We start from the raw sequence: 144179 nt of genomic DNA, 5'->3' as shown, positions 1-144179 counted from the left end.
GTTTGCTCGAGCACAAGTTTCACCCTTTGAGCGGTGCATAGACCCTTCCATCTTTGTTTTTCAAATTGTCTGAAATACTACAAGCCTTGATTCACTACTCGAGCAGTTTGTTTGAGATAATATAGATACTGAGAGATTTCATTCACCGCTCGAGCGCAGATTTCACCGCTCGAGGGGTCTATTCGGGATTAGATATTTAAAAGTCACTTTTTGGGTCAAATCTCTTCACTTTTCACCCTCTCTTCTCTCTCTTTCCTCCATTTTCAAGCTTCAAACACTTATACCTTGGATTTCATCTCTTTATAGTAAGAATCTCATCCTAGTCCCTTATACCAAAACGTAGAGCATGGCGAGAGCTTCCTTTTAATCTGAGCGGATTATGTTTTCATCAAAATTGGATTTCCAGGCTTTTTTCTCTTATTGCTTAAGGTAGGGATTTCTTTGCTCTCTTTCAATACCTCATTATAGATAGACATGTAGTAGTTTTTATCGCATTAAAAGCATATTTTGTTATGGGATTTTGGAAAGGCGTGAAGAGATTTAGGGTTTTGAATTTTTAGTGTTAATAATCATATTTTGGGTTGATTTAGTAAATTAAGAGTTAGTTAATCACGTTTACGTTGATAGTGGTGAAAAATCCTAATTTGTAATTAAGCGTTTGATAAAACGAAAGGAATTAAAGTTGAGTAATTGTTGGGTTATGTGTTTACAGTGGTGGTATGGTAAATCATTTTGACTTTGGTCATTGAGATCAAATTTCCATTACAAAGTTGTATTGCATGTCCAAGGAATTAGGACATAGTCTATGTAATAACTATTATAGTAAGGTTGATGGTTATAGTGGGTTAGAGTTGCTAAAATATGATGCTAATGTATTGACATTGGACACATTTGTAGATGAGAACAAAGTAATAGATGTTTACATAAGACACAATTTGGATGATTATATAAGTGTTAGTATTTTTCCATAATAATAATAATATATAAAATAAATTAAATAGAAATGCCAAAATAATTTTTTTTTAATTATTAAAGAATGAAATATAGAATAAACTACAAAACTAAAAATACAAGAAAGAAATAGATTACATTCGGGAACATATAACAAGCTGGATTCGCATGGACACACAAAATAATACACAAGAAATAGTTCAAATTTAAAACTTTGAAGAACAAAAGATAAGGGATGCAAACTGAAACCTATGGTATACACAGTTTTCTTAAAATAGATTCTCCGCCTTACCGATAGCTGCTGGAGGTACGCTGATGTTTGTCTCCCAAGATACGACAGTTGAAACCACCTAGAGCTGAACCACCTTTTGAATAGATTAGATGAACTTGACAATGGCAACACACTCTCTCTCTCTCTCTCTCTAAATTGAACCAAAGAAGGGGCTAGTAAAAAAAAGATAGGAAAAATCTTTTTAGTGTAAAAACCATCTCAAGCTTTATTATCACAAAACACCATCTCCATTTTCTATCTAAAAAATCTCTTCAAAATCATCCTACCAAGTTGGAGGGGAAATGCCTCTATTTATGCAAGTAGGGGAGTCCCTAGCCATGAAGGCTATCATCATGAGGGCCATCAAATGCCATTAATTAAGGCCATCAACTCAAGCCATTAGGGCTGGAGTTACAAAGGTTAAAACCCTCTCTTGCATTAGATATAAATATATATATATATATATATAATACTATTTGAATAATCTAACTAGATAGGTCGCAAAATGGATATGGATGCTGGGTTACAACCCAATCCAGGCCCAATCTCAAATACATGCACAAGTTAAGCCCAAAACAGCACAACTCAGCCCAAGCTCAAGACTATGTTCAAATCCAAGTCTAAGACCAAACCCAACACATGCAAGCACAAGCCTAGGCCCAGTCTAAACCAAAATTTAATCCAAATCTAAGCCCAACTTTTATTGATACCCACTTTATGAGACAATTCTCATTCACAATTCAATGGTTTTAGCTCATTATTTTTATATTGCAACCTTCTCACTTAAGAGAATACAAAACCAATTAGACCCATCTCAACTGACAGTTGGGTCCCACTTTAATTTCACATTAAAGTTGTTGAAAAACCTTTATTTTCCAATAGTAAATACACAAATGAGTCAAGTAGAGTCAAGTGTAGAAAGAAGTAAGGGTCAAGGGGTAGCTATTGATGTTTCGGTAGAAGAAGAGAAAGATAGTGGTGCCTATGACCCTAATCAGTCAAACTCTTCTTTTGATGATTTTGAAAAATATAATGACAATTAGTATGAACAATGTGATAATGATGCTTTATATGATCAAAATGTTGATAAAGGTGTAGAATTTGGTGGTTTAGGAATTGGTAAGGATGTTGTGGGTGATGTAGATGACACTGATGACCTACAAAGCATAGACAACTCATTTGATGAGCTAAGAAACATTGATAGCTCCTCTAATGAAGATAGAAATTCCAAGAGGATTAAATACCCTATTTTTAGTGAGATTGATATATAGAATCCTACATTCCAATTTGGTATGGAGTTCAAGACACATGCTCTATTCAGGGATTCTGTAAAGGAATATGTTATTAAGTGGAGCAAACAAATCACATTTACTAAGAGTGACAAATAGAAGGTCAGGGCAGAATGCAAAAGTGGTTATCCTTGGGTTTGCTATGCTTCTTTTGTGAAGAGTGAAGGGGTGTATAGGATCAAAACTTTTGTAGATGAATACACATCCAATAGAACATTTGATGTACCACATGTAAGTAGTAGATGGATTATGAAGAGGTATTGGGAAAGGATAAGGTTAAACCCTACTTGGCCAATTAAGTCATTGACAGACACCATTGCAACAGAGTACAATGTGCAAGTTGACATGAAGAAAGTGAGAAGGGCAAAAAGAATGGCTTTGACAATGATTGAGGGTACTAAGGCTGAACAATTTGCAATGCTTTAGGGTTATGTAGAAGAGATTAGAAGTACTAATCCTGGAACGACAGTATGTATGAAGGAGAAAGAAGTTCCAAAAGTTGATAAAGGGGATGAGCAAGTGTCAAAGTTTAAGAGATTGTATTTGTGTTGGGGTTAGTTTTCAGAATACTTACAGCCCAGTCATTGGAGTGGATGGTTGCCATTTGTAGGGGCTACATGGTGGAGTGTTTATTTACTGTAGTGGAGATAGAAGCAAATAATTGTATATTTTCATTCGCCTATGCCATTTTTGAGAAGAAGAAGAAAAAGAAGAAGAAGAAGAAGAAGAAGAAATAATTGTGGTTTTTGAATTTGTTAGAACAAAATCTTAACATTGTGAATTCCCATTTGTTATACTTTTATGAGTGACAAGAAAAAAAGGACTAATTGATGCAGTGGCTAGGCTGTTTCCAAATGCCTCATATAGGTTTTGTGTAAGGAATTTGTACAACAAATTCAAGGGTGAACATAAGGGCAGGGTCTTGAAAGATTTGTTATAGAAGGCTGCTAAGGCAAGCACTGTTGTTGCATTTACCAAAGTTGTGGAAGAAATCAAAGGAGTTGATTGTGCAGCATACAATTGGTTGGCTGAAAGACCACCAATCCATTGGAGTCTGAGTAACTTTAACAGTTTCCTAAAGTGTGACATTTTGTTACATAATTTGTTTGAATGTTTCAATTCAAGCATATTGCAAGCTAAGGATAAACCTATGGTCACCATGTTAGAGAAGATACGAGTTTTTTTTTATGGAAACAGATCAAAAAAAAAAAGGCAACAATTTGAAGTTGTTGACCCATATAGTGAGCAATATAAGGTGGACGTAAAAGAATGAACTTGTGGATGTAGGAAATGGGATTTGTCAGGCATTCCTTGTGCTCATGTTGTTACTACTGCAAACTATATAGGTGAAGAACCAGAAAAGTATGTGCATCAGTACTACAAAGAGGAAACTTACTTGAGGATTTATGAGAACATGTTGAGTCCTATCAATGGTAGACAAATGTTACCAACAACTGTTGGACCCGTAGTGAGCAATTCTTCAACCATTGTAGAATCTGTCTCAATGATGATTTCATTGAGACCTTTTTCCAACACAATTGAAAGGCCTCTGTAAATGTCCCACATTTCAGCTTCATGGCTATAGCACTACGCCCCACTTTTTATTACTCGGAAGTATTACCAAATTCATTACTTAATTAAATTTCAGAGATAACATGCGGAAATAAACTCTTTAGTCCAATGAGTAGAAATAAATAACAATTCTCTCATCCGAATGCAAATTAAATACAACATGAACATACTGAATAAAATTCCCGAAGGCTTACATCATTAAAGAATCAAGAAGAAAGGTGTAACCCTTTTACATATATGGCATTCCGCCAATACAAAAGAGGCCCCGTGGCCAACAAATAAGAAGATCCAAATCTTGTAGCACATCCTGCTTAATACCTGAAAAAGATTCAACAACGTGGGATGAACATATAGTCCAGTAGGGATCTCAACATGGCCCTCAACAATAACAATTTACAGATAGCTATGATCATGAATGCTCAATCTCATACTAGAATAGTAATATGGCAGTTTATACAAAATATACATAAGTATGAACTTTTCTCGAAAACAGCCATTTCATTCAACGCTATAAGCGATTCATCTTTCTTTTCTTTTCATTACCCCTTATTCATTCTTCATGATAAAAACAATTCTAGAAAATAGTTTCACCAAGTCCCTTACCCTTCTCCCAATTTCCATCCTTACAACAGATTTTCCCTTTTTCAAACATACTTTCAAATACCCAATTTTCCTTTACATTTTTCCAAAATCTCACAATGGCATTTTGGTTTGTTCCCAATACATTCATATCTATACATGCATGCCTTTAATAAAAGGGAGATAACAAATCATCAACATGTATATAATCAACAAATGAGGCAACTTGGCCCTCCAAAGCTGTAACCATCGCAATCCATGATATACTCAGATACACTGAGACAAAAACAATACAACTCTGCTCTACCGGCTCTATGCACAGTAAGCCAAGGATACAACTCTCACAACGGTATGCCATTTTACCAGGCGCTAACTGGAAGGGTGTGGTACCTTAGATTCTTAGCGCAGTTAGTTCTCCAGGCGCTAGCTGGAAAGTAACGGTACCTCTGATTATAAGTGCAGTGTACAACACCAATAATCACAATACAACATAACATAACCAACAAGTGTAATACATACACATAAACTATTCAAGATACATAAGCAATGTGTTAAAGTATATGAACACATAAGTGTATGGAGTACATCCCTTATCTCCTCCCACACACTGCAGTACATTATCTATCTCCTCCCTAACAATTACACATATATAATGTATCATAGCACTTCATTACATACAATGTTCAATCAACACCGGTGTAATGCATACACAACAATTCAATACAACAATGTCATCCTCCACCGATGACCAAGGACAAAACCTCTAGATGCATGATTTTAATACACCTATTGTAAAGACTCAACTCTCATGAGATCTTAAACCCAACAACGACACTAGTACGATAGGTAAGGGTAAAACCCCCAAATGTGTGTATTTAACACTCATGACACAATAATTTAATTCTCATATTTATTTTCTGAAACTCACGTAGAGTTAACATTTCATTCCCCATTTCCAAGATCAACTTCCAAGATTTTCCAATTCCAAAACCCCTTTTTCATTTCACAAAACCAATTCCATTCATTATAAAGCCATAACCTGACTTGATTCAATACATTCATTTCAAAACAACCCCAAAGCCATAGCTAATCCCTTAGGCATTAACACCTTCACCCAACTCATATTAACAATAGAGACTTACAAACATTGGTCAACTACCCTCCATTTTAATTTACCAAATCAAAATATAATTTAGGTCTTTTTCTTCTTTCCACAATAACATGCTAATTTACACTCCAATTAGCCCAAAGAACTATCAATGATAAAATAATCATTCTCAAACAACCAACCCTAGGTTCCCTCACATGGTTTTCAAAGAAATTCAACATGATATGATTTTCATGCAATACAAAACTACCACATGTCTATCTATAGACGGAGTATTGAAAAAGAACAAGGAGAATCCCTACCTCAAATGGAGAAACCAAGGGGAAGAAGAGCCAAACTCGGAAGTGCTCCAATCCCAAAGTTTTTTGGATCAAGACGAAGCCCTCAACAAGCTCCATACTTTTTACAAAGGCCCAACGCTAGAAGATCACTCCTACTAGATCAAACCCCAGAGAGAAGTTGGAGTTTTAGAGAGAGAGGCTCTCAAAATAGGGTTTTGAAAAGAGAGAGAGAAAGAAAGTGTGAAAACTGGTTTAAAATCACCTAGCTACCATCTGATATACGACTAGTCCGCTCGAGCGGAGAATAGGACGCTCGAGCGTCAAGCACAAAAACTGGACCCGCTCGAGCGCAAGAATACCCGCTCGAGCGCCAAGACACAACTGCAAAACACACCCTCTCGAGCGCAGATTACCCTCTTCCAGTATTTTTTACAGAGTTCAAACACCCGCTCGAGCGCTAAGATACCCACTTGAGCGTGAAAAATACATCTGTTGAAGTTTTGTAGACGCACAAGATACTGAAAGAATGCAGAGTCCGCTCGAGTGCAAATGGACCCGCTCGAGCGGATCACCTAAAACCTGGGCAACAACACTAGAGACCAGAACTCAACCAACCTGTTCGAAACACGCCCAAAACATTTCTAAATTCAATCACCAAAAGTTAAAGGATGGAAATGTTACACAGACAACAACCATCAACCACGGAACCAAGTCCGGGATACTATTAAACAGTAAAGGGAAAACCGAGATCACTATAACTTCTCTAGCTTTCCAAACCCGTTTTTCATCTCTAAAGACCCCTTCAAAGCCTTCTTCCCCTGGGTCTCCTCGTGCACATCCACCCGTATTGAGTTTGATTTCCCCTGTAGAAGAAGGAAGCCATTTAATTAGTTTAAATGAGTGATTGGTCGAGGTAACAAACATGAGAAAAGCCTATTGGATCTCACTAGCATAATTATGTATGAAAGATAAGGTGTTTTGCAAAATAGGATCATGTTAGACTTATTTATTTTGATGATTTATTTAATTATGTTTTAATTTATTTGAAAGAGAAAAATAGAATCCAAAATTTATTTTTATGATTTATTTAATTATGTTTTAATTTATTTGAAAGAGAAAAATAGAATCCAAAATTTATTTTGATGGTTTATTTAATTTTAATTTATTTGAAAAAGAAAAATAGAATCAAAATTCATTTTGATGATTTATTTAAATTATGTTTTAATTTATTTGAAAGAAAAAAATAGAATAAAAATTTATTTTGTCCCATTATTTCTCACCTAAACTTTTATCCTAAATATTGTTTGAATGTACTTAATATTTTCTTAAATCAGGAGTTCATTTCAACCCAAAAATAATGCCCAAACCAGAGGTTCGAACATCCCAAAACAATGGTTCAAACAACCTAGCACAGCAGTAGGCTAAAAGGTTCAAGTGGAAGATATTCAAATTAGTAATGATGGAGTGGAAGATATTCAAATTAGTAATGATGGAGTACAACAGCTATAAGTTTCATTATATATACCAAAGCTTCTAATGTAAACAAGTTACAAAAAAAAAAAAACAAAAAATATTCTTCAATCTATAATCACTTACATCTATTCTCTGAAAAATTCTCTGAGAAGTGGTTTTCAATTTTTGTTTACATCCTCTTTCAGAAATTATACACTAAGACGTATAGCTTTAAGCCCATCTTTCCTGTGTGATGTTTACAGAAAAGCCAGAGCTTCATTTTTATATCTATCTTTGAGAGATAATTCTTATAGCTTTCTGTGAAAGCAAAAACACTTTCTTTTCAACCTTATAAGAGTGTAGTACACTCAATGTTCTTGACTTAGAAAGTCTGTATAAAATCTGTGAAGGATTGCTTCATCAGTGAAAAGGTTGCTAGCACCCTATGAAGTTAGAGTATAGTAGAAAATCTCAAGTGAAGCTTGAGGAGTGGACGTAGACCGAGTTGAAGCCGAACCACTATAAATTTGTTTGCCTCTCTCTCCCTTATCTCTTTATTTTATTTAAATTGCCATAGCTATATTTCACATTTTTACTGTGCTAAAATCTTTAACTGACATAGTTGTTAGAACACTTGTTTTAACTATTTTTAGTTCATTAACTATATTTATCTATTGTGCTAGTCATAATTTTTATTAGGGTATTATTATTTTTATTTGTAAAAACATAATTCACCCCCTCTCTTAGGTAGTCATTTGGGTAACAGATCAGAATTTTCAAAAACTTTTTTATTCCAATCCTTCCAGATTTGCCAAAGAGAGACAACAAAAACAATATTACAAAGTGGATTAGTTTGTGAATGAGGTTTCAAATTCTTTTTAAGCCGGTATTGAGATGCAACTGATTGTCCTCCGAATACCAATGGTAGCGCACATTGACCCAAATAGCTTTGGTGATATCATATCCATGAAGTGCTCCATGTCTTTACTATGAATACCACACATAGGACAAGAGTACCACACCTTGGACAAGAAGCATTGGCTATCAACCCCCTTTTCACTCTCAGATCATTAGTTAAAATCCTTCTTACAAGGATCAACCGAAGAAAACTTTTGAGTTTTTGTGGGACTTTTGGTTTCCAAACCCAATCCAAGTCCATACTACTAGCCACCTAATTGGAGGCAATTTTATAGGCAATTGATAGTTGTCGAAATTTACACATTTAATCATTTTTACTTGATAATTTTAATATGTTTGTGTATGCGCAAGCCACTTGAGCTTATGAGTAGAAATTGGACTTAATTTCATATTTGAAACCTAAGACCAAGCTCCAGCTCAACTCTGAAGGCCTAGAAGAATCTAAATAATTTTAATCAAGTAAGAAAAGCCTAACCCATGAAGTTTGAAGAAATAAGAGTTAGATTTGATGCAATCTCGTTAGAAGAGTCACTATATGCAATATTCAATATTTTGGACATATCTCTCTCATCTGATATCTGATATCAAATTGAAGTGGATCAAAAGGTGTTGGAAAGCTAACTTAAAGGGTTACAATTTTGTGTGAAATAGGAATTCTCCTATTCTGACATTTACTAGGTCAAAATGGGTCCACAAAAGGAGTGAAAAAGGCTGGGATAATTCTATTTGAATTTTCTTTTTATTTTGGAGAATTCTAGCCTTTTGGATATTATTTAAACGTGTCCTATCTCTATAAATACAAAAGCCTATTGATCATTACGGTTATTGAGGATTCTAGAGAAAAGTGGAAAGAGGCAAGGAGAAGAGGTTTTCCATCTCAACCATGAGCGGCTAATGTTTTTATTCGGAATTGAGATAAAGCCTATTCAAGTAATTTGTATTAATGTATTGTGACTTTAGTTTTGATTTGCTTTGGATAATCATTGTATGACTTTCAAAAAAAAAATTATTCAAGTAAAGTTTTCATCTAATGAATGTATTCGATTTCTGTGATTGAGAATATATTGTTATACAAGTGTTTTATTCGTTTGTATATACAAAGCATGAGATGAGTCATACCTAAAGAAGGCGAGTCGTGCTGCAAACCTAGTTTAGTGTATACAATTTGTGTCTGTGATTTGATTATACTCATTCTCTTGACGATGATATCAAGGCTTGCAGCCATGATACATCACTATTACCTGAATCATTGATTTACTAAAATTCAATACATTAATTACTTGCTATGAGATTAGAGGTGGATTCGAAATCTCAAACTATTTTCTACTTCAATTACACCTCCATCTTCTTTTGTTTAATAATTGTTTTTAGTTAATTTTATAATAAAATCAAAATATTCATCTGATTTGAATTAATTAAGAATTGATTATATAATATTTAAACGACTTAGTCTTTTAATCCCTGTGGATCGATACCCAAACTAAACCACTATTCTATTGAATTAAGGTCTTAGTAAGGATTTATTATTAGTGTGAAAACGAACCATCAGCAGCCACAGTAGAAAAACCTCCCCTTATGGACCCCTTCCAATGAGGAGTGTTAGGGAAGGTAACAAAGTGAGGTAACAAGACTTTAAGCACACATCCAGGGGCATCACTAGGGATTTGAGAACTTAAACAGCTCATATCTGTCACGACCCAAGCCCGCCCTTATAGGTTTAGCATTGTAACCAGCCAGTAATCCTGAGATTACCGAAGGCTTCTGAACAAATTAAACAAAATTAAGGGGCTAGCGGAAGCAAATATCAAAATATAACGTCCATAGAGGTATGCAGACATACATGAGACTGAAACCTTAGGTGTTCAATTGTATTCTAGATGCTAAGTTGGTTGAGCTCTCGAGTCAAATGCTACAATTTCTTTTCAAATCAATCTTTTCCTCTCTTGTTTTCTTGAATCCTCCTCTCTCTCTCTCTATCTCTCTCTCTCTCTCTCTCTCTCTCTCTCTCTCTCGTTTATGAGCTCAAGGAAGATGAGTATGGGTATAATTTGAGGGTCTAGAGTCAAAGAAGCCTTATATAGGCTTAGTTAATGGTTTAATTAAGTTTGATTAGATTAATTTAAACTAAACTAATTGTTATTCTAATTATTTGATCCCGAAACGAATTTCAATTAAACCTACCATAAATTTCTAAAAATTCCAAATTACACATTGACTTAGTCAATTTCGCATTTGAATGCCGAGAAGGCTTTCATTTCACATTCCGAAACAGAAAATATAGACAGATACTCCTACTATGGACATATATAAACACAAATAACACATTACACATGCAATTAACTCAGAATTTCCTCTTAACTACTTATTAGGCATTTTTAATCATTGTTTAGTGACTAATCACAGTTCAGGGTTATTACAATATCCCAATTGACCTCATCATCCATAAGTTTATCTACTATATCAGAATTCATAAGGCGGTGATTAGGGTATGATGAAGCTAAGGCGTCTTCACCACACCACCAATCATGCCAAATAGAAATGCTAGAACCATCACCAACACACCATTTAATACCTTCCTCAGAATATCTCTAGTTTTGAGAATGCCCCTTCAAATGTGAGAGGGCTTTCTCTTAGAGGAATACTTAGGTAAATTGCATTTAGAAAGGTACTTCTCCTTCAGAACTTTAACCCAAAGGCAATCCTCATTGTTTATGATTTTCTAACCCAACTTCGACAAAAGAGCCATATTATGGGTTTTGGCTTTTCTTCGGCCAAGCCCTCCCATTTTCTTGCTTTTGCATACAATCTCTCAGTTCACAAGGTGGACTTTCTTATTGTTTTCAATGTCACCCCAAAGAAAATTGGGGTTCAGCTTGGTGAATGGGCCTAAATTGGTTTATAAAGAACATTACAAAAGGTAATGGGCCTAATTTGGTGAATGGATTTAGGGTTGTCCAATTTAGGAATAAGAGTAATCAGGATGTGTTTGACATTATGAGGGATATTTTATTAGAAAAATAGTCTCAATAAACTTGCACATAGAAGGGCCAACAATGTCCCAATCAGCATGATAAAAAAGAGAATGAATACAAAAGAAAATGAGAAAAAATTGATAAGTTTGAAATTTCAAGTTACGTTTGATTGAGTTGGAAAATAGAGAAAGATAAGTGAACTCAAAAAACATAAAGTGGGATTCCATTTTTCCCTAACTTTCTTTTCTCTTGTATTCTCTATTATAATCAAACAAAAAAATTAGATTGCATTTCTTTTTCTCTTTTTATTTATTTATTTTAATCAAAATTTTCAACCAAACACAACTTTAAAAAAACTAATGAAATAGACGCGTAGAGGATTAGCATGATCAAGAAAAGTGTTGTTTTGTATTGGATAAAGGAAGAGTTAGTTTTTTGTTCTGTTTTTTCTTGAGCATGGTCAAGAAAGTATTGTTTAGAATTGGGTATTGGAAGAGATGCAGTCAGATTTATTGGAAAATTGTACAAAAAATCTCATAGACTCTCATAACAAAATAAATCATGAATTTTTAATTTTATTAATTTAAGTTTTAAATTTTTCGTTTGTTTTCAATTTCAACCATCAATTCATTTCCATTAAGTAAAATTAACGAAAAACAAATAATTTAGTCATTGAGCTCAATAAAAAAAAAAATAATGTTTTAGACATTTTATAGAAACCTACATTGAATTTTATGATTAAAATATCATTTTTCCATTAGTTTTACTTAATAGAAATAAGATGATGGTTTAGATTAAAAATAAATTAAGCAATTAGAGTTTAAATTGATGAAATTAAAAGCTTAAGATTTATTTTGTTATAAGACTCAAACTCTGAACTTTTTTTTTTTTTTTTGTAATTTTCTAAAGATTTTTCTTTTTTGAAAATGAAATTTATAGGTGCATTTAGTGCAGTATATAAAATTATTTATAATTTTTTTTTTTGTGTTTCTTTTTATTTTGAAAATATGTAAATTAATTTGGTATAACTTATATTTTTATCCGTAATCAGATCCATCATCACAGCCTATGATTTGATTTCCATCAATAATAAAAAAAGAACTTATATTTTAATTTATAAGGCAAAAATAATTTGAATGAATTGAAGGGAACAAAAAACTACTTATTAAAAACAAGAAATATATTCAACGGTTGTTTCCTAGTTATTAACTTCTAACTTGTTAAATATTATACTATTATTGGGATTGGGAACGATGTCACAGTATTATGCTGTGAAAACAACCCTTTACTTGATTATATACTTTAACAAAAATTTGTTTCCCATTTTCATAAATATTTTATCTCCTAGTTTTAATTTTTTAAATGTTTGAGAATAGTGATATAAACAAAATAATATTCACAAAGGTTGTGTTTGGTTTATAGATTTGTAGATGAATTTGAAAAGAAAAAATGAAAAAGGTGAGTGAAATGTAGATAAAATATAATTATACTAACGTATACCCGTGCCTAAAGGCACGGTGTAAATAATGTTGGGATTAAAATATAATTATAATCCCAACACTATTTAATAAATTATCAATTATCAATTATTAATTTAATATAATTGTAATCCTAACCCTTCTTGTCTTAAAAATAAATTATCAATTATAGAAATGAAATTATGCCTTCAACCTGAAAATTTCTGTTTCTATACCAAGCAAATGGCATAGGCAAACAACCATTGTTGAGCTTTGGTGACCCATCATGAAACAAACTCAAAAACATCTATCTAAGTTCATATAAGCTGTGAGAGTTTCCAATCAAATGAAGGGATTTGAAATTAAACTTTATAAGAACATAGGCGAGTTTTCAAATGAAATTCAATTAAGGCCCAAATAGTTATATTTTAGTTTAATTACGTGTTTATGCGATCTTTAAGTTGCTGTTCTGTTCTTTCATTTACAGTTAACAATAAAGCAAAAAGTTTTGCGAGCAGGTAAAGAACAAAGTTTTCCAACAATCAAAGCACATCCAAACTCAATGTTTGAACTTTCAAGGAAGGAGAAAAAAAGAAGCTTGAAAACAAAAACCTATTTGGTAAGTTTTTGGCAAATTTTCTACAGACTTAAAAGCCTAGAAATAAAACATACACTGTTTAATTATGGAGATGGGCTCAACTCCAAAATACATTATTATTAACTCCAAAATTGGACATATCTCTATAAAGTTACATGTCAAATAGAAGGCTGACCATTGCAAAAGGGAAGCACTGTGTGTTGTACATGAAATTTTAAAAGTAATACAAAATATTATCAACCAACAAATCCAAACAACAAATCCTTCAGGATTCAGAATTCAAACAACAAATCCAAACAACATAATCAACCAACAACAGCGATCAAGAGCAGAGAAAGGGAAATTCAAGAGACAATGTAAAATACCTCTATTTTGGTGTTGAACAATGGGTCTTGAAGCCACTATTGGGAAATTAAAAAGCATTAAAAAAAATTTGAGTTATTGACATAGAATGGTCAAGCTAAATGAGCCTCAAGAAGGTCTATTAGTGTGTCCCCAATCTGGGAGTCCTTTGCATTATATATAGGACAATCAGTAGTGATGGGTCATCACTCATGTCCATCTATGTGTGTCCGACTCTCACCTCACCCTTTGCCTTCTTCTATGCAAACATTTCAACTGTCATATTTGTAATCTCTCAATCTCCTCTTCTGTGTATCTTTGTTATTTTCATCTTACCCCTTCAAATGCCAACCACCAATCTTATCATTCTCTGTAATAATTTTTAGCGTAATAATCTTATAATTTAAACATCTAATTGATTGTTTTTTGGGGTTTGAACTATCCTTAAACCACCCATGCAAGATTATTATACATTTTTTTGTGAGTGCATAGACTCCTAGTATCTATATATACACACACAGTGAATACATTGCTTGATTATTCACGATGACTTCAAATGAGGGCATGTCGAAAGATTGTTCACTAAATAATTTGACCATTTCTATAATGGAAGCGCGACAGGATATGAATTCCTTTTTTTGTGTGCTTCAATTGCTTAACAATTTCTTGGAATTTTGTTATCTTGTATGTTATCTCATAAAAAGTGGATGAAGATTTACATTTATCAATTTGGAACTATTTAATAGTTTGGTTGAAACTAATTCTTTTCTATTATACTAAAATTGCTATAAATTAGAGGATGATTAGTCAGTTGCAGATTTCTGCATGGCAAAGCATGGGGTTGCCGAACCAAAAAAAATATTGCAAATGAAAAAGAGAAAAAAAGGTAAGTGTGTGCATGTTTGATTAGCAAGCCAAAAAATTAGATACAGAGACACAGTTAGCAGAATTACTATTAAAGGGTTTTGACACATATGTATACAACTAACCAATGATGAGCTTGGAATGTGTCCTATGCATTCACAAACACTGGAATGTAGCCCATGCATTAATAGAGAGAGAAGACCAACAAGAAAAGTTTATGGGATGAAAAGTTTCTGCAGCAAGAAAAGTTTCTGAGCTGATAAGAAAAAAATAAAATATTACCTGGGTTTCTTTGTAAGGCTATGTGCTTTGTTGCAGAGGAGGGGCTTTGTTTGGAGTTTCAAATCCTTAGACTATATCACATTTACACAAATAGATAATCGTACCAAAACCCAAATAAAAATACTAGATTCTCACACCCTCACATTTACACAAATCATATCACATTTTACACAAATAGAAAACCCAAATAAAACTCCTTGATTCTCACACCCTCTTCCAAAAAAAACCTAACCCAACATGGTACAAATGAAAATACAACGGAACAATAACAGAAAAGGGAAAAAAAAAATGAGAATTTAACCTTCTACCTTGGAGCTGTGTGAATTGAGCTGTATAAAGGAAAGTCGGATGGTGTTATTGTGGTAGAGAGAGAAAGCCTAGGAAAGGGAAGAGGTGTGGTGGGAATGAGAGGAAGAGATGTGAGAGAGAACGAAGTTTCAAATTTTGAAATCAAAATGTGGGTGTAGACGTCCCCGAACGTCCCAGGAGGGAATCCCGTTTTGTTTATTGGGGGCTCACTACAGTTCGGGACTCAAATGTCACGGTCCTGTATCTAATCTCGCAGAGTGCAATGCAAGACCGATGAATCATCAAAGAGTCCAAATCCGACAAATCGTTTTTGAAAACAGATTTTTTGAAAAAAGTGCCAAACATGGACTGCTTTGCCAGATACAGAGTCGCTACCTAAATATTTTGTTTTGGGAAATTTAGGAAACCCTGACTCGTTTGCCTAAGGCCATGTGTCCATCATCACCAAAGTTGCCTCGGCTCGGGAACTTGGGTACGATTGGGGAAGGTCACTTCGTGAGCACCCCCGCTCGCCCGATCAAAGATCGGCCTCTACTAACCATGATATCGAGTTTTGAAGACATTATGTGCTCTTATTCCGGTTATTAGCCTAGATTTACTACGTGATGCACACAGCATACAAGTATAGATTGGATCACCTGAATTGGAACAAAACACCGCATGCTTGCTTTTGAAACAGTTTGCTACTCGTAAGTAGGCTAAAATGCAAATTTTCCACCCTCAGGTGGGCATAGAAAACATGGTTTTGCCACTATCTAGTGGGCTTAAAACTCACAGTCAATGCATTATTCCAATTCAGATAATCCAACCTTCACCCACAGGCATTCAGGCAGGTATATCACATAAGCAGCTAGCCTCATGGTAACCATGCTATCATGGCAGTCACTCACACACATGCAAGGATGCTAAAGTATAAACACTTACCGTGTACTCCGAGCCAAAACAGAAACTAGTTAGTAATCAATGCATGATCCTAGTTCATGTTAAGATGGCTAATGCAACACATGCAAAATGCAACTAGAAATAGGCTCGGCTATCCTAAGAATGGCATATGAGATGCTAAAGCTAACACGTGTTCAACTTGGAATTGGAATACAATGCAGTTAGTATGATGCGCCGAGCTCGGTGCATGCAATATAGATGAATGATGCAAACATGCAAGCATAAGTATGCTAATTGAAACATGCCCTAATCTAACAATCATAAGCTGGTAAATAAAAGGGAGAAAGACGTGGGGTTGGAAGACATACATCACACACACGCACACTTATTACAATTGTGCCCTCGCTCGGAGGGTCCGAATAAATATTACAGTCCGAATAATAATTACAGTCCGAAAAACCCTAATTAATTAACAGTTTAACTAGGAAAGCAAGTAAATTAGCATGCAAGCTTATGGACCGCCTCAGCTCTGTTCCGAATGATGAAAGATGCATCCTTGAGTTGCCTGGCGTGGAAATCCATTGCGATGCCCTGATTCGCCTCTATTTGCAATTAATCTCGAAATGCTATGCCAGGCTCTGGAAGGCTGTTGATTTCTGATTTGCTGCAACAGAGAGCAAGAAAGGGGCACAGCAAAGTATTTTCACATATGTATGCAGGACTACTCTTCAGGGAGTGTAATCCTCGATCCTCGTGCCACCAATCACGCATCTCGATGCATGATGGCCAAGAAGTCGAATTGCACGACTCGATGTGATATGAATGCACATGAAAACACAGCAAAACCTAAACTCCATCATGGGTAATCCGAAGTGTCGGCGACCGGGAATTGAGACACGTTCCGTCACTCGGAGTATGAAACGTCCCTCGTTTCCCGTGCTTGGGCTAACTCCTATCCCAAACACAATGCAAATGAGATGGCATACACAATGCGACTAACATACAACCTAGCAAACGCAATGCTATGAAATGGCATACACAATGCTCGATGTAACATGGCATACACAATGCTCTAACACGCAACTCAGCATACACAATGCTATGGACCGAAATGGCATACATAATGCCCGATGAACTTACACTAACATGAGTGGACCTCAGCCACACTCACATCAGTGGCCATGTGATAAAAATGAGAGAATCGAAATGCATACACACATGCACGAATGCCAATGACCGAACCTAAGGCATGAAATACCACTCCACCAAAGCATGGCAAGGGATGAAAGATGGTATACAAACATGCAATTTACAGCTCTGAAATATGGTGAATAATAGGCTCAAAACATGAACACACCTCAGTATATGCATGCAATGAAACTCAAAACTCGAAGCTAGGCAAATGCATTGAACTACAAGTATGCAAAACAGACATCATTCGACCACAAGGCCCAAAAATAGAGCTAGGGTAGTCCAAAATAAGCACAATGTTAGTTCAAAGCATGGCCAAAAAGTGCCAACATGAAGGACCAAAACAACACGCAACCTAGGCTAGTAAGCATGGTTTACATGGCATGTACATGAAGCATAAGAGAGGTCCTCGAACCAACCAAAAATAGGAACATGATATGTCAAATAAGCCCAAAATAACCACTGAAATGCATCCAACGCATGCAAAAATGATGAGCTCCTTTGAAAGGCCATGCAAGGGATTACTCAACACCTACAACAAGGACACTTAACATGGAAAAACCAACTCTGGAAATCAATTATGACAAGCCTAAAACTCACCAAATTGGCCCTGAAATGGGTCAATGAAGCATACAATGAAAGGCCCCTTCAAAAGGCCTTGAATGGAATTGTTCTACACATGCATTATGGACACAAAATATGGTCAAAGAGGCCCCAAACAGAGCTAGGGTAGACCTTGAAACTCACCGAATTAGGCCCAAAATGTGACTTCACAACATGCAAGTGAGGGGCCCTTTGGAAGGCCAAAAGGGCCAACAAACAAAACAAGGAGAGAGGGGGTCACCCCCCTCGGATTTTAGCTCTCAATGCTAAGAGGCCAAACCAAGGCCAATGCAAATACTCACATGCATAGCTCAAAACATGAGGAAATAAGGCATGAAAGGGGGTAGATGACCCCAAACAGAGAAAGTATCTTAAACAAACATGTTTATAAGCTCAAAAGGAAACTTTTTCAAGTTTATGACAAATCTCTAAAATGCTCACAAGTAAGGTTAAGATATGATGCAAAATAAGCCTACAAAGAGGGACAAAGCATACAAGGGTGTAGGAGACCTCAAACAGAAAAGTGTCCTTAATCAATATTCAAGAGGAGCTCAAAATATGATACTTTTTAGTTTATGACAAAGTCCAGGAATACTTCAAAGTAAGGCTAATCAATGGAGAAAAAAAATGCAAGTTTAAGGGAAATAGGTGCTTACCCTTGAAGAGCAGCAAAGCTGAAGCTTCTGGACCAAGTTGGTGAACCTTCAAACCTTGAAAATCAGTCCCAAAGTGCTGGAATGGATGGAGGAGGGGTGGTGCTCAGGGTTGTAGTGCAAATGGTCCAAGAAAACTAGGGTTTGGAAGCTCAAGTGTAGAGATATATATATAGAGAGAGAGATAATTGTAAGCCTTCAAAGTTGTTCAACACTTGCAATGGAAGCTCAGCCTCCCCTTTATAGAGGAGAGGCTCTAAAATATCCCAAAAGGGCTTCACATATCCTCCATACACGTGTATGGAGGATGGTCCAATTGGCTCACAGCTAGCACAGCTGTGATGCATTCAGAAAAAGGCAAAAAGCAAGAAGCAGGCCGGCCAGTTCAAGTGGCCGGCCGGCCACTCCCCCTGGTCGGCCGACCAGGGCTCAAAAGGTTCAAGAAGAATTTCTGACCGGCCACACCAAAAAAGTGGCCTCCCAGATGAGTGCAACACAGCTGTATGGTGGAAAACCAGAAAATGTGACCCAGGAGAGAGGAAAATCAACTTTTTAGTAAGGTTCAAAAGGGTCAATAAGAATTACTGGTCGGCCTACCCATATTGGTGGCCTCCCAGATGAGCACAACACAATGGTGATATGAAAAGCCAGATATTGTGGCTCAAAAGTGAGAAAAACCAAATTTCTGTCAGAAAAACCGGCTTTTGGAGAGAGAAAAAGAGAAAACTGATTTTTCAGGGGAAAAGGTGGCCTCCCACCATCTTACCACCTCCCTAGCAATGAAAATAGGATCCCTACCAAAAATGGACCAAGACGGATGCAAAACGAGGGTTCGGGGGCCAAAACGCGCAGTCCGGGGCCCCGAAAACAGGCTGTTAGGCACCGGAAGTGGCGTATGACCACGAAGGTGGTCTCCCGAGCCACAGTGTCCCTCTAAAGGGAGGAAATAAGGTGTTTGCCAAAAACCGGAGCAATCGGAGGTAATTAAGCAGTCCCGAACCGAGGCACACGACCGACGGCTCCAAAAACCGAAAACTGGTCTCCAAACAAGAAAAATGGCCTATGGGCACGAAACGTAGCCTACGGCCACTGAGTGATGGTTTACAAGACCTCTCCCTCCCTTCGGGTCTAGTTCGCAAACCGAGGCAAAGCACAAAAGAGCCCCGAAGTCCGGAGGCAAGGCTCGTAGCCGAGACTCTGAAACCTCAGAACGAGCACAATATGCAACATCACCGAGTGCTCAATCGGTGACGTCTGAGTCTTAAGATCGGTCAAAAATGGGGTGTCTACAGTTGCCCCTCTTTGACAGAACTCGAAAGTCATAATTGACGGGAGTGAATGTCAAAGCCCAGAGACGACCCATTTTTGACAAGGCCGAAAACTTAGACAAACAAGCAAGACAACGAAGATGTGCCCGCAGGCATGCCCACAGGCAGGGGGCGAGATGCAAAAAGATATGCACAAAGCCGGATGTAACTCATGATCATGCAAAGCAGCAAGCTGTAATGAAGCATATCATGCAACAGTTTTAAGCAAGCAAATACAAATCTAGCTATAATTCATGCAGAAAGGATGTAAGAGAATTATTCAATTCTCGCTACGTCTCACACGGAGAACATAATACATGTCTGGCTCGTCTGGTCATGCCAGTCTCAAATGAACCGTACATACAATATCGTGCCTCATGCTACTGGGGGTGTTTCGCTTCTTCTTAGTTGAACCACAGGCACTACTTTTCTCCCTGACTATGGTCGCAGCTTTCCCTATTCTCCAACAGGGTGACAGACTAGGTTAGTTCAGTATCCAGAATTGAGGTGCATACACATGCTATCTCAATCTATGGGGCTGCCATACAGATTTCAAGCAGAAGATATACCCCTGGGTATTTAAACCATACTTTAGTCTCAGAAATCCCGAACCTTTGCGTTCTAGGCATGAACCATTCGAACTCTAGTTTCCACCGTCTCAGTTAGTCTCCTAGGAACTCACCGAAAACACAGACAGGTGGCTATACCAGACCACCGAAAGTCGTTCGGGCACGACAAACACCAAAGGAATTGCATCTTTAGAGGATTTAAGGTCTCCTAGACCAGAGAGTGCACAAGACAGTGTGAATGCAGAGTGAATGTACAAAGCAGTGCTAAACAGATGCACAAAACAGTGCGATACAAATAAGGTGCGCAAGATAGCGCAAATGAATATACTGCACAGGATAGTGCGATGCGCAAAATAGCGCGAATGATGCAATGCACTAACAAGTGCAGGTAAGGTACGTAAGATAGCTCGAGAAAATGCATGCACAATGCAAGTAGAGTGCACAAAACAGTGCGATGCGCAAGAAAGCGTGAAAGTAAATTGCACAAAACAGTGCGATACGCTAAATAACGCGAGTGTAAACTGCACAAAATAGTGCAATGCGCAAGAAAGCGCGAGTGATAAAATGCATGCACAATGTAAGACTTGGCACACAGCTTACAACATAGCATTCCATTCATTTAGCACGCAGCTCACAACACAACACTTTGTTTGTTTGGCACGCAGCTCACAACACAATATTCTATTCATTCGGCACGCAGCTCGACAAACAGCACTCTGTTGATCTGGGCACACAGCTCATTCGGGCACACAGCTCATTTTTCAGGCACATGGCAGATCTCGGGCACACAGCTCGTTTGGGGGCACACAGCTCATTTTTCGGGCACACGGCAGATCTCGGGCACACAGCTCGTTTAGGGGCACACAGCTCATTTTTGGGCACACGGCTCATTCTTCGGGCACACAGCTCGCAACACAGAATTCTGTTGAGTTGGCACACAGCTTGTTTTGAACACTCAGTCTATAACACAGCATTCTGTTTGCATTTTCAACACATAGCTCTAGCACTTGAATTTTTGAAATCTGAACACACAGCTCAAACCTTTTGTTGTGAACACACAGCCCACATTTTGATGGTGAACACACAGCCCACAGTTTTGAAAGTTGAACACACAGCCCAAACTTTTTGTAATCTGAACACACAGCTCACAGTTTTTGAAATCTGAACACGCAGCCCAAACTCTTGAGGTGAACACACAGCCCACAGTTTTTGAAATTTGAACACAGAGCCCAAACTTCTGAGGTGAACACACAGCCCACAGTTTTTGAAATCTGAACACGCAGCCCAAACTTTTGGGGTGAACACACAGCCCACAGTTTTTGAAATCTGAACACGCAGCCCAAACTTTTGAGGTGAACACACAGCCCATAGTTTTTGAAAGTTGAACACACGGCCCAAACTCTTGAAGTGAACACACAGCTCACTGTTTCTGAAAGTTGAACACACGGCCCAAACTCTTGAGGTGAACACACAGCCCACTGTTTCTGAAATCTGAACAAACAGCCCAAGCTTTGTTTGTGAACACGCAGCACACATTTGTTGAAAGTTGAACACGCAGCCCAAACTTCAAATTTCTGAACACGCAGCTCATATTTGATAAAAGTTGAACACGCAGCCCAAACTTTGAATTTCTGAACACGCAGCTCATATTTGATGGTGAACACGCAGCACACACTATTTCTGAAATCTGAACACACAGCCCAAATTTGTTGAAAGTTGAACACGCAGCCCAAACTTTGAATTTCTGAACACGCAGCTCATATTTGATGGTGAACACGCAGCACACACTATTTCTAAAATCTGAACACACAGCCCAAACTTTTAAATTTTTGAACACGCAGCACACACTTGTTGAAAGAAGTTGAACACGCAGGCCAAACTTTTGAATTTCTGAACAAGCAGCTCATATAAAGACAGAACTTACAGGAGTTGAAACACACTCAGATGCTCCAAATTTTCCCTCTTTTCTTTTGCTTCGCAGTCCGGAACCCATATAGCTTCAAATAGGTCCTGGTTCTACTGTTTTGCCATGACCTGGGTTGAACCCTGCGGTTTTATGAAAGAACAAATCATGTTTTGCACAAATATGGAGAACGACAAAGCACTCTGAGCACAAAATGATTCATTTTTGAGATTGAAATGAGAAAGGGATTCTCAACCGGGTATTGAGCCTACAACTGACCACAGCCAAAACGACTCAACAACGGAAAACAAAGGTAGAACAACCTAAACACAACTCAACAAAGGAAAAACAAGGTAAAACAACCTAAACACATCTGTTGACAATCGAACAACTCAAAACAAGAATCGAGACAAACAAAAACACACAAACACAACACTCAGCTGTGTTACAAAGGCAAGAGACCTCTCGGTGCACGAGGAGCCAGTTTCTTCGGGTATTGTTTCCCACCCTTTTCTCATTTGTGATTCTCACATCACTCGGCCCTCAAGCTCTGTTTTTCTGAAAAAGTCCTTTTCTCATTTTTTCTCTCAACGCACATCTCTCTATTCTTCAATCTTTCATTTTTTTTATCCCTCCCTTGAGTAGTTGACGGATAAACAGAAAGTTGCGGGCTCTTGCCCCTAGCATTCCGCTAGATTCTTCTTCTTGTTCACAACAGTGAGTTTCTCCCACAGAGAGGCTGCGCTACAACTGTGTGTGTAACAAATCTGCAGCTGACATCGGTTGACGATGCTCTGCTGGGGAGTTTAGACACAATTAGATCTGCCCAAACAAGGAAGTGGAATATCTTAGCCCATTCCAATTCGTGCTTCGCACTTGGCTTGATACCTCATTGCTTGGAGGATGAGAGAGCTTTTTGGCCCTTTCGTTGTTAGCTTCCGTTGTGCCCTTCTTGGCGAATAGGGTGCCCTTTCTGGCAAGTATGTTGACAATGGGGGAAAGACAGAACACCTGACTCAACTGTGCCCTTAGTTCATCATTTTGACCATTTTTTGTTTTGGTTTTAAAACAATTTTGACCAACATGAAAGTTAGATTAACATGCTTATTCAACTTTTTGATTTTGAAAATCATGCGAGTCAGGCTGTGAGCACTGAAAATTTTCCTTTTTTAGGTCCAAGAAATGGTCCAGTTTTAGAAAAATGAAATAATTTTCGAGAGAATTAGTCAACCTCAGTAAAAATTCTCAAAAACTGTTTTTGCAAACGGCCACTGCTCAACGAGCACGGAACCTACTCTTGAGATGCACGACTTCAGATCCGAAGGAAAATTGCCCCTTGCTTGAAGAGAGCTACATGGCAACGGAAAGTTGCCCCTTGTTTGAACGGCACCGCCGCGCATTGAATGGCAACAGAAAGTTGCCCCTTGTTTGAATGGCACCGCAGCGCATTGTAGTCAGTCCTCAGAGTGACGAACACAACCAAATTCTCGGATACAGAGAAGGTGAAGATAATCAAAACCATTACATGGGCACAATCAATTTGAAGTGTTTTACGGCTGGACTTCAGGATGAAGTTGCCTACGTATCCCAAAGATGGGAATCAAGCCTTGCGTAGTTCCGATTTTAAGGTACACTCGGGTATTTAACCTCTCCTTTTGCGCTCTAACTTTTGCCAAGGCCGTCCTTACGGGTTTTCAACCTTGCGAGCTTTGTTCTTCTTCTTTTCAATTCTTTTTGTTCTTCTCTTCAATCTTTTTAAGATTTTTTTTTATTTCTTTTTCGTCATTTTTTTTGCATTTTTCTTTTCTTCTTTTTTTTTTCTTTTGTATTTTTCTTTTTTTTTTTGTTCTTTTTCTTCTTTTTTCCTTGCTCTAACTTTTGCCTGGGTCGCCCTTCCGGGTTTTCGGCCTAGCGAGCCTCTCAAGAGTAGAAGGGTAGCTTTGTCCATATCAAATGGTTTTGAGATCCTGAAGTCATCTGAATCCAGGAGAATGGCTGCCGTTCGCTGACGATGCAGGAGTCCATCCAATGGGGGCTAAATTTGACCCTAGTGTTGTGGATAAGAACTCAATTGTCCTTCAGCAATATTTTCTTCTTTCCTCCTTTCTGGGATTTGGCATTCTTGCCAGTCTTCGTCTTTGACTCTTCGAGCACATCTGACATTTTTGTCCCTAGTTCAAGGGTGCTCCTGATCTAGCTTCACAAGCTTCTTGGTCTGACGACATCTGATCTTCTTGATCTGACTTCCTTGCCTCTGATTCACGGGTTGCTGCAAATCTGGCCACACAGGCCTCACATTGTGATTGACTTTTGAACATTCTGAATTTCAAATTCAAGGTTTGAAAGTGAGGGGTTGAGTCTCGGGGCTGGGAGCGATCCTAAGCTGCACAATCTCAAGAGCGATTCCACACAAGTCTTCGCAGGGCTACGCAAAACATTTTTTTTTTTTGAAATCTTTTAAGAAAGCGACTAGTCGCTCACGCTGAAGACAATGTAGAACCAATCTGGATCAAGCCAGGATCCTTCTCAGTACTCACATTAACAAGCATGATCTCATTCATTAAGGGCTTTGCACGCCTCTCTTTCTCTCAATTGATCAAATTTTGCAAAACCCGAGAAATTCCTCTCTCTTTGTTTTCATCACAGTGCTTGAAAAGTTTTGGAAAACTTAGGTCAATACAATGATTTCAAGGTACAGAAAAGTAGGCAAAAAGTATTGTCGTTTTATTCAAACTTCTGGCACAACTGGCGCAAGGCAGAAACAAGCACAAGAGTGTGAAAGTCACTGTTGTTCATTCAAATCTGTTGGCATAACTGGCTCCAAGGCAGAAACTGACTCAAAAGAAAGTAGAAAAAAAAAAGACAAACACAAAACAAGATAGTGATGCCCGAGGTAACACCCCCGGAATCACCCGACTCCTATACAACAGGACTGACTCAATACAACAAGACAGACCCTAACAAAAGACTGACCCAAAACAAATAGACAGACTCAAAACAACACAACTGAACTGACCTAAATACCCAAGTCAAAAACCACAAAACTAGCATTCACAAATGCTCAAAATAGTGCGTGCCATACGCCGCATCTGGAGTAAACTGAGTGCCTCCCGCAGGGGGTTCAACCCCTGATCACATTACATTATCCTTCAGATTCACTAATCCAGGGATGATAGACTTTGCTGAGCTTGGTGGGAGGACTACCCCATTGTCAAACAAATCCTGTACTTCGTGGCGAAGACAGAAGCAATTGTCGGTGCTATGACCGGTTTGTTGATGGTACGCACAGTACTGGGTAGTATCATGCTTAGCTGGAAGGGGATTCGGAAGGGGGCGAGGCTCAAGAGGTTTGATGTGGCGTTTCTCAACAAGGATTTGAAGAGCCTTAGACAAAGGCATATAGAGGGCATGGAAGACCCTGCGACCTCAGGGTGGGTACTTCGAGGTTTGTAGATTTTTGCTGGGTGCACTAGCGAAAAGGTCAGCAGGTGCTGGCTTGGTTTGCCGATCTCTTTCGAGCATAGGATTAGAGCTCAAAGGATCGTTTCTGCTACGACGGCCCTTCTCTCGGTTTTCCCCTTTGCTTGAACTGCTCTCACTCTGAGTGGGGAAAGTGTCATCCACAGTTTTTACAGCAACAGCGAGCACCTGTTGTTTATTCAGTCCTCCGGCTTTCAAAGCCTCAACAGCCCACAGGAGTTGTTCGTAAGGATCAGTGTCCACCTTCACCTTGTTCTTACCACTTGCCTCAGCTTGGTAGAAGGTTTGAGTTGCTACATCAAAGCGGAGCCCCGTTGTTGTCGACACGCCACTGCCAGAATTTGGGATGGCTTCAGGTTGGCTGAGTTCAATTACAATTCGCCCCAGTAGCGGGGGCTCTTCCGGCATGAAGTTCCCGGCATACGATGTGGTTGGTGGCAGAGCCAACATTCCGTAGGCTAGATCAGCCACAGATCTCTGAAGATTGCCAATCATTCCCATCAACTCGAAAGTGGTGGGCTCACGGGCCAGAAATAGTTGGGGTTCCCAGATCGGATGTGCAGCAGGTGACCTGGGCGGGTGTGGCATGTCAACATCGGTCTCACCCTGCATGGTGATTCCCTGGTTTAATGCGGCTGCCATAACCACTATTTCGTCTGAATTCAGTGTCATCACGAGTCCGCTGAACTGATCGGAGGTGATGTGACTGGTGATTGACGGATTAGACGGACCGGACTGGTGACTGACAGATATGATGAACCGGTGAGCCTTTTCCTATCTTGCGTCAGCAAAGGAGAACACTGGTTGCTCTGAACCGAGTCTCTGAACCCCCTGAAAGAGAAAACATGCAGCATCTCAGCCCAATCCCACTAATACAGATATGAACATAACTGAATAACTACATTCGACCACTGATCACTGTTCCCAAAATTACTGCCCCCAAAGCTGAATCTGATACTCGCAGATAACTGATTTCGAAAATACTGAACTGGTACCTGCAGGCCTGATGCCCAAACTTGCAAATTGATACATGCATTCCTGTAGAGACGCACTCTAAAGCACATAACAAACAAGTGAGAGCCAAAACACCCCTATATTGGGGTAGGGTTTCCCTGTCCTATTTTGTTAGGAACTAGGGTTTCACTACGCACGCAGCGGTTTCAAACAACCTATGATCGGGTAAGCAATCTGTCCTAGCTTGGAATGGTCACTATGGGTTCCGAATATGCATTAGGTCGAATGGTCAAAAGGGTGCCCCGGTAAAACCGAGGTTTATGTTCCCGTCGTGGCAGAGCCCGCAACCGGTCAGCCTTGTGGCATGCCTCTCGAAACGAGCCTCCGGCAAACCATTCAAGAATAGCATACGGCAAACACGGTGTCCTAGGCGCACGAATGCAAATGCAATGCAAAGAAACACACAAGTGTAGTCAAAACCAGATATCATGAGTTCGAGTCAAGTTCTTTAAGTCCCCAGCGGAGTCGCCAGAAACTGTAGACGTCCCCGAACGTCCCAGGAGGGAATCCCGTTTTGTTCATTGGGGGCTCACTACAGTTCGGGACTCAAATGTCACGGTCATGTATCTAATCTCGCAGAGTGCAATGCAAGACCGATGAATCATCAAAGAGTCCAAATCCGGCAAATCGTTTTTTAAAATAGATTTTTTTGAAAGAAGTGCCAAACATGGACTGCTTTGCCAGATACAGAGTCACCACCTAAACACTTACCGAGTACTCCGAGCCAAAACAGAAACTAGTTAGTAATCAATGCATGATCCTAGTTCATGTTAAGATGGCTAATGCAACACATGCAAAATGCAACTAGAAATAGGCTCGGCTATCCTAAGAATGACATATGAGATGCTAAAGCTAACACATGTTCAACTTGGAATTGGAATACAATGCAGTTAGTATGATGCGCTGAGCCCGGTGCATGCAATACAGATGAATGATGCAAACATGCAAGCATAAGTATGCTAATTGAAACATGCCCTAATCTAACCATCATAAGCTGGTAAATAAAAGGGAGAAAGACGTGGGGTTGGAAGACATACATCACACACACGCACACTTATTACAATTGTGCCCTCGCTCGGAGGGTCTGAATAAATATTACAGTCCGAATAATAATTACAGTCCGAAAAACCCTAATTAATTAGCAGTTTAACTAGGAAAGCAAGTAAATTAGCATACAAGCTTATGGACCGCCTCAGCTCTGTTCCGAATGATAAAAGATGCATGCTTAAGTTGCCTGGCGCGGAAATCCATTGTGATGCCCCGATTCGCCTCTGTTTGCAATTAATCCCGGAATGCTGTGCCAGGCTCTGGAAAGCTGTTAATTTCTGATTTGCTGCAACATAGAGCAAGAAAGGGGCACAACAAAGTATTTTCACATATGTATGCAGGACTACTCTTCAGGGAGTGTAGTCCTCGATCCTCGTGCCACCAATCACGCATCTCGATACATGATGGCCGAGGAGTCGAATTGCACGACTTGATGTGATATGAATGCACATGAAAACACAGCAAGACCTAAACTCCATCATGGGTAATCCGAAGTGTCGGCGACCGGGAATTGAGACACGTTCTGTCACTCGGAGTACGAAACGTCCCTCGTTTCCCATGCTTAGGCTAACTCCTAACCTAAACACAATGCAAATGAGATGGCATACACAATGCGACTAACATATAACCTAGCATACGAAATGCTATGAAATGGCATACACAATGCTCGATGTAACATGGCATACACAATGCTCTAACACGCAACTCAGCATACACAATGCTATGGACCGAAATGGCATACATAATGTCCGATGGACTTACACCAACATGAGTGGACCTCAGCCACACTCACATCAGTGGCCATGTGATGAAAATGAGAGAATTGAAATGCATACACACATGCACGAATGCCAAGGACCGAACCTAAGGCATGAAATACCACTCTACCAAAGCATGGCAAGGGATGAAAGATGGTATACAAACATGCAATTTATAGCTCTGAAATATGGTGAATAATAGGCTCAAAACATGAACACACCTCAGTATATGCATGCAATGAAACTCAAAACTCGAAGCTAGGCAAATGCATTGAACTACAAGTATGCAAAACAGACATCATTCGACCACAAGGCCCAAAACAGGGCCAGGGTAGTCCAAAATAAACACAATGTTAGTTCAAAGCATGGCCAAAAAGTACCAACATGAAGGGCCAAAACAACACGCAACCTAGGCTAGTAAGCATGGTTTACATGGCATGTACATGAAGCATAAGAGAGTTCCTCGAACCAACCAAAAATAGGAACATGATGTGTCAAATAAGCCCCAAATAACCACTGAAATGCATCCAACGCATGCAAAAATGATGAGCTCCTTTGAAGGGCCATGCAAGGGATTACTCAACACCTACAACAAGGACACTTAACATGGCAAAACCAACTCTGGAAATCAATTATGACAAGCCTAAAACTCACCAAATTGGCCCTGAAATGGGTCAATGAAGCATACAATGAAAGGCCCCTTCAAAAGGCCTTGAATGGAATTGTTCTACACATGCATTAAGGACACAAAATATGGTCAAAGAGGCCCCAGACAGAGCTAGGGCAGACCTTGAAACTCACCAAATTGGGCCCAAAATGTGACTTCACAACATGCAAGTGAGGGGCCCTTTGGAAGGCCAAAAGGGCCAACAAACAAAATAAGGAGAGAGCAGGTCACCCCCCTCTGATTTTAGCTCTCAAAAACACATCCAAGCCACTGAAAATCCACTAGATTTCACTGGCTAAGAGGCCCAACCAAGGCCAATGCAAATACTCACATGCATAGCTCAAAACATGAGGAAATAAGGCATGAAAGGGGGTAGATGACCCCAAATAGAGAAAGTATCTTAAACAAACATGTTTATAAGCTCAAAAGGAAACTTTTTCAAGTTTATGACAAATCTCTAAAATGCTCACAAGTAGGGATAAGATATGATGCAAAATAAGCCTACAAAGAGGGACAAAGCATACAAGGGTGTAGGAGACCTCAAAAAGAAAAGTGTCCTTAATAAATATTCAAGGGGAGCTCAAAATATGATACTTTTTAGTTTATGACAAAGTCCAGAAATACTTGAAAGTAAGGCTAATCAATAGAGCAAAAAAATGCAAGTTTAAGGGAAATAGGTGCTTACCCTTGAAGAGCAGCAAAGCTGGAGCTTCTGGACCAAGTTGGTGAACCTTCAACCCTTGCAAATCAGTCCCAAAGTGCTGGAATGGATGGAGGAGGGGTGGTGCTAAGGGTTGTAGTGCAAATGGTCCAAGAAAACTAGGGTTTGGAAGCTCAAGTGTAGAGATATAGAGAGAGAGAGAGAGTTGTAAGCCTTCAAAGTTGTTCAACCCTTGCAATGGAAGCTCAGCCTCCCCTTTATAGAGGAGAGGCTCTAAAATGTCCCAAAAGGGCTTCACATATCCTCCATACACATGTATGGAGGATGGTCCAATTGGCTCACAGCTGGCACAGCTGTGATGCATTCAGAAAAGGCAAAAAGCAAGAAGCAGGCCGGTCAGCTCAAGTGGCCGGCCGGCCACTCCCCCTGGTCAGCCGACCAAGGGTCAAAAGGTTCAAGAAGAATTTCTGGCCGGCCACCCCAAAAAAGTGGCCTCCCAGATGAGTGCAACACAGCTGTATGGTGGAAAACCAGAAAATGTGACCCAAGAGAGAGGAAAACCAGCTTTTTAGCAAGGTTCAAAAGGGTCAAGAAGAATTACTGGTCGGCCTACCCATATTGGTGGCCTTCCAGATGAGCACAACACAATGGTGGTATGAAAAGCCAGAAATTGTGGCTCAAAAGTGAGAAAACCCAGCTTTCTGTCAAAAAAATCGGCCTTTGGAGAGAGAAAAAGAGAAAACTAGTTTTTCAGGGGAAAAGGTGGCCTCCCACAATCCTACCACCTCCCTAGCAATGAAAATAGGGTCCCTACCAAAAATGGACTAAGACGGATGCAAAACGAGGATTCGGGGGCCAAAACGCGTAGTCTGGGGCCCCAAAAACAGGCTGTTAGGCACCGGAAGTGGCGTATGACCACGAAGGTGGTCTCCCAAGCCACAGTGTCCCTCTAAAGGGAGGAAATAAGGTGTGTGCCAAAAACTGGAGCAATCGGAGGTAATTAAGCGGTCCCGAACTGAGGCACACGTTCGACGGCTCCGAAAACCAAAAACTGGTCTCCAAGCGGGAAAAATGGCCTACGGCCACGAAACGTAGCCTACGGCCACTGAGAGATGGTCTACAAGACCTCTCCTTCCCTTTGGGAAGAGAAAACAGAGAAAACAAGACCTGATTCACAAACCGAGGCGAAACACAAAAGAGCCCCGAAGTCTGGAGGCAAGGCTCGTAGCCGAGACTCTGAAACCTCAGAACGAGCACAATATGCAACATCACCGAGTGCTCAATCGGTGACGTCTGAGTCTTAAGGTCGGTCAAAAATGGGGTGTCTACAGTGGGTGAAAGAGAGAAGATGTCTGTGACATGTGAGAGTTGAGGTGTGTTTGAGATGTAAGAGACGTGAGAGTTGGGTGGAAACCCAAAAAGCTAAATATGGACCATTCAAACTGAATAAAACTGATCTCAACCATTGAAATGTCCCAATAAAACTCTTCTCAACTGTATTTAGGCTCTATTTGAAAATTGCTAACTTAGTTAATTTTCTAATTTTTGACCAAAAAAAAATCTATAAAAAAATGATAAAATATTTTATAGTGATTTTTAAAATTTTAATTAAAAATTATAATTCCGAAATAGACTTTAAATTTCTTTTTCCTTTTTACACACCCACCCCAAAGAGTTCATTCACACACCCACCCTAAAAAGCTAAAGGGCCGAGTTGACTCAATTTTTTTCCACTCTCATTCAAACCATAATTCCCAAACGGGGTTGCAAATCATAATTCGATTAGAAGCGGGTGAGTTTTTTTTCATCCGATATTGTCAAGTCGGTTGACCGATTGATGGTAAAATTGAGTCTCAACTTGTGAACTATACATAACACAATACTATCTTAATTAAAAAAATGTTACATGAATCATCCAAAAGCACACAACATAGAAGAACCAAAGTAATGAAACCCAAGGATCTCAAAACTCAAAAACAGGTTCTAATTGCTTCTTTGAAATCAATGTTAATGGGAAAATCTAACTAAAATTAAACCCAAGGTTCATCAAATAAAATTAACTGTATTATTTTTTTAAACAAAGATTACAACCAAATACTTAAGCATACATCCACATTGAAAAATCTAGAAATCCGCTAGATATTAATTTGTGTATATGTATCAATTTAAAGCAATAAAACAATCGCAATCAAACAATCAAGACAAATCGACACAACGATTTTAACGTGGAAAAACCACAATTGGAGCATCTCCAATTGTGATAAAAAAAACCACGGGCAACAGCCACAAAACAATCCACTGAGAAAATATAAAGGAATTACACAGGTATACTCTCAATTACCTAGCGAATCCACGCTCGAATTGAATCAATTTAAAGCAATAAAACAATCGCAATCAAACAATCAAGACAAATCGACACAACGATTTTAACGTGGAAAAACCACAATTGGAGCATCTCCAATTGTGATAAAAAAAACCACGGGCAACAGCCACAAAATAATCCACTGAGAAAATATAAAGGAATTACACAGGTATACTCTCAATTACCTAGCGAATCCACGCCCGAATTGAACCAACCCCTATGTGCCTCTTCCAGCCCCGTTTTCACCTCAGAATTGTCTTAATGATCAGCCACTCCAGAATCCACCAAAGCTTCAGGCTCAAATTCTTCAGAATCTACCGAAGAACAACTCTCTCTTTTGTATAGAATGAACAAACAAACTTTTGATATAAACTTCTAAAATCATGAGTTGAATACTCAATCAAAACATCAAAGAAAACTAGCAAAATATCTCCAGAGATAAACCTTAATATACAAAAAGAAGATCTGGAGAAGTAATTCTAAAATTTGACAGAAACCCGTACTTATAGAAATCTGAATCGCGATGCTCGCTCGAGCGAAGACTCTCTCTCTCTCTCGGAACCAAAAACGCATGTTTTCTATAAGTGGCTTCGCTCAAGCCAAACAACCTACACTCGAGCGTAAAATCATCTATTTCAGGTTTTTACACAGACGCAGCCTTCGCTCGAGCGAGAACTCCTTCGCTCGAGCGAGCACTCATTCGCTCTCGGACAAGCAACTTTAAATGCAATTTTGCATTTTGCTTCGGGGGCGCTGCCCCTCGACCTTGCCTAGGCGCTGCCTCGGACCCCTACAAGTTGACCGAGCAACTCGATCCCCGTCATAATTAGCGAAGTGGAAATCTTGAAAGCAATAACATCATAAACTTCTATGCAAGGCACAATTCAGGTTGGATTCGTATCTAATAAACTCATAGCCTTACTAAAATAAAAGTGCGAAAACAAGTACAATTGAAAGGAGTTTTGTCAACCGGGATTGCCAAGAATAAAAACCTAACAATCTCCCCATTTGGCAATGCCGTGACAAAACACACCTAACAAATAAAATCCTAATCACCTCAACCCATTACAGCCAACAAAAACAAACTTCTTTCTCAAGGTTATGATCTGCAAAACAACTATTAGTGCCACAATCTCCAAAACAACTATTAGTCCCACAAGAGTATATGAAAAAGCAATAAACATATGACAAGATTATCTTGAAGTATTAGATGGAAAACCTGAAAAGATACGACTTGGAGATTTTAAGAACATGTAGCATGAAAACCTGAAAACTAAGACACATGCACTCGACACATGGCATGAATACATGAAATCCTAAGACACGTGCATCGGACAACATTACTCCCCCTTTTTGTCACGAATTGACAAAGAAAGCTCAAACAATGAAAGCAAGATCAAAATGACACAAGCAATGTAAATAACAATAGCATGCAGGAAGGAAACAATAAAGAGGCCAACGCAAAGCAACATGCAAAACAACTAATGCCAAACTCCCTTACCAAACAAATCAAAGTGTTCTTACTAACAAACTCTTGTAATGATAAACCAAACTCCCCTTCACTAAAAACAATGAAACAAGAAGAAAAAAACAACAAAAATAATATGGTGGAGCAAGCAAGAAATCTCAGATTTGTACCTTAAAACACATAAGATTTTTCAAGAAACACAATTACTAGTAAACACAATGTGCACAGTCTGTAGAAGATTCCTCATGAAAGAAAGTGATGCCACATGTGAAAAGCATAGATCCCATGATAAAAGTGTGTGAGTGACTCTTGGAGTTCGACAAACACGAGATTCAAATCCTAGTAGTGATCTGATAGCTGGACCTCCAGCAAGAGAATTTAAGCACAACTAAGGAAAGTCAAACCACTAGGAATCAAGGGGTATTTAGTCAGTAAAGGCGGAGGCTCCCCCTCAATCAATGAATCCTTTTTTTTTTTTTTTTTCTTTTGCACATTTTTTTCTTTTCTTTTTTTGCACATTTTTTTTCCTTTTCCTTTTTCTTTTTCTTTTTCTTTTTCATATTCTTTTGCACACTCATTGGTGCTGACATGCTCAAGAGTATGGAAACCGAACCAGAGAAGCACGGATATAATAAGGATGGCCTAGTTGGTGACTCTGAGGTAGCCTTTTCCTTATGGCTGGACTACAAAGAATAGAGGGGAAAGCCGTGGAGATGCAAAAAGATGGAAGATGGTTAAGAGACTCAACATCACCAATAATATGCTAGTATAGGTCAATTCCTCTAGAAAAGCAAAAGATACAATGCCAGATGTCCATAGAAAAAATAATCACTAAGGCAGAAGACTTCGATATTTGCTAATCCAAGAGTGTGTACAGAATGAGACATACTAATCAAAAAACACACGCTCCAAAATGAGTAATGACCACAGAAAGAACACACATATTAACATGTAATGGATATTCCTATCAATTCCAATATGCAGCAAGGACCGCTCAAAAATTTAAAGCTTGCAAAACCATACTAAGAAAATCTTTTTGTGTTTTTTTTTTAATATTTTTTTTTTCTTTTTCTAAACAAAGCAAGACAGAAAATGAACCTGCACACATTAAGTGACTCAAAAAGAAAAAAAAAAACACACAGAAACCTAAAAACTAAAAAGAATTAACACAAGTCAAGTTTTCGCACCCAAACCGCTTTAGTATGAACAAAGTTGTGATAATTGTGGTTCTTGGATGGTGTCTTGAGGTTGTGGTTCCCTTCCCCTTCAATGGGAACCCGTCTTGACTTGGTTTCCAACTTCCTATGTCTAGGTCTAGGCAAATACAAACTCGCTCCAAGTTTGGTCTCAAGCTGATCAAAATAACGAGGTCTAATATGACCTTTAACCTCTTTACTACCAATGAAGTGTCTCCTACCCCACGAGAAGTTGGAATTTCTTCCATCTCTATGAGACACTTTCTCATGCAACTTATAACTGTAAGGGCGAATATGACCATGCATACCACAATGATGACAAATAAACATAGGGTGTACGGGGTGTACCTTCTTTTCTTTGACCTTACCAACTTTAGGAAGATTGAGAAGTCTTTCCTCTCGTTGAACCTTGTGCTCCCCCTGCCCTTGAGTTCTTGTATCATGAGATATGGATGCACTCTGTTTTTGCTCTTTCTTACCACCAAAGCCAATGCCACTCTTGTCAAGACAAATTTGTTGAGAACCAATGATATTGTCCAAAGTCTTTGATCCTTTGTTCCAAAGACCAATGGTTGCCATAGCATACTTGAGCTCTTCCTCTTTTTTGATCATTAGTTCTTCCAAATCAACTTGAGATATCTCGAGAGTTTCAATTTTTTCTTTATATGTTGCATAGATTTGTTGTAGCTCATTCCTTTCTGTCTCACAAGTCAAGAGTTTTGCACAAATAGCTTGTCGATCATTAGAAATCTTAAGGGCATCATTCCTAGTCTCGGAAATCTCTTTCTTTAATTTGACATTCTCACTTTCACATGCTTTGAGTTTCATAGTGAGTTTGTCATTCAATTTGGATAAGTTAAGAGATTCCTTATACAACTTTTCATAAGCTTGCTCAAGCTCTTCATCATCACTTCCCGAGGATTCATCATCAGTGGCATTCTCAACCGGCCTCTTCGGATACTCTATTCGTCCTTCAGTTTCAGAAGCTGCCATGAAAGCAAGGAATTGTTTATGTCCCTCTTCACTTTGATCTTCATTGTCACTTTCATCTTTATCAGATTCTGATTCATCATTCCAAGTGATAGCAAGGGCTTTCTTCTTCCTCAACCGAGTGGGGCATTCTTGAGCAAAGTGGCCAAATCATTGGCATTCATAGCATTAGACTCTTTCTAAGTTCCCTTGTATCTTTCCTTTCTCCTTCTTGGCTATAGAATTAATTTTGAGTTTATCTTTGCCTTTGGATTTATAAGAATGAGTAGAGTCCAAAAGATTAGGATTCCTTTTCAAAAAAAAATTTTAAATTGTTTTACAAAAGCATCCGTAATCTTGGAATCTATCTCATAATTCTCATCAGAATCCTCTCCAACTCTATGAGCACTACTAAAAGCAACATCTTTTTGTTTCTTTTTAAAATTCCTATATGCCTCATAAGTTTGGAGATTTCCAACCAAGTGATCCAGCTTGAGGTTGTCAATATCTTGAGCCTCCTCAATAGCCGTAACTTTTGGTTGGAATCGATCGGGCAAGGACCTCAAATTTTTTCCTACAATCTTGGATTCTGGTATTTTTTTACCTAAATTGAAGCTGGAATTTACAATGTCACTCAACTTCGCATAAAATTCATCAAAGGTTTCACTATCTTTCATTGAAAGGTTTTCGAAACTAGATGTGAACCTTTGAAGTTTTGAGTGTTTAACAGAAGGAGTGCCCTCCCAAGCCTCTTTTGCGACTTCACAATTGCAAATACGACTAAACTCTTCAGGTGTGACAGCGCAAAATAGAGAATTGATAGCTTTACTATTCCAGCTACTATTTTGGTAATCAATTGTGTCCCACTTATCGATTGGTTTGGAAAAAGTTACCCATCAACGGTAATCGTTAGTTTAGTCCACCCATACATGACAGATTGCCGAACTTTTTCATCAATAGATTTTAAAAACGATCTCATCGGAGCTTTCCAAAATGAATAATTGGATCCGTCAAGTAGGAGTGGTCGAACCATAGAATTTCCCTCACGAATTGAATCCATTATCACAAATCAAACAAGATCTCGTTCTAAAAGATTTTTTTTAAACAAAAATAGAGCGACCTGCTCTGATACCAATTGAAAAATCTAGAAATCCGCTAGATATTGATTTGTGATTATGTATCAATTTAAAGCAATAAAACAATCGCAATCAAACAATCAAGACAAATCAACACAACGATTTTAACGTGGAAAAACCACAATTGGAGCACCTCCATTTGTGATAAAAAACCACGGGCAACAGTCACAAAACAATCCACTAAGAAGATATAAAGGAATTACACAGGTATACTCTCAATTACCTAGCGAATCCATACCCGAATTGAACTAACCCCTATGTGCCTCTTCTAGCCCCGTCTTTACCTTAGAATTGTCTTGATGATAACCCACTCCAGAATCCACCAAAGCTTCAGGCTCAAATTCTTTAGAATCTACCGAAGAACAACTCTCTCTTTTGTATAGAATGAACTAACAAACCTTTGATGTAAACTTCTAAAACCATGAGTTGAATACTCAATCAAAATATCAAAGAAAACTAGCAAAATATCTCCAGAGATAAACCTTAATATACAAAAAGAAGATCTGGAGAAGTAATCCTAAAATCTGACAGAAACCCGTACTTATAGAAATCTGAATCGCGATGCTCGCTCGAGCGAAGACTCTCTCTATCTCTCGAGGAACCAAAAACGCGTGTTTTCCATAAGTGGCTTCGCTCGAGTCAAATAACCTACACTCGAGCGTAAAATCATCTCTTTCAAGTTTTTACACAGACGCAGCCTTCGCTCGAGCGAGAACTCCTTCGCTCAAGCGAGCACTCCTTCGCTCGAGCAAGCAAGGGCGGACAAGCAACTTTGAATGCAATTTTGCATTTTGCTTCGGGGGCGCAGCCCCTCGACCCCGCCTGGGCGCTGCCCTGGATCCCCGCAAGCTGACCGCGCAGCTTGATTCTCATCATAATCAGCGAAGTGGCAATCTTGAAAGCAATAACATCACAAACTTCGCTGCAAGGCACAATTCGGGTTGGATTCGCATCTAATAAACTCATAGCCTTACTAAAATAAAAGTGCGAAAACAAGTACAACTGAACGGAGTTTTGTCAACCGGGATTGCCAAGAATAAAAACCTAACACACATATATGAATGTTTCATAAGGGTAAAGTTTTGTCAAGATTTGGGTTTAGCAGTTTAGATTATACAGAATTAGAAGTGAGCAACCAAACAAACCCCTAAGAAGTGAGGCAGTGACTTGAAGAATAAAAAAAGGTTTCTAACAAATTGCTATCAAAATGGTGGGTTTTCTTACCTATCAAAATGATGTTGAGGTTTTCATTTTCTAGAGTTCCAAGAATTAAAAACCCATAATAACTTTTGTGGGTAACAAAACAGAGCAGAAAGAGAAGGAGAAAGAGAATACCTTGGTGAGAATCAGTTCAGTTCTTGCTCTAGAGTCGGAAATTTCTGTTTAGTAACTGGTAAAAACAATGAAATCAAAAATGAAAGATGAGCAAGAAATTTCAAAAATTAACAATTGTATATTGCAATGAGAGGAAAGAAAAATTTATATAATATCTTAAAACAGGTAAAACAATTCACACCTTAATTAAAAAATATAAAATAAATAAACCTCTATCATTAAAACAAGCAAAACAATCAAACAATAGATCATTGAAAAAGAAAACTCTTCTATCATTAAAACAAACATTACAAAATCAATAAAACATTGTGAAGAGGAAATAAAAATTTATATAATATCTCCTCTATGACATGAAAATATTACTTCAAACCCCAATGACAACATTTTGAGATTAATGCTAGGATGACAGTTGCTATAAAATTGATGTTGGGATTAATCCCAATATCTCCAAACATTTTGTCTCAAGATTAATCCCAAGATTAATGTTGGGATGACAGTGTATACTCATAATAAAATTGGACAGGAGAAGATTGGATAGGAGAAGATTAATCCCAAGATTATTTCTCCTTTAGCAATGAGAGGAAAGAAAAATTTATATAATATCTTAAAACAGGTAAAACAATTCACACCTTAATTAAAAAAATATAAAATAAATAAACGTCTATCATTAAAATAGGTAAAACAATCAAACAATAGATCATTGAAAAAGAAAACTCTTCTATCATTAAAACAAACATTGCAAAATCAATAAAACATTGTGATGATGAAAGAAAAATTTATATAATATCTCCTCCATGACATGAAAATATTACTTCAAACCCCAATGACAACATTTTGAGATTAATGTTGGGATGACAGTTGCTATAAAATTGATGTTGGGATTAATCCCGAGATTAATCCTAATATCTCCAAACATTTTGTCCCAAGATTAATCCCAAGGTTAATGTTGGGATGACAGTATATACCCGTAATAAAATTTGACAGGAGAAGATTAGACAGGAGAAGATTAATCCCAAGATTATTTCTCCTTTATTTTGTACTTTTGTAATTTTTATTTACACCGTGCCTTTATTTTAAACATGAATTTTCAGTTTTTTATTTTTATTTTATCCCAAGATTAATCCCAATATCTCCAAACATTTTGAGATGACAGTTACTATAAAATTGAAGATGCGATATTTTTGTCCAAGCATTATAATGCTATACACAATGGATGTCATCAAAATTTGATCACTTCTTCCATGTGGTTTCGGTAGAGGCAAAAGTAAAAACAACGAATGAAGGCAAGAGTAGAGAAAAGGGAAAAAAAAATGTGAACACAGTTTACACAATTTAGACATTCAAAAATCAAAACACATTTAGAAATGAAACCCATTTCACATTTCAGAAATCAAAAATGTTTAATTTTTCCAACACAAACACAAATACAATTTCAGGCCTCGTTTGGCAAGAGGCTATTTTAGTCAATTAGCCAAAAAGTTACTAAATTAGCCAAAAAGCCAACAACCCATACCAAAAAGTCAAAGATTCTCTTTTCTCTCTACTTTTTGCACATCTTTTCGTAATTAGCCAAAAAGTCATCCCAAACATACAAGTTTTTTTTACCTACCTTTTTAGCCAAATAGCCAAAAAGTTACTAAATTAGCCTGTTCCCAAACGAGGCCTCAATTTAGAACTTTGTATATATTATTCTTCATTAAGCTAATAATATGTTACCTGTAGATCAATGAGGGAAGAAACATCTAAAATGCAGATATCAAAATCTAAAACCAAAATTGGAATTCGAAAACAACATCATAATTGAAACAATAAATGATGGGGGAAAAATTAAAAATTAAAAATCATAAATCATACTAATGGAGAATTCTAAGAAAATAAAAAGACCTTCGCTAATGAGATTAATTAAAGCTTGAACCGTATGATATTACAAATTCTAACCAATTAAGTCGTGAATTTCAAAATCAATTAACTGAAAAAGATTCAAATCCTAACAATTAACAGAATAAAAATTTAAAGCCATGGTTGTCTAACTTGACTATACAAATCCTAACTATTAATGCATTCATTCATCAAATGAATTTGTAGGTATGATTTTTTTTTATTTCATCATCAACACATGATACATGACCAAAAAAAAAAAAGAAAAGTATTTTTATTGTGTTCAATCATATACCTACAAATCATACCTATAGCAAGCATGATGGATGATAATTTCCTACAAATCAAAATAGGTTATGGATGAAATCACAACCACTCCAACCACAGAGGATATCAATCATATACCTACAAATCAACAATTTTATGGGAAGAAGAATACCATGGTTGCAATAAGAGCAATGAAATTCTAGTTGAAAGTAGAAATCAAACACATAAGAATACCATGTAATCCTCTTTATCATCAAATGTTGTTTCATATTTGTGTGGGTGTGTTTTGAGTTATTGACTCCTAATATTATTGTTTCATACAAATTTAACTAAACCCATCAAATCCATTTCAAATTATTAGAAATCGAAACCCATCAAACCTATTTCAAAAATCACAACCACTCTAACCACAACAAATTAAAATAGTTTACACCAAATTAAAGTTGGACACTTACAGTTTCACCATCTCTCTGCGTTTACTTTGGGAAGACAAATTATTAGAAATTAGAAATCAAATTATTAGAAATCCATTTAACTTCGAATTTTTGCGAATTAAACCCATCAAATCCATTTCAAATTTCAGAAATCAAAACCCATCAAACCCATTTTAGAAATCACAACGTACTCAATTTTCAAACAGATATAAAATGCATGACACAATGTCAACCAATAGCTAAAGGATCAACTATGGAATAAGTACAGAGCTAAGCACAAATTTCAACTTATTGTTTTGTAAATCTTTTGGCAATCTAGAATAAAAATATATGGGAGAAAGAAAAAGAATATTACACAGTTGTAGCAACTGGGTTCCTTGGTAATCACATAACTAAGCCAATTAAGTATTACCTAACGGATCAATTCAAAAACTCATCTACAAAAAATAAATGCACAAATAGATAAATAAATAAATAAATAAATGTTTAAAGGATATTAGACCTCGTTTGGAATAAGTTATTTACATAATTTTTAATTTTTTTATTAAAATATAAGGTAAAAAAATTAATATATTTTGAATAACTTTTTAATTTTTTTATGAAAAATTGTACAAAATAGAGAAAAAAAAATTTCTTTTTATTTTTTGATATAGGTCGTTTACTTTTAAATTTTTTTTTTTTGATTTTTTAAATTTTAAGCTAAAATATTGAGAGCTAAGACAATGAAATTCTCATTTTGTAGTCAATTACCATGAAATCAAGAAAAGACCCAGATCCAGACCCATAAAACACTATCTGATCATGTAAACTCAATAGAATTGTTCAAATCTCTAGTTACAGAAGCGAATTTAAATGCCAAAGAATGAAAATCAAACCTAGAAATGAACAAATCCAGTTGATCTTGAACCACAAATCAACAAAGCGGCAACAATTCAATAAAATTCAACGATTTGAAACGTCCTCATTACCGAGTCCCCGCGGACCAAGTTCACGGCGGTCTCCGATTCAGTTGATGCAAGGCGAGACCCGATTCGCCCCCGAATCAATCAGAATCAATCACCTATATGTAGAGAGAGAAAGAGATCTAATGTTTGCATGTTGTAATGCGAAGGAGAGAGAGTGGGAGAGAACCCTATCTGAGAGAGAACCCTATCAGTTTCACCATCTCTCTGCGTTTGCTTTGGGAAGACATGGTGATGGCGGAGGACGATCTGAGATCTGGGAGGAAGAGGAGATGAAGAGTGGCTGTCGGTGGAGATCGGAGGCGGCGCAACGGTGGAAGTGGAGCGGCAGTGGAAATGAGGAAGAGGAAGAGAGAGAGAGCTCTTGAGACCTGAGAAGTTGGAGAGAGAGAGAGAGAGAGTGTGTGTGTGTATGCAAATAATGTTTGAGTGCAGGAGACAGAGGATTGTTTTGGGCGGGACGTTGAAATATCACAAAGCATCTTAGCCCTTCATGGTTAAAAACAACTCATATCAGCCGTTAAATTGAAATGTATCTCTGATACATTTTCACACAAATTCAAAAACCCTTCTCCCTTATTATATAGATTTTATTCAAATTTCACTAATTTTTTTATTTTTCTTTTCAAATCCCTTCACAAATCCATAAACTAAACACAACCTAAGAGTGAGAGATTATTATTTCTATCTACTCGTTGAAATATTTGAAAAATATCCACAGCACACAAAGTAAGGTGAACATGTAAAAGAAAAGCTTTAAAGTTAATACCTTGATAAACAAAATAATAAATTCATATTATTTTATTCCTTAATTCTTAAAAAAGGCTAATATTTTGAAATAATAAAAAATAAAATAAGATATTCATATTTTAGAGCGGAAGGAGTAACAATTTTATAAATAATTAATATTTAAAATCTTAATTTACAAATAATATAATTGTAATTTCTTTTGTAAGAATATTATAATAATAAGAAGTGTGTCCTTTCCTTTATCATTCCTGATGTCATTTCCTTGTGTCCTTAGAATTATTTTATGTCATTTCCTGGTGTCCTTAGAATTGCTTTATCAGTTTATTACAGTTTATATCCTTAAATTATTATTAAATTATCTATTTAGTTTATAAATTATTGATTGAATCTATTAAGTCTCTACAATATATGAATTAAAATCTATTTAGTACTTGACATGTGTTAAAATATCACATGTTATTTTAGCACATTATTCTAGTTCGATCACAATCATCTTATTTGGATCATATTACTTGTCTACCACATCACTTTAAATCCAACCTATATTTCATGTTTTGTTTATAAAAAATCAAAAAGTATACTACTAATCTAGCACTTCCCAAACAATCTCTTAGTTTATAAACTATCGATTAAATCTATTAAGCTCTCAAAATATTTAATTCAAATCTATTAAGTCCTAATAAGAATTAAAAATAAAATACAAACTCATAAGTATTATAAATTAATAAAAGATCTTATCTATTTAAAATTTTATTTCAAAAAACCTTTAGATTTTTATTTATCTTTAAAAAGTAGGCATTAGTTATTATGGTGAATTTCCTTTAGAGGCATAATGGTAATTATCTAAAGTATTTTTTTACATATCTTCTGCTACTTGCCCTTATAAATATGCCAGATTTCATTTATAATTTGTAATTGATTATTTTTAAGTTTTTCACTAAGTTCTTTTCGTAATTTAATTAATGTATTATTTCGATCTATTATTACTTGTAGCAAAGTGTTATTATTTAAATTATCTAATTCTACTTCTTTAATATATTTAATAATCATTATAATTTTATTGACAAGATTGAGAAATTAAACTCTAATACTAATTTAAATATACAACGAAATAACACATTTAAAAAAAAAAAACAAAAATGTAAGATTTTTTTTGTAATAAAATCTTAATTAGGTAGGATATTTTATTAATTTATAACACTTATGTATTTATACTTAGAATTAAATAAATTTTAATTTATATTATTTAAGGATCAAATAGATTCAACCGATAGTTTAAGGGGTGTTTTGAAAAGTTGATAAAAAATTAACTTTTTGATTTTTTGATAAAAAAATTAATTTTTTTGATGACTTTTTTGAGAGAACTTAGTAAAAAGCTAAAAAATTGACTTTTTACCAAATTTTTAAATTGCTCCTAAAAACGAAACAAATAATTTGAATAATTTAAAGAGGTAGAAAGTATAATATTTTATTTTTTGAACAAACCACAAAACCACCCCACCGCCCCGTTGTTTTAGACTTGAAAGAAGAAAGAAAAAAGAAAAAAGAAAAAAGGAAAAAAAGATAGAAAACAAAAAGAGTCAACGGGGCCAATAGCACATCAAACACAACGCAACCAACGACATACAATGCAACACAAGTAATAAAGATAGAAAACAAAAAGAATCAATAACATAACCGAACGCAACGCAATCAATGACATACAATACAACACAAGTAATAGTATCAATAGATAAAAAATATATATAATTAGCACATAAGTAATATCTGAGAGAGAGAGAGAGAGAGAGCATTGGAGCCATTAACCAATTTCAATTGTCATTTTCTGATAGACACAGAGAGACAACTAGAGAGAGAGAGAGAGAGAGAGAGAGAGAATGAGCGGGCAAGGGAAGACAGTGTGCGTGACGGGAGGGTCAGGGTTCATAGCGTCATGGCTGGTTAAGTTGTTGCTCCAACGTGGTTACACTGTCCGAGCCTCTGTTCGCGACCTTTGTCAGTTCTCTCTCTCTCTCTCTGTTATTTTCAATATTGGGTTATAATCTTTTGTTCTTGTAGTGGTCACTTTTAGTTATCTCCATTTTGTTGAAAATAGATCACTCTAACACTTTCTATGCACCTCAATCTTTCATTTCGATTATACCAGTTTATTGGTACTGGAATCTTTGGCCGCTGCATTATATAACTTTGGGTAAATTATACTTAACATCCCTATCTTGTACTTTTACTAAAATTTCACTTTGATTCCTTACTTTCCATTGTAATGGTAAATCCCTACACAAGTAATTATTGGATATTTCCGAAGACTACTGTGTGACATTGCTTACATGATACTGATTTTTTCAATCTTTTAGACCTTGGTCATGATCAGTGGCGGAGCCAGGAAATTGAGTTAGAGGGGTACTATTAATTATAATTTTTTATTTTAAAAAAAATCATGATGAACATTAAGATAATAATAATTTTATGAGTTAAATTTAAGCATAAAAAAATTACATATTCATTATTAATAGGAAGAAATTAAAATTCTATAATAGTGTAGAATAGCTCAGTGCGGGATGGTGATGTAAGTTTGTAATTTTAGCACGAAATTATGGATCAAAATTCTTAATTTTAGAAAATAAAAACACATTGTTTATAGCACAAATTATTATAAAATATATTTAATTTTTATTTGATAGAAAAATATTAAAGAGATGACATTGCTTATAAATGATGTATTTTGAATGAAAATTATTAAGCAGTCTTAGAATACCATATAGCATCGCCTACGTGATACTCAAAGCATGAGAAATCACAATCACACTAAGCAGTTTGTTAACTGTTTGAAAATAATGAGTTCATTATATCCAATCTACAAGATTTTACGCTATACTGTTAGTTTAAACTATTATATAAATAATATCACACAGTGCTCTTAAAGTATCAAATAATTACTTGTTATGAACAATACAATAAATCCTTAACCAAAAAACATGTTGAGAAAAAAAAATACATTTTATATATGACAAAAGACAAAAAAAAAAAAAAATCTCAAAACTGAGGGGGGGCACGTGACCCCCTTCGTCCTTCTTTGCCTCCGCCAATGGTCATGATCCAAACCAATAGCGTACGTAGTAGAAAATCTTAGGAGTGCGACATAGTGACTCACCTTTGTTAGGTAGTTGGGAGACACATCCATTGGCTGGGAGTGCCACATAAGCGATGTTAAATGATACTCACTATCTAATGATTTTCTTGTTCTAAAAAATGTGTCATCACCAATCAAGCTTCAGAACCCACCATAGATTGTGTTAATGGGCCTCTCCACTCATTGCCAATTGGTTTTGAGTTGGATGTTTTAACATGGTATCAGAGTTGAATTTGAGTAGTCTCTCACCTCTCATGGTTCAAGTCTCTGCCCAAGTCTATTTCTCTCATCCGATGAATCTTTCAATCGGACCGCTCAATCACCTCTATGTGCTACCGGTGCTGCATGTGAGGGGGAGCATTACTTAATCCCACATCGCCAATCTAAGTCACCCAAGCTTGATTAATATAATGTAAGGGTTTCTCCACTCATTGCTAATTGGTTTTGAGTTGGATGTTTTAACAATTATATCCTAGTTGATAGATTGATTGTAGTAAAAATCTTTCATAATTGATTTCAAATCAATCATCTTTATAAGCTACTGATGAAGTAAAATCAGACTGTTTCTCTGAAATTAGGAGAGACGCTCAGGTCACAGATGCCCAAGGAATTAAAGTTTAGAAGTCAGAATTCTTACTTCAATTGCCTAAGGATTTTTGTTGCAGTTGTCTTGATCTCATGATTTGGAAGGAGCAGCGCCCATTCTAATCCCAGGATGTTACAAGGGTTTTGCGCCAACATTATCTCTAATTGAATTGCGTCTGACCTCACATCATCATCTAGTGAATTGGACAGCACATATCCAAGAAACTGGATACTCTGTTACTCTTTTGACCTCAATGACTTGGATGATGTTTTGTAGTTAGAAATTTTTAGTTGTTCTTCTTTCTGTTTGGAAAAATAAAAAATAAAAAATGAAAGGGACTTATATGAAGAGAGTAAATTACACAAATAGTCCCCAAAGTATACTATATACCTCATTTGGGTCTCTAATCTTTAATTTGTTTTAATTACATCCTGCACTTCACACATTGATTCAATGTGGTCCCTTCTTATAAATGCCATATACTTCGGACGAAATTTTTTGGGATCATGCTTACATTAGCCTTATATTAAGCACTTAAAAGACATTGAGGAATTTATTTCATTTTTTTGCCTAAATGAATAATAGACACATGAATTTAAAAAGGATAACAAAGTTACTTTTAAGAACTAAAATACATACATGATGAGGAACGTAGTCCTCTCATATCTCGCGACAATAAGTTAATTTTTTGTCCATTGAATTTCGTATTTGTTGAGTTAATTCCTAAAATCTTCTGACTATTACACTTTTAATTTACCGAGTTAATCCTGAAAATCTCCCTAAAACCTCAGCTTTTCTATACTACATGAAACCATAATCTTCTATCCATTATTCAATCAATGTCATTTGGCAGATACAGTGCATTCAAAGCTTGATTTAAGCATGATATCAACATTCTGCATTTATAGGAAAGGACTACATTGTAATCAATGTGTAAAGTTTAGGGATGTAATTGAAACAAATTAGGAACTATTTATAACCATATGCAAGATTAGTATACTATTTGTGATCCTTTATAAGCTTATAAAACTATAATTTCCCATGAAAAATGTATGAATTGATATAAATTTGTTCAAGTAGAATTTAGAGGATTGAATCGAGACTTGCAATTTAATCTCATGTGTGGGTCATTCGGTCTTGTGCTACCTGAAAATGCACCTTTTAATGGATTATAGTTGAGTTACCAGTTTTCCACATTTATTTAATACTTGGTAATAAAACGGAGCACTTACTTGCACTTGATGGAGCTAAGGAGAGACTTCACTTGTTTAAAGGAAATCTACTGGAAGAAGGTTCCTTTGATTCTATGGTTAATGGGTGCGACGGTGTTTTTCATACAGCATCTCCATGTTTTCTTACAACTTCTGATCCACAGGCTCATTTCATATTGTGTTTTTTTCTCTTTTATTTTATTTATTTTTTGTTAAACTGCCGTACATCAACACGATACAGTGATAGACTACCAAATGTTGTGGTCTCAAACAATTTTTATTATGCAATGAGTTTTGCTTTCCATTGGACCTTTCATATAATGATAGGGAGAAGTAAATACTGTGTATTGCGCAATGTACTTTTTGTACTTCTCATTCTCTATCGTAGATGGTACCAATCCCTACAGGGACAAATCAAAACCTAAACTCATTCAACTTGTTCAACATCAACTAACCACTCTAGCTGAGATCTATTGGTTTTCTCCACAAAAAATTGAAAGATGAAAAAGGAAAAACGGAAAAAGAGGAAAAAAAAATTACTGTTGCCTTGCCTACAGGGAATATCAAAACCTAAGCTCCTCTAATTCATTGATCAATTGGGGTAACAAAAATATAAAATAAAATTACTTCTGCTTTTTAATATGTTAACATGATGAATTGGGATCTTTACTAGAAAGCAATGCAGTCTATTTTTAAACTTCAGACTAGCAAAAATGGCTAAATTTATCTCAAACATTGCTCCATGACATAAATAAAGTTGGGAGAATAAGTCAAATATATGTGTGGGTTGGGAAGTAGGCTTCTGTTTGTAGTGATTACAACCACATTTGAAAAGCGAGCCTTATTTTTGGACACTAAGTTTTGGTTCCCATCCTCTCTGCTAACTAGATCAGTTTGTAGATGCCTCTATCTGAAGATAGCAAGAACCGCTTTATAGAGATCCATTGCTAAATCAATTTGAGTACCTATTGTCCCAACTAAGAATAGTTCAAAAAATTGGTAAGTAATTGATTCAATTTAGATATCAGTCCTACACAGAGTACGGTGGTTTTACGATCAGGTGGGATACGACCATGCATAGGTGATGGCAGATTCTTCAAAACTTGATTATATACAAAAAAATTAAAAAATAAAAATAAATTAAAAAATTCATTCATTACACAGGTCTCATAAATTTTTCTTACGTTGATGCAACAACACATTTTCATGCCTTAGCAACCATTGTCCCTAACATACTTGTTTATTTGGTCATAAATAGTGATGGGTCATTTCATTCATCTCCTACTTCTTTTTCTTTATTTATTAATTTTTATGACAAGGAATGTCCCTAAGGTAGGGCCACATTGGACTCACCTTTGCAAAGTAAATCCGGATACCTACAATCACCTGCAAACCCCAAGTATTGGGTAAGCGAAGGAGACTATAGCGAGAGTCGAGCCCATGATGTCTAGGTTTACAATTCATTCTAGGGTCCAACCCCTTCGCTGGTAGGCTACCCGTGTTAGTTATCCATCTCCTATTTGGTTTCTACTAGACATTCTCAATTGTGATGGTCTTGATTTTTCCAAGTGAAGCTTATTTCATTATCTACTTTGGTTTTAGAAATATCTTTGAGGGAGTGTGGTTTTTTTTTTTCCAAATTATCTAGAGTCCTCTTTGCTAGTGGACTCATTCACTTGGTGACACAAACAAATCTCAAGTATATGATCTATAAGAGCCATCTTCATAACATTGATGTACATTGGCAGTATTCTTTTGTCTATTTGTTGATAGTAGATTAAAAGCTTCATTATATTTGCTTCATAACACTGATGGTTGATATCATTTAATTATTTTTTCAATTGATTTTCATATTGTTTCGTCACCATTTCAGAAAGAATTGATTGATCCAGCATTAAAAGGAACACTAAATGTTCTTGGATCATGCACCAAAAGCCCAACTGTCAAAAGAGTGGTTTTGACATCGTCTATGGCTTCTGTTGAATGCATTGGTAGGCCCCGACCTCCTAATGAAATTACTGATGAGACGTGGTTTTCCGACCCAGAGTTCTGCAAGGAAAATAAGGTACGTATTTGTGCAATTGTTAATGATGTTCTTTTTCTATTTAGCTTTTACATGTATATGAAAGCTCAATCTTCGACTAGTAAAACTTAGGTTACTTGCTCCCCAATCGGTAGAACCAACAATGGACGATGACCTTTTTCTTTTTCCTTTCCTTTACGTTTTATTTTATTTTCATGAATGCTTAAGTTACTATGTTAGTGTAATGTTGTCATCTAAACATGAATGAGTATTAATTGCATAAACATAGTTACTTGTTACTCTAAATCTGTTGGGTGGAACCAAATAAAAAAATGTTTGGTTGCTTAAATAGCCTTCTAAAAGCAATTCAAGTTTTCCCCCAAAACCCTTCCCAATATTGAATAATGCGGTCTCTAGTGTAATGTACACATTAATCAATCACTTTTTCCCCCTCACAATTATCTTTTCAACTAAAAAGCCCATTCCCAAACATTTTAACTTTTTTCATCTCATAAAAAAAGCCAAAATGTCAAAAGGCCACTAAAAAAAGCCAAGTTCCCAAACGGAGCCATAATATAAACACAGAAATATCATCTGCTGGGCCCAGAGAATCTGTCTCTCAAATCTTAGACTGGGTCGGGTACTAGTGCACGCAAATTTGAACGATCAAACGCTTAGATACATTTACCAAATAAGGTTCTAATTGCAGTAAAAGAACTTCATATGGACCTTTATTATGATTATTTGAGATGTTTTGGGTCTTCATTACGGTAATTAATATTTTAAAATGGTCCAGTTTTTACAGTAACTTCATCGATTATTTGTCACCACTTCTAGCCATTAATGTACGCATTGCGTACAATCTTGGTTTATATGCTATTGATTTGAAAGGGAAATATGGAGGGAAAGTGAAATTGATTCATATAAGTTGGAGTCATTGTGATCTAAGAATCTTGCTTCTTGTTATGGAACCTTAAGAAAATGACTCACATTGATAAGCAAAGTTGTCTTAGTCTTACCAGAGTTTTGTAAGGATAGCTATACAGTGGATTTCAGCCTGGGATTGATGTAGTTCACTTCGTCAGTTTACCATATAAAATACAAGGATAGCCTAGTGAAATTCATGGATGAAGTACATAAGGTGATTGGTGATCTTCTATTATGTAGGGCCAATCATGAAAGCCTTAATCTCTCAATTTGGAGCATTTTAATCTGTGTTCGGCTAATTAGGGAATAACATCTCATATGACTTAGAGTTGGAAATAAAAAAATAAAAATAAAAAATGAAAAAACTCTTAAATTGGATTTATAAGATTTGTAAATGGTTTGTACAGCCCAAACTGGCTTCTTACAGATGGGCAGACTTTTTTTGATCGGCAAAAAGAAACCTTTATGGATAATAAAACTATACAACAAATGAGATTACATCAAATAAAGGAGTGGAAGAGCAGCAAGCATCATAGCTAACTAACCCAATCCCAACTAGGTTGGCACTGAGAAGAGAGCCCAATCATCTGCAAGCTCAACCACAACCACAGAGGGTTGGTGAGAGACCAAACCCCATAGGAGGGAAAAACCACAAGAAGCAGTAAACCCAAACTCTAACAAACAGATCACAGAAGACACCAACAAACCCCATAACCCAAACCCAATCAACCACAAAACACACAGCATACAGATCACACACCAGAACCACAACAGATCACAGCAGTAGGCAGACAACAGCAGAAGGAACCCTAGCAAACAGACAGATCAGAGCCCAGAAACCCACAGCAGCAGCCACATCAGTTCATAATGCAGACTTTCACCTGCTGCAGATTATACACAATATCATTGACTGAGTAACCAAAAGAAAGGCTAGAAGCTCTGAACCACAATGCAATCCTTATCTTGATAAGATCACACAACCTTTCCAAATCCACCCGTGAGCCATTAAAGAAATCGTCTGCCTCCAAATGGACCAGAGCACCACCAATGGGATGACCTTCCCAATGACCTTCTCCATTTTTTTTAGTCTATAACCAGCCCGCCACTGCAAGAGAGCAGTCACCGACCCTGGCATCACCCAAGATACTCCCCACCAATTAATAATATTGGACCAAATCCTCCAACTAAAAAGGCGACACAGTAGCACATGATTTACAGTTTCCATTTCATTCCTGCAGAAAAGGCAGTTAACATTTGAGGCATCACTGAGGACTCCAATTCTTTGAAGATAACAGGATGTCTTGATCCTCTCTTTCCATGCTAACCACCCAAAAAATTTCACCTTTGGTGGAGCCATATTCTTCCAAATGAATTCCCTTAAGGTTTTAGTAACTTTCAGATGGTAGTTCATTCCACTTGTAGGCAGAGGCAACAGTAAACTTACTAGACTTATCTGCATTCCAGCTCAATCTATCCAACACTCCTTCCCTGAGAGCAGGTGCAATTTGTAGCATCACCTTCAACCTCCTCAACTCTGCAATTTCTGTTGGAAATGGTTATAAATTCTGGGTAAAACCAGAATTTTATCCTGAGTTCAGTCTATTTTTTAGGTGGGCCCCGTGTGTCGATTTTCACGGGTCAAAGTGGTAACGCGTTCTATGCCGCGTTGTGATTCACGTGGTATATTTGGTTGCTCAAAACCATTACCGAGTGAATGGGAAACTGAAGCCAAAGTGTGCACCATGGAAATGGAGTTTTGGTGGTAATTCCTTAAAGGTTTGAATAAGGCTTGTCCCACATTGATTTGGTGGGAGGTTTTGAAAGGGTTTATAAGGCATAGGTTTGGTACTTGGGGTGTGCCCCAAGGGGTACCCAAGTGTTTTAGAGGGAGAGGTTATGGGCAAAATGGGCTAGACCCATTGGACTCAAAAAACCACCACGCACGCGCGCCACCGGCCGGTTGGGCAGGCTGGACTGGGCTTGGGTGCGTGGTGTGTGGTTGGGTTGGGCTTGTCCGGCCCAATACTAATCTTTTTGGGTCAAAAACATTTGAATTTAATTTTATTTTTGGTAAAATAAAATCCAGAATTCAAATTAAACTGGTTTGGTTTTTCTGTACTTCCAAAAACAGGGCCCTTCCCGTATTAAATCGGAAATAATCTGATCCGGATTTACTGTACACCCAAACAAGGCCCTTCCCGTTTTTGTTATCTGTTTGAATTGTAACCCAACAGATTTAAATCTATTTGAATTCAAAACCAACAGGTATCATACCTGTTCAATTCAAAAACCTAGAGCCACCATTCCATCTATAAATAGGACAGCCCTCATTTGGAATTTAAGAACTCTAATTTTCGTCCTTCATAATTTTGCAAACATCCTCTTCATTTTGCTGCATTATTTTCTTGTCAGAGAGAGTATAAACACTTTGTGTGTTTGTTAGACAAACAATTTGTAGTGCTGCTATTGTTTGTAGTAGATCATTTTATCCTGAGAGATAGACGTCCACATTCTGAAAGCACCGTGGAGAGGACGAATCTGTCTTAAGGACACAGTGTCAAACACTGGACTTGATCAGATTATAATTCGAAGAAATTAAATCAAGTAAGTTATTTAATTAATTTTTGTGTTATTGTTATTTATTAAATCAGATTTTAATTTTGTTTTTGTAACAAAATAAAATCTATTTTTATTTATTTATTTATTATTTCGAGTTTGATTTTTGTAATCAAACAAATTCTCTCCTTTTTCTTTATTTCTTTAAATTCTAGTTGTTGTTTTGTACACAATAGAATTAAATCTTTTAAATACAGTGAAGATTGTCCAACAATCTTAAGACAGAATCGTATTTTGTTTTTGGTATCTTCATTGTATTTAATTTTCTGTGTTTTCAAAGTAATATTCTGGTTGGAAAAACAAATAGTGATTTATGCTATTTGACAGATAGTAGTAATATACTGTCTCTTTTCTTTGACAACTAGTAGTAATATACTGATGTCATTAACAATTGCAGAATATTATTTGGTGTTACAGAAAATTATTTTGGTATTTTATTTTTCTAGTTTTAGTAACAAGGAAAATAAAATATATTATTTTCTAGTTTTAATAACAAGGAAAATAAAATTATTTTGTGTTTTAATTTATTTTCTGATTTTGGTAACTAGAAAATTATTTTGTGTTTTTTTTGATTTTTGTAATCAGATTGCTTTTTGGTATTTTATTTTCTAGTTTCAGTAACAAAGAAAATAAAATTACAGTATTTTCTAGTTTTAGTAACAAGAAAAATAAAATGATTTTGTGTTATCATTTATTTTCTGATTATAGTAACTAGAAAATTAATTTGTGGTTTGTTTTTCTGATTTTTGTTATCAGATATTATTTCGATATTTTATTTTTCTAGTTTTAGTAACAAGGAAAATAAAATTATTTTATTTTCTAGTTTTAGTAACAAGAAAAATAAAATTATTTTGTGTTATAATTTATTTTCTGGTTTTAGTAACTAGAAAATTAATTTGTGGTATTTTATTTTCTAGTTTTAGTAACATAGAAAATAAAATTATTTTGTATTATAATTTATTTTCTGGTTTTAATAACTAGAAAATTAATTTTGTTAATCAATCATGTAACTTTGTGTATCGGTCACAATCTGTAAATTTTGTACGTGACTTACGATTTCGTTTGTAAAATCACTTAATTTTGAACCCTTTGTGAAAAGGTGTTAATTCTTTTGACTTTATCATAGTTCATTATGAGTATACATGGTAGAATTTGTTTCTAGAATAAAATATTAGTTTTACAAACTAATTTCATTTTTTACGAAGAAACCTTTATGGCAAGATTATTTTCTTTATTGGTTTTCTGAATCATTCTTTATTTTCTGTGTGTGGATCCGTAGTCGTGAATAGTTTCTGCACATGAGTCGGAAAATATATATGTTCACAAGAACATTTTAATGCATATTTAATTTGTTTATTTATGTACAAATCAAACTTATTAAATGAAGGTATGTTTTGTCATTTTGAAGTTTAAAGTTTAAATGCGTTGGATTTTATTTATGAGTTGAGAATCTTTTTATTTCATGATGCAAGTGATGGGATCGTGCATGATTAATTTATTTTGTTAATTCATTATTTTTAGTTGATGCGTTTGATATGCATGTATGATATCAACTCAAGTTATTTCTTAACAATAATTTCAAGTGATTTGGAATGATAAATTGTTATGTTGACTTTGGACATAAGCAGGTTAATTTGAATATTTCTAATCAATTTTGAATGGGTGTTTAAACACCAGAGAAATTTAAACATGAAGATGTATGTAATTATATCGGTCCGTTTAATTGGGAAGTAATTTAAGAAATCTTTTATGTTGATTATTGAATTATGTGACATGAGATGTCATTAATAATTATTTGACTTGCGTAGTAGAATTTGTTAAACCATGAACCATTTTATTAATATGGGGGTGTATCTCTTGCATTAGTTGAGATAATTTAATTTTCTTTTGTCACAAATATTTTTATGACTGACATTTATTTGTTATTGAGTTGCAAGAATGTATACAATCAAATGGGTTTTTGAATTGTTTGATTCTTAGGCAAAATTTTTTATGAGGATATGATTTTGTCAAAACATTAATTCTGACGTGAGTAGTCATAATTATTTTGGTTTTTTCTTGAATTTGTTTTAAAATTCATTGATTTATATTAGAAGTGATAGGGGTGGTGAATATGATGCACCATTAAATGTATTTTGTACACAACATGACATTATTCACCAAACTACAGCACCCATGGTACTAAGTTCAGGCTTACCACAGAACTTGTGGGGGGAAGCAATTTTTGTCTGCTAATTATGTTCTTAATAGAATACCCCACAAGAAAACCAACGGCACTCCTTATGAATTGTGGAAAGGTCGACCACTTTCCTACAAATACTTAAAAGTGTGGGGGTGTTTGGCAAAAGTTGAAGTTCCTGTTCTTAAAAAAAAAAAAAAAAAAAAAAAAAAAAAAAGACTAAGATTTGACCAAAAATAGTAGACTGTGTGTTTATTGGTTATGCTCAGAATAGTAGTGTATATCGGTTTCTGACTTATAAATCAGAAATACCTGATATAAATGTGAACACTATTATAGAGTCAAGGAATGCTGTGGTTTTTGAACATGTCTTTCCTTACAACAAAGGACAGGAATTAAGTTTACAGAAAAGAACTTATGATTGTACACAAAGTCAAGAGACTAATGACAATCAAACACAAGAGACTAGTAATAGTCTCGACCAACAGGATGTAACTGATGATGAACCAAGACGAAGTAAGAGAGCGAGAACTTCAAAATCCTTTGGTCTAGATTTTCTGACATACCTGTTAGAAAATGAACCTCAAAACTTTAAGGCAGCAATGACAGGTCCTGAAGCACCTTTGTGGAAAGAGGCTGTTAATAATGAAATTGAATCCATTATGCAAAATCATACTTGGGAATTGGTGGATCTTCCACCAGGTTCTAAACCTCTTGGATATAAATGGATATTCAAGAGAAAAATGAAAGCAGATGGTTCAATTGACAAGTATAAAGTACGACTTGTAGTTAAAGGTTACAGACAAAAGAAAGGTCTGGACTTTTTTGACACATATTCCCTTGTGACAAGAATAACATTCATTCACATGCTTATTTCTATAGCAGCGTTGTTTAATTTAGAAATACATCAAATGGATGTTAAGACAGCTTTCTTAAACGGTGATCTAAATGCAGTGATCTATATGGAGCAACCCGAAGGGTTTGTAGTGTCGGGGCAAGAAAAGAAAGTTTGTTGACTTGTAAAATCCCTTTATGGATTAAAACAAGCACCTAAGCAATGGCATGAAATGTCACGCCCTAAACTCGCCCCTAGAAGTTTGGGCATGACCACTTCAGTAACGGACACTTAACCTGTTATATATAACATATGGGGCCTTATCGGAAGCACAAAAAAAATAAATAGATAAATAATAATGAACAATTAAACTCCATTGAGCTACTCCTACATGCCAGGATCTCATTCATCACATGCATTATACCAGATAAATAAAGTTCCAGACTATATCCCAGAGTGTGTACATACACATTTACAGTTCCAGCCCTAAAGTCGGGCGTATACAAAAAAACAAACATGAAAGGTATATACAACAACCTTGGATGGACACTCATAAGCAAACCAACATCTTGACAGCTTAAGAAATTAAATGACTTAAACAGTGCCTGAACATATGAAGGTTGACTAGAGGAAGCGGCGTCTTGGCTAGGACTGACCGCCTGATTGGTGACCTACAGAAACAGACATAACAGAGGGTGAGCCGGGCTCAGTGAATAGTAATACATAAATAAAATGATGCATAACTTGAACCATAATGCATATCAACGCATATATAGAAATGCAGAGTTTACATAATTAGTCTGATTCTGTGCTAATTTCATAACGGCCTTAGGCCCAGTCTTAAAACATAATAGCTTGAGACATAATAGCTTGATTCATAACGGCTTTAAGCCCTTGAAAATGTCATAGCATTAAACTTTTAAACATGTTGGCATATAGCCCTTGAAACATATGGCATAAAGCCCTTGAACATGTGGCACAAAGCCCTTGTAACTTGTAATGGCATAAAGCCCTTGTAACTTGTAATGGCATAAAAGCCTCATAACTTGTAATGGCATAAAGCCCTTGTAACTTGTAATGGCATAAAAGCCTCATAACTTGTAATGGCATAAAGCCCTTGTAACTTGTAATGGCATAAAGCCCTTGTAAACGTGTTGGCATTAAAGCCCTTGAAAATGGCATAAAGCCCTTGTAAACATATTGGCATTAAAGCCCTTGAAAATGGCATAAAGCCCTTGTAACTTGTAATGGCATAAAGCCCTTGTAAACGTATTGGCATTAAAGCCTTTGAAAATGGCATAAAGCCCTTGTAAACATATTGGCATTAAAGCCCTTGAAAATGGCATAAAGCCCTTGTAAACATATTGGCATTAAAGCCCTTGAAAATGGCATAAAGCCTTTGTAAACATATTGGCATTAAAGCCCTTGAAAATTGTTGGCATTGAAGCCCTTGAAGGTGTATACTTGAAACATACCTGAAACATACGTGAACTCGTAACATACTTGAAACATACCTGAAACACACTTGAACTTGTACATAAGTAAACTTGTAACATACTCAAATTTATAACATACGTGAACTTGTAACATGCTTATACTTGTAATATACTGGGAACCATACTTGAAACATGTTTGAAATATACTTGAAACCATACTTGAACTATCCTTGAAATATACTTAAAACCATACTTGAACTTGCAACATGCGTAACTTAGAACATACATGAACTTGTATCATACATAAACTTGTAACATATTTTAGCTTGTATCGTACTTAAACTTGTAACATACTTGAATTTACCACATAAATAAACCTGTAACGTTCTTGAGCTTATAACATATGTAAACTTGTAACGGACTTAACTTATAAACTTGTATCACAACAAAATAACTTCCAATTCACATGGAGTCACATAACTTTCCAATTTTCATAATATTCGTAGAACACTTACAAAGAACAGAGCATTAGTGACAATAATTATCAACAATAATTAACATGTACATTTTTGTACTACTACTCACAGTGTTTAGATGCTAGGTCCGTCCCTGCAGATAACCCTACACAATTCAATTCAACAACATTTAACACGATTCGACATAATCGACATAACTCCACATAATTATCATTATCCAATATAATCCACACTACTAAACATTATTCAACTCAATACTACCAAATATAATTCCACATAATTCAATTTAAATTGCTAAGACTCAATTCAATATTCTGTAGCCAAGTTTACATCATCCACAAACCCTTCCCCCCAATCTCCTTTCTTCTTAAGACATGATTCACAGTGCTCATAACAAAGTTCATTCGCAAATTCTAAACATAATTCCCAAGTATCACCAAATTCCAATTAAACTTGTATATACATAATTCAATACGTCAATTTCATTATTCTACTTTCAATTTGGGTTAAATCTTTGGTTATCATTTTTAATCAACCTAGGGTTTCAAGAAAATATGGAGATTTCAAGAAATAAACAAACTTATTAACCCAACACTTTTTATTCCAACTTTTCCCAATGATTCTACATCTAGGGTTCCCAATCCATCATGTAAACCCACCAATTTAACTCCCAACATCACATACCCTAAAACCCCCAATTCTCATATCATACACTACATGCTCAAAATGGAAATTTGTACATTTATATAATGAAAATACCATAAATCAATCTATCAATATAAGTATTGAAGTGGATTAGAACCCCTACCTCAAGAACTAAGCCAGAAAAGTAAGCTTTGAGAAGAATCCTTCGCAATCCCGAATTCCAATCGGTTAAAAGTGTTGATCCTCTCTTGTTCTCCATCCTTGATGCCAAAAACCATGGTGGATCGTGAGCAAAGTAAAGAAATTCAAGGATTTGGGGCTAGGGTTTCGGACTTAGGCAAAGAGGAAGGAAGAGGGAAGAAGAAAAATATGAGAAATGATCCAAAATCCCGTTTTTAAAGCTGCTGTCCCGAAAATCCCGCTCGAGCGTCCTTATTCCCGCTCGAGCGGACCTGTTTTCAGCACAGATTCCAAAACTTCAAACAGGTGTAACTCTCCCATCCGGACTCCGTTTTAGGTCGTTCTTGTGTCCAAATTGAAGCCCCGGAAATAATCTTTCCAATGGTTCTAACCTCACATCCAAATTCAAAGTGTGGAAAAAGAAAATGACAAAAGAGTGACGGCTGGTCGCAGACAAATCATTCTAATTCAAGCTTTTGGTCCAATCTTACTTTACCATCATATTACCACCTCAACCAATACTCCAAAATAAAATAGAAAGTTCCAAAATACTAATAAAAAGGTCCAAAAACGAACCCTTGTGCCTCAGAAACACAACTCAACTTGGAGACCCGCTCGAGCGCCCAAACTTGCGCTCGAGCGCGAAGACTAACAAAGACGTCCGCTCGAGCGTCAACTCCCCCGCTCGAGCGGAAAATCACAACTCCCAGAATCTCAAGCCGTCTGCACAATTTGCTGGAAACCCCAAAAGTACGCTCGAGCGCCCACTGCTCCGCTCGAGCGGAGGGAAAAAGTTCCAGATTCTTTGGTAAAGGTCACAAATTCCAGTTTCAAAGGCATAACCCAACGGATCGTTCTTCGATTCCGATAGCAAACACAGTAACCCCTAATTAAATAAGGATTACTTCCTATACGCACTTTGGGGTCATTACATGAAAAATTTGATCATGCAATGCTTACTAATGGGTTTAAGATAAACGAATGTGACAAATGCGTCTATGTTAAAAACACTGACCAAGGATATGTCATAGTTTGTCTTTATGTGGATGACATGCTTATCATTGGAAGCAGTCAAAACATGATCAAATCAACTAAGCAGATGCTTAACAAAAGATTTGATATGAAAGATATGGGGGTCGCAGATGTTATATTAGGAATGAAAATTACTAAAACATCTGACGGATATGCATTATCTTAATCTCATTATATTGAGAAAATTATTGATAAATTTATCAAGGATAATTTGAATTTAGCTAGAACACCTGTAGATATCAGTCTTTATTTATTGAAAAATAAAGGCGATGCAGTGTCTCAGTTAAAATACTCCCAAATCATTAGAAGCCTAATGTACCTAATGAATATTACTCGTCCTGATATAGCTTATGTAATCAGTAAATTAAGTAGGTACACTAGTAACCCCGGAGAAGACCATTAGAAAGTGATCATTCGGGTTCTTAGATATCTAAGATTCACCCGTGATCATGGTTTGAACTTTACTCGATATCCAGCAGTACTTGAAGGTTATTGTGCTGCAAATTGGATGTCGGATACTAAAGATTCAAAATCCACAAGTGGATATGTCTTTACTCTAGGAGGCGCTGCTGTTTCTTGGAAATCCACGAAACAAACATGCATCGCACGATCCACAATGGAATCCGAGTTCATTGCTTTGGACAAAGCAGGAGAAGAAGCAGAATGGTTTCGTCACTTCTTAGAAGACATACCAATGTGGCCAAAACCTGTGCCAGCTATTTGCATTCATTGTGATAGTCAATCTGCAATAGGCAGGGCACAGAATCACATGTATAACGGTAAGTCACGACATATTCGTCGTCGACATAATATCGTAAGGCAATTGTTGTCAAACGGAATAATCTCAATAGATTATATAAAATCTATAGAGAATATTGTGGATCCATTAACAAAAAGTTTGACAAAAGAGCTAGTGTATAGTTCATCGAAGGGGATGGGATTAAAGCCTAGTACATAAGAGTCGTCATAATGGTAACCCTACTTATATGACTGGAGATCCCAAGAACTAAGTTCAAAGGAACAACTAAGTTATGTATGGCTCGCCAGAAATCACCAAGGGATTAAAATTCCTACCCATTCCTATGGTGAGAGTGATATCTGCAACATATGTTGTCTGTAGGGATATAAGGATAAGCTTTGCTTTTAATGATTACTTATATCTTGATTAAGGCATAAAATCAAGATGAGTATAAGGAGATACTCACAATAAGAATCACCTATATGAGTGTTGAACTGGGGCCGGTTCTATGAGAATGAAGAGGCTAAATTCTCTAGAAACACTTATGAAAACCAGGCGCGTTCAAGGCCAAAATGAACACAACAGTGAGAACCACGATGTGTTAGAAGATATTTTGTATGAAATCTATTGTCTTGGCTTACACAAACGGCTGAACAATTCAAGGCATCGCGTTCATTGGTTAGCTAGTAAGTCCGATAGGTTATCACTAGGGAAGGTTCAAGGCCGAAAACTACCTATCCTGATGCAAGATATTTTCGACTTATACTCTTTCGATAAATCTGCATATTGTTGCATTTCCGTTGTCATCAAATTCCATTCATGTGGGGGATTGTTGGAAATGGTTATAAATTCTGGGTAAAACCAGAATTTTATCCTAAGTTCGGTCTATTTTTTAGGTGGGCCCCGTGTGTCGATTTTCACGGGTCAAAGTGGTAACGCGTTCTATGCCGCGTTGTGATTCACGTGGTATATTTGGTTGCTCAAAACCATTACCGAGTGAATGGGAAATTGAAGCCAAAGTGTGCATCATGGAAATGGAGTTTTGGTGGAAATTCCTTGAAGGTTTGAATAAGGCTTGTCCCACATTAATTTGGTGGGAGGTTTTGAAAGGGTTTATAAGGCATAGGTTTGGTACTTGGGGTGTGCCCCAAGGGGTACCCAAGTGTTTTAGAGGGAGAGGTTATGGGCAAAATGGGCTAGACCCATTGGACTCAAAAAACCACCACGCACGCGCGCCGCCATCCGTCCGTCCGGCCGGTCAGGCGGGCTAGGCTGGGCTTGGGCGCGGGTGCGTGGTGCGTGGTTGGGTTGGGCTTGTCCGGCCCAATACTAATCTTTTTAGGTCAAAAACATTTGAATTTAATTTTATTTTTGGTAAAATAAAATCCAGAATTCAAATTAAACTGGTTTGGTTTTTCTGTACATCCAAACAGGGCCCTTCCCGTATTAAATCGGAAATAATTTGATCCGGATTTACTGTACACCCAAACAAGGCCCTTCCCGTTTTTGTTATCTGTTTGAATTGTAACCCAACAGATTCAAATCTGTTTGAATTCAAAACCAACAGGTATCATACCTGTTCAATTCAAAAACCTAGAGCCACCATTCCATCTATAAATAGGACAGCCCTCATTTGGATTTTAAGAACTCTAATTTTCGTCCTTCATAATTCTGCAAACATCCTCTTCATTTTGCTGCATTATTTTCTTGTCAGAGAGAGTATAAACACTTTGTGTGTTCGTTAGACAAACAATTTGTAGTGCTGCTATTGTTTGTAGTAGATCATTTTATCCTGGGAGATAGACGTCCACATTCTAAAAGCACCGTGGAGAGGATGAATCTGTCTTAAGGACACAGTGTCAAACACTGGACTTGATCAGATTATAATTCGAAGAAATTAAATCAAGTAAGTTATTTAATTAATTTTTGTGTTATTGTTATTTATTTAAATCAGATTTTAATTTTATTTTTGTAACAAAATAAAATCTATTTTTATTTATTTATTTATTATTTCGAGTTTGATTTTTGTAATCAAACAAATTCTCTCATTTTCTTTATTTCTTTAAATTCTAGTTGTTGTTTTGTACACAACAGAATTAAGTCTTTTAAATATAGTGAAGATTGTCCAACAATTTCCCACTGAAACAAGGTTCTTCTAAAGACCAAATCCCACTCTTCATTCCCACTTCTCCTGCTATTTACCACTGCCACTGATTCACATTTATCAAGGGACACAGAAAATAATCTAGGAAATGCATCTTTTAAGCATCCATTGCCAACCCAATTATCATGCCAGAATTGTGTTTTCCTCCCATCACCAATAATAAGTTTTGTGTTGACCTTAAAATATTCTAGCAGCTCAGGGCAAGTTCTAGCAACCCCCAATATATCTCTCCAAATCATAGACAACCTTGAACTTGCAACAGGTAATGGCCACCAACCCCCTCCAACCTTTGGGTATTTGCTGCAAATCACTTGTTTCCAGAGAGTGCCATTTTCACACCCAAATCTCCACCACCATTTCAAAAGAAGACAATCATTCATGAGTGTCACCTTTCTAATGCCTAAGCCCCCATTACTTTTGCTTTGAGTGATTTTCTGCCCATTTGACCAAATGGATTTTCCTTCTCAGTTCATCACCCCCCCAAAGGAATCTAGACTGTATTTTATCAATCTCCTTTGCAATCCCTTCAGGCATTTTAAATAAGGATAAGTAGAAATTGGTAGGGATGATAACATAGACTTGATCATTGTCAACCTACAGATGGCAGACTTAATGAAGAGGGATTGAAAACATAAGACACTATGTTAGGTTTTTATTCTTGGCAATCCCGTTTGACAAAACTCCTTTCAGTTGTACTTATTTTCGCATTTTTTATTTCAGTGAGACTATGAGTGTTTAGATGCGAAGCCAACCCGAATTGTGCCTTGCAGAGAAGTTTGTGATGTTAATGCTTTCAAGATTGCCACTTCGCTGATTATGACGGGGATCGAGCTGCCCGGTCAGCTCACGGGAGTCCAGGGGGCAGCGCCCCTTGGCGGGTCCAGGGTAGCGCCACGGCGGGGTCGAGGGGTAACGCCCCCGAAGCAAAATGCAAAAATGCATTCCAAGTTGCCTATCCGCTCGAGCGGGCATTCCCACGCTCGAGCGGAGAATGCTGAGTTCCATAAGTTTATTCGCCTGCAAAAATACTGGATGTTGTTTTTTCCCGCTTGAGTGGAACTTTCCGCGCTCGAGCGTAGGTCCGCTCAAGCGGCCAATCTGACGCTCGAGCAGAGATCGCGGGACAGTTTTCTATAAATACGTGTTTCAGTCCAAATCCAGGATAACTTCTCCAGATCTTCTTCTTGGGTTCTAGGATTTATATCTGGAGATATTTTGTTAGTTTTCTTTGATGTTTTGATTGAGTAGTCAACTCATGGTTTAAAGAGTATACATCAAAGGATTATTTGTTTGTTCTACACAAAAGAGAGAGTTGTTCTTCGGTGGATTCTGAAGAATTCGAGCCTGAAGCTTTGGTGGATTCCGGAGTGGCTCGTCGTCAAGACAATTCCGAGGTGAAGACGGGGTTGGAAGAGACACATAGAGGTTGGTTCAATTCGGGCGTGGATTCGCTAGGTAATTGAGAGTATACCTGTGTAATTCCTTTATATCTTCTTAGTGGATTGTTTTGTGGCTGTTGCCCGTGATTTTTTATGACAATTGGAGGTGTCCAATTGTGGTTTTTCCACGTAAAATCGTTGTGTTGATTTGTCTTGATTGTTTGATTGGGATTGTTATATAGTGCTTAAAATTGATACATAATCACAAATCAACATCTAGGGGATTTCTAAATTTTTCACACTATACAAAATGCTAAAACCTCGGGTTATCTTTTGATTGTTTGGTCCATTGCTCGTAGTTGCACCTGAAAATTTGAACGTTGAGATCACTTCTGTCAATAATTTAAATAGTCCTTTTATTTGATATCTTGCTTGACCATGTGACCTATGCCAATGAAATTGAAGAAATCCTCTAACCTTTGTTTCTATATAATTTTACTCATTAAACATGTCAGTTTTTGCAGTCTTGTTAATAAAAGTTGTAACTTGTACTAAACCTAGCCAGCATTTTTCACCATATTTTAAATAATAATAATAGTAATCCCAGTTGACATGTTTGTATGGCTGTTCATAATTTGCGTTGCTCCCCCATGGCTTTTTCTGTATTTGCTTCCAGCTTTGGTATCATCTTTCAAAAACTCTAGCAGAGGATGCTGCCTGGAAGTTCACAAAAGAGAAATGTATTGACATGGTTGTAATAAACCCATCAATGGTTATGGTCCTCTGTTACAACCAACGCTTAATGGAAGTTCTGCTGATATCTTGGAATTAATAAATGGTGAGTATTTTTAAAATGTTTGAAATGCTTACCATCCTACGTTCTTTGAAATGTTTTTTCCCATTCACTTTGCTTTTCTGGTGTGCAGGTTCACAAACATATCCAAATGTTTCGTATGGATGGATTAATGTTAAAGATGTTGCAAATGCACACATTCAAGCATATGAAATTCCTTCAGCCATCGGAAGATATTGTTTGGTTGAGAGAATCGCACACTTCTCTGAAGTTGTGAAAATTCTACATGAGCTTTATCCTTCTTTTCAACTTCCAAAAAAGTAAGCATTTTGTGATTTGTTGTTGACTTTAATTGTACTTTTGTAAAGTAGTAATTGCCTTTGGAATTGAAGCTCTACTTCACAAAAAAGAAAAAGAAAAAAAGCATTGCTAAATCTTCTTCTAGAAATGTTATCCATGTTCTTTATATTTTTACCAATTAAATTCAGACTATTTGTCATGTCATAAAATATGGGCATATTAGGGCATCCTCAATCAACATATCTATTCTTTTGTCTTTTGCCAGCTTTTTATGTTGGCATCTTGTCAAGTTGCAAGATGCAGTTCCATCTACATCTACTAAGTCTTTAACGTGTTTTCACATGATTCCTTTTTCCTTTTTGGCTATGATGTAAATTACATGCATGGGACAAACATAATATAGTAGATGTGGTGAAGCTTTAATGAGAAAGCAGTCCTCAAGAGCAGAGTTATTGTGGGTTTCTTCTATCATTTTAAGTGACGACATTCAAGCCGAAGATGCTTGGTGCTCTCAATGATTTTTAAGACATGAAGACTTGAATAATATTAGCTGTTATTCTCTTCTCTGATTATAACTAGTACATTCGATCAGGTGCTTAATTCTTTATGCTTTTAGAAGACTTGTCCTTTTCATTTGTTGAAACAAGTTTACTGAATAATGGTAAACTTAAGGTTCTTAGTCAACTCATTTATCAGGTCTAATTGGTATGTTTTACCAAGACTAGCCAAAACTTTGTAGAGATTTCTGTAACTTCATTTAAATTAGAAATTTTAAAATGTGGCATGTAGTGTTTTTTAGGAGGTAATTTGTTCCAAATCATAAGGTTATTGTCATTCTTTACCATTAGTTATTATTATTATTATTATTATTATTATTATTATTATTAGACGATTTTTATTTTTATTTTTATTTTTATAATGTTTCATTGATGTATTTCTATAATATTTGCTGATACTCCTTCAAAATTTCTTTTTTCTCATTCATTTTTACTTCTGATTGATGAATGAGTCTCTAAGGATTAGTCTCACACATGAAACCTCAATTTGGCCAATTTTTTTCTGGTAGAATTGGCTTTTGTTATGAATTATATTTCTAATTAGTTATATTATTGTTTTTCTTACCTTTTTGGATACACTATAAGGGTTTCGGATGACAAACCATATATTCTATTACACCAAGTATCCAAGGAAAAAGCAAAAACGTTGGGCATCGACTTCATTTCCCTCGAGGAGGGCCTCAAGGAAATCGTTGAAAGCTTAACAGAGAAGAAATATTTTGGGATGTATGGAGGATTTTGGAAAAACATGTGATGGTGAGCCATAGAGTGTTGGCATATTTACTTGTCAATAGAACTAAAATGAAAGAAACAATAAAATAAAAATAAAATGTGGTTGGCTGGTACGATTTTTAGAACTGTCTTGTATTAAATTATGGAAAAATGTTATGGTGCGCACTTTTTTAGGGATGTATATGTATTCATCTTATTATAAAATGTATAATTTTATCATTTTGTAATATCAACCATAAAATGCATAATTTCATCATGAATTGATGTAATAAAATATCTACAATTTTGTAGTTGATATTACAAAAATTTGTAACTTAATTACGACATTTTTTATTATGCTAATTTGTAACAATATTACACATTTTATGATAATGGTACATACATATGCACCCTTAGAGGGCCACACCATATGAGAACCCTAAATTATGTTATCAATCCTAAAACTCTAAGTTGAACATGCTTTAATTATTAAGATTTGAATGTATACTTCATAAGCTTAACATTACCTTAGGCAATAAGTAATTAGATTATATTTGGATCTAGAAATTGTAGGGGGAATTTTATTTTATTTTTTCCGAAGTCAAATCAGCTTGTCGTTAAAAAGGTGTTTGGTGTGTCTTATTTTCGCCAATTTATAGATTCTAGCTTTGAAGAAGCTATTTTCAATTGTATAGTTAAACTTATTTCATACAGTTTCTGACTCTAGCAACTTATTTTAACTCAAAAAATCTGATTCTGTAAAACTACCCACTTCCTAATTCTGATTATTAACTTTTGCTGTGGACATGTTAATTTACAATTATACTCTTAGGATCTGTTTGGTAACGTTTACGTTTTCAGTTTATATTTACAAAAATTTTATAAACTGGTTTTTGTTTATTTTTAGAAAAACGTAAATTACAAACGCGTTTGGTAATTGACAAAATGTTTAAAAAAAATTTAAAATATAAAAAAGAGTGAGAAATGACAAGTGGTGGCAAGTGGCGGCGGAAAACGGTGGTGGAAAGTGGTGACGGTGGGTGGTGGATAGCGGGTGGTGGTGGGTAGTGGCGGGTGGGTAGTAGTGGTGGGTGGGTGGGTGACGGTGGCGGGCGGTGGGTGGTAGCGAGTGGGTGGTGGTGGTGGTGGCAGGTGGGTGGCGGATGGCGTGTGGTGGCGGGTAGGTGTCGGGTGGTGGTGGTGGGTGGGTGGATGACGGTGGCGGGTGGTGGGTAGTAGCGAGTGGTGGGTGGTGGTGGGGGTAGTGGCGGGTGGTGGGTGGCGGATGGCGGGTGATGGTGGGTGGTGATGGTGGATGGGTGGGTGACGGTGGTGAGTGGTTGGTGGTAGCGAGTGGGTGATGGTGGCAGGTGGGTGGCGGATTGCGGGTGGTGGCGGGTAGGTGGCGGGTGGTGGTGGTGGGTGGGTGGGTGGGTGATGGTGGTGGGTGGGTGGTGATAGCGAGTGGGTGGTGGTGGTGGTGGTGGTGGTGGTGGTGGTAGTGGTGGGTGGTGGCAGGTGGGTGGCGGGTGGGTAGCGGGTGATGGTGGTGGTGGCGGGTGGGTGACAGGTGGCTGGTAGTTGGTGGTGGCGGGTGGGTAGCGGGTGATGGTGGTGGTGGCGGGTGGGTGACAGGTGGCTGGTAGTTGGTGGTGGCGGGTGGTAGATGGTGGTGGCAGGTAGGTGGTGAGTGGTGGTGGCGGGTGGTGGTGGTGGGCAGTGGATGGTAGTGGCGGGTGGTGGGTGGCAGGTGGGTGGTGGTGGTGGTGGCGGCGGCGAGGGGTGTGTGGTGGTGGGTGGTAAGTGATGGTGGCGGGTGATGGGTGGTAGTGGCAGGTGGGTGGTGAGTGGTGGTAGCAGGTGGTGGTAAGGGGTGGGTGGTGGTGGGGGAAGACGGTAGTGGAAAATGGTGGGGGATGGTGGCTAGTGTTGGGTGGTAAAAAAAAAAAAACTAAAAATTCGAAACGAAAACACATTTTTTGAGTTTACATTTTTTGGCCAAATTTATAAACTGAGACCACTGATTTATAAATCAAAAATTTACCAAACAAGTTTTTATTTGAGTTTTTAAATTTTTGTAAATATAAACAGAAAACTGAAAACGTTACCAAACGGCACCTTAGATTTATTTATTTATTTATTTATTTTTGAAAATAGAAAAAGACCCAAACAAACTATGGATTAATTTTATTATTTATTTATTTTTTTTAAGGAAAATGTGGAGTAGTAGTGAATAACATATTAATTCAATTTACAATTAATAGAGGTGAAAATGGCCTTTATACATTAAAAAGTTATTTAACAACTTATTTACCAAACACTACTCAGCAACTTAAATCTATAATCTAACAACTATACCAAATAGATTAAAAACTTCTAATTAAATTTATAATTTATAATTCGTTAAACTATAATTTATAATTTATAATTTATTTTAACAGCTGCTCCAAACACCTCCAAAGTCTTAGTTCATTTGCTAAACTTAGGCACTATTGTGGGTATACTTATAAGTATATTTTTTTAAAATTTTTTTTTTTGGTTACATTATCTCTTTACTTGTATGCACATCTTTTTACAAAAATTTAAAAGATACATTTATTTAAATTATTCCAAACAATCATTTATTTTCATCCAAAAAAAGTGAAGTAGTCAAATCAGTAAAAAAGTTGAAAATAAAAAATGTATCAAATAAATAATCTTTTTTAGCATTAGCATTATTATTATTATTTGAGAATTTTTTTTAAGGTTTCTGATATTAAGATTTTATAAAATAAAATAAATACAATATTTTCATAGTAGTTAAGGTCCCTCAACATTTTCACAGAGAAAATTCGACTCGGAAAAATTTTGCTTGACGCAGAGAAATTTCAATTTTCGCAGAGAAATTTCAATTTTCTTTGAGTCAGGACCGAAATTTCTCTGAGTCGGGCGAAATTTCACTGAGTCAAATTTTTTCTGTGAAAATGTTGAGGGACCTTAGCTAATAAAAAAAAAAATCTTTAACCTCCCCTATTACACAAAATTAAAGAGGAATGTTTTACTAATTTTTTCTTTTTTATTATTATTATTATTATTATTTATTTTTTTTTTTTGTCAATAAACTAGCTTTTAACCAACTCAAAGGATATTAAATTATATTTATGACTCTAATACTTGGTGAGTCATAATCTAAAATTATAATATGCAATTACTATCATAATAACAAAAATAAATATAACCGAAAGAAAAGAATATAGGGTATTCAGAAGGTTAACGGCTTGATCCTTGGGAAGGTACATATTTATCATAAAAATGCGTTTACTATATTACAAAATTTTATAATATCAATTACAAAATATATAAATTTATTATAAATTAACATAACAAAAAATATTGTAACTAAGTTATAAATTTTTACAATATCAACATGTGAGGATATATTTTCTGAGTACCAACACGTGGCATGGTGACGCCGACGTGCCAGCCAAGGTGCCACGTGTCCTGGTTGTGACGCCGAGGTTATCTCGGCGAGGCCGAGGTTATCTCCGAAGATATCGGAATCCGAGATAAATAGATAAAAGATAAGGGACAGGAGTCCTAGAGTAAAGAGAAGACTTTGCTAAAGATAAGGATAAAGCTCTTAGGGAGTTTATCTTTATCTCTTGAAGAGTCCAAAGTAAGTATTGAATTGGAGTCCATAGAAGTCAAGCTTCTAGTAGGACTAGGATTGAATAAATTATAAAAGAGAGGCACCTCCGTGGGTCTAAGGTATGAGTTTTATGCTTTGAGCAGTAATTTTGGCAATTGATTATCTTTGAGAGATATACTGACTTGATCGTCGGAGTGCCCCCGGGTGGAAGAGCTACCGCCGGAGCCTTTTCTTTCTGTTACAGGTTGACTGAAGCCATCTATTCTGTCGGTGCTCTCCAGCTGGTCACTAGACGGGCAGTGTGGTCAGATTTTCACCCACACAATTTGGCGCCGTCTGTGGGAATCTTAGAAGGATAGAAGGCCAGTAACGGACAGAGAGAAAACATTGGGGGCGACACTCCTGCTAGGAGTGGCAGACCAATTGACCTTGACGTTGAAGGGGCGACACTCCTGCTAGGAGTGGCAGACCAATTGACCTTGACGTTGAAGGAGACAACCACAGTACAGAAAATTATGACCAGGGCCACGGAGAGAAAGACGTCGGCCAGGAGGGCGACGCTTCGAAGAGGACAGACCAAAACAAGTATTATAATGAAGATAACCTTCAGGTATGGAGGGATAGGTGTCTACGGAGAGATGAGGAAGTAAAAGACTTGGCAAACAAGCTAGCAGACCTTCAGTCGGTCGTCAACTTCATGATGCAGAACAATGTTATGCAGCCACCATACCCGCTGCAAGATACGCCGATGCCAGCAATTAATACCCAGAATGGAGGAAGGAAAGCAATCCCCGAAGCCCCTCAGCACACCAGGAGTGGAAGGCACTCTCACCGACCTTCCAGGGAAGTCGAACGAGAGGAGCCGAGGCAAGAAGAGTCCTGAAGGACACATCACATGAAGGATCCAGGGCCCAAAGAACATCGGCATGTTCAAGGGCAAGCACTCTGCTTTGACACAACCCATGGAGAAAGATCGAAACGGGTCCACCACGAGGCCGAAAGCAGTATGCTAAAAAGATTGAAGTCCAGAGATAGCCGACCTCCAGGTAGGAGTAAAGAAGACTTGAGGGATTACCTCAAAAGGAGGCAGTAGAATGTTGAAGCCGAGGCGACTTCCCCAGTTAAGCTGAGAACACCATTCTCGGTGGAACTGGACAAATTTGAAACACCAAAGAGATTCAGTATGCCGATGTTCCAAATTTATGATGGTAAGTCAGATCCCAACTTTCATGTCGGACTATACCTGAATTCAATGGCGTTATATAGTGGGAACGAGCCGTTGCTCTGCAAAGTATTCCCCTTATCCTTCGGGGAAATCGCATCCGATTGGTTCCATAAACTACCGAAGGGAAGCGTGAAGAACTGGGAAGGCCTGGCCGAGATGTTTGTGGCCAGGTTTGTAACAAATAAACTACAACCCTTGAGGGTCGACACACTGATGACTTTAAAGATCGCCAAGGACGAAGGCCTTAGGGCCTATGTAAAAAGGTACTACGAGGTGTTCAATCGAATACCTGATTGCAACCAAGAGGTGGCGGTCGTGTCCTTCAAAAACGGCCTGAAAGATGACTGCCCACTACGGAAATCTTTGGCAAAAACATTGCCAAAAAGCATGGAAGAACTCATGGCAAGAATCGAGAAGTACGCTAGAGCCGCGGAAGATACGTCGGGAAACAAAGAAATAAAGCAGGAAAAGGGAAACGGCTCGCCAAAGCGAGGTCGAGGTAACAACGGGCCGACCAAACAAGAGACTGAATTGAGGGGTAAACAGGCGGTAAAGACGGTATTCCGAATCCCTATCCATAAAGTCCTGGATCAAATTCGAAACCAACCTTATTTCAGGGCACCAGCAAGAGCACCAGGAGAATTTATGGGAAGAAACGTTGGTAGGCGTTGTGCTTACCACAATGAAGAAGGGCACCTAACTCAGGGTTGCAGAGCCTTAAAAGCACACTTAGAAGACTTGGTAAGGCAAGGCCTTCTGAGGGACCTGGTCGATGAAGCCAGGACAAGGGAAGAACATGCAAGATTGTCTCAAGCACCAGCAGCTCCACCACCTCCAGCACAGCAACCACAGGCAGGAGGACCATGGGTGGTTAATGTGATCCACTCAAGGGTCAACAGGAACGAAGTCAGAGGAGAGGCCCAGAGGGTAAGGCATTTACAGCATGTCTACCAAGTCGGGGAAAAAAGACATCGGCCAGAAGAGTGCCAAGGACCGGTGATAGCCTTTACTGAAGCCGACCTGGAGTTGGTCCAACATCCGCATAATGATGCCTTGGTAGTATCCCTCCAGGTTGGGGAATGCCAAGTGAAACGCATCCTGATAGATCAAGGCAACTCTTGTGACATCATGTATGTTAGATGTTACAAGGAGTTGGGCCTTCATCCAGACGACATGGAGCAATCGAATGGCCCGATGGTCGGCTTCAACGGAACGCCGACGTGGCCACTTGGCGCAACAAGCTAGGAAGTTCAAGCCGGCACGAAGAAAATCAGGACGGAATTCATTGTGATTGATACACCCTCGCCGTACAATATCATCCTGGGAAGGCCATGGTTGCATGCAATGGGGGCAGTTCCCTCAACGTTGCATCAACTGCTACGGTTCCCAACAGAACAGGGGATTGAAGAAGTCAGAGGAGATCAACTGCAGGCAAAGAATTGCTCCATGGCAGCAATGAAGTCCACCTGCAGCGTACGAGAACCAGAGAAGGCAGAAATTGAAGATGAGGACGTAGAAGTCCTAGAAGACGTCGGCAAAGAACCAGCCGAGAAGAGCGAAGAGACGCTAAAAAAAATCCTCGTCCAGGATGGGGATGAAGAACGGTTCTTTCTTCTCGGCTCAGGCCTAGCCGAAGAAGAGGAGAAAGAGTTGAAAACTTTTCTAAGAACCAACATTGAGGTGTTCGCCTGGACACCCTACAAAATGTCTGGCATTGACCCCGAGGTCACTTGCCACAGACTGAATGTCGACAGGTCGGCAAAACTTGTAATTCAACGAGCCAGAAGACCGACGTTGATGCACGTGGAAGCAGTAGAAGAAGAGGTAGACAGACTTCTGGAGGCCAGGGCCATCCGAGAAGTTCACTACTCGACATGGCTGTCCAACACAGTAGTGGTGAAGAAGAAGAACGGCAAATGGAGGGTCTGTCTAGACTTTACCAGTCTCAACAAAGCCTGCCCCAAAGACAGCTTTTCTCTGCCCAAGATTGACCAGCTAGTAGATGCTACTTCAGGGCATGAAAGGATGAGTTTTCTGGATGCATACAGGGGGTACCACCAGATTGCCATGTACCCTCCAGACGAAGAGAAGACCGCGTTCATCACCCCTAAAGGCTTGTACTGTTACAAGGTAATGCCTTTTGGGTTGAAAAACGCAGGAGCAACTTACCAAAGGTTAGTAACAAAGATGTTCAAGCACTTGATTGGCAAAACGGTAGAAGTCTACATCGATGACATGGTCGTGAAGACCAAGGAATCTAAGGGTCATCTTGCCGACCTAAAAGAGGTCTTTGATATACTCAAAGCATACCGGCTCCGACTCAACGCATCAAAGTGCGCGTTTGGAGTTGGATCAGGTAAGTTTTTAGGGTATCTGGTAACAAGAAAAGGCATTGAAGCCAGCCCATACCAAATCAAAGCCATCCTAGAGCTGAAGAGCCCAACGTCGGCAAAACAGGTTCAGATGCTTACTGGAAGGGCCGCAGCTCTAAACAGATTCATCAGCAGAAGCTCAGATAAGTGCAGACCCTTCTTCAACCTGGTGAAAAAAGCCACAGACTTCTTGTGGACAGAAGAATGCGAAGCCACTTTGACTGACCTGAAGAAGTACTTGACCACAACTCCGGTTCTTTCCAATCCAGAACCAGGGGAAGAACTGTTTCTGTACTTGGCAGTTTCAGAACACGCAGTCAGTGCAGTACTAATCCGAGAGGAAAAATGAGAACAAAAGGCTGTTTATTATGTAAGTAAAACCTTGGCCGATGCAGAAATAAGGTATCTACCACTGGAGAAATTAATGCTAGCCTTAGTAATGGCTTCAAAGAAGTTGAACCATTACTTTCAGGCACACAAGATTGTGGTCCTAACAGAGCATCCACTGAAGTCCTTGTTGCAACAAGGAGACTTAACAGGAAGGATAGCAAGATGGGCAGTAGCCCTGGGTCAGTATGACCTGGAGTTCAGACCGAGAACAGCAATTAAAGGCCAAGTTTTAGCCGATTTCGTGGCAGAATTCACGCCCGAAACCATCGAACATCGGGCTCCGTTGAGCCAGGATGAGCATTGTCCCAGCAAGCAAGGAGAATCCCAGCCAAAGGCAAAAGAGCAAAGGAAGGAAAAACTAAGACCCTGCCGCATCTACATCGGCGACTCATTCAGACTATTTGTCGATGGAAGTTCGAACCGACAAGGAGCAGGGGCAGGAGTACTGCTGATATCTCCAGATGGAGAAATAATAGAACAATCCATCCGTTTAGGGTTCAAGGTCTCAAACAATGAAGCAGAATACGAAGCATTAATTGCAGGGCTAAAACTGGCAGCAGCAGTAGAAGCAGATGAGGTAATAGTTTTTTGTGATTCACAATTTATTGTTAACCAGTCAACAGGAGAATTTGCAGCCAGGGACGAAAGGATGTCGGCATATGCAAAAGAGGTCATCAGATTGGCAGCCCTATTTCAGAACTGCCGACTACTCCAAGTTAGCCGAGATGACAACACCCACGCCGACGTGTTGGCTAACCTGGCAAGTTCAATACAGACTGGAAAAACAAGGACAATTATGATCGACTATATGTCGGGCCTGAGCATAGAACCACAGAGCACAGAGCAAGAAGCAATGTGCGTGGACTTGGGACCAAGCTGGATGGATGCAATCGTTGCATTCCTAAAAGAGGGAAAGCAGCCAAAAGACCATAAGGAAGCACATAAAATCAGATTGAAGTCGGCCAGATTCAGTCTGACAGCAGAGGGCCATCTCTACAGAAGGTCCTTCACTGGACCCCTTTTAAGGTGCGTACACCCTTTGCAGGTTGAAGATTTTCTATACGAGATTCATGAAGGGATTTGTGGAAGCCACGCTGGGGGCAGATCATTAGCCCACAGGGCCATTACCCAGGGGTATTGGTGGCTCTACATGCAAAAGGATACTGAAGCCTACGTAAAGAAATGTGAACAATGCCAAAGGTTTGCACCTTTGATACATCAGCCAGCTGCCGACCTGAACCCAGTATCCAGCCCTTGGTCGTTTGCCCAATGGGGCATGGATCTTGTTGGGCAACTTCCCCAGGCAATTGGGCAGAGAAAATACTTGCTGGCAGCAACAGATTACTTTACGAAGTGGATAGAGGCAGAACCTCTTGCCAAAATCCGAGATGTAGACGTCAAGAACTTTATATGGAGAAACATCATCACCAGATTTGGGATTCCAAGAGCAATAGTTGCCGACAACGGAACACAGTTTGACAGCAAACTCATCAAGAACTTTTGTGCAAAATTCAAGATCAAGAATTACTTTTCAGCACCAAGTTTTCCCCAAAGCAATGGGCAAGCAGAAGCATCCAACAAAGTAATTTTGGATGGAATAAAGAAGAGGCTGCAGGCAGTAAAAGGAAAGTGGGTAGACGAGTTGCCCAACGTACTTTGGGCATATCGGACTACGCCGAGAAGATCAACAGGGGAATCCCCCTTTGCCATGGCTTATGGCACAAAAGCAGTCATCCCATTGGAGATCGGCATCCCAGGGATCAGAACCCAGGGAGTAGAGAATGGCACCAATGACATACTCTTAGCCCGAGATCTGGATCTTTTGGAAGAACGAAGAGAGAAAGCTGCAATTCAGCTCGCAGTATACCAGCAACAGCTTGCTAGAGCTTACAACAAGAAGGTCAATCCAAGAGATTTTCAGGTCGGCGACCTAGTACTGAGAAAAGTCGTCGGCAACAAGAAAGATCTCAGAGAGGGCAAGCTTGGCCCAAACTGGGAAGGACCCTACAGAATTACTTCAGTATTAGGCAATGGAGCTTATCGGCTTGAAGATAACGAGGGCAAAGCACTGCCAAGACCTTGGAACACTTGTAATTTGAAATTCTTCTATCATTAGATGTGCAGTGTTTTTGGCCGATGTCATCAATAAAATCTTTTCCCTTTTCTTTAAAACACATATGATTGATAAAGTTACATATTGGTGTTTTTGGAGACATGAATAATGAGAATCCAAGTAGAACTCAGGTTCACATTGGGGGCCGAGAGAAGACAGAGACACTTAATTCACTTGTTGAAATTTGTAGCAATTTACAAGTCGAAGTTTAGCCGAGATTATTCCTTAATCCACTTGTTGAAATTTGTAGCAATTTACAAGTTGGAGTTAAGCTGATTCCTTATCTTCACTTGTTGAAATTTGTAGCAATTTACAAGTTGAAGTTAAGCTGAGATGGTTCCTTAATCCACTTGTTGAAATTTGTAGCAATTTACAAGTTGGAGTTAAACTGATTCCTTTCTTCACTTGTTGAAATTTGTAGCAATTTACAAGTCGAAGTTAAGCAGAGATTATTCCTTAATTCACTTGTTGAAATTTGTAGCAATTTACAAGTTGGAGTTAAGCTGATTCCTTATCTTCACTTGTTGAAATTTGTAGTAATTTACAAGTTGAAGATAAGCTGAGATGGTTCCTTATCTTCAGTTGTTGAAATTTGTAGCAATTTACAAATTGAAGTTAAGCCGAGATTACTGTTTCTCTTCACTTGTTGAAATTTGTAGCAATTTACAAGTCGAAGCGAAGCCGAGGTTATAGTTTGCACACTTATAGTAATCTACAGGTTGGTCCAACTAAAGAAGATGCTTAACACTTGTTGAAATTTGTAGCAATTTACAAGATAATGTTAAGCCGACATGTGATCATCTATTGAAATTTGTAGCAATTTGCAGGTTGAGGTAAAAGCTAAGTAAATTGTTTAAACACTTATTGAAATTTGTAACAATTTACAAGTAGGTTAGACTAAGATCACTGTCTAAACACTTGATTTAAACATTGAGAAACGTTCGCAAAGTTGACATTGAATAGTATATGTCTTACACTTGTTGAAATTTATGAAAAGTTTGCAGGTCAGTACCTTGCCGAAGTAAAGCTTGTAGTTATTATACCCGAGATATGTAACCCCGAGAGGATTGTACAAAGGTGACAAAATATGAAAGGCATACAAAATATTCTAAGTATAGAACTATGCAGAATCAAATCAAGAGAAATTAAAAGATTAAAACATCTATAGAAAAACAGTTGCAGTTGTGTACAAAAGAAGGCACTACGGCCTACCAGAAGTAAATTGTTTCGAAGAAACAAAGAAAGGCACATCGGCCATGAAAGGAAGCTTACATTGTCCAGAAAACAAAACAAAGTACAAGGGTGCAAAAGGAAAGACATGAAAGTTAAGACTTTTCAACATCAGCATCTGGCTGGATCTGAACCTCAGAAGTCTCTTGAAGAGATACCTCAACTTCCTTATCTGTAGCAATTTCGGCATCAATCTCGGCAAGGGTTTCGTCAATACTCTTGTTGACCTGAGGAACGTCGGACGAACCCTGCTCCGGGGTAGCTTCCTTGGTAACTGCATCACCATCTTCATCTTGAGTCAGGTCCAAGACCTGCTCATTCAGAGAAGGAGACTTAGCCCCAACAGCCTCTCTGGATTTCCTTACCAAAACTTCAGCCTCATCCTCGTCCTCACCTCCATCTTCATCCTCAGATTCAGAAGCATCCTCAGGTTGACTTGGAGGTAGAGGTGATGGGAAGGGAAGAGGGATAGCATCGGCATTGCGGAAGGGTGAATCGGTAGGAAGATCAAGTTTCTTTATCAGGGACATCCAACCAAGGGAGAAGCCCCTGTTGCATGCCTGCCTGACCTGAAGTTTGTATTCTTCAGTGACGTCAGCCATACCCTGGGCGTATGCCTTTTCGTCGGCCTCCTTAATTTCAACATCCTTGGTGGCCAGGGCCTCCTGCAGTTCCTTTTCGGCTTGGGCCTTTCTGTCCTCGGCCTCTATCTTCTCTGCTTCGGCGACCTTCCTTATGGCCTCGGCTGATTCAACTTTTTCCTCGGTTATCTGTTGGGCCTTAGTTGCAGCCTCGGCCTGGTCTTCCAGCTTCTTTATTTTTAGTTGAAGACCTTTGTTGGTCTTCTGCCGGGCAGAAAACTCCTTCTTCATCTCGGTCACCCTTTCCCGGTTCTTAAAAGATTGCACTGAAAACGAATGAGCATGCTGGATGGCCTGAGAGAAAACAGAAGTGTTAGAAAATATTTTAAGTATGAAACAGAAAGAAAGTCAAAAAGCAGGAACACTTACTTGAACGGAGTGCTGGAGCATTAAGGCGTAGTTCTCATACTCACTTATCTTGGCATTCCGCTCAAGATCGCCTGGGAGGAGTAGAGCAGTACTGAGTGCCACGCCGACGTTTATATCATCGGCGCTGTTGCTAGCAAGGACATGCTTATCTTCTAGAGTAATCTCAGGTGTCCAGGGGACTTTTGGTATACTGGAACCCGAGGTCGTCGCAGACGATGACCTTGGCTTCTTTGACTGTGTGGACTCAGAGGGTTGGGTTTCAGCAGACCTTTTTGCAGGAGCAGAATAAGTCTTCTTACTCCCAGCTAATTGTGAAATTGGCAGAGTATCTTCAGTCTCAACTACAGTGGCTTTAGCCTTGGGCTGAGCCTTTTTGACTCTTTTTGGCTTTGGTGGGGGTATGGATTGAGCTAGAACAACATCAATGTCGGCAGGTAGGTCGGCTAAGAGATCAACAGCAACAGGCTTCGGGCGACCCATCTCAGCAGTCTTGACAAGTCGTCGTCGACGTTTTCTTTCTGGTATTGGGATTAAGTATGGGGCTGAAGAAGATGGCAGATCAGCTGGGTCAGAAGTGGATCCTTGGTCTGCTCGTGATGTGGAAGCAGTGGGAAGAGTTGTGGCAGAAGGTGGAGAAAGACTCTTCTTCTTCTTCTTCGGGACGTCGGGGAGAGTGGATTTGTACGTAGGAATAAAGTTTAGAAGAAGAGGTGCTTTCCTTTTGTGGACAGGCAAGTCCAGGAGCTTTTTCAGGTCTCTGCCAGGAACGTAAGATTGGCGAAAGTCTTTCGCTGGCTTGCGAACGCCTGCAAGAAGAAACAGACATTAGAAACAGATAAAATATTGAAGACTTGAAAAGAAACAACTAAGTAAATAACACTGGGCTCTTACCCTTGCCCTCTTTAACCGTTCGAGGAAGAGGGTATAGATGGACATCTTCGTCTGGAGCAAATTCCCAATTTCCAGAGGCAATGAAGTAGTCATCTCCAGCCCCCTTGTTGGAGTCTGGGAGGTCGGCTACGATTTTGAATTCAGTGGACCTCGGCTTGAGGTAGTAGACGTAACCTTTTTCCTTCAGGCTAAGGGGGCACATGGTGTAACAATACTGTATGTCGGCTAGGGTGATTCTAACGTTTTCTTGTCTGGCTAAGGCGATAATACCAAAAATCACTCGATAAGAGTTTATGGCAAGTTGCATAGGGTTCAACTTATAATAATGCAGAATCTCGCGAAAAAGAATGTTAAGTGGAAGCCGAAGTCCACACTCAGTAAAGGCTACAATAGGGAGAGGCATGGTATTTTCGGTAGGCATGATGGAGTCATTATCCCCAGCCAGTCTTAGGTGGACATCGGCAGGGACGGAGAACTCCTGCCTAAAGTACTCAAGTTTGGTCGGGGTATCAACCCTATGTCTCCACATACCCATAACGTCGGCCTAAAGACAGAGGGCTAGGTTTCAGAAAGAAGGTGCTCTTAAGGGGTTATCGGGACCTCGACGAAACCCTAGGTATATGCTGGTAAGGATTGTTTCAGTTTTCCCTAAAAATTAAAGGTTCTATAGACAAAACCCAAACCTAAATCTATGAAGGCAAAGATTGAAAGAAAAAATTAAAGGCACAAATCTGGAAAACAAGAAACAAAGAACGACGTTTTAGAATCAAAGAACAGAGGTATGGTTCTCAAAAGCGAAAGAAATATAGAAGTAAAAGGTCAAGAACAGTGACAAGAAAGGTGTTGAAACAGTGCAAGTGTTCAAAAAATGAGTGAAATCATGGAATAGACGTATCCAGATGCATAGTTCAGCAAATCAAAGGTTTGAACAGAGCAATAATGACAGTAAGTAAACGAAAGCACATAAAAGAAATTGGGAGTGAGAGGAACAGAGGCTTACCAGAACAAATGAAGCCGGAATGAAAGTTGCCGAGGTAAGGCAACGGTTACAGACACGACGAAACGGCGAAAACTTCGCTGAAATGGAAGAATGAAGACGGTTGCAGAGCTTGAAGCTAGAGTAATGGCGGATTTGGGAAAGTTTAAGAGAGAGAGAAAGCCAGAAAATTGAGTGCAAAAGTAAAGAAGTGAGGAGGGAAAGAAAAGTTTTATCAAAAAACTTGAAATGGCAGCGAAACACGACATTTATTGCGCCTGGAGGAACGTGTGCGTCAGACGGCGCAGACGGATGAAAGACGGCTTACAAGCGCGTCATAGACACAGGCCAATGAAGATAGAACATGTAAGGGGAACGGTTGAGAAGAGGTGCATGATAGCTCATGCGCGTGGGGGAGTTCGTTTGAGTTCTTGTTCTCTGATGAAGACACGTTGGCCTGAAATGAATGATCTCGGCTAAACAATTTTTGAGCCAATATGCAAAAAGAAATATCGATATAGGTTCCATCACCTCAGGATACCGAGGTAATAGAACCTAGGGGGCAGTTGTGGGGATATATTTTCTGAGTACCAACACGTGGCATGGTGACGCCGACGTGTCAGCCAAGGTGCCACGTGTCCTGGTTGTGACGCCGAGGTTATCTCGGCGAGGCCGAGGTTATCTCCGAAGATATCGGAATCCGAGATAAATAGATAAAAGATAAGGGACAGGAGTCCTAGAGTAAAGAGAAGACTTTGCTAAAGATAAGGATAAAGCTCTTAGGGAGTTTATCTTTATCTCTTGAAGAGTCCAAAGTAAGTATTGAATTGGAGTCCATAGAAGTCAAGCTTCTAGTAGGACTAGGATTGAGTAAATTATAAAAGAGAGGCACCCCCGTGGGTCTAAGGTATGAGTTTTATGCTTTGAGCAGTAATTTTGGCAATTGATTATTTTTGAGAGATATACTGACTTGATCGTCAGAGTGCCCCCGGGTGGAAGAGCCACCGACGGAGCCTTTTCTTTCTGTTACAGGTTGACTGAAGCCATCTATTCTGCTGGTGCTCTCCAGCTGGTCACTAGATGGGCAGTGTGGTAAGATTTTCACCCACACAATATAAATTTATTATAAATTGACATAACAAAAAATATTGTAACTAAGTTATAAATTTTTACAATATCAATTATAAAATTTTAGATATTTTGTTACGTCAATTTGTGACAAGATTACAAATTTTATGATTGATATTATTAAAATTTTGTTATAAAATTATATATTTTTATAGTAAGGTGCATATCTTAAACACTCCTAACAGGAAGCATATCATAAAATTTTGGAGTTTTTTTTTTAAGGTCCCTCGTATTAAAATTTTATAGCATAAAAGACATCTAATATTTTCATAATGTCTAAGGTCCCTTAAGTTGATCCAGAGAAAATTGGTCCATAGAAAATTAGTCTAGAGAAAATTCACGTCACAGAGAAAATTGGTCCAGAGAAATTTTGACAACGTAGTAACCCTTTCTTCAAGCAACCTTTGCTCTTGCTGGAAATCCTGAGAAAGTTGGAAAAGAAGAGGTTGCCAAATTTCTCTGGACAACATTGAGGACTAGTTCAATCCAAACTAGAGAATTTCTCTAGATCAACCCAGATAAATTTCAGTTCAAACCATAGAATTTCTCTGGATCAATCCAGAGCAAATTCAGTTTCAATCCGGGAATTTCTCTGGACCAACCCAGAGAAATTTCAGTTCAAACAAGAAAATTTCTCTTCACCAATCCAGAGAAATTTCAGTTCAAAGCAGAGAGAGAAGATCATTTCATTGAGTGAATAAGCAACAATAGCAACCTATATATATATATATATATATGTATTAAACAAATTTCTCTGAGTTTGTTTTTTTGAAATTTCACTGACTTGTCTCAATAAATTTCACTGGGTTTGATCCTCTTCCTTCCAAACCCCTATCCAAATCAGTGATCCAAAGTAAATGTTTCATCCATCCTAGCACAGAAGAACTCTATGCAAACACAAATAAGGACATCTCCAATCCTTGACTCAAACCCCTGTATTAAACTCAAAAAATTTGTATAAAAATCCTATTTTGTGGCTCTCGTACATATGAAACTGAATTTTTAGCCAAATCAAGGGATGCAAATTTTACTCAAAAATTTCTACATATTTTGTGGCTCAAATTTACACTTAAATCAAAGTTTGTCCATTGGAGGGATTCATATCAAATGTAAAATTTTAGTAGTAAAATTTAATTTTTTTTGAGCATCGAATCGAAAAGGAGTATCTCATCAGCAAAACCTTACAAAAGCGGAAACGCAGTGAGAATGTAATAAAAAAAAAAAAAAAAACTAGCAACGCAATGTTTAGTTGGGAGAGAGAACCTGGAAGTTGAAGTTGGGAAGATGAGGGAGGTCGTTGAGGAAATCGGAGGGTTTCTTGGAGTTGTGGCGCATCTCATCTTCGACCAATCGATCCACAATGTTCAGTTGGGAGAGAGAACCTGGAAGTTGAAGCTGGGAAGAAGAGGGAGGTCGTTGAGGAAATCGGAGGGTTTCTTGGAGCTGCGACGCATCTCATCTTCGACCAATCGATCCACCTCTTCTTTGACTTTGACCAAATTTCTCTGATATATGTTTAGAGACCTTAGACATCAAAAAATAATTTTGTGGATCTCTTCCATTACGAAAAGTGGGAGATGGATCCTAAACTAATTTTTCCTAAAATTTTCTTTAATTATATTATATATATTTGTGGGTCAGCAACCTTTTTGGGGTAACATTTAAATTGGAACAATTGTTTTGGGATTGCCATTTTTAGTATTTATTTATTTATTTTTTTGTCTTTGTTGAAAAGACCAAAAGAAAAAGGAAAAATTAATGAAAAATCCCATTTGGGAGAGTTTTGGATTGAGGAATCCTCCTTTAGTTTAATACTTTTGGAAGTTGCATTTTTTTTGGGAAAAATGTTTGGTAGCTCAAAATTTTGTGGCTCAAATGACTCAAATCTGTCAAAACGACGTCGTTTTACATTCAAAATTTGTCAAAACGACATTGTTTTAAGTGGTTTGAGCCATTTGAGCCACAAAATTTTGAGCCGCCTAGCATTGTTGTTTTTTTGGTAATGTTCACCGCAAAATCCCATTTGTGTGTGTTTGGAAGTGGATTTTGTGACTTTTTTACCCTTGTTTCTATGGATAACATTATTGGCAAGTATGAGAATCCCGGTGATTACGTTTCCACTATGGGAAGGACGATAGAGGGGGCTAATCTTGTGTGCCACACAATGGACGGGCATGCACACATTACCACTCAATGACCAGCCTGACCACACAACAACTAAGATTAGCCCTCACCATTCACCTAAACGAACATATTGACACATCATATAGCAACACATTTCACGACGTAAGAGCAAACGTTTGCAAAATACCACACATATTACCACATTGCCACACCATTTACGCAAAACAGAATACAAACCACTATATTACCATACTTGCCATAAAAACAACACATTGTCACATTGCCACATTGTCACGCAACTACACTAGAAGTACTGTTTTGGTTGAGCAAACCAAATGTTCGTATGGTACCAAACGTGTCAACCACATTTCATATGCCAAAAACCCAGATCACTATTGTGGTATTTCCTCAAACAGACGCTGATTTAGTGGGATGTGGGGGGTATTTCCTTTATCAATGTGGGTTTTGATGTCGATCACATCCCACCAATTACACCCCTACCAATCTCGGAACATGATAGCCTTAATATTGCGTATGTGACTTACCTGCGTGCTCACCACACTAGGAAACTCTTTCAAATCTACAATCGCAAAAGGATTTCTAGACCAAATTGGATGTGCACCAAATTTGGGAATCCCTAAAACTCGCAGATTTCGATTCCAAACAATATCGAATATATCAAGGTTAGGTTGCCACAATTAGTCCGAATGTAGTTCACCAATTGCGCCGATGGGGGTGTATTTTGCTCGCCCTAAAGTGGAATGTGGTCACACTTAGCCGACGATGGAGAAACGTTGTTAGCTGTAACCCTTAACCGTTGCCCATGAAACGCTCGAATGTGGATCGTTTTCTCTGTAACTTCGAACTTCAATACGGTTTTGCCTAACTAGAATAGAGGTGGACCAAATATTTGGTGAATTGGTTACGTTTGAGTCCAAAATGTGGCTTCAGTGACGTGGTGGGCCAAACTAATGTAACAGCCCAAAAAAGACTATAGTTCTTTTTTTCTAAACGTGACAGGCCTGTAACGTACGAAAAATACATAAGTTAATGTCATGCTTTATGGGTAGTAAATCGCCACAAAATGGGACTTCTGAGATTATTAAAAAACAATTAGGACCGCAAGGTTGACAAGTCACCCACCTAGGATTTATGGGTCAATCTCCTCCCCCCAAAAAAACCCCAAAACAATTTAGTAAATTTATTTTTGATTTTTTCAAATTGATCTACACAAGACCAACCTAAAAAGTAAAAAGTTTTGACATAATTAAAAAAAAAAAAATCACTAAAAACAAAAATAATTTTTTTAAAAAAAAAATGTGACTTTTTTAATTATGTCATACTTACCCAGAAGAATGCAAAGAGTCCCACCATTGTTTTTATTGTAACAACAAAACAACTGATGCTTGGAAAACTCAAATCATAATTTTTTATTTTTTTACTTTCTATCATTCTATTGAAATTAAAGGAAATCATAAATGAGTAGAACAGTGAAAAAATAATTACATTACAAATCATATTTTTTTTATATTCAATTCTGACACGTAGGAAAGACTTGCACTATACACAAAAAAGACTGACAACATAAACATAAAAAATTTGCACCACTACGAAAATTCAAATATTTGCAATGTTCCCTAAAATTAAAAGGATTCCTTGTATTTTTTTTTTCTTTCTTTTTTTTAAATTTTTTTTTATATCAATCTTATCTTCTTCTAATGCTAGATTACACCTTAGAAATCCCAAATCTCTTTCTCTCATCTTTTGCTAGAAAAATAATAGAGAAAAATACAATCCAGTGTAGTTTCAAAAAAATAATTACAGAATTATTGAAAAACTTATGACTTTAATTATTAATGTTAATAAAAAATTTCACTGATCTGTAATTATTTTTATAAAAATGCACTGATATGTAATATTTCCAAAATAATACAGTAGAAGAATACAAGAAAATGCCAAAAAGCTTTCCAAATGGCCTCTTTAAAAGAGGCTTGTTAGCTACTATTATTAGTTTCATGTTTTTTTTTTTTTTTTTTTTTTTTTTTAAAAAACTCCAATAGGCTAGTTAGTACAGTAGCTATCTTAACAAGATTTTTACAGGTTAGATACATTTGGAGAGCATTGGAAGACTCTTTAAATTAATTTATGTGGATAAATATGTCAAATAAAGAGTAACATTGAAAAATATAGATAAAAATTAGTCATGTAAAATAAAGAGCATACATTTTTTTTTTCTTTAATTAGTAAAATAGGAGAGTAGCAATGGAATTGCTCTTAAACTTATAGCTTCAACACCAACCTGTTTCACTGATCTGTAATTATTTTTATAAAAATGCCCTGATATGTAATATTTCCAAAATAATACAGTAGAAGAATACAAGAAAATGCCAAAAAGCTTTCCAAATGTCCTCTTTAAAAGAGGCTTGTTAGCTATTATTATTAGTTTCATGTTTTTTGTTTGTTTTTTTATTTATTATTATTTTTTATTACTCCAATAGGCTAGTTAGTACAATAGTTATCTTAACAAGATTTTTACAGGTTAGATACATTTGGAGAGCATTGGAAGACTCTTTAAATTATAATTTATGTGGATAAATATGTCAAATAGAGAGTAACATTGAAAAACATAGATAAAAATTAGGTATGTAAAATAAAAAGCATACATTTTTTATTCTTTAACTAGTAAAATAGGAGAGTAGCAATGGAGTTGCTCTTAAACTTATAGCTGCAACACCAACCTGTTTCAAGTTATTGTGACAAATACGACACAAACCCATCTCTCTCTAAGCCTCTCTATTTTAGAAGCAATTGTTCAGTTTCTAGTTACTTGGCCAACTGGAAATAAGCAAATATAGCAATCCTGTTGTATTGTTCAATTATATATATATATATATATTGTACATATTGTAGATGGTGAACTTGTCTTCACACAGGATTAGAGGGATGATACTCCTTACCCTGCACCTGCATGAGAAACCAAAGTCAAATATTACTCCTAACCTATAAGTCGGGAAGACCCTCTGACAATCAAATCAGCACTTTGGTCAAGCATGATTGCAGTAGGAAAATAAAGGAATTGTAAGTTTGTGTAAATGTTTTTAGTTGCCTCTATATGTCTCCTTGTTTGTTTTGCTATTGACTCCCTTTTTATAGTTTTTCTTTTTTTTAAATTTATTTATTTATAAGTCAGGCTGTCCAGGACAGCATGCATGCACCTTAACTAATTCTTGGAGGACCAATCCCACCATCCACTAGTTAAGGACCCAATTAAAACCAGAGTAGAGTTTCGTATAAATTAACCCAACACATGAATTAATAGCAACTAAGAGAATTTGAACTTGAAACTTAGAGAGAAATAAACTCCTGAGTCTCAAGCTTACACCATCAATCTTGTTGACTATTGTTTATTTTGGGCTTTATTCGTTTGGGCTTACCTGATTTATTTGGGTGTATCTTTATTGGACTGGGTTGGATTTCCACCCTCCACACATAATATTATTCAGTTATAGTTAGTGTTTGTTTTATTTTTACAAATTTCTTATTATAAATATATCTAATATAGAATATGAATATAAATTTGCCAAACTTCAAAAGAAGAGTACAACAATACAAAAAAATGTAAAAAATCAAATTTCCAAAATTAAAATGGATAAAAACATACTTAAGATCAATTATGCTGCATGAAAAATTAAGTGAATTAATTATAATATCAATTGATAATGAAATGTTAGGAAAAAAAAAAAAAAACTTAATTAACATATAATGCATTTCAAAAAGCAAGAAAAATATATTCTAAACAAATATTTTACAATGTAAAAATGTTTTTAAAAAATACGTTCTCACTTGGATATTTTTCCATAAACCCTAAAAAGATTTGAGCCGCCTCTGGGTTCATCACATGCTTAGAAACATGTGACAACTTTTACTAATCACAAACTATTTAGCTCTTCATATTTTCTGCTCAAAATCCCTACACTTAAAACCAATCAGAAGAGGGAAGGCTACCCCTTTAGCCATAATCTCCCCCACAATCAAAAAAAAATTGCTGAACAGAAAGGATATACATAATACACATCTTTTTTGGAAATACATACCACAGCCTGACTCCAATAATTGCACGGGAACAAAATACAACATAGTGAAATCCAATTATACACTGCCTTTTAAGAAAGGGTATATGTGGTGTTTGAATCCGTTTCACATCAGTTTGTTAGAAATTTTTAATCCACTTTATAAGTGTCATATTTATAAACTTTTAAAAGATATATATATATATATATTGTAGTGAAGGAAGAACAAAACTGTATGTGCTCATGTGGTACAAAGTGGATAATATCTTAGTGCGTACTACGGCAGTGAGGTGGTCCAGACACCGTCTATGAGAAACCTAATTCCACCAGTGGACCCACACTTTGAATCCGTCCTATATCGGTCTGTTAGAAACTCTTAACCCACCTTATAAATGTGACTTACCCACAAACTTTTGAGAGGTCTTTTCTAGTAAAGGAATAACAAAACCGTGCGTGCCCCTAGTACAAAGCAGGCATTATTTTGGTACATGCTACTGTATTGGAGTGGTCTGCACAGTATCACATTCTCACAAATTTAAATATAAATTTGGACAATTTGAGAGAACTGTCTAGGTCGTAGGCGTCGATTCTATTTTAATAATTTAAATTATTAATTTTGCAAGATTTTTTTTTGTATTTATTATTTAAAAAAAAAATTAAATTGTTATAGATGATAACATGTAAATATTACAATTATCGAATCGAATTAATTTTTTTATAAATTGTGTATCAACAAAAAGAAACTTTTCTGATGGAAACCATATTCAGTATATATGAAATTACATCAATGAAAGAAAGACAAAAACAAAAAGTATCAGAGTGAAACTTTCCAACTCAATTAGATTACCAGCTCAAACTAAAGGAGCTGGTGAAGAGCCAACAAAAAAAGAGAGAAAAAAACAAACAACCAGAAAGAACAGCCGCAAACAAAACTAGCCAAACAAGTCCTATGCAAAACAAAACAAAGGACCCACCAAAGATAATAAACCACTTGCAGCAAACAGCCCCAACCATATGTAATGTAACCAATAGTAGCAGCAGCCACAATCATACCAGCTCAGACCATGGCAGCTGCAAAACACAGAGAAAGCAGGTCATGTACTCGGGACAGAGCAGAGTAGCAAAGCAGACCCACCACCAGCAGTAACACTTACTACCAACCCACTTTTATCAATTTAGAAATTATCTAACATTTGTATCTTGTGATTTATATTTATTTTATATATAAATTTCACACTACATAAATTTAATTACAATCACACAATTTCATTCAAGGTAAATTTAGAGAAGTTGACGATGGGTACCTAATATTATTTGCAATACTAATCAGTTTGTTTGGTTTCACATTTCAGGATTCACATTTCAGAAAATTAAAATTTTTTGTTTTCTATATTTTTTTATTGTCACTAAATTTTTTTAATATTTTAAGCAATTTTTTAATTTTTAAATATACCTAACATAAAAACACTTAAAAAGTATAATATTTATGAAAAAAATATTAAAAAAATTCACTAAATACCAAAAATATTAAAAAAAAAATGAAAATTCAGTACATTTTCGTATTCTTGTGTATTTATTACTTTTTTAAAATATTTTTTACAAATATTTTACTTTTTAAATACATCTAAGTAAGGTGCATCTAAAAAAGTAAAAAACTTGCTTAAAATTTTAATATTCACTAAAAAAAAAAATACAAAAAATAAAAAACTCAATTTCTAGAAAATTAAATCTAAAAAATTGAAACCAAACACAGTAAATAAGTTCCAAGCCTATCTGACCTATTGAAACCTAAAGTAACATGTTAGAATGAGGCCTTTTACAATTTTTTAATGTTATTAAAAAAATATTACTGAAAAATTATTTCTTAAAGATTTTTATATATGTAATTACCAATAAAATCTTCATATCAAGTTTTATCAATAATTTTTTTTGTATTAATAGTATAATTTATCCACTTAATTTTTTTTTTTTTTTTTTGTCATTTTGCTAACAATCAGTGACAGAGGCAAGTAAGGACCCGAGGGCATGTGTCGTCCTCAACTTTTAAAAACCGCACTTTTGCCTCTAGTAAAAAAAAAAACAAAAATTTCAATTTAATCCATTCAAATATGATATTAAATTTTTAAATCACTATTTTCTTTAAATTTTCTCTTCAAAAAAAACTTATTTAATATATTTCTACGTGTTACCAATTTTTTATATTACAGAAATATTATATATCACTAATTTTTTTTTGTTATATCACATCTTATATAAATACTCATAATTAGCTCCTTTGATACTTATTACACTATTAACAATAACTACTAATATATTACTATATAATTCAATGATTCAAAACTGTAAAACAATAAAAAAATAAATAAAAATAAGTGATATATAGCAGTGTCTTTATATTATTTATTCACATTTTCTCTCATTTTTTTATTTTTATTTTCATTTTTTATATTCCTATCTACATCTCTTTTGTGTGTGCAACATAATATAATTTTATTTTTATATTTTTATAAGGCAAGTGATTATTTTTCAAACCATGTGATCATCATACATAAAATCAAATTAAAAACAAAAAATGATTAAGAACGGTTAACTCTGAGCCAAAATTCTAGCTCCGCCACTGTTAACAATACATGCATTTGGAAATGACCAAACTTTTTTTTTACATTGTTTAATACTTCAATTAATTCTAAAAATTCTTGAAAATTTGTATTGTCTCATTATCAAATTTCTCATCAATTTATAAGAAAAATATTACATCAAAGAGTAAGAAAAGTTTGTAAAATTAGTTAGTTTGTATACTTATATTAGAGATTTATTTCAGGTTAGTAAAAGAAGCTAGTAAAAAATTATTTATTTGTATACTATTACTCATTTGAAATAACAATTTTAGGCATTCTTTGTTAATATGTGGAGCCTTTTTTTAATTAAAGAATGATAAAATTATATAGGCCTTCACTATAATTTTTGAAAATTTAGGGCCTTAGTAACTTTTGCAGCCTAAAGCATTGGCTTTGGTAGCTTAACCCTTAAGCCGGGCCTAATAAGCTTCAGCTCTATTCCTCATGCTCTGCCCCTCATAAATGATATACATGAGATCATAACAAAACCCATAATAAATCGTATAGACACAAATTTATATTTAAACCTACCTAAAAAGAAAACTAATGGTAAGAGACAGATAGACCACAAGCATGATTTAAAGCTTTTGTTTAGAATTGAATAGAGGAAGAGGTGTAGTTAGATTCCTCTTCCTTTATTTTGTGAAAATGAAATTTATATGAATGGTGAGAGTATCTCAATCTGACTTGGTTGTACTTCATTTTTCTTTCTACTTTTTTAATAAAATATTATTTTTTAAATATTTTTCACCAACCTAGTGTCTCATTAAAATACCTATTTTTGAAACCAACCAAATGGGTGAAAGGTACCCCTTTGGCCATACCCTCCCCACATAAAATGGTGGTTATTCAGCATTTTCGAAATGTGAATATGCGATATTTTATAAAGTTTTGATTAGTAGAGAGATATAGGGACTCATAATTTATATTGAAAATGAAAGAATAACATAAAAATTAAATAATTAGTGATTAACTTAAAATATGATCACATGATATTTTAAATTTATTAAATAATTTCCCCCATAAAAAGATATCTCAACCAAAAGGATATATTATGCACAATACACATTTTTTGGAAATGCGTACCACAGCTCCTTTGATAATTGACAAAATAAAACAAAGTGAAATCCAACTTATATACGCTGACTTTTAGAATTTTTTTTTATTATTTATTTTAAGATTTGACTAGGGAAATAAAAAAGGAAAGAGAGAAATAGAAGGGGAAAAAAAAAAGAATTGATAGGATTGAAATTTTAAATTAGATTTAATTGAGTTGAAAATAAATAAATAAAATGGCCTAGCACTATAGGAAATTATACTTTTGGCCACTAAAACAAATTTAGTCATCAAAAGTTGTACAATAGGTGACTGAAAATTATGTAGGTTGGGAGTTAGAATTAAAAATGCTTTAAAATTAGTCGAAAAAAGACATTCGGGGGTGAAAATTTAAAACAGCCCCCCGACCACTGTTGGGATGTAATGACTAGCTTTCTCGTGCCAAATATGATCTATAGGGATAGACTGTATGTAAATAGGACATGTAGACTGTGAGTTAGGGGTGAAAATACCTTCAACTTAGTCGAAAATGGCATTCAGGGCCCAAAAATGTAAAAATAATTATTAATTATGTGCAATGATTATTTGTAAAATATTACTAGTTGCTTGATATATACGTTCGAGTTTTATATATTCTTCTTTTATATAAATTCAAGTGTGCAAAATTAATGATTTATTAGAAAATATTAATTATATTGGTTTAATTTGTTCTTTTATTTTATTTTATTTTATTTTTTATAATTTTAAATATGCCAATATTTAGTCAATACTAATGACTAATTTTATTTGTACAGATGGTTTTTGGCATGGAATCGTGGATACAACTTTTTTTTGACATGTATGAAAGACATTGTTTCTAGTCTACCAATTAGTATTGTTTGTAAAGATTACTTTTTTGGCGTGGTACAGATTACATTTTGACGTGGTACAGATTAGTTTTTGGTGCGTTATAGATTACCTTTTGACGTGGTACATATTACTTTTTGGCATGGAATAGATTACCTTTTGGTGTGGTACAAATTAGTTTTTAGTGGTACAGATTAATTTTTGGATATTAATTTTGTTTGATACTCTGTTATGTATGGAATTATATTTTTGAGGTTGGATTATACTTGGTTTATATGGAATTTCTTTTACATTTATAATTTGACATTAAATATGAATTTCTTAGATGGTTGAAAGTGAAATATATGCACATTGTGAAATTGTAATGCCCTCAAAATATTATACAAATCAACTATTCATAAGGTCTAGAGACATAATAGAAATGCTATACTTTCATTCATCAGAGTTAATATTACAAAAGATATCACATGCATTACACTTTCATAAATACCCATCTTGAAACCATAGCATGTAACTCTAGTTTAGAACAACAAAATAAATGCCCTAAGAGCTTACATCTTTCCAAGTAATCACTTGGTTACAACAAAAGAGAGAGTCAGAAGCTCTTTACAATTAAAGCCCTCGGCTTAAAAGAAGACATATAAACACAAAAATAAAATTCAAAAGTAGAGCCTTTAGCCTCTAAGCCTTCCAAGCTATGTCTTTGAAGGTGGCATGTCACCTGTACCTGAAAATGATTTCCCAAGTAGGGTGAGCCAAAGCCCAGTAGAGATATGCTAAACCAGACATGAGAATTAACTAAAATATGAGCATCAGATAAATGTGCAACATTCTTAACCAACACATATTTTTTTCAAGGTCATTAAATATAGATAACCAATATCTCAATTCATTTCCATTCTACCATTTCGGGTAAATCAATTAGCCAAATTCATTATTATCAAGCAACCAATATGTAACAACCCTCATACTGTTTACTGATTAATGACTGACCGATTACCGATAATCACCGATTACTGTTAAACGAAACTGATAATGACTGATAACTGACTGATAATCGAACTGAATGAAATACTGAACTGACTGACTGAAATTGAAACTGAATTGACTGAGTATATGTTAGTTAATTGCATTCTATCTGTTTGATTGTCTGATTATCTGTTCATGTTTATATGTTTAAACTGCTAATTGAAGGCCTTATCGGCGGCCGAACTAGAAACCGATTGATGTTCCGTGACCCTCATATTTAATGTGATTTTATGGTATAATTATCTGAAAACTGATTGGGTGTGATTAAATTAGATTAAAATAAGCCAAGTGAAGAGTTGGACTTAATTACCGTTTTGCCATTGAGTGGGCCACTATCTCACACACATACTTGAGCCAAGAACAACATTTCCTCAGCCATTTTCCTTCTCATTGCCGACCAAGAGGGAAGAGAGGAGAGAGAGTGAGAGAAATTGAATTCTACCTTGGGTTTTGCTTGGAATTGTTTGAGAATTGAAGTGTGATTGCTACTTTGAGCTCCTAGACCTTGAATACAAGACTAAGGTAGGACATTCATCTTCTTGTTGTTGTTCTTGAGTTCATTCTTGCACAATTCATGCTTCATTGTAGAACTAAGTCATGAATTGGTTCACTAATGGTGGATTGAAGCTCATTTCATGCATGCATGGTTGAATTAATGAGTTTTGAGTTGAATTCATGGTAAATGGTTACATGCATGTCCATGTTGTAAGAGTAGACCATGTTTTCATCTGGTTTGAGAAGAAATGAGCTCATTTGATCAAGCTTTGAAGCTTTGATTTGGTTTAAATCCATGCATGTTTGCATGTTCTTCATATTCTTGAAAATGGGTTTGAATGTGGTTTTAATTGACTCACCTTTGGGGCTTGAATTCATAAATTGAGCTTTGAAACTTGTTATACATTGAATTTAGTTATGTTTTCCAGAATTTGGGCCCAAGAGGTCGAGTTTGGAGTGGTAGAATGCTTGGTTTGAGCTTGGGAGGCAGATCTGGAAATTCCAGATTTGGCTTCCTCGCTCGAGCGAAGGATTCCCCGCTCGAGCGAGCACCTTTGTCCAGGGCTCCGCTCGAGCGACCATCGAGCGACCATCGGGCGTAAAATCACAGCATCCAGCATTTTTACTGTTTTGCAGACCGCTCGAGCGAAGGGTTTCCTCGCTCGAGCGAATCCTTTGATTTTGGACTTACGCTCGAGCGGAGAAAGTCTCGCTCGAGCGAAGCTCCTATTTTCAGCAAACTTTGCGAAATGTTTTCTAAGTGTATTTTTGCATCCTCATCCCATCCTAGGCATTCTTAGGCCTAGTTTAAGGCATCTTAATGAGGATATAGATGTAGAACACACCAAGGCAAATTAGGGATTAAGTTATGAGATTTCTCAACTGTGTAGCTTAGTGTGTTCAACCTGTTAACTGTGTAGGGTTGGCGACTGGGGAGACACGCTCTAGCATACTGTAGCCCAGAACTCTGTGAGTAACAATTGTGTAAAGATATGTTCAACTGATTATCTTTTGAATACCGAACTGAACTGTTTACTGAACTGGTATTATTTACTGAATGAATGTATGTCCTTTATTTCTGAACTGTACTGTGGCATCCTTAGTACCTACTGTTTACTGTTACTGTTACTGTTACAGAGATCTCTGTCGGTTCCCTCGTGGGACCACTACTGTTTACCGACTGATGGCCATCATTACTGTTCGGTCTTTTAAGACCTACTGTTACTGTTATGCTAATGGATGTACCACATATGACTGTTTACTGTACTGAACAACTGGAATATTGATTGAATTGAACTGTTTTCATTACTGTAAGGACATTCATTCTAAACCCCTTTACGCATTATGTTATTCACTGGGCTTTAGCTCACTGTTTATATATATATGTAGGTGCTCAGCCACCAGATCGGAGCTAGGAGCGTGGGTTAGACTCCAGTTTTGTCAAGCCAGCCTTTGTGCCTCACTGCGAGGTTCCGAGCCTATCTGCTAAGGCTTAGGGGTGTTTTAAGAATTCCCCCTTCTGTACTGTTTCACTGTTTTGTATAGACTGACTGTTCACTGTACCGCTATCTAGGGTTGAGTCCCTAGTTCGATGAATGTAAATATTGTGCATACTGTTCTGTACTGTTTTATGTATGAATGCATAAAGAATCTTTTTGGCATACAGACTGTCACAGCTCATTGGACATTGTTTAATTACTGTATTGGCTTCCGCCAGGCCCTGTACTCTATTTTACTGTATTACTGTTCTGCAGGCCTTCGGTAATCTCGGATTACTGGCCGGTTACGGTACTAAACCCCTAGGGCCGGGTTTGGGTCGTGACAGAGTGGTATCAGAGCGATACTTACCACGAGTTATACCGCACACACGTGTCCAAATGAGCTATAGGGTGTCCTAGAAAAGTAATTAGGGCATCTCAGGAGCATGATAAGTGTGTGGTTATGTTATGACTGAATACATGCTAATGTGTTAAACTGTTAAACAAATGACTGCTCATGTTTAAAATTGTTATAACTGCTTATAGTGAAATGGACAATGCAAATGAACCTGAGTCCTCATCTACTGAGGCAAGAATGGAAAGAATGGAAAGAATGATAGAACTGATAACTGCTAGACTTGAACAACAACAGAACCAACAGCCCCCACCTCCTCCTCCTCCGGTACAGCCGGAACCGAATGTGAATGATGGGGATATAATTGCTCTTACCCAGAAGTTCAGCAAAATGAAACCGCCATCCTTTCAGGGAGGCCTTGAACCGTTAAAGGCTGAAGCTTGGGTGCTTGAAACAGAAAAATTATTTGAAGTATTTCCGTGCTCAGAAGCGAACAAAGTGTTGTTAGCTACCTTCACCCTACAAGAAGAGGCTAGAAGGTGGTGGATGTTGATCCGCGACACAAATACTGTTATGACTTGGGCTCAGTTCAAGGAGTCCTTCTTCGAAAAGTACTTCCCTCAGTGTGTCAGGGATAGAAAAGTGACTGAATTTGAACAGCTGAAGCAGGGCACAATGTCCGTTGCCGAATATGAAACCAAATTTACTGAACTTGCCAGATATACACCACACATGGTGGACACTGAATATAAGAAGGCCAGGAAATTTGAAGGTGGCCTTAATGTTGCAATTCTGGATCGCATAAATGTTTTGAAACTACCGACTTTTGTGGGTGTTCTCGACCGGGCATTGATGGCCGAGTCGAACATTGCAGCAGTGAAACAATCTGAAACACCAGCAACTGAATGGCATGGTAAAAGGCAGGGTTTCAAATTCAAGAAAGGCAAGCACAACCCAGCCAACAAGAAACAGAATACGGGGTCGACGACTAGCCCCAGTCAAGGGAGTGGGTTCATACCACCCTGTTCCGAGTGTGGCAAGAAGCACAAAGGGGTTTGCTACAAAACATCTGGAGCCTGCTACAGGTGTGGCAAGGTGGGCCACATGGTTAAAGACTGCCCCTCTGCTCCACAAGCCAGTAGTAAAGCTGCACCAAGCGCAGCAGTATCAACTGTAGCACCAAAGCCTAACCCCAGAGCTACCGGGAAAGAGCCTGTGAGGCAGGGCCGAGTGTTCGCCCTAGTACCGGGAGATGTGCAGAATACCGAGACCGTTGTGTCAGGTATTCTTTCTATCTGTGCACAAAATGCATATGTATTAATTGATTCGGGGTCTACGCATTCTTATGTATCGCATGCTTTTTCACGGAAATTGAATAGACCCTTAGAACCTATGAACTATCTGTTAGCCGTATCATCACCCGTAGGAGGGTCCATGACATGTGCTTATATGTACCCCACATGTGAAATTATTGTTGGACTGCCATTGAACATTGATCATTTTGACGTAATATTGGGGATGGATTGGTTACAAAAATATCATGCCACTATTGACTGTGTGACCAAGCAAGTTGTTTTCCGTCCACCTGGTTTGCCTGAATTTGTATTTAATGGGAGTGGAGTAGTACCTCCTCCGTATTTGATTTCGTCAGTGAAAGCTGTAAAATTGATTAAAAAGGGGTGTAAAGGATATTTGTGTTCTGTACTGACTGTGTCTACTGATGATAGTGTTAAAACTGATGTGAACTGTATTCCTATAGTCAGAGAGTTCCCAGATGTTTTTCCAGATAATCTTCCAGGGGATTTGACTGACAGGGAGATTGAATTTACTGTCGATGTGATTCCCGGAACACAGCCGGTTTCTAAAGCTCCGTACCGAATGGCCCCAACTGAACTGAAGGAGTTGAAAGTGCAACTACAGGAACTACTGGATAAGAAGTTTATCAGACCTAGCACTTCGCCATGGGGTGCTCCTGTTTTGTTTGTCAAGAAGAAAGATGGCTCACTGAGACTGTGCATTGACTACCGTGAACTGAATAAGGTAACGGTAAAGAATAAATACCCATTACCGCGTATTGATGATTTATTTGATCAGTTACAGGGTGCGCAAGTGTTTTCCAAAATCGATCTCAGATCGGGATATCATCAGTTGAAAGTTAAATCAGATGACATTGATAAAACTGCTTTTAGAACGAGGTATGGACATTATGAATTTTTAGTTATGCCATTCGGAGTCACGAATGCACCAGCTGCATTTATGGATCTCATGAACAGAATTTTTAAACCATACCTTGATAATTTTATTGTTGTATTTATTGATGACATATTGATTTACTCCAAGAGTATAGAAGAACACGAACAACATCTGAGACTTGCCCTACAAACCTTAAGAGAACAGAAACTGTATGCTAAACTGTCTAAATGTGAATTTTGGCTTGACCATGTTATGTTTTTGGGGCATGTTGTTAGCAAAAATGGAATTTCTGTTGATCCGCAGAAAATTGAAGCTGTAGTGAATTGGCCTAGACCAACAAATGTGACTGAAGTCCGAAGCTTTTTGGGATTGGCCGGATATTACAGAAGATTTGTCAAAGATTTCTCCAAGATTGCTTTACCGTTGACTCAACTGACACAAAAGGGGACGTCATTTGACTGGACTGACCAAAGAGAATCTGCTTTCCAGGAGTTGAAAACTCGATTAGTGACTGCACCGATTCTCACCTTACCTTCAGGTACGGATGGTTATACTGTATTTAGTGATGCTTCTCATAAGGGTTTGGGATGTGTTTTAATGCAGAATGGGAGAGTTATTGCTTATGCTTCCCGACAGTTGAGACCACATGAAAAGAACTACCCGACCCATGACCTGGAACTTGCTGCAGTAGTATTTGCACTAAAAATCTGGCGTCACTACCTGTATGGGGTAACATGTGAAGTATATACCGACCACAAGAGTTTGAAATATTTCTTCACACAGAAAGAACTGAACATGAGACAGCGGAGATAGCTAGAACTGATTAAAGATTATGACCTACAGATACTGTACCATCCGGGAAAAGCCAATACCGTTGCCGATGCATTGAGCCGGAAGTCGATTGGAAACTTAGCCTATCTGCTTACAGGACAGAAAGAGTTGCTTTGTGACCTTGAAAAATCTGAAATTGAAATTGTTATGAGAGAACAAGGTGGAATCTTAGCTGCTATTTCTGCTCAACCGGCGCTGATTGAAGAGATTAAAGAAAAACAGCAACTGGATGATTTCTTGAAGAAGATGATCGAGGAAAGAGAATCCAAACAGAGACCGGGATTCAAACTTGAGAATAATGTACTGAAATTTCAAGAAAGACTGTGTGTACCAAATGATACTGAACTAAAAAGAAGAGTTCTGCAAGAAGGCCACAATTCGAAATTGTCTATCCATCCGGGGAATACGAAAATGTACCAAGATCTGAAACAGAATTTCTGGTGGCCGGGAATGAAGAAAGAAATTGCCGATTTTGTATCCAAATGTCTCCATTGCCAACAGGTCAAAGCTGAACATCAACGACCTGCCGGACTATTGCAACCCTTACCCATACCAGAGTGGAAATGGGAGCATATCACCATGGATTTTATCGTTGGGTTACCTCGCTCCAGAAAAGGTATGGATTCAATTTGGGTTATTGTTGATAGACTGACTAAATCTGCTCACTTCTTACCTGTCAAGACGATTTATAATGCGGACAAATTGGCTGTTATCTATATTGATGAAATTGTTAGACTGCATGGAGTGCCTGTGTCTATTGTTTCTGACAGGGATTCGAAGTTTACATCGAGGTTTTGGCAAAGCCTACAGACTGCATTGGGTACTGAATTGAGGCTGAGTAGTGCCTATCATCCTCAGACAGATGGCCAATCAGAAAGGACCATCCAAACTCTGGAGGATTTACTGAGAATGTGTGTCCTTGATTTTCAGGGAGACTGGGAAAGTCATTTACCATTGGCTGAATTCGCCTACAACAATAGCTACCATTCGAGTATTGGTATGGCGCCTTTCGAGGCATTGTATGGCAGAAAATGCAGATCTCCGATTTGTTGGGCAGAAATTGGAGATGGGCCTTTGCTTGGGCCCGAGATTGTGTATGAAACAATTGAAAAAGTGAAACTGATACAGCAAAGATTAAAAACTACACAGAGTAGACAGAAAAGTTATGCAGATGTCAGAAGACGGGACAGAGAGTATGAAGTGGGTGATCACGTTTTTGTGAAAGTGACACCAATGAAAGGCCAGACTCGTTTTGGAATCAAGGGCAAGTTAGCACCGAGATACGTCGGACCTTATGAGATTATTGAGAAAATTAATCCGGTGGCGTATCAAGTTGCGCTCCCTCCTGAAATGGAACACATGCATAATGTTTTCCACATTTCTATGTTAAGAGACTATCTCCGGGATCCCTTCCATGTAATAGAGCCTACCCACGTAGTGTTGAGTGATGACTACACATACGAGGAACGGCCTATACAGATTGTAAACAGACGGATCAAGAAACTGAGGAACAAAGAGATCCCGCTGGTGAAAGTTGACTGGCAAAACCACGGTGGCGTGTATGCCACTTGGGAAAGGGAAGATGACATGGCCAAACGATATCCTGAACTGTTTCCACTGAATCCTGTTTTCTTCCTGAATGAAGGTAACTCGAGTTTAGAGGACTAAACTATTTATAAGGAGGGGAGACTGTAACAACCCTCATACTGTTTACTGATTAATGACTGACCGATTACCGATAATCACCGATTACTGTTAAACGAAACTGATAATGACTGATAACTGACTGATAATCGAACTGAATGAAATACTGAACTGACTGACTGAAATTGAAACTGAATTGACTGAGTATATGTTAGTTAATTGCATTCTATCTGTTTGATTGTCTGATTATCTGTTCATGTTTATATGTTTAAACTGCTAATTGAAGGCCTTATCGGCGGCCGAACTAGAAACCGATTGATGTTCCGTGACCCTCATATTTAATGTGATTTTATGGTATAATTATCTGAAAACTGATTAGGTGTGATTAAATTAGATTAAAATAAGCCAAGTGAAGAGTTGGACTTAATTACCGTTTTGCCATTGAGTGGGCCACTATCTCACACACATACTTGAGCCAAGAACAACATTTCCTCAGCCATTTTCCTTCTCATTGCCGACCAAGAGGGAAGAGAGGAGAGAGAGTGAGAGAAATTGAATTCTACCTTGGGTTTTGCTTGGAATTGTTTGAGAATTGAAGTGTGATTGCTACTTTGAGCTCCTAGACCTTGAATACAAGACTAAGGTAGGACATTCATCTTCTTGTTGTTGTTCTTGAGTTCATTCTTGCACAATTCATGCTTCATTGTAGAACTAAGTCATGAATTGGTTCACTAATGGTGGATTGAAGCTCATTTCATGCATGCATGGTTGAATTAATGAGTTTTGAGTTGAATTCATGGTAAATGGTTACATGCATGTCCATGTTGTAAGAGTAGACCATGTTTTCATCTGGTTTGAGAAGAAATGAGCTCATTTGATCAAGCTTTGAAGCTTTGATTTGGTTTAAATCCATGCATGTTTGCATGTTCTTCATATTCTTGAAAATGGGTTTGAATGTGGTTTTAATTGACTCACCTTTGGGGCTTGAATTCATAAATTGAGCTTTGAAACTTGTTATACATTGAATTTAGTTATGTTTTCCAGAATTTGGGCCCAAGAGGTCGAGTTTGGAGTGGTAGAATGCTTGGTTTGAGCTTGGGAGGCAGATCTGGAAATTCCAGATTTGGCTTCCTCGCTCGAGCGAAGGATTCCCCGCTCGAGCGAGCACCTTTGTCCAGGGCTCCGCTCGAGCGACCATCGAGCGACCATCGGGCGTAAAATCACAGCATCCAGCATTTTTACTGTTTTGCAGACCGCTCGAGCGAAGGGTTTCCTCGCTCGAGCGAATCCTTTGATTTTGGACTTACGCTCGAGCGGAGAAAGTCTCGCTCGAGCGAAGCTCCTATTTTCAGCAAACTTTGCGAAATGTTTTCTAAGTGTATTTTTGCATCCTCATCCCATCCTAGGCATTCTTAGGCCTAGTTTAAGGCATTTTAATGAGGATATAGATGTAGAACACACCAAGGCAAATTAGGGATTAAGTTATGAGATTTCTCAACTGTGTAGCTTAGTGTGTTCAACCTGTTAACTGTGTAGGGTTGGCGACTGGGGAGACACGCTCTAGCATACTGTAGCCCAGAACTCTGTGAGTAACAATTGTGTAAAGATATGTTCAACTGATTATCTTTTGAATACCGAACTGAACTGTTTACTGAACTGGTATTATTTACTGAATGAATGTATGTCCTTTATTTCTGAACTGTACTGTGGCATCCTTAGTACCTACTGTTTACTGTTACTGTTACTGTTACAGAGATCTCTGTCGGTTCCCTCGTGGGACCACTACTGTTTACCGACTGATGGCCATCATTACTGTTCGGTCTTTTAAGACCTACTGTTACTGTTATGCTAATGGATGTACCACATATGACTGTTTACTGTACTGAACAACTGGAATATTGATTGAATTGAACTGTTTTCATTACTGTAAGGACATTCATTCTAAACCCCTTTACGCATTATGTTATTCACTGGGCTTTAGCTCACTGTTTATATATATATGTAGGTGCTCAGCCACCAGATCGGAGCTAGGAGCGTGGGTTAGACTCCAGTTTTGTCAAGCCAGCCTTTGTGCCTCACTGCGAGGTTCCGAGCCTATCTGCTAAGGCTTAGGGGTGTTTTAAGAATTCCCCCTTCTGTACTGTTTCACTGTTTTGTATAGACTGACTGTTCACTGTACCGCTATCTAGGGTTGAGTCCCTAGTTAGATGAATGTAAATATTGTGCATACTGTTCTGTACTGTTTTATGTATGAATGCATAAAAAATCTTTTTGGCATACAGACTGTCACAGCTCATTGGACATTGTTTAATTACTGTATTGGCTTCCACCAGGCCCTGTACTCTATTTTACTGTATTACTGTTCTGCAGGCCTTCGGTAATCTCGGATTACTAGCCGGTTACGGTACTAAACCCCTAGGGCCGGGTTTGGGTCGTGACACAATATGAGACTACAACTCAATGGTTCACAATTCAATACATTCATCAAATCCAACACTTCTATTTCTTGCTATTTTACGGAACCATGTTCGAGGGAACTGGCACCCATAAATATATAAGATTTCAGGACTTTCACCCTGGACACTCTGGCCAACTTAATTATCAATGGAGTTGTCACGACCTAAACCCGTCCCGAGAAGGTTGGCATCGTAACCGGCCAGTAATCCTAGATTACCACAGGCCTTTCTGTACAAAACATACATAACCGGGGCTTGCGGAAGCGAAAACAAAACACTAATAGTCCAAAGAGCTGTGCATTTATATGAACATACATTACATGCCAAAAATGTTAATTTACCCACTACATTACCTCACATATAATCAAAATTCATGTACAAAAAATAGGCCCACGCCACATGTACAACCAAAACCAAGCTTCCTAACGGCCTTCTAGGCCTAGCCCCAACTCGGAGGCACCAAAACACCGGGTAGGCTTCAAAACGGCGGCTCGGTTCGGACTCCGCCTAGGCTTGACTCCCAGAGTGCTCACCTATAAATACATATACAAACAATGAGCTAAAGCTTAGCAAGTAACATTTAAGTAAAGGGGTAGTGAACGAATTCCACATTTCATATATCCATAAAATAAATCATTCATAAACATAAACATCTCATATCAGAACATACATAATGGCATACTCCATAGAACATAACATTTGTCGTCCAACGACTAGAGTAACCGGTCCCAGACACCGATTAAACACATACCGAGATCTCGTAAACTGGTCCACTTAGGACTATCTATGGATGCCATACTAGATTCGCAAACTGGACATTCGTTCACAGAAAACATTTATCATTTCAAAACCATAGCATAACGTAGCACTTTTAAACATAGATCATACTAACATATCTTTACAGAAATGTTACTCACAGTGGGTTTCCAAAACCGGTTGCACGGTCTTCGCCTCTTGACCTGCAATTAACAACATTATAACACATTTCTTCAATGCACATTATTATTAAATCACTTAATTCATGCCATTCTATTCTTCCCTTATTAAATTTCATGTTCATGAGGTGCCAAATGATGCCAATAACATGATAAAATCAAGTAATTCATGCCATATATGAACTGAATACAACCTTCAAAATTTTCCTGAAAATAAGTCCCCCGCTCGAGCGCCACTTTGTCCGCTCGAGCAGACTGCACAATTTTCCAAAACTGCTGGGAGGCCGATTTTCACGCTCGAGCGGGAATCCCTTCGCTCGAGCGGACTGCGCGAAAATCTGAAATTCTAAACTCTTCCAAAGCTTTAACCTTTCCTTTAACAAACAACTTCAAAATGATGAAACCCAAGTCCCAAAACACTTGACCAACAACTTAGATTAAACATCAAATCTCTCAAAACTACCCACATGAATCCTTTACAAGATCAAACTTTGAATTAATTAAAATAGGAAACCATGATCATGTACATACAAGCTTCATTTCTTCATATCCATGGAGGTTCTTCCTCAAAAATGCCAAATATAAACATAAATCATCAATTTATGCCATACATGCTCAAATTAAACATATTTCTTCTTCAATCCACTTATTTACCATGAGGTCATGCATGAATCAACCTTATTTCAAGAAATTAGAGAGGAATTCTTACCTTGATTGTTTAAATGAAGAAGATAGCTTGATTTTCCCTTTCTTTACTCTTCTTCCTCCCTTGGTTCTCCCCTCCACGAATTCCTCTCTCTCTCTCTCTCTCTCTAGATTTTTCTTTTCTTATTTTTGAGTCAATACATGGTCAACATCCTTATCTATATATATATATATATATACCATAAAAAAATAGAATTGTGCCATAATCTTGAGCCAAACAAGACTTAACGAATCAGACGAAATTCAGTCCTCAATTTATTTTTCCAAATGGTTCTAAAAATTCCCGATATCATATAGACGTGCTCAATTTCGTTTTCTGAACCCATTACGGTCATCAATTTCAGTCCCAAAGTTCTCATCTCAACAGATATTCTTCTAATTCAAACAGATATTCTTCAATTAATTCGCATAAACACATAATTAATTACTGATAAATATGGCACATGTTTTGGGGTCATTACAGGAGTCCATCCCCTATCTCCTCCCAAATAATGAAGTACATCCCATATCTTCTCTCAAACAAAGATACATATACAATGTATTCAAACACTTTGTTATATACAATGACTAATCAAAACACATATTCAATGGTTTAATCAAACCGTCATATTCAATGATATAATTCAATTGATTAGTTTCAATCACCTTAATTCTTATGCAGTTTCTACAACAATCATAGCTATCCTCTACTAATAGCCCAAAACAGATAAATCTAAACAGATAAATAAATCTATCAACAAATAATTTATCAAATTCCATAGTGTGTGATTTATCAAACCAAACTACACCATTCAATCACATTTCCCCCAATTTCATTATTTACATAAATAGTTATTTCAACTCAACTTAGGGCAAAATTTCCCTTTTTTCCAAAATATCAACCCATAGGTCCAAATCTCACCACTTCAGCAATAAAGAACCTCATACACAAACCCCCAAGGTTACTTTGTAAATCAACATGAAAAACCCCCTTTAGTTTATAATCCAAACCTTAACTTTTACCAAAATCTTTCCAAACCTCACCATTTATACAAAATAACAAATATCTAGGTTAAAACTCATATTAAAGAGTAGAATATCCCTACATCAAGCTTAGATGAGAGAGAGAGAAGAGAAAGCTCAAAAGTCAATGGCGACGAAACCACGTTTTGCCCCGATCAAAACGAAACCCTTGACAAGCTCTACACTTTATCTCAAAGGAGTAAGGCGACGAGCTTCGGCGGGGCTGCGACGATCGGAGCTTCTGCGACGGGCAAAGGCGGCGGAGGCGACGAGCTCTTCGCGACGAGGACGGCGGGCGGAGGCGGCGGAGGCTCCCTCTCTCCTCTTCCCCTCTGTTCTTTTTCTGGTTTCAACGAAGAAGAAGAAGAAGAAAAGGAAGAAAGAAAAAGAAAAAAAAAAAAAATCGAATTGCAAAACGACGTCGTTTTGCAATTCGAGCTGATTTCAAGCCACGATTTTCGAGCTACCAGTCTTTATCCGAAAAATAATAGAGAAAAATACAATCCAGTGTAGTTTCAAAAAAATAATTACAGATTATTGAAAAACTTATGACTTTAATTATTAATGTTAATAAAAAATTTCACTGATCTGTAATTATTTTTATAAAAATGCACTGATATGTAATATTTCCAAAATAATACAGTAGAAGAATACAAGAAAATGCCAAAAAGCTTTCCAAATGGCCTCTTTAAAAGAGGCTTGTCAGCTACTATTATTAGTTTCATGTTTTTTTTTTTTTTTTTTTTTTTAACTCCAATAGGCTAGTTAGTACAGTAGCTATCTTAACAAGATTTTTACAGGTTAGATACATTTGGAGAGCATTGGAAGACTCTTTAAATTAATTTATGTGGATAAATATGTCAAATAAAGAGTAACATTGAAAAACATAGATAAAAATTAGTCATGTAAAATAAAGAGCATACATTTTTTTTTCTTTAATTAGTAAAATAGGAGAGTAGCAATGGAATTGCTCTTAAACTTATAGCTTCAACACCAATCTGTTTCACTGGTCTGTAATTATTTTTATAAAAATGCCCTGATATGTAATATTTCCAAAATAATACAGTAGAAGAATACAAGAAAATGCCAAAAAGCTTTCCAAATGTCCTCTTTAAAAGAGGCTTGTTAGCTATTATTATTAGTTTTATGTTTTTTTTTTGTTTTCTTATTTATTATTATTTTTTATTACTCCAATAGGCTAGTTAGTACAATAGTTATCTTAACAAGATTTTTACAGGTTAGATACATTTGGAGAGCATTGGAAGACTTTTTAAATTAATTTATGTGGATAAATATGTCAAATAGAGAGTAACATTGAAAAACATAGATAAAAATTAGTTATGTAAAATAAAAAGCATACATTTTTTATTCTTTAACTAGTAAAATAGGAGAGTAGCAATGGAATTGCTCTTAAACTTATAGCTGCAACACCAACCTGTTTCAACTTATTGTGACAAATACGACACGAACCCATCTCTCTCTAAGCCTCTCTATTTTAGAAGCAATTGTTCAGTTTCTAGTTACTTGGCCATATGGAAATAAGCAAATATAGCAATCCTGTTGTATTGTTCAATTATATATATATATATATATTGTACATATTGTAGATGGTGAATTTGTCTTCACACAGGATTAGAGATATGATACTCCTTACCCTGCACCTGCATGAGAAATCAAAGTCAAATATTACTCCTAACCTATAAGTCGGGAAGACCCTCTGACAATCAAGTCAGCACTCTGGTCAAGCATGATTGCAGTAGGAAAATAAAGGAATTGTAAGTTTGTGTAAATGTTTTTAGTTACCTCTATATGTCTCCTTGTTTGTTTTGCTTGACTCCCTTTTTATAGTTTTTTTTTTAAAATTTATTTATTTATAAGTCAGGCTGTCCAGGACAGCATGCATGCATCTTAACTAATTCCTGGAAGACCAATCCCACAATCCACTAGTGAAGGACCCAATTAAAACCAAAGTAGAGTTTCGTATAAATTGACCCAACACATGGATTAATAGCAACTAAGAGAATTTGAACTTGAAACTTAGAGAGGAACAAACTCCTGAGTCTCAAGCTTACACCATCAACTTGTTGACTATTGTTTATTTTGGGCTTTATTCGTTTGGGCTTACCTGATTTATTTGGGTGTATCTTTATTGGACTGGGTTGGATTTCCACCCTCCACACAAAATATTATTCAGTTATAGTTAGTGTTTGTTTTATTTTTACAAATTTCTTATTATAAATATATCTAATATAGGATATGAATATAAATTTGCCAAACTTCAAAAGAAGAGTACAACAATACAAAAATATGTAAAAAATCAAATTTCCAAAATTAAAATGGATAAAAACATACTTAAGATCAATTATGCTGCATGAAAAATTAAGTGAATTAATTATAATATCAATTGATAATGAAATGTTAGGAAAAAAAAAAAAAACTTAATTAACATATAATGCATTTCAAAAAGCAAGAAAAATATATTCTAAACAAATATTTTACAATGTAAAAATGTTTTTAAAAAATACGTTCTCACTTGGATATTTTTCCATAAACCCTAAAAAGATTTGAGCCGCCTCTGGGTTCATCACATGCTTAGAAACATGTGACAACTTTTACTAATCACAAACTATTTAGGTCTTCATATTTTCTGCTCAAAATCCCTACACTTAAAGCCAATCAGAACAGGGAAGGCTACCCCTTTAGCCATACTCTCCCCCCAATCAAAAAAAAATTGCTGAACAGAAAGGATATACATAATACACCTTTTTTGGAAATACATACCACAGCCTGACTCCAATAATTGCACGGGAACAAAATACAACATAGTGAAATCCAATTATACACTGCCTTTTAAGAAAGGGTATATGTGGTGTTTGAATCCGTTTCACATCAGTTTGTTAGAAATTTTTAATCCACTTTATAAGTGTCATATTTATAAACTTTTAAAAGAGAGATATATATATATATATATAGTATAGTGAAGGAAGAACAAAACTATATGTGCTCATGTGGTACAAAGTGGATAATATTTTAGTGCGTACTACGGCAGTGAGGTGGTCCGGACACCGTCTATGAGAAACCTAATTCCACCAGTGGACCCACACTTTGAATCCGTCCTATATCGGTCTGTTAGAAACTCTTAACCCACCTTATAAATGCGACTTACCCACAAACTTTTGAGAGGTCTTTTCTAGTAAAGGAATAACAAAACCGTGCGTGCCCCTAGTACAAAGCAGGCATTATTTTGGTACATGCTACTGTATTGGAGTGGTTTGCACAGTATCACATTCTCACAAATTTAAATATAAATTTGGACAATTTGAGAGAACTGTCTAGGTCGTAGGCGTCAATTCTATTTTAATAATTTAAATTATTAATTTTGTAAGATTTTTTTTTGTATTTATTATTTAAAAAAAAATTAAATTGTTATAGATGATAAAGTGTAAATATTACAATTATCGAATCGAATTAATTTTCTTATAAATTTTGTATCAACAAAAAGAAACTTTACTGATGGAAACCATATTCAGTATATATGAAATTACATCAATGAAAGAAAGACAAAAACAAAAAGTATCAGAGTGAAACTTTCCAACTCAATTAGATTACCAGCTCAAACTAAAGGAGCTGGTGAAGAGCCAACAAAAAAAGAGAGAAAAAAACAAACAACCAGAAAGAACAGCCGCAAACAAAACTAGCCAAACAAGTCCTATGCAAAACAAAACAAAGGACCCACCAAAGATAATAAACCACTTGCAGCGAACAGCCCCAACCATATGTAATGTAACCAATAGTAGCAGCAGCCACAATCATACCAGCTCAGACCATGGCAGCTGCAAAACACAGGGAAAGCAGGTCATGTACTCGGGACAGAGCAGAGTAGCAAAGCAGACCCACCACCAGCAGTAACACTTACTACCAACCCACTTTTATCAATTTAGAAATTATCTAACATTTGTATCTTGTGATTTATATTTATTTTATATATAAATTTCACACTGTACAAATTTAATTACAATCACACAATCTCATTCAAGGTAAATTTAGAGAAGTTGACGATGGGTACCTAATATTATTCGCAATACTAATCAGTTTGTTTGGTTTCACATTTCAGGATTCACATTTCAAAAAATTAAAATTTTTTATTTTCTATATTTTTTTATTGTCACTAAATTTTTTTAATATTTTAAGCAATTTTTTAGTTTTTAAATATACCTAACATAAAAACACTTAAAAAGTATAATATTTATGAAAAAAATATTTAAAAAATTCACTAAATACCAAAAATATTTAAAAAAAAAATGAAAATTCAGTACATTTTCATATTCTTGTGTATTTATTAATTTTTTAAAATATTTTTTTACAAATATTTTACTTTTTAAATACATCTAAGTAAGGTGCATCTAAAAAAGTAAAAAACTTGCTTAAAATTTTAATATTCACTAAAAAAAAATACAAAAAACAAAAAACTCAATTTCTAAAAAATTAAATCTAAAAAATTGAAATCAAACACAGTGAATAAGTTCCAAGCCTATCTGACCTATTGAAACCTAAAGTAACATGTTAGAATGAGGCCTTTTACAATTTTTTAATGTTATTAAAAAAATATTACGGAAAAATTATTTTTTAAAGATTTTTATATATGTAATTACCAATAAAATCTTCATATCAAGTTTTATCAATAATTTTTTTTGAATTAATAGTATAATTTATCCACTTAATCTTTTCTTCTTTTTTTTTTTTTTTTTGTCATTTTGTTAACAATCAGTGACAGAGGCAAGTAAGTACCGGGGGGCATGTGTCGTCCTCAACTTTTAAAAATCGCACTTTTGCCTCTAGTAAAAAAAAAACAAAAATTTCAATTTAATCCATTTAAATATGATATTAAATTTTTAAATCACTATTTTCTTTAAATTTTCTCTTCAAAAAAAACTTGTTTAATATATTTTTATGTGTTACCAATTTTTTATATTACAGAAATATTATATATCACTGATTTTTTGTGTTATATCACATCTCATATAAATACTCATAATTAGCTCTTTTGATACTTATTGTTGGAAATGCTAGAAAAATTCTGAGTAAAACCAGAATTTTTTTTCAAGTTTGGTCTATTTTTTAGGTGGGCCCCGAGTGTCGATTTACTCGGGTCAAAGTGGTAACACGTTCTATGCCGTGTTGTGATTCACGTGGTATATTTGGTTGCTCAAAACCATTACAGAGTGAATGGGAAATTGAAGCCAAAGTGTGCTCCATGGAAATAGAGTTTTGGTGGAAATTCCTTAAGGTTGTAAATTGGCTTGTCCCACATTGATTTGATAGGACGTTTTGAAAGGGTTTATAAGGCTTGGGTTAGATACTTGGGGTGTGCCCCAAGGGATACCCAAATGTTTTAGAGGGAGAGGTTATGGGCAAAATGGGTTAGACCCATTGGACCCAAAAATCACCACACACGCGCGCGCCGTTGCCGCCGTCCGTCCGGTCGGGCGGGCTGGGCTTGGGCGCGGGTGTGTGGTTGGGTTGGGTTTCTAATCTTTTTGGGTCAAAAATATTTGAATTTTATTTTATTTTTTGGTAAAATAAAATCCAGAATTCAAATTAAACTGATTTGGATTTTCTGTACATCCAAACAGGGCCCTTCCCGTTTTCAAACAAAAATAAACTAGTTTGGAATTAGTGCACACCCAAACAGGGCCCTTCCCGTTTTTGCTATCTGTTTGAATTGTTAACAGATTCAAATCTGTTTGAATTCAAAACCAACAGGTATCATACATGTTCAATTTAAAACCAAGAGTCACCTTTACATCTATAAATAGGACCACCCTAATTTGATGTTTTTCATTCAGAAATTTCGTATTTCACCTTTACTAATTATATTCTTCATCTTGCTGCATTTTATTTCCAAAAGAAAGAGTGTAAACACTTAGTGTGTTCGTAAGGCAAACAATTTGTAGTGCTGCTATTGTTTGTGGTAGATCATTTCATCCTGGGAGATAGACGTCCAAATTCTGAAAGCACTGTGGAGAGGACGAATCTGTCTTAAGGACACAGTGTCAAACACTGGACTTGATCAGAAAATAATTCGAAGAAATTAAATCAAGTAAGTTATTTAATTTATTTTCAGTGTTGTTTTTATTTATTTAAATCAGATTTTAATTTTGTTTTAGTAACAAAATAAAATCTGTTTTTATTTATTTATTTATTATTTCAAGTTTGATTTTTGTAATCAAACAAATTCTCTTATTTTCTTTATTTCTTTAAATTCTATTTGTTGTTGTGTACACAATAGAATTAAATCTTTTAAATACAGTGAAGATTGTCCTACAATCTTAAGACAGATTCCTTTTTGGTATCTTCATTGTATTTAATTTTCTGTGTTTTCAAACTAATATTCTGGTTGGAAAAATAAATAGTGATTTATGCTATTTGACAGATAGTAGTAATATACTGTCTCTTTTCTTTGACAACTAGTAGTAATATACTGGTGTCATTAACAATTGCAGAATATTATTTGGTGTTACAGAAAATTATTTTGGTATTTTATTGTTCTAGTTTTAGTAACAAGGAAAATAAAATTATATTATTTTCTAGTTTTAGTAACAAAGAAAATAAAATTATTTTGTGTTTTAATTTATTTTCTGATTTTGGTAACTAGAAAATTATTTTGTGTTTGTTCTGATTTTTGTAATCAGATAGTTTTGTGGTATTTTATTTTCAAGTTTCAGTAACAAGGAAAATAAAATTACAGTATTTTCTAGTTTTAGTAACAAGAAAAATAAAATGATTTTGTGTTATAATTTATTTTCTGGTTTAAGTAACTAGAAAATTAAGTTGTGGTTTGGTTTTCTGATTTTTGTAATCAGATATTATTTTGGTATTTTATTTTACTAGTTTTAGTAACAAGGAAAATAAAATTATTTTGTATTCTAATTTATTTTTTGGTTTTAGTAACTAGAAAATTAATTTTGTTAATCAATCATGTAACTTTGTGACTCGGTCACAATCTTTTAATTTTGTAAGTAACTTATGGTTTCATTTGGTAGACCACTTATTTTTGAACTCTTTGTGAAAAGGTGTTAATTATTTTGACTTTATCATAGTTTATCGTGAGTATACATGGAATAATTTGTTTCTAGAATAAAATATTAGTTTTACAAACTAATTTTATTTTTATTACAATGTGGATTCATAATCTTGAATTGTTTCTGCACTTGAGTCGGAATATATATATATATATATATATATATTCACAAGAACATTTTAATGCATATTTAATTTGTTTATTTATGTACAAATCAAACTTATTAAATGAAGGTATGTTTTGTCATTTTGAAGTTTAAAGTTTATATGCATTGGATTTTATTTATGAGTTGAGAATTCTTTTTATTTCATAATGCAAGTGATGGGATCGTGCATGATTAATTTATTTTGTTAATTCATTATTTTTAGTTGATGCGTTTGATATGCATGTATGATATCAACTCAAGTTATTTCTTAACAATAATTTCAAGTGATTTGGAATGAAAAATTGTTATGTCAACTTAGGACATAAGCAGGTTAATTTGAATATTTCTAATCAGTTTTGAATGGGTGTTTAAACACCAGAGAAATTTAAACATGAAGATGTATGTAATTATATCGGTCCGTTTAATTGGGAAGTAATTTAAGAAATCTTTTATGTTGATTATTGAATTATGTGACATGAGATGTCATTAATAATTATTTTACTTACGTAGTAGAATTTGTTAAACCTTGAACCATTTTATTAATATGGGGGTGTATCTCTTGCATTAGTTGAGATAAGTTAATTTTCTTCTGTCACAAATATTTTATAACAGTGACATTTATTTGTTATTGAGTTGCAAGAATGTATACAATCAAATGGGTTTTTGAATTGTTTGATTCTTAGGCAAAATTTTTTATGAGGATATGATTTTGTCAAAACATTAATTCTGACTTGAGTAGTCATAATTATTTTGATTTTTTCTTGAATTTGTTTTAAAAATTCATTGATTTATAATAGAAGTGATAGGGGTGGTGAATATGATGCACCATTAAATGAATTTTGTGCACAACATGGCATTATTCACCAAACTACAGCCCCTTATTCTCCACAGCAAAATGGAATTGCTGAAAGGAAGAATAGAACCCTAAAAGAAATGATGAATGCCATGTTACTAAGTTCAGGCTTACCACAGAACTTGTGGGGGGAAGCAATATTGTCTGCTAATTATATTCTTAATAGAATACCCCACAAGAAAACCAAAAGCATTCCTTATGAATTGTGGAAAGGTCGACCACCTTCCTACAAATACTTAAAAGTGTGGGGGTGTTTGGCAAAAGTTGAAGTACCTGTTCCTAAAAAGACTAAGATTGGACCAAAAACAGTAGATTGTGTGTTTATTGGTTATGCTCAGAATAGTAGTGCATATTGGTTTCTGACTTATAAATCAGAAATACCTGATATAAATGTGAACACTATTATAGAGTCAAGGAATGCTGTGTTTTTTGAACATGTCTTTCCTTACAAAAAAGGACAGGAATTAAGTTCACAGAAAAGAACTTATGATTGTACACAAAGTCAAGAGACTAATGACAATCAAACACAAGAGACTAGTAATAGTCTCGACCAACAGGATTTAACTAATGATGAACCAAGACGAAGTAAGAGAGCGAGAACATCAAAATCCTTTAGTCCAGATTTTCTGACATACTTGTTAGAAAATGAACCTCAAAGCTTTAAGGCAGCAATGACAGGTCCTAAAGCACTTTTGTGGAAAGAGGCTATTAATAATGAAATTGAATCCATTATGCAAAATCATACTTGGGAATTGGTGGATCTTCCACCAGGTTCTAAACCTCTTGGATATAAATGGATATTCAAGAGAAAAATGAAAGCAGATGGTTCAATTGACAAGTATAAAGCAAGACTTGTTGTTAAAGGTTACAGACAAAAAGAAGGTCTGGACTATTTTGACACATATTCCCCTGTGATAAGAATAACATCCATTCGCATGCTTATTTCTATAGCAGCGTTGTTTAAACTAGAAATAAATCAAATGGATGTTAAGACAGCTTTCTTGAACGGTGATCTAAATGAAGAGATCTATATGAAACAACCCGAAGGGTTTGTAGTATCAGGGCAAGAAAAGAAAGTTTGTCGACTTGTAAAATCCCTTTATGGATTAAAACAAACACCTAAGCAATGGCATGAAAAATTTGATCATGCAATGCTTACTAATGGGTTTAAGATAAACGAATGTGACAAATGCGTCTATGTTAAAAACACTGACCAAGGATATGTCATAGTTTGTCTTTATGTGGATGACATGCTTATCATTGGAAGCAGTCAAAACATGATCAAATCAACTAAGCAGATGCTTAACAAAAGATTTGATATGAAAGATATGGGGGTCGCAGATGTTATATTAGGAATGAAAATTACTAAAACATCTGATGGATATGCATTATCTCAATCTCATTATATTGAGAAAATTCTTGATAAATTTATCAATGATGATTTGAATTTAGCTAAAACACCTGTAGACATCAGTCTTTATTTATCAAAAAATAAAGGTGATGCAGTGTCTCAGTTAAAATACTCCCAAATCATTGGAAGCCTAATGTACCTAATGAATTGTACTCGTCCTGATATAGCTTATGCTATCAGTAAATTGAGTAGGTACACTAGTAACCCTAGAGAAGACCATTGGAAAGCGATCATTCGGGTTCTTAGATATCTAAGATTTACTCGTGATCATGGTTTGAACTTTACTCGATATCCAGCAGTACTCGAAGGTTATTGTGATGCCAATTGGATATCGGATACTAAAGATTCAAAATCCACTAGTGGATATGTCTTTACTCTAGGAGGCGCTGTTGTTTCTTGGAAGTCCACGAAACAAAACTTGCATCGCACGATCCACAATGGAATCCGAGTTCATTGCTTTAGACAAAGCAGGTGAAGAAGCAGAATGGCTTCGTCACTTCTTAGAAGACATTCCAATGTGGCCAAAACCTGTGCCAGCTATTTGCATTCATTGTGATAGTCAATCTGCAATAGGCAGGGCACAGAATCATATGTATAATGGTAAGTCACGGCATATTCGTCGTCGACATAATACCGTAAGGCAATTGTTGTCAAACGGAATAATCTCAATAGATTATATAAAATCTAAAGAGAATATTGCGGATCCGTTAACAAAAGGTTTGACAAAAGAGCTAGTGTATAGTTCATCGAAGGGGATGAGATTAAAGCCTATTACATAAGAGTCGTCATAATGGTAACCCTACTTATATGACTGGAGATCCCAAGAACTAAGTTCAAAGGGACAACTAAGTTATGTATGGCTCGCCAGAAATCACCAAGGGATTAAAATTCCTACCCATTCCTATGGTGAGAGTGATATCTGCAACATATGTTGTCTGCAGGGGTATAAGGATAAGCTTTACTTTTAATGATTACTTATATCTTGATTAAGACATAAAATCAAGACGAGTATAAGGAGATACTCACAATAAGAATCACCTATATGAGTGTTGAACTGGGGCCGGTTCTATGAGAATGAAAAGGCTAAATTCTCTAGAAACACTTATGAAAACCAGGCGCGTTCAAGGCCAAAATGAACATAACAGTGAGAACCACGATGTGTCAGAAGATATTTTGTGTGAAATCTATTGTCTTGGCTTACACAAATGGCTGAACAATTCAAGGCATCGCGTCCATTGGTTAGCCAGTAAGTCCGATAGGTTATCACTAGGGAAGGTTCAAGGCCGAAAACTACCTATCCTGATGCAAGATATTTTTGACTTATACTCTTTCGTAAAAGTGTGCATATTGTTGCATTTCTGTTGTCATCAAATTCCATTCATGTGGGGGATTGTTGGAAATGGTAGAAAAATTCTGGGTAAAACCAGAATTTTTTCTCAAGTTTGGTCTATTTTTTAGATGGGCCCCGAGTGTCGATTTACTCGGGTCAAAGTGGTAACGCGTTCTATGTCGCGTTGTGATTCACGTGGTATATTTGGTTGCTCAAAACCATTACCGAGTGAATAGGAAATTGAAGCCAAAGTGTGCTCCATGGAAATGGAGTTTTGGTGGAAATTCCTTAAGGTTGTAAATTGGCTTGTCCCACATTGATTTGGTAGGAAGTTTTGAAAGGGTTTATAAGGCTTGGGTTAGATACTTGGGGTGTGCCCCAAGGGGTACCCAAGTGTTTTAGAGGGAGAGGTTATGGGCAAAATGGGCTAGACCCATTGGACCCAAAAATCACCACACACGCGCGCGCACGCCGCTGCCGCCGTCCGTCCGGTCGGGCGGGCTGGGCTTGGGCGCGGGTGTGTGGTTGGGTTGGGCTTCTAATCTTTTTGGGTCAAAAATATTTGAATTTAATTTTATTTTTTGGTAAAATAAAATCCAGAATTCAAATTAAACTGATTTGGATTTTCTGTACATCCAAACAGGGCCCTTCCCGTTTTCAAACTGAAATAAACTAGTTTGGAATTAGTGCACACCCAAACAGGGCCCTTCCCGTTTTTGCTATCTGTTTGAATTGTTAACAGATTCAAATCTGTTTGAATTCAAAACCAACAGGTATCATACCTGTTCAATTTAAAACCAAGAGTCACCTTTACATTTATAAATAGGACCACCCTCATTTGATGTTTTTCATTCAGAAATTTCGTATTTCACCTCTACTAATTATATTCTTCATCTTGCTGCATTTTATTTCCGAAAGAAAGAGTGTAAACACTTAGTGTGTTCGTAAGGCAAACAATTTGTAGTGCTGCTATTGTTTGTGGTAGATCATTTCATCTTGGGAGATAGACGTCCAAATTCTGAAAGCACCGTGGAGAGGACGAATCTGTCTTAAGGACACAGTGCCAAGCACTGGACTTGATCAGAAAATAATTTGAAGAAATTAAATCAAGTAAGTTATTTAATTTATTTTCAGTGTTGTTTTTATTTATTTAAATCAGATTTTAATTTTGTTTTGGTAACAAAACAAAATTTGTTTTTATTTATTTATTTATTATTTCAAGTTTGATTTTTGTAATCAAACAAATTCTCTCATTTTCTTTATTTCTTTAAATTCTATTTGTTGTTGTGTACACAATAGAATTAAATCTTTTAAATACAGTGAAGATTGTCCTACATTATTACACTATTAACAACAACTACTAATATATTACTATATAATTCAATGATTCAAAACTGTAAACAAATAAATAAACAAATAAAAATAAGTGATATATAGCAGTGTCTTTATATTATTTATTCACATTTTCTCTCATTTTTTTTTTATTTTCATTTTTTATATTCCTATCTACATCTCTTTTGTGTGTGCAACTTAATATAATTTTATTTTTATATTTTTATAAGGCAAGTGATTATTTTTCAAACTATGTGATCATCATACATAAAATCAAATTAAAAACAAAAAATGATTAAGAACGGTTAACTCTGAGCCAAAATTCTAGCTCCGCCACTGTTAACAATACATGCATTTGGAAATGACCAAACTTTTTTTTTTACATTGTTTAATACTTCAATTAATTCTAAAAATTCTTGAAAATTTGTATTGTCTCATTATCAAGTTTCTGATCAATTTATAAGAAAAATATTACATCAAAGAGTAAGAAAAGTTTGTAAAATTAGTTAGTTTGTATACTTATATTAGAGATTTATTTCAGGTTAGTAAAAGAAGCTAGTAAAAAATTATTTATTTATATACTATTACTCATTTGAAATAACAATTTTAGGCATTCTTTGTTAATAGGTGGAGCCTTTTTTTAATTAAAGAATGATAAAATTATATAGGCCTTCACTATAATTTTTGAAAATTTAGGGCCTTAGTAACTTTTGCAGCCTAAAGCATTGGCTTTGGTAGCTTAACCCTTAAGCCGGCCTAATAAGCTTCAGCTCTATTCCTCATGCTCTGCCCCTCATAAATGATATACATGAGATCATAACAAAACCCATAATAAATCGTATAGACACAAATTTATATTTAAACCTACCTAAAAAGAAAACTAATGGTAAGAGACAGATAGACCACAAGCATGATTTAAAGCTTTTGTTTAGAATTGAATACTTTTGTTTAGAATTGAATAGAGGAAGAGGTGTAGTTAGATTTCTCTTCCTTTATTTTGTGAAAACGAAATTTATATGAATGGTGAGAGTATCTCAATCTGACTTGGTTGTACTTCATTTTTCTTTCTACTTTTTTAATAAAATATTATTTTTTAAATATTTTTCACCAACCTAGTGTCTCATTAAAATACCTATTTTTGAAACCAACCAAATGGGTGAAAGGTACCCCTTTGGCCATACCCTCCTCACATAAAATGGTGATTATTCAATATTTTTGAAATGTGGATATGTGATATTTTATAAAGTTTTGATTAATATAAAGATATAGAGATCCATAATTTATGTTGGGGATGGAAGAATAATATAAAAACTAAATAATTAATGATTAACTTAAAATATAACTACATGATATTTCAAAATTATTAAATAATTTCCCCCATAAAAAGATATCTCAACCGAAAGGATATATTATGCACAATACACATTTTTTGGAAATGCGTACCACATCTCCTTTGATAATTGACAAAATAAAACAAAAGTGAAATCCAACTTAATATACGCTGACTTTTAGAGTTTTTTTTTATTATTTATTTTAAGATTTGACTAGGGAAATAAAAAAAGGAAAGAGAGAAATAGAAGGGAAAAAAAAAAAAAAGAATTGATAGGATTGAAATTTTAAATTAGATTTAATTGAGTTGAAAATAAATAAATAAAATGGCCTAACACTACAGGAAATTATACTTTTGGCGACTAAAGGAAATTTAGTCATCAAAAGTTGTACAATAGGTTACTGAAAATTATGTAGGTTGGGAATTAGAATTAAAAATGCTTTAAAATTAGTCGAAAAAAGACATTTGGGGTGAAAATTTAAAACAGCCCCCCAACCACTGTTGGGATGTAATGATCAGCTTTCTCCTGCCAAATATGATCTATAGGGATAGACTGTACGTAAATAGGACATGTAGACTGTGAGTTAGGGGCGAAAATACCTTCAAGTTAGTCGAAAATGGCATTCAGGGCCCAAAAATGTAAAAATAATTATTAATTATGTGTAATGATTATTTGTAAAATATTACTAGTTGCTTGATATATACGTTCGAGTTTTATATATTCTTCTTTTATATAAATTCGAGTGTGCAAAATTAATGATTTATTTGAAAATATTAATTATATTGGTTTTATTTTATTTTTTATAATTTTAAATATGCCAATATTTAGTCAATACTAATGACTAATTTTATTTGTACAGATGGTTTTTGGCATGGAATCGTGGATACAACTTTTTTTTGACAAGTGTGAAGGACATTGTTTCTAGTCTACCAATTAGTATTGTTTGTAAAGATTACTTTTTTGGCGTAGTACAGATTACATTTTGACGTGGTACAGATTAATTTTTGGTGCGTTATAGATTACCTTTTGACATGGTACATATTACTTTTTGGCATGGAATAGATTACCTTTTGGTGTGGTACAAATTAGTTTTTAGTGGTACAGATTAATTTTTGAATATTAATTTTGTTTGATACTCTGTTATGTATGGAATTATATTTTTGAGGTTGGATTATACTTGGTTTATATGGAATTTCTTTTACATTTATAATTTGACATTAAATATGAATTTCTTAGATGGTTGAAAGTGAAATATGTGCACATTGTGAAATTGTAACGCCCTCAAAATATTATACAAATCAACCATTCATAAGGTCTAGAGACATAATAGAAATGTTATACTTTCATTCATCAGAATTAATATTACAAAAGATATCACATGCATTACACTTTCATAAATACCCATCTTGAAACCATAGCATGCAACTCTAGTTTAGAACAACAAAATAAATGCCCTAAGGGCTTACATCTTTCCAAGTAATCAGTTGGTTACAACAAAAGAGAGAGTCAGAAGCTCTTTACAATTAAAGCTCTCGGCTTAAAAGAAGACATATAAACACAAAAATGAAATTACAAAAGTAGAGCCTTTAGCCTCTAAGTCTCCCAAGCTATGTCTTTGAAGGTGGCATGTCACCTGTACCTGAAAATGGTTTCCCAAGTAGGGTGAGCCAAAGCCCAGTAGAGATATGCTAAACCAGATATGAGAATTAACTAAAATATGCGCATCAGATAAATGTGCAACATTCTTAACCAACAAATATTTTTTTCAAGGTCATTAAATATAGATAACCAATATCTCAATTCATTTCCATTATACCATTTCGGGTAAATCAATTAACCAAATTCATTATTATCAAGCAACCAATATGAGACTACAACTCAATGGTTCACAATTCAATACATTCATCAAATCCAACACTTCTATTTCTTGCTATTTTACGGAACCACGTCCGAGGGAACTGGCACCCATAAATATATAAGATTTCAAGACTTTCACCCTAGACACTCTGGCTAACTTAATTATCAATGGAGTCCATCCCCTATCTCCTCCCAAACAATGGAGTACATCTCGTATCTTCTCTCAAACAAAGATACATATACAATGTATTCAAACACTTTGTTATATACAATAACTAATCAAAACACATATTCAATGGTTTAATCAAACCGTCATATTCAATGATATAATTCAATTGATTAGTTTCAATCACCCTAATTCTTATGCAGTTTCTACAACAATCATGGCTATCCTCTATTGATAGCCCAAAACAGATAAATCTAAACAGATAAATAAATCTATCAACAGATAATTTATCAAATTCCATAGTGTGTGATTTATCAAACCAAACTACACCATTCAATCACATTTCCCCCCCAATTTCATAATTTCCAAACCAATTTCATTATTTACATAAATAGTTATTTCAACTCAACTTAGGGCAAAATTTCCCTTTTTTTTCCAAAATATCAACCCATAGGTCCAAATCTCACCACTTCAGCAATAAAGAACCTCATACACAAACCCCCAAGGTTACTTTGTAAATCAACATGAAAAACCCCCTTTAGTTTATAACCCAAACCTTAACTTTTACCAAAATCTTTCCAAACCCCACCATTTATACAAAATAACAAATATCTAGGTTAAAACTCATATTAAAGAGTAGAATATCCCCACCTCAAGCTTAGATGAGAGAGAGAAGAGAAAGCTCAAAAGTCGATGGCGACGAAACCATATTTTGCCCCGATCAAAACGAAGCCCTTGACAAGCTCTACACTTTATCTCAAAGGAGCAAAGTGAAAAGATCACTTTAGGTGAATAGATCTAGAGATTTAAGTGAAAAAGTTTGGGTTTTAGAGAGAGAAGACAGAAATCACGGTTTAAGAGAAAAATGGAAGGAAAATCATGGGAGAAAAATGGTTTGGGCCTATTTATAGTAGTGAGAAAAAGCCCTAAGGTCAAATAAAATAATGGGCCCAAAAACTCCCTTAGATAGGGCCCATTTGGACCTCAAAAATCTGAAAAAAACACGTAGGGGTCGACCTTTAGACAGGAGGGAGTAGACCCTATCTTCCAGCAACCAACACACAGACATAAGAGGGTCGACCCTCTCCCAGTCTGGCGTCTACCCTATCTTCCAGCAACTAACAAGCAAACATAAGGGGGTCGACCCTCTCCAGTTTGGTGTCTATTTTATTTTCCAGCAACACTTTCAGAAACTTCACCAACAGGTAAGAGTTGACCCTTAGGAAGGCTGGGGTCGACCCTAAAATAGAATTTCTAAGTCTCCAAGGAACTTTTGACAAGAATAAGTGCGAACAACCAAACCCAATAAGTTTAAATCGGATTATACTCCTCCAAAACCAATGTACAACAACACCAAAGATTTCCAAAATAAAAATAAAAATAAAGGATTCGAATACACTTCCCCAAAAGCTTTGAAAGATACAGGTGCTACAACCTCCCCACCTTAGGAAATTTCATTGTACAAGTTTCAAAACCATGATTGCCCAATTTTCAAATGATTACAATTCAATTCTCATTACCATGACCCACCTACCGGTCATTCAATCCTTCCACAAAAGAACAACTCCACAATAGATATATCTCAACATATATTCTCAATATGAATCTTCCGAATTTAACCAATTTCAATACGTGCATCTCATATTTCCAAAACATATTCAATGTTTATGATAAATTTGCATTTCCAAGAGTTACACAACATATACAATGTTCAAATCAAACTTGCGTTTCCTAAACATATTCAACATTCACAATGCTTTCTTAATCCAAAACATATACAATGTTTCCAAATTTGATACAACACATACAATATTCTATATTCCCAGAACATATACAATACTCATATTGAATCCATGCTTTCAAGATACCCACAACATATACAATGTTTTAACATTTCATTAACAAACTAAAATCTCGACATATGTTCAAATACCAATGAATAAGTCCAGACATTTCTCACGGACTTTCAATTCACACTCCCAAGTAGCTTCCTCAATCCCGAGATATTTCTATGATACCGTAACTAATAGAATCGTCTTGCTTCACAAGACTCGACTCAACAACAAGGAACGAATATGATTACGTCCCCAACCAGTTTATAAGACAAGAACACATTCCCCCAATAATAATAGTAACAACGTCGTCAATAACAACCGTGTTTCATGACATCCACCATGACTTGACTACTTACAATACTCGAATCACCATTGAGTGTTTAACACTCCAACATAGGAAAAAGGAAACCACTCGCACACAAGGCTTTCAGTCAACTCTCGTAGAACGAAAACACAAAATAAAACACGAATAATCAACAACGTCATGGCACATCAATACCCGAGAATTCCAAGCCCTTGCCAAAGGACATACAACATGTAACCAGTAACTTAGGCTAGATCAAAATGTGACTTCTCAACACATGGTATAAGATATTTCGTTCAAGTTAAAGAAAATGCTTAATCTATCCCATTTGTTCCAAAACACTTGGATTTCCTCCAAATGCTTAATCTACCATTAAGTCCATTTTAGTAGCTGAAGATAAGATAATTAGCGACCAACCCAATTCTCTCAATCTAGAAATTATCTAAAATTTTTATCTTGTGATTTATATTTATTTTATATATAAATTTCAAACTACACAAATTTAGTTATAATCACACAATCTCATTTAAGGTAAATTCAGAGAAGTTAAATGTGGGTGCCTAAAATTATTCTCAACACTAATCAGTTTGTTTAGTTTCACTTTTCAGAAAATTAAATTTTTTATTTTTTGTATATTTTTATTTTCATTAAATTTTTTAAAATATTTTAAGCAATCTTTTTAGTTTTTAAATATACCTAAAATAGAAACACTAAAAAAGTATAATATTTGTGAAAAAAATATTTAAAAATTCACTAAATACCAAAAAATTATATAAGAAAAATATGAAAATTCAATACATTTTTATATTCTTGTGTATTTATTGAATTTTTAAAATATGTTTTTTACAAATATTTTACTTTTTAAATACATCTACATAAGGTGCGTCTAATAAAGTAAAAAAATTGCTTAAAATTTTAATATTCACTAAAAAAAAATGAAAAAACAAAAAATTCAATTTCCAAAAAATTGAATTCAAAAAGTAGAAACCAAACACAGTGAATAAGTTCCAAGGCTGGCTTAAGACAAATGGAAGCCTAAGGCAACAAGTTAAAATGAGGCCTTTTACAAATTTTTAATTATTATAAAAATATTATTGAAAAATTATTTTTTTTTAAGATTTTGATATACGTAATTACCAATAAAATCTTCATATTATGTTTTGTTAATAATTTTTTTTTGAATTAATAGTATAATTTATTTGCTTAATCTCTTTTTTGTCATTTTGTTAACAATCAGTAACGGAGGCAAGTAAGGATCGCAGGAGGGCACCTGCACAAATTATACTTTTGCCTCTAGTTTAAAAAAAAATAATAATAAAAAAAACAATTTAATCCATTCAAATATGATATTAAATTTTTAAATCACTATTTTCTTTGCATTTTCTTTTCAAAAAAACTTGTTTAATATATTGCTATGTGTCACCAATTTTTTATATTAGAGAAATATTATATGTCACTGAGCTTTTTTGTTATGTAATATCCTATATGAATACTCATAATTAGTTTCTTTGATACTTATTACATAATTAACAACAACTAATAATATATTACTATGTAATTCAATGATTCAAAACTATAAAAAAGAAGAAGGTGATATATAGCAGTGTCTTTATATTACTTAGTTACATTTTCTCTCATTTTTATTCCTATCTACATCTCTTTTGTGTGTGCAACTTAATATAATTTCATTTTTATGTTTTTAAAAGACAAGTGATTATTTTTCAAACCATGTGATCATCATACATAAAATCAAATTAAAAACAAAAAATGATTAAGAGCAGTTAACTCGAACTTATATTTAAATATAACATTTGCATTATAGTGCTTTTTATTCCTATCATCAAATAAAAATTAGGTTAAGTTTGATTGTGATTTTTGTTAATATTTCAACTCAATTGTTGTAACGCCCCGAAAATATTACAATAAGATCATCCCACGGTAGGTATTAAACAATAACAGAATTCTGAATATAATGTTCTCCTATTCATAAGGTTTCATCTCTTTACAAAAGGGTACATATGCAGTAATACATTCATAAGTCCTAATCCTAAATTTATAGCATGCGTCATAGCAAAAGATATGAAATAATAGTTAAACAGATATAGTAATGCCCTATTGGCTATAACTTTCCAAGACAGTACTTGGTTACAACAAAGGTGAGTTTAAACTCAATACAAATAAAGCCCTAGGCTTATACAAAATAAATACAACAATAACAAAAACAGAAGCTCTTGGCTGCCAGTCCTCCAAAGCTATTGCCTTGGCGGAGGCTTATCATCAGCACTTGAAAATGGTTTTCCACATAGGTTGAGCCAAAGCCCAGTAAAGATACTCTAACACAGTGTATGAATATTAACAGAGTTATAAGGTAAATGCATATGCAATGCTCGTGCCAAAACATTTTACATCTCTTTCCAAAACCATGCAATGCCAGGTTATATCACAATTCATGAATTCATTTGCTTTACAATAGAAAACAGGGCGGTAGATATAACACTGGGAATCTCTAGGATGTGTCTGCAAGTAGGCAACAATTACTGCCAATTGTCATTTTTACCAGTACTAACCAGAGGGCTCAACATCTATCCATGTAGGTTTCTAGACTTTTACCAAAGACACATGCCAACTTAATACCACAACTACACTGCCTACCCAGATTGACCAAGGTATTCACCAATTTTTCTTAAAACAATAAACATTTTCAATGTGTTAAATATGTTACAATGCTTAATTACATGGATGAGAAATTAGTTTCAATTTACCCAATTCTCATGCAATTTCTACAACAATCATGGCTATCCTCTACCAGTAGCCCAAAACAGATATCTCTAAACAGATAATTAATTTTCAACACAGATATACTTTCTAACATTTCCAATCAGGAGTGATAATTCATATCTAACTCTACCACTATCATCATCATCATTCCAATTTCATAAAATCAACATCAATTCAATTTTCTCTTTACAAAATCATATATTCACAGTTTAGGGCAAAACCCTATTTTCTTTACAAACTAATTCCAAGGATAAAAATACATCATTTTACCACAACTCAACCACATTTACAATTCCACAACTATTTTCAAGGATCCATTTGAAAACCCCTCCTTTGATTTTAACACCAAAACCCTAGATTTTTATCAAAATCCCCAAATCCCATGATTTCTTTAAAAGACAAATAACTAAGTTAAAAATCATACTAAAGTGTGGAGATATCCCACCTCAAAGACAAGGACCAAGGAGAACAAGAGTTGACACTTGACGAAGCCAAAAACGAACTTTGTTCCGTTCAAATGGAAGCTCTAGGTGAGCTCTGCCTTTTTCTCCAAAGGACAAGGGTTGATAAACTACTAGATCAGGGTGTATTTGAGGGTAGAAGATGAGTTCTAGAGAGAAAATGTCTAGATTTAGGGTTTTGAGATGTTTAGAGAGAGAGATATGACGAAAGTGACTTAAAATGTATATGTGGCTATTACGAATTGATATACGCACAGACCGCTCGAGCGCAGAAATGGTCGCTTGAGTGACCAAACACAAAAGTGAGTCCGCTCGGGCAAAGAATTCCACCCTCCTAGTACTTTTACAAGCCTGCAAAAGTACTGAGAGATCTAAAAGACTGCTCGAGTGCAAGAAGGACTGCTTGAGCCAAGACCGCTCGAGCGTAAGAAAGACTGCTCGAGCCAAGACCGCTTGAGCGCAAGAAACACCGCTTGAGCGAAGAATGCCATACTCCCAGTAGTTTTGCAGACCAGAAGTACTAGAAGTTCTCAAAGTTCGCTCAAGCGCAAGAAAGTTCGCTCGAGCGTATAAGCCAAAAATCTGGGTAGCACAGTTTTGAAAAGACTAACTCCCAACTTGTTTCAAACACAACCAAGACACTCCAATATCCAAACTCAACAAGGATTAAGTTGGAAGAAGAGATGAACAACCATCAAGACGAGAAAATCTGGATCCAAAACAATGAACAGGTCGGGTTTGAACCATAATTGTTATAACTTCCCCCTTAAGGATTTTCGTCCCCGAAATTTTAAAATCAACACAATAATCATTGTATTTAAATCAAAATAACAAAGATCCAACCATCCTTATAACCATGACCCATCCACCAGTCATTCAATCTCATAATAACAATAAACGAGGATCTCAACATTGAATATACAATTTACTTTTTCCAAAACATATGCAATGTTTTACATTTAATCAACATAACAAAATTTTCATTACAAGTCTCAAACATTAACAAAATAATCCGGATACTTATCACGGACTTCCGCCTTACGTTTCCAAGTTGCCTCCTCAACACCATAGTGTCTTCACAACACTTTTAACAATGGAATTGTCTTGTATCGCAAGACTTGGTCCCATGTATCTAGGACTCTAAAATCTACCTCCAACTCGGTCCAATCCAACACATGTGATGGACCTGGTTCATACTTCCGAAGCATATAGATATGGAACACATCATGGATCCCAGAAAGCTGTGGCAGCAAGGCCAAACGATAACCTACCTTCTCAATGCACTCTAAGATCTCAAAAGGCCTAATAAATTTAGGAGACAACTTCTCGCTCTTCCCAAATCTCATCAAACCTCGTCTAGGTGATATTTTCAAGAAGACGTGATCTTCTACCTCAAATGATAACGGTCTTCTTCTACGGTCGGCATAGCTCTTCTGAAGACTCTGAGTCAAAATCAACCTCTTACGGATAAGTGCAACCTTCTCTGTCGTTTCTCGGACTAACTCAAGACCTAACATAGGTGCATCACCCACCTTGACCCAACACACAGGAGATCTACACGGTTAGCCATACAAGGCTTCAAACGGTGCCATGCTAATACTTGCTTGAAAGTTATTGTTGTAGACAAACTCCACTAAAGGCAAGTGCCTCTCCCACGACCTCTTGAAGTTAAGAACACAACCCCGAAGCATATCCTGTAGGATCTGAATGGTACACTTTGACTGCCTGCCAGTCTGAGGATAATAGGCAGTACTAAATGTCAATCTAGTGCCCAAGGCATTCTATAGCCTCTGCCATAACCGAGCTGTGAAACGCGGATCTCTGTCCGAAATAATAGTCGCACCTCGTGAAGTTGCACTATGTCCCTAACATAAAGGTCGACAAGATAATCTACTGAGTCACTCATGCGCATAGGTACAAAGTGTGCCGTCTTGGTTAACTGATAAACTATAACCCACAAGACATCATTACCTCGTTGTGTCCTCGGAAGACCCACAACAAAATCCATAGTGACATGCTCCCATTTCCACTCTGCTATAGGCAAGGGTTGCAACAAACCTGCTGGCCTCTGATGCTCGGCCTTCACTTGTTGACAAGTAAAGTACCTCGATACAAACAAGGCTATGTCTCTCTTTATCCCCCTCCACCAAAACTGGTGACTAATGTCGTGATACATCTTGGTGCCTCCTGGATGCACTGCAAGGTGTGAATGGTGGAACTCTTGTAGTACTTCTTCCTTACAAGATTCTGGCACGAAAAGACGGTCAAGATATTTAACACTCGAGTCAGAATATACGTTCAGGCCATTCTCTACCTTCCTACTAGATATCTTCTCCCGGATAGACTCTACTTCGTGATCACCCCATTGTGTTTCTATAACCTGGCTCACAAGCGTAGGTTGTGAAACTATAGTAAACAAAGCTACTGACTCAACGGACTAGCCAAGATGCAAATCAAACTTGCTCATAGCACCCAACATCTCCCATTCCCGGATGACAATAGTAGCTACACTGTTAATGAATTTTCTACTAAAGGTATCAGCCACTATATTGGCCTTCCCTGGATGATAATGCAACTCAAAGTCGTAATCCTCCATAAATTTCATCTACATTTTCTGCCTCAGATTCAAATCTTTCTGTGAAAACAGATACTTCAGACTCTTGTGATTGGAGAATACTTCAAACCTCTCACCATACAGATAATATCTCTAAATCTTCAAGGCAAAGATCATAGCTGCTAGCTCTAAGTTATGAGTACGGTAGTTTCTCTCGTCTGTTTTCAACTATTGTGAGCCATAAGCTACTACCTTCCCCTACTACATCAAGACACAACCTAAACCTTCCTGAGATGTATCACAATACACTAAATAGCCCAAACCCCTCTCCGGAATAATCAACACTGGAGCAGTGGTAAGTCTAACTTTAAGCTCTTGAAATGACTTCTCATAAGTCTCATTTCACACAAACTTAATTCCCTTCCTTGTCAGTCTTGTCAACAGTGAGGCTAATCTAAAGAAATCCTATACCAAATATCAGTAATACCCGGCTAACCCCAAGAAACATTGGATCTCAAAGGCATTCTTAGGTTGTTTCCAATCTTGCACTGCCTCAATCTTAGGGAAATCTACAGTCACCCATTCCCCGAATATCACATAGCCTAAGAATTTCACTTCCTTCAACCAGAACTCACACTTCTCGAAGTTTGCATACAACTTGTGGGCTCTAAGCGACTCAAGTACAACTTACAAGTGCTCCTCGTGTTCCTCCTCAGCGGGTGAGTAAATCAAAATGTCATCAACAAAGACAACTACAAAACGGTCTAGGAACTCACGAAAGATCCGATTCATTAAATCCATAAATAAGGCCAGTGCGTTAGTTAACCCAAAAGGCATTACTAAGAACTGGCCATACTGCGTATAGAATCTGGTTTTCTAGATATCCTCGTCTTTCATTCTCAACTAGTGATAACCCGATCTCAAGTCTATCTTACAGAAGCAAAAAGATCCCTTCATCTCGTCAAACAAGTTCAATGGGTACTTGTTCTTAAGTCTATCTTAAGGCGAGTGGGTACTTGTTCTTAACAGTTACTCGACTCAACTTTCGGTAATCAATACAAAGTTGCAACGTACTATCCTTCTTCTTGGAAATGAGAGCTGGTGCTCTCCAAGGCAAAGTACTAGGGTAGATAAAGCCCTTATCTAGCAATTCCTAGAGTTGAATCTTCAACTCACTTAACTCGGTGGGTGCAAATCTATACGGTGCCATAGAAATCGATGTCGTGCCAAGCACTAAGTCAATAGAGAACTCAATCTCACGGTAAGGTGGTAAACTAGTGAGATCCTCGAGAAAGGCATCTGGGTATTCATAAACTACCCTCGGTAACTCAACAATGTAGTGAGAAAAGGACTAAGCTCGCCCCGACCACACGAATCACACAGTAGGAACAAGGCCCTATCAACTCGATCCTCTAGGAAATAAAAATAGTCACCACTCGGGGTGCACATTGTAACTCTTCGGCGATTACAGTCTATAATGGCCCAATAGGATGACAACAAATCCATGCCCAAAACAACATCAAAACTCAACATATCAATCAACACAAAAGCAAAAGGAAGTTGGCGACCGGCGACCTCTATCTCATAACCCTGACACCCTTAGTCTAACATAATCTCACCACCAATAGGTGACTCTATCCTGAGTGGAGATGCTAACTGAGCCACTTCTAACTGCAATGCTGATGCGAATGTAGATGAAATAAAAGAATGGGATGCACCGGTATCAATTAACACATTGGCAATAGAATTACATAACAATAAGTTACCTTTCACTACCGAAGGTGCTGGTAACAGATCTGGTGTGGTAACAACATACACATGCCCTGTAGGTCTCTGCTCCATATGCTCACCCCTCAGAGCATAAGTCTGAAACACTGACTGAGCTGAAGAGGCTCCTTGATTGGCCCTTGAGGCCTGTGTTGACGGTGTAGGCTGATGGCTCTGTGTTTGCTTCGAACTAGACACCCCAGATGTGCTACCTGCTTGAGGGTAAAACCTCATCGGGTGCCCTGATTGCCCACACTGATAACAGGTAGGCGGCTACCCTCTCTGTTGACTCTGGCTCTGAGAACAAGAAAAAGATGATGCAAATTATTGCCCTCCACTCCTTTGTGGGCAAACTATAGACTTGTGGCCCAGCTGACCACACTTGAAGAAAGTGATCCCTCCCTAACCACCTCTCTCAGAACCAGAACTTGGTACCAGGAAAGTGGACCTATACTGTGCTCCCTGGGACTACTATGGGTTGGAACCCCTATACCTCTTACTGTCCCGAGTCTTCCTCTGAACCTCGTGACTCCTCTGCCTGAAGCCTCTCATCCTCTCCTCCTTGGCTTGAATCACAGCCTCTAAGTGAGCTATCGCCTCCACAAGAAGACCGTAATCCCTAATCATGGACGTGGCCACCTTAAAAAGGAGTCCGGTCCTCAACCTCTTCTCAAACTCCAAGCAATAGCGTTCTTTCGTCGCTACAAGCTTAGATGTAAACCTCGACAGACTAGTAAAGGTAGCCTCAAACTCGACCACCAGTGTGTTAGTTGCTTGAGCTTCAAAAACTGCTCCCTCAACTTCTCCTTAACAGTAGGAGGCAAAAACTTGTCCTGGAAGGTATTGACAAAAGCTTCTTAAGTCACCCCAATGCGCCCCCGCACAAACTTCCACCCTTGACCCGCATCTCCTTTCAGCTGGAAGAATGCCAAGGTCACTCGCAGTCCATTGTGTTCAATGCAAAGCATTTCGAACGTCTTCACCAACTGTTTCAACCACTCATCCGCCTTCAGTGGCTCCTTCAGATCCTCCAAAAACTCATCCGGGTTCGACTGGAAGAACTCCCTCTTAAAAAATGACGGCCCTGTCTCAGCAACATGGGCTTGCACTTGGTTCTTAACTCTGAGAATGTCTATAGATTCCCGTAAAGCTCTGACCATCTCACGAGCCAAAGCACCCATGGCCTGCTGACTAACCGGTTCAACTACATTGGCCTGTCCAACCCCTTCTTCCTATGCCAGAATGTCATCCGGTAACGGCACCTCCTGTCGTCTAGGTCTGCCACGCATACCACCACCATGTCCACGTCCTAACATCCTAATGAAGGTAACACAAGAGATTATCACATTTACAAATGTGTCGAAGCTAGCTCACTCGCGTCCTAATGCGGTGGACAATAATAAATTCACTCCAAATAAGCACATAGTCACATAAACACATACGAATTTCCTTTCTAGCTAATGATCGTCTAGCGACATTCCCAGAGTTTTAGTTAGAAATAACAGTGATCAAGTGCTCTTCTAACAAGACTTCTAAAAACTCGTAAACCTAATCAATATCTTAGAAATTAAATTCCATACCCACTTAGTCACATAAGCATGTTACCACATATCATGCTAGGTTTATTCCTAATATCATCTAACAAGGAAACCCATTGTGGTAATAACCACTTCCACGATCTCAAAGTATTCAAACTCAGTAGCTCTGATACCAAGTTGTAACGCCCCGAAAATATTACAATAAGATCATCCCACGATAGGTATTAAATAATAATAGATGTTTGAATATAATGTTCTCCCATTCATATGATTTCATCTCTTTACAAAAGGGTACATATGCAGTAATACATTTATAAGTCCTAACCTTGAATCTATAGCATGTGTCATAGCAAAAGATATGAAATAAGAGTTAAACAGATATAGTAATGCCCTATTGGCTACAACTTGCCAAGACGGTGCTTGGTTACAATAAAAGTGAGTTTAAACTCAATACAAATAAAGCCCTAGGCCTGTACAAAATAAATACAATAATAACAAAAATAGAAGCTCTTGACTTCAAGTCCTTCTAAGCTATTGCCTTGGCAGAAGCATATCATCAACACTTGAAAATGGTTTTCCACATAGGGTGAGCCAAAGCCCAGTAAAGATACTCTAACACAGTGTATGAATATTAACAGAGTTATAAGATGAATGCATATACAATGGTCGTGCCAAAACTTTTTACATCTTTTTCCAAAACCATGCAATTCCAGGTTATATCACAATTCGTGAATTCATTTCTTTACAATAAAAATCATGGTGGTGGATACAACATTGAGAATCTCTAGGATGTGTTTGTAAGTAGGCTACAGGCACTACCAATTGCCATTTTTATCGGTACTAATTGAAAGCTCATGTGATGACCCCATCCCGTCTAATAATTAGCATTTAATTAATTAAAGGGATTTGGATTTTAATTGTGCATTATTCTGGTTTAATTTGAGATTTTTGAGAATTATTCGGTCTGATTCGTATACGATTTGATTAAAGATTATGTTGGAATTAAAAATTGAATGCCTAAATGGCTTAAGAAGGTGAAATTGATAAGTTAAATCAGTTCAATTTTGAGTATTAGATCATATGGAAGTTTAAATATATATGCGAGTCACTTTAGTAAAATTAAGATTTGATCAATTGGGTAGGCTCCAGATAGACGGTGACAAATGCCCCAATGTTGTTTCACACACTCTCTATAGGTAGGTATGCCATTGTTCCCATTGCTTCCCCGACTTGTGTTGTCAAAAGTTCTTGAATTTGATTTTTCATTCATGGTGGTCATTGATTCGCTCGTTATTTTGACTTTCTATTTCTTTTGTTTCTTACTCTCCCTTTCGGTTAATGATGTTGACTTGGGCATCTTTAAAGCTGCTATGTTTGCCTCAGACATGAAGGCCCTATTAAGGACATCTACATACTTTGACAATTTTAACACATTGACATGATCAAGTACTTCAACATTAAGCCCACTCTCAAATTTTCTCACCTTGTAATTGGTATCAACCATGTGAGGTGTGTAATGGGCTAGTTCGGTAAATTTGCTTCCTATTTAGCCACAATCATTTCACCCTGCTTAAGTTGTTCAAATTCAGTTACCTTCGTGTCTCGGATGCATTGGGGAAAATACTTTTCATAAAAAATCTCTTTGAATTTGTCCCATGTCATGCCTTCATTATCATTTCGTACTAACATCTACCATCTTCTAGCATATTCTTTCAGTATGGATGTTGCCAACAAAACTTTCTGTGCCTCAGGACATGGAAATACTTCAAATATCTTTTCAGTTTTAAGTACCCAAGCCTTAGCTTTAAGCGGTTCAATAACCCCCAGAAATTTCGGTGGCTTCATTTTATTGTATTTCTGTGTAAGAGCAATGATATCATCATTATTTGGCTCAATCTGAACTGGAGGTGGCAGAGGGGTGGGGGTTGTTGCCTTTATTCTTGTTGTTGTCCCACTGTTTTAGTCAAAACTTCCACCATGCTTTCGAACCGATTTATTCTCGCATCAGAGGATTCAGACTCATCTACATTTCTTGTTATCTCCATTAGTCTCTATGTAAACATGAATCATAATAAACATAAGAAAACATAGAGGCAAACATAGCGGCTTTAATGATGCCCAAGTCTTGAATTGTTAATTAAGGCTTATGAACTACGTAAGAATGAATATCCGAATTATTTTTGCAAGAGACTTGATAGATCGAGAACTTGAATTTGTGATTGAGGTTGTATCAGCTACTTTTGCAAAGATATGTTACAAGTGTTTTGGTTTACCGCAAGTTCATTATTTTGAAATGCTTTTTGTTACAATGAATGATTGTCTCTTTCGAAATGTAATTGTGGCATCCTTAGTGCAGCCTTCTATAGCTAGTTTTTTGCGCTCCTTGGAGGGGTCTAGTCTTCTCGGATGCGATTTCCCTTCAGTTCAGACTCCCGTGGTTTTGAATTTGGCTTCTCAGGTGCAATGTGAAACATAAAGATGAATGAGAGTCAAAACCCAGCAAATCCTAGAAAATTAATTAATCATCAGAGATGTGAAAAATGGATTGCATTGCTAGATTTCAGAGTCGCCACCTAAATATTTTTGAAAAATTTAGGAAACCCGTGACTCGTGCCAAAGGCCACTTGTCTGTCATAACCTAATTGTCTCGGTTCGAGAACTTAGGTATGACAGGGGAATGTCATGAATTGAGAACCTTACTCACCCGATCAAAGATCGACCTCTACTAATCATGATGTGAATTTTATGGACATTATATGCTCATGTTCTGATTATTAATTATACTAACATTACTATGTGATGTTGTAGACACCCCATTTTTGACCGACCTTAAGACTCAGACGTCATCGATTGAGCGCTCGGTGATTGCGCATGTTGTGCTCGTTCTGAGGTTATGGAGTCTCGACTGAGAGCCTTGCCTCCGGACTTCGGAACTCTTTTGTGCTTTGCCTCGATTTGCGAACCAGGTTCTATTTTCTCTTCCCGAAGGGAGAGAGAGGTCTCGTAGACCATCTCTCAGTGGCCGTAGGCTACTTTTTGTGGTCGTAGACCATTGTTCCCGTTTGGAGACCAGTTTTCAGTTTTCGGAGCCGTCGGCCGTGTGCCTCGGTTCGGGACCGCTTAACTTTCTCCGTTTGTTCTGATTTTTGGCACACACCTTGTTTCCTCTCTCTAGAGGGACACCGTGGCCCGAGAGACTGCCTTCATGGTCGCACGCCACTTTCGATGCTTAATAGTCAGTTTTTGGGGCCTCCGGCCGCGCGTTTTGGCCCCCCGAACCCTCGTTTTGCATCCGTCTTAGTTCATTTTTGGCATAGACCCTATATTCATTGTTTGGAAGGTGGTACTAGGGTGGGAGACCAACTTTTCTCCTTGGAGACCACTTTTCCCCGGTCGGCCGATTTTCTTGTCAGGTAGCTGGTCTCCCTCACTTTTGGGCCATAATTGCTGGTCTCCCACCACACCACTAGCTTGCACTCACTTGGGAGACTACCAATCAGAGCTGCCGACCACATTTTGCTCACTTGAACCTTTTGAACTAGTCGGCCGACCAAGGGGAGTGGTCGGCCGACCACCTGAACTGGTCGGCCAACTTCTCCTTTTTCTGTCTCTGTGAGTGTGTGCCAACTGGAAGGCACAGACTGCATCCTCCATACACGTGTATAGAGGATTGGAAACCTTGTTTTGGCTTCTTAAAGAAGCTTGAACCCTTTTTAGCTTCTTGAAGAAGCTTGACCCTTTGGCTCTAGCTTCCTCAAGAAGCTTGACCCTTTTTGCTTTAGCTTCCTCAAGAAACTTGGACCTTTGCACAAGCTTCTTGAAGAAGCTTGGACCTTTGTTCCTCTATAAGAGAGACCCTCTCTCTCATTTGCAAAGGTTCAGAAAATTTGGTTAAGGCATATACATACACCCCTCTCTATCTCTCTATTTTTAGCTTCAAAGCTCCATAGTTCTTGCCCTTTTTGCATACCACCTCCTAGCACAGCACCTCCATTATCAACCTAAGCATCTTGGAGCCCATTTTCAGAGGTTGAAGGCTTGCTGTTTTGGTCCAGAAGCTGCTAGTCCCTTTGGCTTCAAGGGTAACACTTCTTTCCCTCTTTTGGTCTTTATTTTGCTTCATCTCTTAGCCATACTTGCAAGCATATTTGGGCCTTGTCATAAACTAAAAAAAGTCTTATTTTGAGGTCCTTAACATGTTTGTTTGAGACCATTTTTCTGTTGGGGGTCATCTACCCCCTTGCATGCTTCATTTCATCTTGCTTTAAGCCATGCATTAGGGCCTTTGTGTTGAGCTTTGTTGGCCCTTTTGACCACTGAAATCCAGTAGATTTTCAGTGGTTATTTTGTGTTTTTGAGCACCAAAATCAGGGAGGGGTGACCGTCTCACCCCTTGTCTTGTTTACTAGCACTTTTGGCCTAACAAAGGAGCCCTTATTTGCATGTTTCCAAGCCATGTTTCAGGCCTTTTTTGGTAGGTTTTAGGACTTGCATAGGCTCTATCCAGATCCCATTTTTCCATTTTAGGTGTCCATCTTGTATGTGTAGAACAACCCTCTTTATAGCCTATCAAAGGAGCCTATCATTCTTGCATGAATGGACCATATTTCAGTGGGTTTTTGGCCTTTATTTGGCATGTCATACCTCTGAATTTTTCTGGTTTGGTGGCCACTTGATTGCCTCATATACTTGTAGTGCAAATTCTCTTTACTAGCTTGTGTTGCATGCTATTTTGGTCCTTGATTCTAGCACCTTTTGGCTATGCTTTAAACTGATTTTGTGCATGTTTTGGACTGCCTTAGCTCTCTTTTTATACCTCATGGTCAAATAATGCTTGCTATGCATGGTTGTAGTTCAATACCCTTGCCTAGCTTTGAGTTTTGGAGCCTATCGCATGCTTATGTTGAGGTGTTTCCATGTTTTGGGGCCATTGTACATCATATTTTAGAGCTTATACGTATGCCATATTCCCATGTTTTCCACTCTTTAAATGCGTTTGAGAGTCGTGCTAGTTTGCCTCGTTTTTGGACCATTGCATGAGCTTCATTTCTATGCATGTTGAGCCATCATTTTAGGCCATTTTCCCACTGTCTTAGACCTACCTAGGGTCTGTTTGGGGCTGGTTTTGCCATTTCTGCATTGCTTTGTCTACCTCTAGTGTAACGCACTTCACTAGTTTCGGTATTCGGGCCATCTAGCATGCATTGTGTGACATATTTGCATGATTCGGGACCATCTTGCATATCATTTTACAGCTGGAAATGTATGATTGTATGCCATATTTCATCCCTTGCCATGCTTTGGTAGAGTGGCATTTGATGCCTTAGGTTTGGTTCCTTGCATTGGGCATGTTTGCATGAGTGTTCCTACCTTTCATTCCATCATGTTTGGCCACTAATTTGAGTGTAGTTGAGGCCCATTCATTTTAGTTTAAGTCCATCTCACATTATGTATGCCATGTCCATGTTGTCGCGTGCTTGATCATCGCATTGTGTATGCCTTGATTATGCCTTTGTGTATGCCCATCATCATATGTGAGTTGTGTATAGCATTGAGTATGCCATTTGTAGTTCATAGCATTGCGTATGCTAGTTGCACCTTTGCATGTCTTTCCTTGCATGTTTGCATGTCTTATTTGCATTTCGTTTAGGATTGCATGCTAGTTGTGGCAATGTGTTTGCATGCCATGCCATTCCATATATATTGCATTGTGTTTGGAATAGGGTTTAGTCCACACACGGGAAACGAAGGATGTTTCGCACTCCAAGTGACGAAACGTGTCTCGATTCTCAGTCGCCAACACTCTGGATTACCCATGATGGAGTTTAGGCCTTATCGTGTTCATTTGTGCATTCATTTTACATCAAGTCGTGCAATCTGACTCCTCGGCCATCATGCATCGGGATGAGTGATTGATGGCACGAGGATTGAGGACTACACTCCCTGGAGCTTGTGCAATGATGGGGAGAGTGGTCATGCACACATTTGTTGAAAATACCTTGCTATGTCTCTCTCTTGCTTTGTGTTGCAGAAAACCAAGAACATGAGGCAGAAACTGGTTGGCCGACTAGCTTTTCTGGCAGGCCGACAACCTCTTTTGGTCTCCACCACAAAAGGTGGTCGGCAGGTGGTCTCCAAGGCCAAGGGCTGGTTGGCAGCCTTCCTACAGCTTCCCAGGGTGGAGTTTCAGCCTTCTGGAGCTTTGTGCAAGTTTCTAAGGTCAATTGCAAACAAAGGCGAGTCGGGGCATCGCGATGGATTTCTTGGCAAGGCGACTCGAGCATGCATGCATCCATTGTCATCCAAAACAGAGCCGAGGCAGCCCACTTTCATTTAGTTTACATGCTAGTTTAGTTAATTTGTTAATTAGCTAGTATTGTGTAATAATTAGTTACTTCGATTCTGTATTATTTATTCGGACCCTCCGAGGAGGGCAATGTTGTAATAAGTGTGCGTACGTGTGTGAATGTCTTCCAACCCCACGTCTTTCTCCCTTTTATTTACTAGCTTTTGATGGTTAGTTTAGGGCATGTTTCAATTAGCATACTTATGCTTGCATGTTTGCATCATTCATCTATATTGCATGTACTGGGCTCGGCGCATCGTGCTAACTGCATTGTATTTCAATTCCAAGTTGAATACATGTATCGATTGTTGCATCTCATATGCCATCTTAGAATAGCCGAGCCTATCTTAGTTGTATTTTGCATGTGTTGCATAAGCTATCTTAACATGAACTAGGATCATGCATTGATTACTAACTGGTTTCTGTTTTGGCTCGGAGTACTCAGTAAGTATTTATGTTTTAGCATCCTTGCATGTGTGTGAGTGAATGCCATGATAGCATGCTTACCATGAGGCTATGTGCTTACGTGATATAACTGCCTGAATGCCTGTGGGTGAAGGTTGGGTTGCTTGAGTTGGAATAATTCGTCGAAACCCGTGTTTTAGCCTACTTGTGAGTAGCAAACTTCAATCCATTTTCAAAAACAAACGGATATGCGATGCTTTGTTCTAACTTAGGTGATCTAGTCTATACTTGTTTTGCGGTGCGCATCACACAGTAAGTCTAGGGTAAATAAGCGGAATAAGAGCACATGTGTTTTCAAAAACTCAATATCATGGTTAGTAGAGGCCGATCTTTGATCGGGCGAGCAGGGGTGCTCACGAAGTGACCTTCCCCAGTTGTACCCAAGTTCCCGAGCCGAGGCAACTTTCGTGATGACGGACACGTGGCCTTAGGCACGAGTTAGGTTTTCCTAAATTCTCCAAAAAAAAATATTTAGGTGGCGACTCTGTATCTGGCAAAGCAGTCCATGTTTGGCACTTCTTTCTAAAAATCAGTTTTTCAAAACGATTTGCTGGACTTGGACTCTTTGATAATTCATCATCTTGCATTGCACTCTGCGAGATTAGATACAGGACCGTGACATCGAGTCTGAATTGTAGTAAGCCCAAATGAACAAAACGGGATTCCCTCCCGGGACGTTCAGGGACGTCTACATAAGTAAGCAAGTCGAAACCACGTCACTTACTTTGGAATGCTTTGACTTCATGCTTTCTTTGAAAAGAGTTTTTGAATATGTGCAACTTAAACAAGCGAGCTCATATGTACGATAATCAAAGTCATTCCAACTTAAGCGAAATAGCCTTCATCCACAAGCATTCAAAGAGGTATTTCAAATAAGCATGTGGCCTCATGGTAATATGTTTGACATGGCAACACAAACACAAATGTAATATGCTAAAGCAAAAATGCTCACCTAGTACTCAAACGAGGCAAGCTGAAGAAAAGAAGATAGTTAGAAAAATGCATGATCCTAATAGTTAGAACAACACATATTAATATGCAACTACTTGATTCGACTATGAACATGACATATGGATCCACTCAAAGCATGCGGTAATGCACGTATCCAAGTAAGAAATAATCAATGATATCAAGTATGATGAGCAGAACCCTAATGCATGCAAAAATGGATACGAATCATAACAATGATAAAAGAAAATATGATGCTACACATAACCACGGTAAGCATGTAAATAAAAGGAAGAAATAAATGGGGGTTGGAAGACATACAAAATTACAAATTTGCCCTTGCACAAGAGGGTCCAAATGTCCTAATTAATTAATTATTACAAACACTAAATGAATGAACTAATTAACTAATTATTACAAAATATGAATCTCAAAGCAACTAATCTAAAGGACTTGAATGAGAGGTAGGGAATCGCATGAGCACAAGCAAGAACATCTTTCGGAAACTACTCTGTTTGCTGCCAGAAGTTGCCTTGTTTGCAGTTAGAAAATAGTTCTATTTTGGCCTCAAGATCTTTTCTGTTTTGCTGTAAAATCACCACTCCAGTACAACAAGCTTGGTCGACCAGCCTGATCAAATGATCAGCCATATAGAATAATGGCCGGTTGACCACTATTTTTGAGAAAAACCTTGCTGCAATAGAACTGGAACAGAGCAAAATAGAGTGTTTCTGAGAGATGTTTATCCTTCCTACTCCCTCTTGTCATGAAGATTTTCAAGGAGGGAATAGGTTTGCTTCCCAAATCATCAACCATCACAAGTTTGTTGCTTGATGATCTCAAAAGCAATAGGAAAAGACTTAGCTAAACACAAAAAACGTGCTATGCTCCTTACCTCTTTTGTAACAATCCCGACCTATGATTAGCCTATAATCCATGATTGAGAATGTCTAATAAGTAATTAAGATGAAATTCTATGTTAATTGCATGTGTTATATGGTATTTGCATTTACATCTGTTTGTATTTTTGATTCGATATGCGAATTGAAGGCCTTGTCCGCATTCGATCACGAATTTGACTCAATTTATATGTTATTTGGAATTTTTAGAACATTATGGTAAGATTGAAATTCAATTCGGAATCAAATAATTAGAATAAAATGATGCCCATTTGATTAGTGGTAAGCCTAGTTAATTAAGCTCCACTAATTGAGCCTATATAAGGCCAAAGGATTCTAGAAACCTTAGATACACTCTCATTTCATCATCCTTTGAGGAGAAAAATGTGAGAGAGTGAGAGAATTGAGATCAAGCTTGAGGTTTGGAAAGAATTTGGTCGGACTTGGAGAATTGCTCAAGATTATCTCTAAACCTTAAAGAATTGAGAGCTTTAGGTAAGAATTCTAGCCTCTAGTTTTGTAATTTAGTTGGTAAATGCATGGAATCAAGTGAAAGAGGTGAATCAACATGAGAATTGAGCTAAAGAATGGAATTGAGAATCAATTCATGCATTCATGTGCATTTCATTGCATTTTGAGCATGTTTTCTAAGAAACACTCTTATGTATGCAACAATTTGAACTTAGTTTTGAGAATTCATCATCTTTTTCATCATTTTACCTTATTTGATCATGTTTTGGAAGATTAAAGTTCATATCAACTCATGTATGTTATTCTTTCAAAGTTTCAAGTTTGGTTTTGGTATAATCGGCAAGCTTTTGTGAAATGATCCTTAATTCTTGGTGTATTACAAGTTTAGACAAGTTTTCTCAAGTTTTCGAGCCCAAAGGAAGAGTTTTGAAGCTTTACACTTGAGTTTTGCATCTTGAACATCAATTTAGAAATTCCAGAATTCTGCATCATCGCTCGAGCGACAGAACCTGTGCTTGAGCGACCACTATTTGTTTTGCACTTTTGCTCGAGCGACTAAAACTTGGCTCGAGCATAAAATTCAAGCTTCCAGTACTTTTGCAAACATGGGTCATGGCTCGAGCGACATAGCTTGCGCTCGAGCAACTGCGAGTGTGAAACGAAAGCTCCTAGAAGTTTTACAGAATTTTGAAGTTCGCTTGGGTGACCAAAGTTGCGCTCGAGTGAAGACCATGTTTTCAAAAATTTGACTACATGTTACAACACATATTTTGGCATCCTTATCACATTTTATGCATTCCTAAGCTTTAATTAAGACATAATAATGAAGATAAGGATTAGAAACACACCAAGATAGAGAAGAATTAAGTTCAGTGTTTTCCTAATGTGTGTTTCAATGTGTATCTACTATGTGTTTGTGTAGGTCACGTGCCATAAACTATCCGATCCGTTTGCATTATCTGTTTTGCTATCGGAGCAATCTGTCAGTAATAACTTTGTAAAGTTATGGTTGACTTTAATTATTGTCCCAATGTGCATGGCCTTACATTTCTCGGATGAAACAAGCAGGCAATGCAAAAGCCAAAAATGGGCCGGCCTCGGAATCGCGTGAAATTTGGCGGGTGAATAGAAAATGTGATTTTAGGAAGAATCCATGATGATATAGCATGTATGTCCATACAATTCTCTGATCAAATAGATAGGTAATTCAAAAGGCAAAAACGGCTCCGGCTTAGAATCGCTTGAAATTAGGTGGGTCAATAGAAAACGTGATTTTAGGATGGATCCATGATGATGTAACATGCATGGCCACACAATTTTCGAATTAAACAGAAAGGTAATGCAAAAGCCAAAAACAGTTCGGCCTCAGAATGGCATGAAATTTGGTGGGTCAATACAAAACGTGATTTTAGGATAGATCCATGATCATGTAGTATGCATGGCCATACAATTCTCAGATCAAAAGGACAGGCAATGTAAAATCCAAAATGGCCAGGCTCAGAATCGTGTGAAATTTGGTGGGTCAATAGAAAACGTGATTTTAGGACGGATCTAGGATGATGTAGCATGCATGGCCATACGATTCTCGGATCAAACGTACAAGCAATGCAAAGGACAAAAATGGGCTAGGCTGGGTATCACGCGAAATTTGGTGGGTCAATAGAAAATGTGATTTTAGGAAAGATCCATGATGATGTAGCATCCATGGCCATACAATTCTCGAATCAGATGAACAGGCAATGCGAAATCCAAAAATGGGCCAGGCTTGGTATCGCGTGAAATTTGATGGGTCAATTGAAAACCTAATTTAGGACGGGTCCATGAAGATGTAGCATGCATGGCTATATAATTCTCGGATCAAATTGACAGTCAATGCAAAAGCCAAAAAAGGGCTGGGTTCGAAATCTTGTGAAATTTAGTGGGACAACAGAAAATGTGATTATCGGAAGGATCCATGATGATGTAGCATGCATGGCCATACAATTCTCGGATCAAATGGACATGCAACGCAAAAGCAAAAAAGGGGTCGGGCTCGGAATCGCGTGAAATATGGTGGGTCAATACAAAACCTGATTTTAGGGCAAATCCATGATGATGTAGAACGCATGGCCATACAATTCTCAGAACAAACGAACAAGCAATGCAAAAGCCAAAAATAGGCCATGCTCGGAATCACGTGAAATTTGGTGGATCAATAGAAAATGTGATTTTAGGAAGGATCCATGATGATGTAGCATGCATGGTCATATAATTCTCACATTAACCGGATAGGTAATGCAAAAGGTAAAAATGAGTCAGGTTTGGAATCGCGTGAAATTTGGTGGGTCAATAGAAAAAGTGATGTTAGAATGGATCCATGTTGTTGTAACATGCATGGCTATATAATTTTAGGATCAAACGGGCAGGCAATGCAAAAGCCAAAAACAGGTCAGCCTCAGAATCGCGTGAAATTTGGTGGTTCAATAGAAACTGTGATTTTAGGACAAATCCGTGATGATGTAGCATGCATGGCCATTCAATTCTCGGATCAAACAGACAGGCAATGCAAAAGCCTAAAAACAAACGAGGCTCGGAATCGCGTGAAATTTAGTGGGTCAATAAAAATGTGATTTTAGGACAGATCCATGATGTTGTAGCATGCGTGGCCATACAATTCTCGGATCAAACGAACAGGCAATACAAAAGCCAAAAATGACCAGGTTTGCAATCGTGTGAAATTTGGCGGTTCAATAGAAACACATGATTTTAGGATAGATCCTTGATGATGTAGCATGTGTGGCCATACAATTCTCAGATCAAGTGGACATGCAATACAAAATCCAAAAATAGGTCGGGCTCAGAATCGCGTGAA

The 144179-nt window shown here is 36.8% G+C and overlaps 1 long non-coding RNA gene across 1 annotated transcript; it reads left to right on the top strand.

Annotated features, from left to right (window-relative positions):
* The first annotated feature begins 64902 nt into the window (after positions 1–64902).
* On the top strand, positions 64903–66747 carry LOC114299704 (uncharacterized). Its single transcript, XR_014351490.1, has 2 exons — positions 64903–65408; positions 66531–66747. It is a non-coding gene; the product is annotated as an uncharacterized LOC114299704 (long non-coding RNA).
* Positions 66748–144179: the final 77432 nt, after the last annotated feature.

This window comes from Camellia sinensis, chromosome 14 (genome assembly GCF_055761805.1).
Source record: "Camellia sinensis isolate YWXY chromosome 14, ASM5576180v1, whole genome shotgun sequence".
Lineage (NCBI taxonomy): Eukaryota > Viridiplantae > Streptophyta > Magnoliopsida > Ericales > Theaceae > Camellia > Camellia sinensis.
Note: the sequence above shows the minus strand (reverse complement) of the source record. Positions and strands in the feature narration are given on the sequence as shown.